This window comes from Haliotis rubra, unplaced genomic scaffold (assembly GCF_003918875.1).
Source record: "Haliotis rubra isolate DU_JTF1 unplaced genomic scaffold, ASM391887v1 Scf1454, whole genome shotgun sequence".
NCBI lineage: Eukaryota > Metazoa > Mollusca > Gastropoda > Lepetellida > Haliotidae > Haliotis > Haliotis rubra.
The window spans coordinates 53,460-181,517 of NW_025765397.1; the positions used below are offsets into that span (position 1 = coordinate 53,460).

Consider the following 128,058-nt stretch of genomic DNA (forward strand, 5'->3'; position numbering starts at 1 on the left):
GAAGACAAATGAAATATTAGTTCTTGCGCTGCTCATGAATTCTGGTTTTAATAAAGAGCAGTTTTAGTATGTATTTGGCATTTTTTTTAATACAATAACTCAGTAATAAAAATAATAACAGATATTTAAACATGTGTATTTATATATACAATCCAACCAAATTTGAAATCCTAATTAATAATCACAGTCATTCATTTTTTTACATCTTGTTATCAAAGTTGTACTGTAAGTGGAATTTGTCATAATGTGTGAATTGTTTAAATTACATATTGAAACTAGGATACTAATAGTAACTACAGCTTGTTCAGGTTGACCTGATCCAGTGAATACTAATGCATTGCGTGACCTTGTCACATCTGGTTGGGTCTATTATTGTGTAGGGGTGCAGCTTTGTCAGTTGATTGTCAACACGTTCGAACAGCCGAGGCAAGGTCGCCGTTTGACATCTCAGTGTCGAGAAATCGCCATGATCAGCAATGTCTTTTTTTAAAAAAGAAGCTACAGATTGTTTAATGTTTCCGATTCGGGCTTTTAGGCAGCGAGCAGCAGCAGCAACTGGGTGTAGAGAGTGAATCGGATTGTGAAAGTAACTGACGTCTGCACATTGTAAAGTTAGTAAACCAAACTAGACAGCATATGACAGCATAAACAATTCAGTTAAAACATGAAATGATTGTTTTTTCAGAAGTGTTGTTTTCCAGGACAATTTCTGTAACGAATCCATGTATGCATGAACGCAACATTAATAACATTCTCTGCTCCCCTATTTAATGACCTGTCGTTTGTGCCATTTGACCTCCCGGGTCATGCATATGTAGAGTAGCTCAGGTCAAGCTGAAAAGGCTGTAACGCTGCTGCTGAAGCATGATAGTGCCAAACAGGTTTGCTAACTAGCTGCATGACAATACAATCTGTGTCACAATGAAACTGGGAATGTATTTTCAGTTTCCTTTACCAGGCACGTCCATCTTTGGGAAGACATGGGCATATTCAGTGCTGAAGTATTTTTACGTTCGTAGAAAAAATACGATTAAGAAATCTTGAATTAAAATGTTCTTTGATCACATGAGGAATGATTGGTGTAACCCTTACTTTCACAGGTCGGCTCTAACGTCGTTGACCATTTTCCACTTTGCCAGCATTCTCTGCGCTTTGAACCCTTTATCGTGTAACCATAGTAACAGCCGTAGTTGCAGCTGGTACCGTAGACGAAGTCGGCGCTTGGATGGCAGACATAGTAACCGTTCCTGAAGGTCTTGCTTGGCCCAGGTGAACATCTGATGGCTGCAGAATATTGTTTATAAAAAGGCACACAAAAAATTGGTCATATCACACGAAGTATTGTATAAGGTTTACATGTGAACCAGAAGTCAGACCAATCAGGTCACAGTTCTAAGACGTGGGTGTCTCCTGACGCACAAGGATCAATCTTTGATATTCTCCAACCATCCATTACATACAGACTTACAGACGTACAAGTATACGTACTCACAGATATGTCTGGACAGAGTTAATTCTTTATTCCGAAAGTCGGAAATCGCATATTATAGCACAAGGTTGTCTACTAATCTAACTTTAATCTTTATCACTGAAGATGAATGTTTCTGGCCTGCTTGTGTAGGACGTACTTGTCACATTGACTGTCATCACACATGTGCCCATGTTCCCCGCACTGTCTGTGGCTGTGTAGCTGATGGGTGTACTTCCTTCACTAAACAAGTACCCGGACCGCTTCCTGCTCGCCCGTCTTACCCTGTAGTAGAGATAAACGTATGATTTTGGTTCAATAGGGTTAACTTCAGAGCTCAAGTGGAAACAAGACGGTTGGTAGCCTAGAGCTCGAGATGTCGATTTCCGATATGAGTACTCCGCCTTGGTATTGCTGGAATATTGCTAAAAGCGGCTCAAAACTAAACTCACTGACTCATGTGGGCAAGGCAAATTTTGTTAGATGAGATGGAAAGTTCAGCACCCTTCTATGTGGCCTGAGACGGAGGACCCTGGTTGCGGGGATAGGGGTGAGGGTGGTGGCCTGACTGGACTGGACATGTGGATATCCACATTCGATCAGAATGGAAAATAGCATGTAACCCAGTTGACAAATAACAGCCTAAGGGTTCTTTATCTCGATACATTTCTAGACACATACGTCACACTATATCTATCTTAAAACAGCGAGTCTTGAATTTACTAAATAAAGCAAGTCATGAAATTAGTGTGAGAGTACCAACAACGCTGAGCAGAGTTATCTTACGCAACATGTCCATCTTTGTTGTCGTAGGCTGACGCATCGTCGTCGTTCCAGTACACCTTCGTACTTGTTTGGATTGGGTCTGAGAACTTACGGATATCCATTGGACAGGTGACCACTGGAGGAGATCGGTCTGTAAACAAGTGGAGAACATTACATCAGGCGAAAACAGTTGACTCCAGTTTCTCATGTATGATTCAGTCCACATATAATAATACAAACTGATTTATTTCTTACAGGAAAACACTTATTATGGGGTATAATTCTCCACGACCTGGTTTGCCGAACAACGTGAACCAATCGCCTGATGATTTGCTATTATCTCCATCGTTTTATAGACATTTACCGCAGTTTACGGCATTTTAAGGGTAATCTACGACAACCTGCGTCGATCAGGGGCAATCTCCGTCGATTTATAAAAAAATACTAAAGTTTCCGGCAATCTGTTAGTAATCCACGGGAATGTGCGACGATATTCGGATATCTACGGCAACTGGCTTTATCACGGATAATGTGGGCACTGTTCTGCGCCAGTAGCGATCGCCACAGATTAACTACAGTGATATACGTCATTTTCGGCCACTTATCCATCATAGGAAGTGAGTTAAAGTTTTCGGACTGCTAATTGTAGCAGGTGCCTCTATTACAGGTTCCAACAAACCGAGAGCTTGTGTTTTTTAATTCAGTGAACTGTCTGAGTTAGACAAATTTTATTAATTCAGTGTACACTGTATCCGAACATGAGGAAGAGCTACTCTATTACGTCACCTTCGTTTCATAAACGTCTCCTCTTGTATCCTGAAAATATCATTGCGAACGCCTAGCGATATTGGTATCATAATATGGAGTAACTCACAAGCATTTCAAAATGGCGAGATGTATTTGGAAAATGGCGCAATGTTGGTGGCATAATGGCGCGATAAGGACTGGTTGATTGTTTCGTAGTTTAACGCCGCACTCAGCAGTAGTCCAGCTATTTGGTGGCGGTCCGTAAATATTGAGCCTGGACTAGGCAATCCAGTGATCAACAGCATGAGCATCGATATACGCAGTTGGGACACGCCAAGACCACACGATCCCGTTCGACGCCTCTTACGACAAGATCGATTCCACACTCCGGCGCAGTGATGACTTAGCATAATATCACTGCCACAGGCTAATTTGCATATCACGTGACCGGACTTTTTCTCTTGTTTGTGAACAAACGCGCATATTCATTTAAGAAGAGACTGGCCTTACGCAAGTTTTTCCGCGCGCTCTTCACAGTGATCTACATTGTTACATATATATTCTTCCACAACTGCGACAGTAAGGTCTATGACAGAACATATTTAGATATTAAACTGGCTGCATAGTTAGCTCTCCATCAGCTTCGATGACAGCACGTGGAGCCGTACAACCTATGTAAACAAAGGATCGCTACGCAAATCGAAATAGTGTTACACGTTTTAGGATATTTTCTCAGTGAAACCAAACCATTCTATCAAAGATGTTTCATTAGATGTGTAGACTGGTCAAAAATACAAGAGTTAAGAAATATGTAGATTATATTGAATGGACGGTGCAAGATGTGACGACTCGTCACATCTTTCTGGCCTGTGGCAGAGGTACAATGCTGGCTTGCCGCATGGAACTCTAGGAAGGAGAGTGGAACAATTCTAGCCCTCTTAGGATAAGCCTGTGTTACTGAAGACCATTTTAACCCGTGTCGCGCTATAAGGAAGCAAGAGTGCCTCGGTAGTAGCCCTAAATGCGGAGATCTTCTTATAAATGACGCCTTAATCTATAGTTAACATCCAAGATGTCACAATACTGACATCTAATGTTGGCAAACCTTCTCAGTATCACGGAGAGATACTTTAGTATTTGATATTCAATGTACACAAATGTAACGCTTATTGTACAATGACGTTGTATGATTTCACTATTAACACGATACGGACAGATACCATATGAATTGTAGTTTGTACAAAATCACGGCGCAATTAAAGAGGCATTGTTCTAATGGCTAAAATGAAAAAGGACAAAAATACGATTTCACGTTGAGCAATGTAAACTCACGCGCGAAACAAACGTCACCTCGCTTTTTTACCATGTCACAAAACAACAAACTCAGATTTTGGAAAATTAACAATCCTATTTGGAAAATTAATGGATTCACAACATTCTGAATGATGAAAGTGTGAACTACAGATGTGAATAATCACTTAGAGTACGATAAAAGATAAAAAGAATTATAATTTTGGTGACGTTTCTTTCGCCCGTGAGTTTATCTTAAAGGTCAATGCTACCGTCAGGCGGTGTTATGTAACAAGACATTCACGTGACGGTTAGTCCATTGTGTCGTTGCGGTAACCTTAACAATTTTCGGTCAGTCAGCCCTCTCAGAATCGTGGCATGCAGGTACTAGTGGTATTTCGGTGAAGGCAGTTGGTGAGCTGGCTTAAAGCATCTTTGAACAATATATCGGATGTATCTGGGGTTGTCAGCTTGGCGTAGCCGGTCGCTGATATAACGTTTTGATAGCTCACACTTTGGTGAAGCCAATGGACACAAACATTTTGCTGACAAGCCAAGAGGTATGGCTTCTTCTTCCGGGAGAAATCACATCTAAGAGCTATCTGGTTGGTCTGGCCTCTGGTACAACGACTGGAACACTCTGTGACGGCTCCACCTCTGAGTTCCCGAAGGCCGAACAAACTGTGTGAAAGTTTCATTAATGTGATAACCACAACTGTCACAGAAGGATGTTACTGATGGGGCCGCATGCATATCTCGGGCGTAAGTCCTAGTCCTGGCGTAAGGGTGAACTGCACCCAAGCACAAATCTACGCCCTAATGCATATCCATGACGTAAGAAAAGCTGCGCCTTATTTTACGTCCCGAAGATACGCCACCTACCCAGATGGCGTTAGGCAGGCGTAGCGGAGCAATGTGTATCAACACCGCAGACGGCACTTGAACAGAAACCAGATATTAAGAGACAGAACAAACCCGTTGGAATTGTTTGAGTATCTAGAGCTCCATAGTCGATTCAGTAGTATATACAATGGGGGTTCTGGACCAGTTTCAACCAAAGCCTCTGCAAAGCCTTATTTCACAAGTAAGGCTTTGGTCGGATATAGCTCTTGCTACCATTACCCCTACTATGAAAAGTTTGGGACGATAGCGGGACCTCCTCCTAGCGCACCGGGGGCATGGCTGGAGTGTGTTGGTATCCTGGGGCACCGCTATGCCGTGTTGACTGGAGGTAACACTGTGCCGTACGGTACGATCAATAATTCCGCTCTTACAAACCCCTACCTGGCCCATCCCTCAAGTAGTACAAGTTAGGCTCGTCTGCTTTGATGTCCACTTTATCTATGTTGTAAGTTTTGACTGACCATATAGGATCGGTGGCTCGCTTACGGCTATCACCCTCGTGTTCCCCGGCTGGTATAGATACCTCACTAGGGCCCTATCTGGTATCTGTTTCTCTTTTTCCACGCAATGGAGCAGCCGACTCTGCAACTATTGATTTTAGTTTGATAGCGTCTGCCGGTTTCTTATCAGTGAGCGGGTGACTTCATGGTTGATTGCCGACACCACCTTAGGTAACCTGATACCCATTCAGTCGATCGTTTTCCGGGGTTGCCATCTCCCTCGCATACTGATGCCCGAATAAGCTCAGCCAAAGTCCTATTGAATCTCTCAACTATGGCTTGGCTGCGATGGGCTCCAGCCGTGCCACGCCTGACCTTTTTGTATCGTGTTTGGCTAGCAGTTGTGACACGACACCCATGAACTCCGCCGGGGTCAACTTGCAGCTCTGTTGGCCACGTCAGCGGACTGCGTTTGTATATGCGTTCGAATCCTCTGGCTACCTGGGCAGAATCTTTTCGTGGTCAAGGGTTCGGCTTCCTTGTAGCGACTGGCTACGTCCACTACGGTTAAGGCATACTTGTACCTCTTGTCGTGGGGTAGGAACAGTAGGTCTGCCTGGTGAACGCTATTAGGTATGTTAATACCGAACCTCCTTCTAGGCACGTAGCGTGGTGCCGGTAAATAGATCTGCCACAGGGCTTGTTTTTCAAGCCACGCTTTGGCCTCCTCCGGGGGTACTCGCGCCATTTTAGCCAGCTTATCTACAGCGCTAGCTCCTTTCCAGTACCCACGCGGGCTGTAGTAAATAGCCTCAAACTTTTCTGGTTCCGTTCTTGGTTCAATTTTCTCATCTCATGCGATACGTACGCGTACGTGTTGATCCCATCAATAGCTATCCAACGTTTAGTGTCCATAGGCGACAGGGACGTCTTGTTTATTGTCAGTCCGTATATCCTATGGCCATCACTTCTAAGTGTGTTCATTTTATGCCTAAATGTACGGGTCTTGAACAGGGCTTCCTTGAATCTGGCGTGTTTGATGTGTTGTTTAACCACGTACTTCTTAACACCCTTAGCCTTCCGGATCTCACCATTGTCGGCCTTCAGTATGGAATACATCTTAGGCCTCAAACCTATGTACTCGGCTATGGGCGTGCCGGCACACTCGTCCTTCATCTTACCCAGGACCTTTTTATTTACCGTACTGTGTATGGCATGGTCCTTGGGGTAGTCGCTGGTGTCATACAAATCGAGGTGTTTTTTCATGTCCTCGTACACGTCCTCGGTTCGAATCTCCATCAGCAGGGAATCCGTGTCAGTGTACAGCACTTCACACCTGTCGTCGTACTGTTTCTTAAGCTCGTTGTAGTAAAAGTCGTACATCAGGTGTTTGGATAAATCGAGGATGCTCATCCCCACGTAAACAGGCCGGTTGAATTTTATGTGGCTTTTTTCTTCATGTGTAGGGCAACTAGGTCATCGGTGAATATCTTGCTACGGTTGAATGCCGGACTGGCTATCAGTCTCCTGAGCTTGTCTTCCTCATTCGACCGAACCAGCTTCACGGTCACGCGTTTCCTCAAGGTTCTCCATAGTCTTACCGAACACCGAGTTGTTCATGAGCTTGTAGAGGTTTTTCTCAAAGTCACTGGTGGCAAGCTTTCGGAGGTCTGTGTTCATTCTGATGTAGGGCTCCATCCATGGGCTCTGGTTGAACACGAGCACCCTGTGTATTTTGGTCAGCCTCATACCCAACGACAGGTACAGCTGTAGGTTGCGATAGTGAACGATGTACTTGGTCTTATTCATTAAGTTAGGCACGAGTTTTTCAACGTCTGCCACCCGCCCACCTAACAAGTTATGTTGGTACTCAGACATCCAGTCTGGGTTAACCCTCATACGTTCGGGGGCCAGGGGGTAGCTGTTGTGTGATGTGTGTAATGCCTTGGGGTATTCAAGTCAACCTCGAGGATATAACCTTTGTTCGAATCTGGTGCGATGCTCATAACATCAATGGGTGACGCCCATTCGAATCCCCCTGTGGGTAGATACTGGCTCATGGCCCAGCCGTACAGGTTGTTGGCGTCGAGGTAGAGAATGTGATTGGTTGGCTTGCTCGGGTCGTAGCCCTTCACGTATTGATTATTTGCTTTCGCGTATCGTTTGGTTGCCATGGAGATCCCACCTCGCAAGCCTTTCTCAATGAATAGGTGCATGTCGTAATCTGTGAGCAATTCCAACTTAACTCCGGTCTTTTTAAGCAAGGCATCCCACGACAGACCTGGGCTGGTGTAATACCATGCGGGGTCGAGTTTATACTGCTTGAAACATGTCCGCCTAAACGTCTCAAACACGTCGGCTAACAGCAGTACATCTGTCCTCAAGTACAGGTCGTGATAGTCACCCAGATTCTCACAACCCAGTTTATTCCATACGTTAATCGCGTGCGAGTAATCGTCTTGGGATATTTCCGAGTCTGTCAGATTGCTGTAAAATTCTCTGATGGGGGGTAGTCTGGTCTCGGCGAACTTGGCCCAACTATCCATGTACTCATAGGGGTACACACCCTTCCTCATAAGCAGGGGTCTAGTCTCGGCGTCTGTGTATCGATCGGTAATAGGGAAGGTATCATTGGCCTTGACCAGACTGTCGAGTGACGACAGTAGGAATTGAACTGAATCGATGAACCTAAGGCCGTTTAAGCTGAAGGAGATGTATCTCTCCATGTTGTTGGGGATGCACGTTATATTACCATCGATTTTCGCGATGGCCTGCATGATCAAGTGTGAGTCATACCCTCTCAAGTTGTGAAAGACAACGGGAATGTTTATTGTCTTAGGGTTGATTCTAAGCTTAAGGTTACACGCGCTGTGAGCGGCGCCTCTATACTTACCGGTTACGTGACAGTGATCTCTCACCGAATCCCCATTCAGTGGTGAGTCACACACATGGCAGTTAGTGCTACAGGCGTGAGCTAGCCTGTCGGCTTTGGTCATACGCATGGGAGCGACTCTATACAGTGCGTTCCTAATAATTTTTTCTTCCTCCTGCAAACACTTAAGAAACCTTTCAGCCGCGTCGGGACCCCTATACACTACCGGAGCTTTCGTTTCCCCATCACATCGGACGACCACGTATCCAAACCCACAGGCTTCATGCTCCTGTGTTTTGAGTGTGGTTGGGGTACCCCAACAAGCCTCAACAGGTTTAACCAAGGCTTCAAAGTCGGCGTATATGATATAAGGCACAGACATTTGGTTCTTGTGGTTACCGAATTTTAGGATATTGTCACCTTCCTTAGGCATGTCGACTCGTATAGCCGTCTGCCCCACACCTTGGCAATCCTCTCCCGGTGGGATTCTAATAAATCAGCTCGTGTGAAGCCATGTAGGCACCGTTCGCAGAAGTGGGTCTTTTCTCTGTGTGCCGATTGGTCATACAACAGCCTGCTAAAGTGTTTTATCCATGTGTAGTGGTACTTGTCACCTCGCTGGATCATGAATATATTGATAACACGGTGGGGGTTCCCCTGTTGGGGTTTCCCCAACGGGCTGACTCTGTGCACTATTGTTGTGTTACCTTCGTGCCCAAAGACATTTATAGCTAGATTATTCTGTTTTTCTATTTTAGTGATCTGGGATATGGGGGTGGGTTCATCTATACCATCCCAGTTGAGCCCATCATCCTGGGGATAGCTAGAAAGCCTGTCTGAATGAGTGTCAGCTGGAAACAAGGCTGACCTGATAGCTACCCTCAGGCAATCGTCTCCTCTATTCTTGACGTTGACCATGGCATGTTTTTTCCTATAGTAGGGAGGCAAGTCTAGGTATGACCCGCCTCTGAACGGCACGTAGTTAGCTATGTCTAGATAGACATTATCGATTTTATCTACAGTCCACCCAGACCCCAAGTGTGTGTAGCGTTCTAGGTATTCTCGTATCTGCTGAAAACTGGTATCGATTGATGCGTCAATGGTCTCTATATGGGTCACGACCTCTTGTTTACCTCGGAAGTAAGGCTGAACGTACTCAGTGACCCCATTCCCCTGCCTGCTTATCGAGCGACATTTTCACTGTGATTTGAAATTTGATACTTCCTAGACTGTTTAGTTCCTGGTTTATTTTATCAACTATCAGAGGCTTCATATCTATAATATCTATGTTCCTATCAACATGCATGCGCCAGCCTCTTAAATAATTACCTACAGCGCGCTCAGTGCGCACGAACTGTAGGTCAATAGCTCTATTCTGCCGTAATAGTTCTACAAGCTGTGGTTTCCTCATACGGGAATATCCCCCTAACCCCAAATCACGTGCCTGAACTTTCAGTTGTTTTACAGTGGGAGGTTTTGCTACGGGGGCATGTGATAACAATGCGATTAACCCGGCTCTCCCCAGGTTTGAATAACCCGTGAATCCAAGCTGTTTTGCTTGAGCTTTTAATTGTTTTACCGTAGGAGGGGCTTCTAAACCTAGTAATTTCAACAATGCTGGTTTGGGCATTCGAGAATACCCAATTACACCCCTCTGCCTGGCGACCCGCTTAAGTTCACCAACAGTAGTCATAGTTGCGTACACACCTATGAAGATCAATGTCTAATTGGGCCGCCGTAAAGGTAAAAATCTAGATACACTTTATCGATTATTCCCTCGGCCCACCCGGAACATGCGCAGTATAGTAGGGTGTTTTGTATTACTTGCAACGAGTCGTCAACAAGTATATCTATATCCCCATGCACATCTACTCGCCCCCCATCAAAGTAATTCCAAGTGTGCCCAGCCCATGGCACATCAAACCCTACTTTTACCATGATTGTAAACGAGCACCCTTATATAGTTCACTAACAATCATGGGTTTGAGGACACTGATATCTATACTTTTCCCCACATCCATCTGCCAGCTTCTCAGGCAACCTTCCCTGGGCTCAATTTCCACAAACATAGCTATACGTAGGTGTGTATAATCTCTAACTGGGCCACTGTCAAAGGGACCAGCCTTACACTGCTATCTTGAGAAGTCGCCTACGTTCTTTTATGTAGGCCTTTTATTCTCGTAGATGAGGTGATGTCTGACTACGTTCGCCCGTGAGCTTTACATAAGCAGTAGTGCCCTTTAAACCCTATACCACCACACACAGAACACGCGTAGTTAGGGCTTCCCATGTGGAACCAACAGTACCCCTAGTCCTGCATTTCCTACCACAGGTCTTCTTTCTTCCCCATAAGTATGTATTCGCATCGGTATGGAGCAGGTCTCATGTTTAGCATACTTATATGAGTACTTAGTCTAATTGTTTCGCAACCAACGCAGTCGCTGCTATACCCAGCGCTATGAATACCAGTTCACGGTCCATTTGCCCCTTGGATGGTGTGTAGTACTGAGCGAGTGTGGGTTTATTGAGCGGTTGCAGCCGTTTACCTGTTAATAAGAAGTATTCTCTCGCTGCCTCGTCGACATCGTGGAATGTTTGAACGGCATGGTTTTCACGCCTGAGTTGTTCGTTAATGTAATCGATCCTCTGGAGGCGTTTTTTAGCGTACTCGGATTGTGCGGCCTGTAATTTCTCAATAGCGAGATTATGCCGCTTTCTTTCTTCCTGTATTTCAGCCGCGTGTGACTCTCGTAGTTTCGAGAAGAGGAAATTACTCCCGGAAAATGCTAGGGCATTTACTAACGCCCCACCAACCATCATGGCAATCGTAGCCATCCTATATTTACTTCATAATATTTTCAGGTAGTATCCCTTGTTTTACTAGGATGTCTTTTGTAGCCATCGCCATACCAAGGTTCATTATAAGCATACCCATATCCTGCAGGTTGAAATCTAGCTTGATAGTTGGTTGTTTAAGCACCATTTTGGTCAACCGAGCGTATCCTACGGCTAGACTGGCGACCACTGTGGCGTGGTATGCGTCGTTGACGAACGTTTTTCCCCTCAGACATTATGTATATGATATAAAATATTAAATTATAACATGATATGCGGGTTGACCTCTAATTGTGGGGGCTCCCCGGAATCCTTGGGATTCCTGTGTGGGGTTCCCTCCCCGGGATCCCTGTGTCGTGTATATAACCACGAGATAACCACGGCAGCAGTTACGCCTACAGCCAACAAGAGTCGGGTCGGGTGAGTCACCCTGATAATTTTATGTTGGTTACACCACCGTTTTTTACCGGCAGCTACTCTCTTAGGATTCTTCTGCCTGGTTACTGTGGGTTGGGGTTCCCCCAACTTTGGGGTCTCCCCCAGTTGTGGGATCCCCTCTGAAGGGGTCTGGGGTGGGGTCTCCTCCTTGGGGGTTTCCCCCATCTCCTCCTGTGCAGCATCCATCTATACTATTATTATTATTTTTCCTCTCAAATTGACAATGCTTTGCCGTGATAATCGCCGCCGTCACCGGGGCTAACAACATACCGTATTTGTGGTACAGCTCGCAGCTAATAGAGCTCAAGGCGTGTTCGATAAAAGGGTCTTTCTCAAGGTCTTCCCACAGGTAAAGTCGGCGTTCCTGGGGATGGGAAGGAAGTATGACGCAATACCAGTGTATATCTGGGTCATAGCCGATCCTATTGTCTTTGTCATCTCTGCTCCGAGCCGGGACTCGTATCTAGCGTACAGTTTATCGATTTCTTCGGCTGACATTTTGTGAATTTTATCTGGAGTGTACTCCCCAAAGTAATGTTTGGCTTTGCCGCCAACAGCCAACGCCACCAGTTTCTCTCGCTTATCAGCGTCCACCTGTGGTGATTGGGGTACCAACAATTGTTCGAGCAGTTCATCACACTCCATCTTATAATGTAACAAGTAAGATTTAGTTTTAACTATATAATACCCGATGCAGGCAAAACACAGAGAAATGAAGGTTAAGTTGCACACGACAAACACTTCAAATACCATAGCTATAACTAAATGCTAAGTATTTATACTAAGCATTGCTAAGCTTTGCTTAGCTTTGCTAAGCTTTGCTAAGCTTTGCTAAGCATTGCTAAGCATTGCTAAGCATTGCTAAGCATTGCTAAGCTAAAACACCCTATAGGCTACTGGTTGGTCGGTCTTGAGCACGAGCTTAGCGTGTTTAGTTTCAGCGAGCTGTTTCTTCACCCGTTCCCGTTCTAATTTGCTCATCACATCGTTCTCTCTCAAACACTCTTCGAACGAATCCCTGTCCTTGCAGTGAAATAAGGCCACCCATCGCGTCTGCTCCCTGAGGTCTTTCAACACCGAGTTGAACTTCTGCGTTAGCACCCAGACGCTGTGATTTGCATGCCGGCCAGAGAAGGCCAGGTACGATAGCATATCTCTCTTTTTTGTTATCTCGCGATTAGCGCTGCAGTCATCCAGTATGAACAGCGTCGACTCCCCTTTAAATTTCATATGGTAAGCTTTCAACCAGTCCTGCAGACGTGGTCCCGGGTCGACTCTGTGTACGTCCGGGTCCGTCATCACCCAAGGTCTTTCCGTGTACGTTTTATTCATGCTCAGAGTAGGGCACATGATAACGATGTTATCAAACACATCCCTGTAGTACCCCTCCAACATATCCAACACGAAAACGGTCTTCCCACAGCCAGTCTGCCCGCACACTATGGCGCAGTGTGGGTCGCGGGGTAAATCAGTAGGCAGTGGCTTGCCGGCAGGGTGGCTTACCGCCATCAGTAGATGGCTTGCACGAATCTCCCATTGTCTATATTAAGTTGCGCGTCCATAATAACGTACAGATATAATTTCAACTTGCCAGCGGGTTGAGCCTTCTTGGTAATCTGGATTGTTATCCCCTCGCTGCCGTTATCTATGCGGCGACCGCTACCATGCAGTTTATCGTCATCCGTGGATCGCATGTCCAACCACAGGGCGTACTTGGTGGTCAGGTATTCACCGATCTTCACGGAGGATAGGTCCAGGTCTTTGGTTATGTGGTGTTGTTTGGCTGGTAGCTTATTTATCTCATCCCACTGCTGGTATGCCCTCATACCATGACTGAACAGCTGGTTGGGCACGCCCTCTATGGTCACTTCCACCTTTTCAATCTCGGGGTTGAAAAACTTCTCGCTGTCCCTCCGGAACGGCTCGTAATCCTCCACTGGGACGACCAGGATGCCTTTCATCGATCGCGCCGGCACGTTCAGGTTGATATTCCACACAGTGTCGCTCTTATCTCGCACGACTGATCTATGCCTCAGTATGCGATCGTACAGGATGGCCATCTTCCCAGAGTACTGGCTTCGAACCTGCCTGGCCAGCTCGGGCTAGTGACCATGTCAAACTCCAGAGAGATGTTGTCTATGGCGTAACTGGCCTCATCGCCGTTCGGCGTACGCACTACTTTGCTGTAGTCGTTAAACGTTAGCTCGTATTCAAGCCTATCACCCAGCGGCCTGGTAAAGCGGGCGTTGCCCGTGAGCAACTCGAAGTCGAAGCGGCGCGCAGAACCGGTTCCCGTATGCGGCTTGAGCGATGGCCTTTTCACCGTCCGATAGCTTGTCTAGCTGGTCTTGCGTGAAGCCATACCCAATGCGCAACCGGGTCGATTTGCTGATACCCTGGTACACGTCATTGACACGTTCTCCCTCGCTTTTCCAGAGATCCCCGTAGCAGTGAAACACGTCGCTGTCGTCGATGCTCAGCACCTCGTTACCGCTGATCTTGATGGTGGTTTTCTTGATGATGGCTCGACCTACGTTCCGCACTAGCTCACGTTTGTCGTTGGTGGAGGTCAACGTGAGGTTGAACGCCAGTCGAACCGTGCCTGGTACAATGAGGTCATTCTCGCCAAGGTTTGGAAATCTAACCAGCAGCGTTTGATTCTGGTCTATCTTGCTGGGATTGTTGGTGATGGTCACCGACTGGCGCACGGCTCTGACGCCTAGAGGCTCTCTCGACCTTCTGAAAGGATCTAGTTTTCTACCGTACATTGTTATATAAATGAAATATATAAGTTTTAATACTAAATAATGGCAGAGTACATACCTATGGATGATATGTGGGATGATAGTGCCCAGGCATTCGAGGATGACACCACATTCACTACCCCCTTAAGTACTGAACTTGTACAGCCTGCTGTCGACGATTATTACAACGCAGTTGAAAATAGAGACAACATCAAGCCGTTGGGAAGGGACTATGCCAAGTTTACCGTCGATAAGAAGGGCACGCTGCGATTGAAGGCTCACCCGGGGGTCGATATCATAAAAAAAGACGGGAAGCCGTATGCTTTGTCAACACTCACCAGTCGCCCTGGTGGGGGTCAGCTGATCCGTGATGAACTAGGCTTCATAGATTACGGTGGCGCGCGACCAAAGCTTCCCCCGAAGGTCGTCCAAGATCTGCAAGCAGCCAGACCCAAAGGCGATGAAGGTGATATACCCCAACGTGCTAAAGAAACGTCGGACAGTATCGAGAAAATATTGACCACGTACCATGACAAACCCTTGCCGGGTCTCGAATTTCCCCTGAGGGAACTGCGAGGCCTAGACGAAGCCTTGAAACATGTACGCGGAGAACTCGTGAACAACATGGGGAAACTTAATGAAATCGATGAGCACATCGCTCGCGAGAAAATAAAACTCACCGAAGCGGATGGTGATATGAAACGTCGTATCGAGGAGAGAATAAAAAACTTGGAAGACGAGAGACGGACTCGGTTGGAATCCGCTTCCTCTAACCGGGAAGCCCTCCGATCACAGATCAGTAGAGTACGGGAAACCATCGATCGAGTCCTAAATGAAGACACCACGCTAGCTGACAGGATTCGGATCCTGTTCCGAGAGCAAGGCATCACCATCGCCAGCATTCTGACTGCATTGGGCTTCATCATATCAACCCTGGTGGTGTCATTGACAGGGGGTACCCCCACGCCTGCACCAACACCAACACCCACAGGTGGTGTCAAAGAGTGGATAAAAAAACACCTGAAATCCCTAGGGGAAGCCCTGGCTAAACTGGCTGGTAAGGCCGCCGAAGCCCTACCCGGCATCCTGGGTAGCATCGTCTCGTGGCTGCTGGGCGCTCTGGCTAAAACTGCCACGTGGCTCAGTCAAAACCTATGGGCAGCCATTGTCGCCATGGTGGGTTTGGTGTACGTAGCGGCTAAGAAATTTTTAACCAAATAAGTCCCAAAGCTACCCCACCAACCACCAGGGCTGTTTTACGATCGATGTGCTGCTGATTGTGCCTGTGTGGGGCTGTGGGGGTGTTGGTTGCACCCTAGGCTCCGGGGGTGGCGCCACTATACCCGTTTCACCGGTTGTGGGTGGTGGGACGTGGGGGACGTTGACATCAGGGTTGACGCCCAACTTTTGGTCCGCCGTGGCTACAACTATTTTGTTGTTGTAGCCCACTACTTTTTTTACCCTCAGTTGCATATCGCTCGGAGCCATGTACAGCCCCACATCGAAGACGTAGTCGACTTTCGACCTGGCATATTCCAACACGTCTTGGTAGCGTTTGATGGCACTCGGGAGATCAACTGGAGCATTGATAGCATCCTCAACGTTGGCAACGAACTGTTTCTGAGCGTCGTAAGCAGTCCCCTTACCGATAATACTGGAACGCGTTTGCGTCTGCGCACCCAACACCGCCCACACGTACGTTCGAATCGAGTCGTTTAAGCGTTCAGTGCCGGCACGAGTAAACCCTTTCGACGTGTCCAACATAAACTTTTTCCAGTCATCCGCTGCCCCTCCCTGATCAAACCTCCAGACTCTGTACTCCTTGTTGGCATTGAAAGCCATGTAACGGTCATCCCACTCGTTGGTTGTGAAGAGATGATACGACTTGTATCCCCAATCTTTCACCAGCAGTTTGCTGGCTTCCACAAGGGGCATTTGGTGAACGATGGGGATACCCAACCCGTGGTTCGGCCCCGGCAAACGCCAATCCGTCTTCGGGTTTAGTTCGAATTCGTTGCAAATACGTTCGTAGGCCCGTCTATCGTACTTGTTGTTTAATGGGTTCCATGCGTCGTCCAGTGGGAGCGGGACGCTGATTTCTTTAAGGATACGCCTGACCTGGTAGTACACGTGGAACTTGAACACAGACTGACTCAGCGGTCCACGCCGAGTGTCGGTCAATGTCACACCACACCCCGTTGTAGCGCACCACACGGCGAAGTTGAGTTGATTCTGCCAGAACTGCATCGGGTTGTTGAACCAAGCATGAACTACCTTAGCGTTAGTCACCGAAAATTTATACAGGCTGAACACATCTAAAAGCTGGGCGTTGAAATACATCCCATCAGCGACCGCGATCTTCATGGGTGAGAAATCTACGTCCAGTTTAGGGTAAAACACTCCAGGGGAATACATTTTAAAACTATTATATAATGAGCATATATACTCTAACATGTACATAACACTTCCAGGAATAACGAGCGGCGAGGCCGTTCAGCTGACGCACGCGATCGATAATACGTCGGGTCAACTCGAAGTCGCACTCTGCGATATCACCTACCTACCGCAATGGACTAACATCAACGCCAGCAACAATAAGCTGTTCGTCAGTGGAGCTCGCAGCCAGATAACTGACGGCTACTACAGCGTGTGCTCGCTAAGCGACGAGGTCTTCAAACCCCTGGGAGCCGAACTCAAGATGAACGACTCAAACGGTACAGTGGTGTTAATCAACAACGGAAGAAACTCCTTGAGACTCGGCCGGCCATTGGCGAGGACACTCGGTATACCGCCTGACGAGATAAAACCAACAACAACCGTCACAGGTACGAAGTTACCCGACCTAGTACCGTACCGAGAGCTGTACATTCATCTCGGCCAGGTGAGCACAACGTACAACATTCAAGGGGGGTCACCCTTCCACTATACTGAGAGCAGTGCCGGTGAAAACAGAGAAATACAACGACGGTAGAACTGAGTCGTTTTCACCGCGGCAGTATAAGAGGTTGACTCAGGGCAACATACCTGAGCTGATAATATCGGTGTTAGATATAAATCATAATCCCGTCAATATAGGATACCTCAGCTTAACGCTTCACATAAAATGACCAGCGCACAAGGGCCCGGGGTGAAAAAATGCGTCAATGTGGGGATCTCCGACCTCGGGGACACACGCGGATTCGACGCTCCCGGAGTAGATGGTAAATTGTACGCCTTGCAACTGAAAAACAACATTTACAAACGCGTTGAAGTCCCCTCCGGTGGAGCCCTAGGTGATATAGTAGATACCACAAGAGCGACAGTCAACACTCGGTACACCCTAGTCACCACCGGGGATGATAAATGGATAATATACCCATCGTTCGGGGGCAAACTGTTCGACTTAGACGATGTTGAGAGCACTACCGTCGCCCGAAACAAGCCATATACGCTCGTCTTCACCGAAGATGACAAGTGGGTGTTGTTACCAGATAAAGACGACTGGTTTCTCAATATTAGGCTCGGCTCCCCCTACGTGTTCACGGATAACAAAGACAACCACCTAAACAAAGTCGTTAACAACGGAACCCTGCTCGTGGCTTACGTCCCGACTCAGAGACGTAGCGTAGCCATCAGCCCAGTCGCCAGTATGGCAGCCCACATGCTATCGAGTAAAGCGGGCATGCAAAACGTGACATTGCAGTTGGTGTCTGAATTTGAAGGCGTGGTCAGGATACTGGAGAGTCTACCGGCGAACTCAACACTGATCATCAAAGTCTACCTAGGGGAACCATCGGGGAATGATGTCGAGATCGTGAAGGGGGTCAAACTCGGGTGGGTGAAACGACACCAGTATCACGTTTGCACAGTTTACGTGCGGATGGGTGTCGGCTCCAACACCAGTCTGCAGGGTGTCACCGTGATCGTGGAAAACACGATATCACTAACCAAGATCTTCCTACCTGACAACATACACTTCATGGGGGGTGAAGTTCACCCCTGAACTATTATCAGAAAACCAGTTGGAAACTATATCGTAGTAGTATTATAGCAATGACCAGTCATCGTCCCAACACTACGCTTAATGACCTAGGGGACACGGAGGGATTCGATCAGCCTGGTGAGGAAGACACCTTGTACATCCTACACTTCAAAGACAATGTGTATAGGCGGGTGTCGTTATCAGATTTTAAAGAGCCTGAATGGTTACTCAACTTAACCCTCACCGCACCTTATATCACCTTGAGACAAGATGGTACTGTCTCCGAGCTTAAGAACAATGGCATAATTATAGGAGCGTTCGTTCCGGACCCCAGCGGCTTAGTTCTGCCAGGAGGAGCGTTCGTTCCGGACTCTAATAATGTATATATCGCACCAATACCAAACCACTCGGGCAACATGTTAACTTCCAGGGAGAAGGTGAAGACAGAGATCAAATTACTTGATCACCAAGAGGTCTTTAGAAATGTCGCGGAAAACTTCACATTCATCATAGACGTCTATCTCGGAGAGACCCCGTTTCCTGGGCATCTTAACATTATAGATGATATGTTGATACGGTGGGAAGACAGGTGTAATAACCAACGTTGTCGTATTATTAAGGTATCGGGAAACGACCCTGTACCAAGTCTTGAGGGGGTTCGTCTCTTTAATGGGAGTAGAGCTAAGACCCCGCTTTTTTACACGTACGCTAATCTAAGTATTATCGGCTTTAAGTACATTAATCGAAGGTTAAATAAAACCCAATTAAAATATATTATAGGGTGAGCTATATCCCTGAACTAGTACCAGAACACTAGTTGGAAACTAGATCATAATAGCATACCCGGATACCCAATTAAAAAATATTTTATCAGATATATTATAGGCACACAGAATGGGGCTATACCCAGTCGTAGAGGAAGTAGCGAAGACCCTGGAAACCGTAGACGGGTTCCGTTTGAGGCAGTTATGTGATGTGAAACGCCAACTAGAACAAGACCGCGACACGCGTAAAGCACTGTGTAAGAAGTACCATAGAGCTTTCAATATCGTGGACGGGGCTGACACTGCCCTTATGGCAACCAGCATGGGGCTGGGAGCGGCAGGTGTTGGGTTGTTAGCTACCATCGTGGCTGCCCCCGTAGTGCTAGGCATTGAAATAACAGCTGGGGTGGTAGGGGTGTTAGGGTTGGCGCTTAAGTTGACATCACGCAGACTGCATCGTAAGGCATTGAAACACGATGAGATCAGAGTTCTGGCTGAAGCAAAGCTGAACACAGTAAGTGAGCGTATTTCCACTGCACTCACTGACAGTAAGATCTCAGAGGAGGAGTTTAGTTCAATCCTCTCTGAACTCACAAAATATAACAAAATGAAACAAGAGATTCGATCCAAGTCTCGTAAGTCTACTATCAGCGAGGACGAGAAAAAAAAGTACATAGAACAAGGGGTGAAAAAAGCCCGGCAAGCCTTTATTACAAACACCAAAGAGATCATAGGCGATTCACATTAAACTGTTTCATCGAGGTAAACATGGCATAGTGTCATAGCGGCACGTTAGACGCAGCCCAGTATTGGATGATGCAATCCCAGGATACCAACACACTCCAGCCATACTTGTGAAATAAAGGCCCCGGTGCGGCTAGGAGGTCCCGCTATCGTCCCAAAATGTGACGTTTTTCATAGTAGGGGTAATGGTAGCAAGAGCTAAGGGTCCGACCAAAGCCTTACTTGTGAAATAAGGCTTTGCAGAGGCTTTGGTTGGAACTGGTCCAGAACCCCATTGTATATACTACTATTCGCCTAGAACACATTACTCGGTATGTTAGAGAGCATGGGGGACCTATTCGCCTGGAACACATTAATCGGTATGCTAGAGGGCATGTGGGACCTATTCGCCTGGAACACATTGATCGGTATGCTGGAGAGCAAGGGGAACCTATTCGCCTGGAACACACAACACGGTATGCTAGAGAGCATGGAGGGCCTATTGCCTGGAACACATTGATCGGTATGCTAGAGAGCATGGGGGACCTATTCGCCTGGAACACATTAATCGGTATGCTAGAGGGCATGTGGGACCTATTTGCCTGGAACACATTGATCGGTATGCTGGAGATCAAGGGGAACCTATTCGCCTGGAACACATTGCTCGGTATGCTGGAGGGTGTCGGGACCTATTCGCCTGGAACACATTGCTCGGTATGCTCAAGGGCATGGGGACCTATTCGCGTTGAACACATTGCTCGGTATGCTGGAGGGTTTGGTGGACGTATTCGCCTTGAACATATTGATCGGTATGCTTGAGGGCATGGGGGACCCAATAGCCAGGAACACATTGCTCGGTATGCTAGAGGGCATGGGGGATCCAATAGCCAGGAACACATTGATCGGTATGCTAGAGGGCATGGGGGACCCAATAGCCAGGAACACATTGATCGGTATGCTAGAGGGCATGGGGGACCCAATAGCCAGGAACACATTGATCGGTATGCTAGAGGGCATGGGGGACCCAATAGCCAGGAACACATTGATCGGTATGCTAGAGAGCAAGGGGAACCTATTCGCCTGGAACACACAACACGGTATGCTAGAGAGCATGGAGGGCCTATTACCTGGAACACATTGATCGGTATGTTAGAGAGCATGGGGGACCTATTCGCCTGGAACACATTAATCGGTATGCTAGAGGGCATGTGGGACCTATTTGCCTGGAACACATTGATCGGTATGCTGGAGATCAAGGGGAACCTATTCGCCTGGAACACATTGCTCGGTATGCTGGAGGGTGTCGGGACCTATTCGCCTGGAACACATTGCTCGGTATGCTCAAGGGCATGGGGACCTATTCGCGTTGAACACATTGCTCGGTATGCTGGAGGGTTTGGTGGACGTATTCGCCTTGAACATATTGATCGGTATGCTTGAGGGCATGGGGGACCCAATAGCCAGGAACACATTGCTCGGTATGCTAGAGGGCATGGGGGATCCAATAGCCAGGAACACATTGATCGGTATGCTAGAGGGCATGGGGGACCCAATAGCCAGGAACACATTGATCGGTATGCTAGAGGGCATGGGGGACCCAATAGCCAGGAACACATTGATCGGTATGCTAGAGGGCATGGGGGACCCAATAGCCAGGAAAACATTGATCGGTATGCTGGAGGGCATGGGGGACCCAATAGCCTGGAACACATTGATCGGTATGCTGGAGGGCATTGGGGACCCAATAGCTTGGAACACATTGATCGGTCTGCTCAAGGGCATGGGGGACCCAATAGCCAGGAACACATTGCTCGGTATGCTGGAGGGCATGGGGGACCTATTCGCCTGGAACACATTGCTCGGTATGCTGGAGGGCATGGAGGGCCTATTCGCCTGGAACACATTGATCGGTATGCTGGAGAGCAAGGGGGACCTATTGGCCTGGAACACATTGATAAGTATGCTCAAGGGCACAGGGGAGCAACCATCACTTTGCGGAGCCGTGTCCCAAATTCATGCCCGAAACCTGTGAATGCAGGTTCGAATCCCTCTTGGTCCTGTTTCTGTTATAGGTCTGGAAGCACCGTATCCTTGCATGATGGTTTCATTAAACTGGTACAGTTTAGGACTTTCACCTGTGCGAGATCCGTACTTCCCACATCACACTGACACGACGTGAAGTAACTGATGTAAGTCTCACTCACTCACACACTCACTTACTTACTCACTCACTCACTCATAATGTGCTGTCTAACTGGTGGTTTAGATACTTGCAAAATTATGCTCACCATTGCACAGATTGGGTGTCATATGCCATGTCCCGTCGTCACAGATCAGGAACCGTAACTCTGAATCCTCAAGGCAGGTAACTCTGCATGTACTGCGGCTGGGGAGTCTGGATTGAAGATTTGCAGCTATCCGGTTGCCGTCTTCATCCGTACAGTATCCGACAGAAATTGGTAGACGGCCAGCAGTCAGACTGCAGGTACGCTGGAACAGAATGGGTATAATTTGATACCGCTGCGAACAATGTTACAGTTTTAACAGAAGACGCCGGACTTGTGTGAAAGGAAAGCCCAAACAGATCCCATGCAGACGGTTGCAATTTGAGTGACCACGGGTGGTGACGTAACAACCAAATGTTCATAAGAAGCATATAACTGCACATTGGGACTACTCCCTTTAACATGTTTCGCAAGAACTGACCACGAACAGCCTACACGAGGCTACTCAACTGACTGGGTGACACTGCTGATGGCATGTCATCATACACCATGGCGAGGGAATGACATGATGACATGTTATGATTTCATTGTTTGTAGCTGCAGTCATAATTAAATTGCCAGCCTATGTTGGTGTATGTCGGAAAACTACCTTATCTCTACTAAACATTTAGGTGGGGTAGTCTAGTGGTTAAAGCGTCAGCTCGTCACGCCGAAGACCCGGGTTCGGTTCCCACATGAGTAAAATGTGTGAAACCCATTCTGGTGTCTCCCCGCCGTGATATTGATGGAATATTGTTAAATGCGGCGTAAAACCATACTCATTCATTCCATTAACCATTCAAACACGCTGTCACCTGAGTATTGTGTAACAATGCGTGGAACAGGCGCAAAACATTACATTACACATAGAGTGAAACCTCGTTAAACCAACATTCCCATTAGTGCAGATATAGGTGAGGTGAGGTGAAATTGGGTTTAACGTCGTGCTTGAGAATTGCAGATATAGGGAATGTCCTGATTAAGACGGTTTCGTTGTGGAAAGTAACTTACCTGACAGCTGTATTCGGATACGACAGACAAGCAGATGGCAATACCAAGCCAATACTTGGCCGCCATGTTGCCACTGTCGAGCAACAGCGTCGTCTTTGAGTTGACTAGCGGGTTTTGTCTCGGGGGTATTCCGAGTGTAAAATGGGCGTGGCTGGTGACGCCTGACTGACAGGGTACTCTGTGTTGAGTGACAGCCGCTTCGCAACCTGTCCTCCTCAAGACATTGAGTTACGAGGAAGTTTGACGACGAAATGAACACACGGTTTGGAACTTTGCCCAGTGATTCACGCAGATAAATTAACTTATCGAACAAGCGAAGGAGTGTCAAGGAAACACCCGTGACACGACAGTGCATGTTGTGAAATCACGTGTTTGTCTACATCCAGAATTCATGTTACAGCGTGTTATGTAAGTGTTATAGGCACGAGACAGTAAAACTAATACGCAATGTGAATGAGTGATCGACTGATTGTTTGTGCGACCGAGTTAATCTTTTACACATACAGTACGTATCGCATTTATCCCCAAAATCAGGGGACCGCCTCCGTGGTGTAGTGGTTAGAGCGTCCGCCCGGACAGCGGAAGGTCGTGGGTTCGATCCCCGACTGCGTCATACCAAAAGACGTTAAAATATGGTACTTGTTGGTCCCTGCCTGGCGGTCGGCATTAATGGGTACAACAAGGACTGGTCGGCTCGGAGTCAGTATACTGTGTCTGAGTGGGGTATTCATACTTCACTGCGGCATGGTATCACAGTGGGCTAGCACTATAAAACCAGCTTACGTCTGGGCTAGTACAAGCAGCCGCACTTACACATTCACACGCATGCACGTTGTCATATGAGCGAAATATTCTCAAGCACGACGTTAAACCCAATTCCACCACCACCACCCAAATCAGGGAATTGAACCCGGGCATTCTAAATGACGAGCACACGCTATTACAACTAGGCTTACATACATTCACTAGATATAAATGGTATAAATATTATACCCTAGTGGGAATCGAACCCGGGTCTGTGACAGGAGGATCAAAGGTATAGATGATGAGACAAGAGACTAAATAATCCAACTCAGTCCTTGGTAGGTTTTCATCTGTTTGTATCTGAATGGACTGAGAAAAAAACAAATAATTTATATTTAGTGTAATATCCTTTTAACATACGTTCCTCCGAGTGATCCGCGAGGTATCTTTTCTGAACTCATTACTTGTGTCTATATTTAACTTAAGATTTTCTTAACCTTAGCCAGGCAGGTGTTATGACTTATGGTGCCAACGTTAACATAATCGCCGTTATAATCAAGGGGTAGAGTTTCAGAATATGACCTCCCGTGAGTTCTGGGAAATATCAATAATTCCCCTATTGCAGGACTTCTTGGTTGGACTGTCTGTTGTCTTGACGACAGGTTTGTGTATACCAAATATTACTTTCATTAATCATTCACGGCCATTGTCGTCTTTCAAAGTTCACTTTGAATTTTACCTGTGCCTTGCGAGTCTGTCTTTATGTGCTCTATAAAAACCCAAAGCACTCCATATTGTCTACTGTTCAAGATCGCCCAGTCGTAATACTGTTCGCTTAGATTGAAAGATGTTGTTTTGAACGTGCTATGTTTGAAGGCATTGTTTGGTCTTTACAGGCCACCATTAGATTGAACACTGGCTACGGTCTCAAACATCTAGTTACGGAAAGGTGACATATAGATCATGTTGATTACGATCCACGATATGGAAACGAGACCATGGTTCTCGTACAAGTAATAAATATATAGTGTTGACATAGAAAAATATGACTGATTAAGATATGTATATCACTGGGAAAATATATTGACCTCTAACCAAACGATGTTCAAGTTCAGCTTGTGTATGATGATACGCATCATAAGAATGCTCATTTCAGAAATTATTGCAAGTGTAATAATAATAATAATAGCGTCAAATCTCCATTACTTCACTGTTTCAATTCTCTTGTGGACACAGTTGATGTTCCTCCATGGTTCTGAAAAGGTCGCACAATACACATTCCCAAGAAAGGAGATTTGACTGATCCCAAAAATTTCCGCCCATTCACATGTTTGAATACTCAGTATACAATTTTCACAGGGTGTTTGACAAACCTCGTGTCATCCTACTGCTCTTCCAATGATATAATTTATAGATAACAAAAAGGGGGTGCAAGGATCAACTTCTTGTACAGAAAATGATTTTGGAAAAAGGCTAAAACATATCATCGCAACCTCTTCATGTGCTGGATTAATTACAAAAAAGCATATGACTCTGTCTCTCATGAATGGATTCTGAAGTCTCTTTTTTGTATTGACAATCCTGAGCGACTACTTGATTTACTCAAGTCTTTAATGAGTCGCTGGTCGACTCAACTTGAGATGTACTCGTAAGGGCAGGTGGAGATTTTGGAATCTATTCCAATCAGAAGGGGGATAGTCCAGGGGGATTCCTTTAGTCCTTTACTCTTTTGCTTGTCTTTAAATCCTTTGAGCTGTCTGCTTTTTGGTGCTCGAAACAAGGTCAAAGCCACCAATACTTTTGCTGTGCCAATCCTTTCCTATTCCTTTGGAGTAGTTGATTGGGCTTAACAAGATATCCAGAGTCTTGACCGCCTGACCAGAAGGATCATGTCTGTTAACAGAGCCCACCATCCTCGTTCCTCTCTTAATCGTTTATATATGCCAATCAATTCGGGAGGCCGGGGTTTGATTAATGTGGAGGCTGTTCATGACAGAATTTTATTGTGTACTTTCACACGTCATATTTATTTATCAGATGATCCCCAAGTGATGCATGTCAAGACCCATGATGAAAGGTTAATATTTTTATGGTGATTTACTGCTGGACAGTACAGCGATGGGAGTAAACCAGGTGATGTCCTTCACCAAGTCTGCCCAGGGTCGGTCATTTGTCAACTTTCTGAGAAACCATTGCATCGCGTGTACATGCAGTGTGTGGAACAGAACAGTAATCCAACCGACTCCTTCGCCTAAATGAAGTCGAATGGTCTTAAATGTGAAACTGAGAGCTTCCTTTTATGCCTCTCAGGACCAGTCACTTCCCGCTCGAAATCGCCAAAATGTGATTCTTAAACAAAATATCAATATAAAATGTCGACTGTGCAGTAAATTTACAGAGACTGTCCAACACCTTGTCAGTGGATGCCCTTCCTTGGCACAAACAGCATATCTTAAAAGACATGATGCTTCTACTGCCGTTTTCGCCATGCCTGTGGCTTTGGCTCTGAGGTCCATCCATGGTACGACCTTGAACATGTCCAGCGCGTCATGGAAAATGATGCTTTTAAACCTCTTTGGAACAGGCCCATATGCAGTCTCAGAAGAATTCATGACAACAAACCTGATCATGTCCTTTTTGATAAAGCCAATGAATTTATTTATGTTATTGAATTTTCTGTTCCTTTTGACAGCAACGTGATTGGAAATATTCACCAAAAGCATGCTAAATATGCGGATCTCGCCTTTGAAATGTCTCGCTTGCATCCCAAGTACACCGCTGTTAGGCTGTCCATTGTTCTCGGTGCCCTTGGTTTGGTACCTCCTGATCTCTTGGCGCAGATCACGAGATTACCCAGGTTCTCCATTGGAAGCACAGCTCTTATGGCACTCTGTGTAATGCAGAAGACTGCAATGTTGGGGAGTCTACATATTCTCCGGAAAGTTCTTGGCGGTTTCGACAAGGCAGCGTTTCCTGGGAGAAGTCCCATTCGCTGCGGTAGAGGGAGCCTGTGGGGTGCTAGAAGGTTAGTGGTTACATGAGGCACCCATTTTCTGCTTGGTGAACAGGGGCAATTTTGAACAAACTTATTTGCCTAAAGTGAGGCCACATCACATGTATCACGTGTGCTTCGTTGTGGGGCAGGACTAGAAACTCTCACGAGTCAAGCTGCCAAACACGGTTACTAAGTGTACTTGGTAGAACACCCGGTTGAGCAAACCCACGAATTTTTACAAGTGCAGTTTGTGCACGTGCCGTGTCGTGTCGGTATTTAATATGCATGGGTTACAATGTTCAATCATCAGTCTGCCACTGGAGACTATCAAATGACCAGCGATGACTAATTATTGATATGCATATTGGTATGTCATTTAAAGCAACTGGTCGGGAAGTCCACTACACAATTGCTAGTCGTTAGGTCAGAAAATGCAGAGAAACCAATGAGGTGATGGATCGCCAACGTTCTCGCCAAGGTGCGGCGTCCGAAATTAACGTCGGTCCTTGGGCCCGATTCCGACTGAAAACCACTCGGACCCACAGCTTTTGTTTTCTGCACGCCCTTAATGGCCCTCGGCTTTTTCAGCCCCAATAACTAAGAATATTATTTTTCAGAAGATATCATTCAATAATTTGTAGATCTTATCTCGATCGGCAGCTGATAAGATAATGGTAGACAACATAGGGTGGCGTTGATTGGTTTGACATCGTGGTTCCTGTTAGTCTACTGTCAGAATGTGCTGGTTTTTAGATTGCTAGCCCCGAAAAAGAAATCTTAGCAGACTAAAGAAGATGCCCTGACGCCCCGACTCCAGTGTTGCCCCATGCTGTGGAAACGGCCGAGGAGTCTGATATCTGCAGCAGTGGGTGCCGGTGTCAGTGGTGCACAAACTGCATTGACTCTGACTGCTCTGACATATCCCTGTCTGAACATTCTCATTCAGACTTTTCATAAGACTTGGATCTTGACATGGATGTTTATTTTGTTATAAATGAAGACTAGTTAATCACCAGACCCAAATTAAACTCAGTTTGTTAGCTGTCACATTTTGTCTGCTGGGAATTACTTATATTGTAGCTAACATATTGGGCCTACTCATTCTGATCAGGACCCATAACCCTTTATGGTTCTGGGTCCTTTGGGTCGCAGCTTTTCATGGTTAAGGGCAAACACTGCCAGGATGGCGTCGGAACGTGAAGACAGTGAACTATTGAGGCTCACTCAAAGACAACCATTCTGAAGAACCACGACAACAGTCCAGAATCGCCTAATGGGAACCGTGTACATCTCTGGCAATGTCATCAAATGACCTCTACTGAGCGATCATCACCATCAAGCATGTTTGGCTTGGTGTTTGAATGAATTAAAAAACTAAAACCAAAAAAAACAAAAAAAACCCACAAAAAACAACACACAGCACATGCAACACAATTTCATGAAGTACATTCGTTATACAGACAGTATGATCGTCATTAATTTTACACAAGCCTTTATCTTTGTACTTTGTGTGCACTTTGTACGATTTCATCGTTGTTGCCAATCCGTTATGCATGCGTGAGTGAGTGAGTATTTAGCACTATTCCAGCAATATCACGGCGGGAGACACTAGAAATAGGCTTCACACATTGTGCCGATATGGGGAATCGAACCCGGGTCTTCGGTGTGACGTGCGAACGCTTTAACCACTCGGCTACCCCACCGCACCACTGGTAGGACAGGATAGTCAATACGTTATATATTTCCGTTCATTAAATATTTAGTATTAGAGGCAGATACCTCAGATATAATAGAACAGATACAAGGGGCGTTCAATACATTTTGCAACTTGGGCATTTGTGCTTACACAAATTATGTCAAGTTGTGGCAGGTGTGACACTAGTCATTACATCAGACTGACACGCGTCATAACAAGTTCAAACCGAAACATGATTCTCATGAATCAATTCAGACAATGAACTACTTTTCAGCCTGGGCAATCTTATGCCAATTTAATGAAATGAAATGATTTGCGAAACTCTATTCGCCAGAAACGCCGTGGGATGTTAATAATGGTGTTCTACTTTCGCTTGACAATGCTTCGGTTCACAAGTCGAGGATTGCACAGGCCGTCATACGTGCATGTGGATTCGAACAGTTAAATCAAACACCCTACAGCCACGATCTAGCCCCCAGTGACTATTTCCTGTTCCGGCAAATGAAATCTGCCCTAAGTGGCAGATGCATCCACGGAGAACACAAAGAACACAGGGAAAACAAAGGCTGCCTCAGAGGCGTGGTTAGAGGACCAATTGGCAGATTTCTATAAAGTGGTATTAATAGGGGGAAGGCCAATAGGAATAAGTATACTGAGGTGAATCGAGATTATGTTGAAAAATAAAAGTGCAAAAGAAATTCTGGGACTTGGTCTTATATTGAAGTTGCAAAATATATTGATTACCCCTCGTATAATAAATGACCTGACTTGGATCATCTGTGATATAACATATGCCACACCAGAGTGGAGTTTAGGTGAGATCTAAACCTACCGATAGATTTTGTTTACACCAGGGTTGTGTTTAGGCTATTTGAGATCTAAACCTACCGATAGATTGTGTTTACACCTTATCATTCTGCTCACGGAATAAATGTGTATACATTGTATTGCTGAGATATAACAAACTTTGTTTTCGTCCATAAAGTTATTCAAGCGTTTGAATGTTGCGTGTTCTATTATTCCAACTTAAATTGATGCGTACTTAATAGTTTTCCTTTTTGAGAGCCGTATGTGAGGCATAAAGTGATATTTCAATTACAAACAAAGAACACGAAATATAAATCAAATTTATGGTGTTTATATGCCATCTACACCTGCAAAGAGACGTTTTTACACGCGAACAACAATAGACCGAAGATAAACACGACGAGTGATAGAATTTGAGACACCCCGGATTATCCCGGGTATGTGGATGAGTACATACAAGTCTGTCATTGACTGTCATTGACTGCTAACTGGCCCGTCGCCAGTATCCATAAAATGTTGTCTTTGACTTTAACAATGTCTTTTTTTAAGCACTTATTAGATATTGTGTGTTGGGATTCCCAAGCGTAGCGCTGTGTTGTGATTGGCTAACACATACTTCCTGGTTCGATTGTTTACATCACTACGCAGGTGTTGCTATGTAGGCTTTGAAATGATTACTCACGCAGACTTAACTGGTCATCGAGGTTGTTGTAAATACCTTATGTATTAACTCCTTCATGCTCGTTTTCATTCACGTGTTCATACACGTGTCCTAGATACCTCGTCCATGGTAATTGTTTTCACGTAAATACTTGAAATATATACATAGGATTAATATATTGCACAACGTATACACTTACTGTTTAAATATTACAACGTATTACAAACATTTATGATATTAAATCTACTCATGACAATAATGGTTGGCACCCTCTCCCACCCCAACCCCCACACACAACCCACACCCCCGCCCCACACCTCTCTCCAATTAAAAAATTGAAGGGGGTGACAACCATTATTGGCATGAGTATATACGAGGAGCAATCGAAACTCAACCTCTCGTATGATTTATATGTTTGTTTTTCAATTGAAAATAGCCCATGTAAATAATTGTATATCGGCACGAACCTGTATTTCATGTTGACATTCATACTTTCTTTACTCACACTAATTTCAACATATATAAACCTAACTGGCAGATAGGTTTTAAGTGAACATCTGTGAATAATTTCATCATGAAAATGTCCAGTCAACAACAACATCAGTGACGCAACAACGACATCACACAAAGGAGGGGTCACTTGCAGTCAAGATCGGGTGTGTCCACCGTGCGCTGCAAGACATGCTCGCAGTCTTTGGGGCATTGAAAGACACACAGCTGTTGGATGGTCTGCAGCCTCTGATGGTCTGTGGTCTGATCATGACACCACCCCCTTCAAAACGATCATGTTTAAGGACACAGTTTGGCGCAAGTCTTTCTCCTTTACGTCGATAAATCTGTTGACGTCCATCTGCAAAGGATAAGTTAAACCTGGATTCATTTCAAAAAATGACATCTGGCCATGTCCTGTTGCCAAGATTGGCCCCATTTGCTGCCCATCGCTGTCTGGCAAGTCTGTGGCGATGCAATAAGGTTGGACCACGGTACGGGTGACGACACCGGATGTTGAAGGCAGCAAGGCGTCCTTGCACGTTTTAGGTGGTGAAATGACGTTGACTTGTCCCAATTGTCCTCCTTGCCTAATCATCAGCTGTTTGGAACCGATTTCGCAAGTGTGAAACTCGGATATTGCGGTTTTGTCGAGCTGTTATCACAGGTGGTGCACCATGTCGCGGACGATCAGCAACACTTCCGGTAGCCGAAAACGTTGTCTGAGTCGACTTACAGTGGATGGATGCACATTAAAGTGCCTGGCAATCATCACATCTGAAGCACATTGGCTGACCATGCCGATAACCTGATTCCTTTCGTCTTGTGTCAAGTGTGGCATTTTCTCAAAGTGATTGAGTTCCACAATTCCTTGTGCTTGTACAGGGCCTGGGTGCAGGTAATGCATGTGCACAACGTGTTTCATGAATGTGGTTGTGTTTACGAGAAATGTCAAAGGTTCAGTTTTAAGTATCAAAGTTCATGTGAGAGGAATGCTCCGGGACTCGAACTCGAAATGGGCCAGAATAACAGCCTTTTATCCCTACATCCTCTGTATCGCAGGAAAAAATCTTCAATAGAACTTTTGTAAGTTTCAGGACAACAAATTACCAATTGCGTTTTTAATGGTTTACAGTATAGTATAAATGTTTGCTCAAATACAAAATAGCTGACGGACATCTTTATACACATCTAGTCTTTGATAATCAATAAATCTGCTTGTGGGGGGATATATTAGAAACATGTCAAACATGTCATGGAATTGCAGTCTCATTTTATATCTCAATCTTCACACAAAACAAGGTTTACGTAGAATTTCCCGTCATCGGTTACGTTTCATTGACAGCTGCAGGGATGGATGATCCACAAATAGTTAATGCTAAAACCTGGTGACAGTTCTTTCAATTTTATATTACACTGAAACACAACTAGTTATACTTTACTTAGCTCTCAGTCTTTATGTATCAAACCAAAAGTGTAAAACTGAAACTATTTGCTTACATGACACAACAAGAGAGTGACCAGAGACAGATGGACATGTGGTGTACAACGTTACTTCAAAAATCAAATGTTACTTCTGAACTCAGTCCATTTCTGAGACTGTACAAATTCAAGCAATTCTTTTGACTTTTTGAGAATCCACATGTTATTTAATACACTTGTCTCAAACACTTTCTGTGAACATTGCGAACATTCCACGATGGTATTGAGGATTATGTATAATCTTTGAGACAGGCAGAAAATAGTAAACGCCGATATCTGAATGCATTTTGTATTGTTTATTACATTCAATCTTGTCAATGATCACAAGAAAACGGCCCTATGGCATCATAATCATAATCACAATCTCATATTCACAAAGAGTACCATAGATATGAATAATTATATAAACGGCAAAACAATTTCCATATAAACATATAGAGTCCGTTGCACTATTCCGGCTACTTCAGAAGCATGTGTGTAAATTGAGACAATCGATTTCGTTGATAAGATACGACCATGACCTGTGCTTGTTATCAGCGTATTTTCATTACCGGACAGTTTTAGCAAATGCCTATGTTTAACTCGAAGGCTGAATGTGACCATCCGTCACCGTAAGGGACCGTTCATAATTTATGGCTAGTGTGTGCGTGTGTGTGTGTGTGTGCGTGCGTGCGTGCGTGCGTGTCCGTGCGTGCGTGCGTGATGGTTTTAAGGGGGTCGCCCATTTATTCTGGGAAGGTACTAGGGGGGGTAGGTCATCAATTTTATGCCCATATACTAGGGGGGTCAGCAATTTTGTACATACACGCCCTACCTATAAATTGCGAACGGGCCCTAGTATGAAGAGCAAGTCCATTATCTCCTCAATATTCTTCACGCGCCATTGAGGTCTTTAAATTATATGCCAAAGGATATCATGACTAACTTAGCTATATATCTGACAGTGCAACTGAACTTTACTGGACCTACCACGTTTGGGCAAGAAGCCAGAGCTATCCTGATAATAATAACAATGTTAGAAAGTCCGTTTTCTATCAACATCGAATGTTGACATTACCAGGTACACACAGATCGGTGTGTTTCAGACATGCAGTGTTAAAATCCGAATTCTTCAGTGATGAGATATACTGTTCTTTTACGGCACTGACGTCATCACAAGAATCCGGACTGCCGAGGATGCCACCAGACGCACCGATGAGGTCAGCCTTATCTGCGTACAAATTCATACATTGATGTTTTTACAATATATCCATTCCATTTACAAAAATAGTTCATGTTCACAGATACCGATATACATCATAATATTTATAGCCACATACCAACATCACGATAGAGATACAACCCCGTTGGAATGTAGCTCATACCCGTGAAGGTCCGGGTTAGAATATTGATCTTCAGTAACCCATGCTTATCGTAAGAGGCGACTAACGGGATCGGGTGGTCAGGCTCGCTGACTTGGTTGACACACGTCATCGGTTCCCAATTGCGCAGATCGATGCTCATGATGTTGATCACTGGTTTGTTTGGTCCAGACTCGATTATTTACAGACCGCCGCGATATAGTGCGGCGTAAAACTAAACTCACTCACTCACTCACTGGAATATAGCTCTGTATACCCTATTGTGAAACGTAACTAAATCAAACCAGGTAGTTCGGCTCGGTAACATTGCGATTCAACCTGTGCTTCATGACATCAACCACGGCAAAACACTTTGTGGTCGACGTACTTATTTGCGAAAACCCGGTGTCATTACTGATTTTCACTTATCCAGTCATATAATTTTCACCACTAACTTGCCTTTTACGACCAGTTGAGAATACTTATTCATATTTGCATAGAAATAGAAGGTGATATACTAGCACGTAAAGAAAACATACATACACGTATATCTGGATTAGTGGATCGAATAGGCTGATTGAGGGGGGCATGACTTTCTAACTTTATGGCTCTTTTAGCAATATCATACAGTATTAGAATATCACAACGCGAACAAACAAGCTGTTTCTCAAAGTGTAGTGTAGTAGAGAATAGAACTGGGTGACTAGCGAACTCTCAGTAAACAAAGCTACCACACATCTTGGTGTAACATTTCGTACAATGAACGTGCTTCACCACTGTTCAAATACAAATGAAATAAATATCCAAACTCATTAATAATTATATTTTTTCAAAATATAAATGTGTTACCTTCACACTGGATCATTCCTGGGTTTGAAGACCAGGTTCCGCCTGCTCCACACGCATACCATTGGCTGCCATCAATGTCACGTGGTAGGGTTCGGTTCGCCAGGCAGCCAATCAAACAATATTGTCCAAAGTCTGGTCGCCAACCGTTACAGGCCACGTAACCAAACTCGGGGACAGACAAGTTATCGCATGGAAAAGCTGTAAAAGAAAATAGGGAAATTTGAAATAAAGCACACGTCCTCTTAATAAAGATACGTTAAATATAGTATGACTAGAAATTATTGAGAATTTTAGGAATATGTTTAATTGGATTTCTAGTATAAACAACCTTGACCAGCTATCAAGTGCTTGGTTTCATTCAAGAGAGACAACTCCGTTAATCCTTTTTCATTAGTTGTGAAGAGTTATCCCCCTTTGTTTACTTGCTAACAGACGACATTTTCAGTGATCCTCAGTATGGATGATTTAGAGAAGAGGAAGTTGATTTTAGAGTATGAGAAAAAGGACATCAGATCAGCTAAAGTGATTTCAAGTAGAACAGGCATCCCTTTGTCCACTGTTTATTGTGTTTTGAAAACTATTGCAAATGGATATGGCATTGAGCACCAAGGAGGCACAGGTAGGCCTAGAAAATTGACTGTCGGTGACAGGAGGCGGCTTGGTATTCTTGTTTCTAAATACAAACGATGGAGTTTAGAAAACCTAAGGCTGGATATGATTGATAGAGGGACTGTGGCTGTCCGTAAGGAGACAATTAGAACTGAGCTGCATGCAATGGGTTGGCAGAAAAGTCGAGGAATTCCATCACCGATCATGAAACCTGAACAAAAGGAGCGAAGGTTGAACTGGTGCTTACAGCATAGATTTTCTCAGATGAAAGTTCTGTGTGGCTGTTTCCAAGTACACTGAAATTCTGGACCAAACAAACTGAAAAACCTCTGTATCAGCGCCCAAAGTACAGTCCGAAATTTTACGTGTGGGGTGGCATATCTGTGTTAGGGGCAACGCCCTTCTGTGTATTTGAAGGGAATATGAACAGTGAGCGGTACACAGATATTCTCGAGGGACATTTACTTCCATCTTCTCATGTGTTGTATGGAAATGTTTCGATTTTCCAGCAGGACAACGACCCAAAACATCGTTCATAGCATTCACAGGCATGGTTTCGGACCCAAAATATCACATTATTAGATTGGCCAAGCTATAGCCCTGACCTAACTCCAATAGAAAATGTTTGGGGACTTATGAAGGAAAGTGTCAATAAGAAAAATCTGACAAATATTGCTCAAATGAAAGAAGAGGTGGTCCGATATTGGGACAGCATGGACCACGACTTTCTAACTTCTTTGATCAGTAGTATGCCCCGCCGCATTGAAGCCTGCATTGCTGCCCATGGTGACTTGACAAAATACTAACTGTTCACCTGTCTTTGAATCTGGATTTATGTTCTGCTAATATTCACATTTAATACGTGAGTGATGAGTGAAAAAAATATAAAAAATATCAATCTTTAAATTCTCAATAATTTCTGGTTGTACTGTAGTATAATATGGTTTATGTGTTTAGAACGATATAACAACTGGGTGCATATTGTTGGGTGTATAAAACCGGACATCAGTTTGGGTTTTTTAACGCCTCATTGATCGATATATCGATTTATTGATAATGTAAATAATGGCGTCTGTACTAGAAAACATTGTGTTTAAAATTTTAAACATCTCGATCCACACATTTTGGATTCGATCACGTACAAACGACCAAAGCATGACCACTTTGACCACCGATCCATTTAGTGACCGTCATTATGTAAGGCTAATTCTGCTAGGGACCTGAATGCTGACAGCAACTCTAACGGGTAAACTTGACATGTACCATTTACTAAAAGATTTACCAGAGATTTGCTGAGAATTTGTTTGAACATTCAGTGCCTCAGTAAAGCTTTCAGAAATCGTGGTAGACGTGTGTAAGACATTTCCAGACACATCAGTGAGCAATAGATCCTGTATAGTTCACGTTTTGACTAATTATTATTCAATATGCTTTGTGCTTTCTCTAGCAGTTGTCTAGGTTTTGCGTGTGTTTATGATAAGTGTCACAGGTAAGGCAGGAAACGCTCACCTTTGTACAAACATCCGTTTTACCATTGTGGTTGTGGAATGGGATTTTACTTTTACCTACTGCTGGACCAGGTTAGAAAAGGTCTTCAGCAGCCCATGCTTGCCGTAAGAGGCGGGGCTGGGTGCAGACTGAGACTCGCTGACTATTTCATCGCTTCAAAAAATGATGCTTATGATGCTGGTCACTGGATTGTCTTGTCCAGAGTCGATTATGTAAAGTCCGCCGTAATTGCTGAGTGTGGCGTTATACAACAAACAAACCTACTACTTCTGAATTATAAACCCTATTATCTTCTCAGTACCCAGTTTGTATCACGATGACATTATCAGTTCCAAAACTTCTAACTGTCCATACACAGCTTCTAACATCACATAACCACCCATGCATATATCCCCAAATGGCCTAAATACAGTTTTTATATATACATATTATAACTGCATCGAGTAACATAAGGTTTGTTGGCGTTTGTCCTACATATTTGTGAGTTTTAATAAATACTTGCAAGAAGTAGCGATGTTAAACGGATCCCAAACAACATAACCTGATTGTAAGAAGAGGATAAATGGATCGGTGGCCAGACTTTGTGGCATGCTGATAGCGTGCCTCTGTTCAGACTGTTCAGACAATATATCACTGTTCAGACAACAGAAATTACAGTCCGACGTCATATGCCTGGATTACTCCTCAGTGAATACATTTTTCAGGCTTAACCCAGAGGTCAGGTTATTACCAAACCAATGAGAATCTTACCGGCCATTCAAACAAGAACAATGAGCCATGAGGACAGGTAGAACAAGCTATTGAAATGTGTTCGATGGCGTAAATTAAGATCTGGGAGATATGCCACAAGTTATTAATGCATTTGTCATATCTGTTGTGTTGTGTTTGGTCTACTGCCTATGTACATTCTTTCACAAAGGAGAACAGGTAGCTGTGTCGCGAGGAAGAAGTAGAACGACCCCCACAGACCATTGTTCATAATGTAATATGTCATGGTTTACCATTGAATGTGTCTGCCAATTCATTGCGCAATATCGACCGTTAACAATGCAGTCACTTAATGAATGTAAATACACACATGGTTCTGGTTTAACGTATCTATACCTTAATATCATATTACGACATGTCAGCCTTACGTGTCGGGACTTCCCATAATGTACAGACTTAAGATGCGCATCAGTGGTAAAACCCATGAGTACAGATATAGTGCTGACAGTCAAATCTATCATACGGCGACCCTGGGATGTGAACCTTAATTGACCACTCCCGACTCTGTGAGTGTGTATGCGTGTGCGAGCGTGCGTGCGTACTTGCGTGTGGTCGTGAATGTATGTTCATGCATTCATTTTTTGTGTGCGTGCGCGCGTGCGTGGGCGTATGTTAATGCTTACGTCTAATGCTGAGTTGAAACTTGCACTCTTTCTGTAAACCATTGTTTGCCTTGGTGGCCACGTACTGGACGAAGAAGTCGCCCCAGGGGAAGCGGGAGGAGTTGCTGATGTAGTTGGATGTCGTTGTGACTTCGTTACCAAGTGGGTCTGTGAAGGTTGGCACTGTCCACTCATGGGTCAGTTCGTGGTCAGCTGTATTGAGATCTGTCCTGTTTTCACAGCCACTCATTACAGGGGGCTGGACGTCTGAAGGAAGGATGTGTATATGGTTCATATTTGTAAGGTTGAAAAATCAGATATAAAGTACATATACTGGACAAAAATAGTTAGGATATATGTAAATTTTGAAATTATGAATTATGATCTATTTATTCATTGACTAACTGATAAAATATCAATCATAAAAATACCAATATCCCTAACTCATTTTGTCCAGTATATAATGAATAAACAGTCATAAATACTCAAAAATATGCCACTCCGTCGCTTTTGTGTCTGAGAAGAATACTTGGGACAAAAACGTATTATCAGATTTGAGGTGCTATTAGCATTCAATGGCGCCCAAATGTCTTGACTTGACCAGACATGTTTGAAGTCCTACCTTCTTCACAGTTGACCCCTGACCACCCAGGTGGACACATACACGTGAACAGGTCCAGGCCGTTCACACACGTGCCTGCGTTCTGGCAGGGGTTGCTGTTGCAGGATTCAGCGACTGGAGACACAAACAAATGTGACCGTTATACGAACAAACAAACGCCTTGAAATATTCTGACGTGGTGTGTAGCAATAAATGCCATAGACTTGACAAGACATACCATGATCACTTAATGCGTGTTGCTGTATTGTAGCTGCTTCGTTATATCAGGGGATATTCGAGAATAACAAGTCATTGCAGCGAGTTGGCGGGCACTGGTAACGGATGGCCGAGCGAAAGTTAGGACCAGTTGAAACATTGCAACAGATATGTTCACGGTGTATTCGTAGGTTGCAAACAGAAAGACGACAGGTGGCTAAACACTGTCTCTCCAACACCCAACCACACGCCTCATCGTAGGCCAAGCATCTGCTTATGAGGCATGGTCCGAACTGATATAAATTTGAGAGGGTCTCATAAACTCTTGTTTCTCAACACCTGACCCAATAATGACCCAGTTTCAACGACCAAGGCCCACGCGTGCTCTGGGTCAGGAATTTTGGCTGGTCATTGTATGTTTTCCAGGTAGTAAGTTACAATGTGTGTACGGTGGATACGAGCCTCACCATCTTCATACACAATAGACGCGACAAACCCCTTTCCACATTCATGGACCAGGATTGTAAACCGCACGACCAGTACGAGTTTTCGGTTGAGTTGTTCAGCTACCCTTCCATGGATACTGTACAACAGCATTCTGGCGGTCATCCTAATGGTCATACTGACCACGCCACACCAGACCTAATCCCAGTTGGCGTTGGAAGAATGTGCTGATGTATCAAGGTTTGTACTCAGTGGATGTCTCTCGTTGAGTTCTACTTCGCAGTTTGAAGAATGGAAAAGCCCTTAGTCGTTCAGCACAGTGTAGGTGACATATTGTGGTAACAAATACTGCATTATAGTAAAGTGTCGATAGCTGATATATATATGTGCTACTGTGTCTAATGAATAGCATCAATGGCCGAGATCGGTTTCAGATAATTCCCTAGAGGGTGACACCCATAAACAGAGGTACTGAATGACTGACGGGAAATGTTTTGTTTATGTTAGAGTGTTCGATGTTGGTCCCAGTGTTGTTTTACCTCATTCGATTTTCATATCCGACTTATCTACATCGTTCAGGCGCACGTTCCTTTGAAGAGGATGATCCATGCGCTATGAACATAGAGATTATTACACGAATGTTTCATACGACTTATACGAAACGAGTGTGAAATTCTTTTCGCTCGATCAATACAAAATTTTGCACGAATTTCGTATAAGTCGTGTGGCACACTTGCGAGTGTAATAATTTCTTTTTAATCCATTTTATTCATGTACATATGTGCAGTAAAACACGGTAAGCAAGCGTGACTGCCCTGTTCACTGATGTCACGTTCAACTGTTTAATGACGTCACAGATAATGAAATACAGAAACAATGGTTGCTTGGCAAAAGTCATATCTGCGCATGTGCACATATGATATATATGACACTGGTTATGTTTCACCATATGGATATAAATACCATTATTAAAGGTCTAAAGATTCAACATTAAAGGTCTAACGGTTCTGTTTCAATATTCTATTATTCGTCCGGTTGTGGTACTTGCATCTTTTTATTGACTCGGTCAGGTTGCTATCCCTTGGTAAGTCCGACATACGACTCTCTTCTAAATGTTGCCATTGCCCCTCTTTGAGGACCAGTGGGATGTGGTCAATGCTTCAGTGCGGCAATGCTGCAATAACTTTTTGCTGTAGAACCATGATAATTTGGATTAATGAGTCATGACTTACATAGGCACCTTGGCGTAGACCCTGTCCAGTAGCCATATGTGGAGTAGCTGCCGTATGTTGAACACGTCATTGTGGCCGATCCAGTCATATTGTATCCGTCGCTGCATGTGTATGTGGCCACACTGCCGTAGTCGTAGCTGTCGCTGACGGTGTAGGCACCGTTAGACGTTGTTTGTGGCGTACCGCAGGTAACAACTTACAGAAAGACAATAGCGTTATGTGAATAAAAAGAGACATATAAAGTGGTTTGTTATATGAGGTAAAAATAGAAAATACTTTGAGAGAGCCATTTTGTAAAATTAATTACTGAGAGAGGAACATGACAAAATACTTTCATATTGGTCGATATCAGCCGGCTTTACATCAAAGGGTCATTCACCCACTACACATGCAGCCACATTTACCCGAAGAAAGACCAATTATCACTAACTGATCCTTGAAGGACGGATTAGAATAGATGGCAGCGGACTGAAAATAATCGAGTCTGGACCAGACAATCCGGTGATCAACAGCATAAACATCGATCTAAGCAACTGGGATACGATAACACGTGTCAACCTGACCACCCGATCCCGGTAGTCGCGACAAGCATGGGTTGCTGAAGACTGATAAATATCTTAGGTAAGTACTGTGTCATTATACAAGCATTCCCTACCTGCGTGGGGGATATAACCTGGTGAAATCAGTTTTATGTTTCGATGAATAACATACAAACGGTTACTAATCAGGACACGGAGATGGTTTCAGCAAACAGAGGATTAAATACAGACATGTGATTAGTTCAATAACTTTACCATTATCACAGCATGTTCCGTATCTTCCTGCCGGGCACCTGCATCCGCCGTAGGAGGAGTCGTACGAACCGAAGGTACAGTGGGTGTTGCAGTCTCGGTAGTCATAGGCGCCGGCTCCACCATCACAGTGTCTAAAAGTCCCACAACTGTCAAGAACTCGCACTTGCCTCTCTCTCACCTGCCTCCCGTAGCAGAGCTTCGAGCATTTCGCCCATTCTTGCCAGGCTACCCAGCTGCATCCACAAGCATCCCATGTTGAAGCTCTCTGACTCCACGCAGCAGGCAGCATCAGCAGAACAAATATATACCATATACATGAAAACATTGTGGCCTTGTAAACCCTTTTCTGGTTGTAGAAGATACTATCCGGATGAAAACTTCATCAAAAAACCCTGTTGACTGTTTCATCTATTTCTAGAGACAAGATTCGGAAAACAGTCCTTGCATTACCTCCTCAATGGCTAGACAAAGACGTCGGTTGAGATAAGGCTATTGGGTAGATTTGGGACCGCCTATCCATACTGGCTATACTTAATGCAGGCGTCACACGACAAGGTGTAATCAAATACGCCGCCTTCACATGATCTACACCCGAGACAGGCTTTTCTGTTAAAGGCATAGAAACAGACTTCAGGCAACCAGCAGGGGTAAGTGGAATATTGCGCTACAGATAAGTCTTGAGTACATTTAGCAAGATAGGTGTTATGAGTGTAAGCTAAAGTATCAATCTTGCAGATATTTACATTTTCCTTTTGATTTCCTATAAGTGGTTGGTTAGTTCTCAATTACTGGATAAAGCCCTGTCAGCCTAAACTGAACCCGCAGATCGCTAGTTGCAAAGTTGAAGGAGTTGAGTTGAGTTGAATTTTACGCCGCACTCAGCAATATTCCAGCTATATGGCGGCAAAGTTGAAGGAAGAATTCAAGAATTAGTCATACAAAAAAAATATATACACGACAACGATAGTACAATGTTATTAACATATTTTCCGAGCTGTCGGATCAAATGAAAAATGAAAAACTTACGCCAACATATTACATATTTTTTCCAGGTTTATTCTGAATCGTTATTGTTTTACACACCGTACGTAGATACGTTTCCTAATGTTTTTCACCTATGCATATTAATAGGAAAATAGAACAATTCAATTTTTACTCGTTTGGTTTATGATGATTATATGAATCCGTTGATAATTACACTTATCGCCTGTAGTATGGAACTGTGGAAGATTCGATGCCAACAAATGCTGTATACGCTATACTGTTGCTTCAAGGGTATTGAGGTCACGACTCGTAGTCCAGATTTAACAGTGTTATGTTTTCAAGACCAGTCACCGATCGATTTAATATTCTACCGGTGTCCAGGATAATCTGAAAATAATAATATATCTCCGATATTTACTAACATAAACGTAAATGTTTGCAGTATTAGCTTCATTCCCTGGAATATAATATTTCTCCTTTCATTATCAAATATATTTGTCATTATTTCGAGGTATTTAGTCGGGTTGTCCCATGGCCTGCAGATAACAATAAGTTCCTGGCTTCCTGGTATTATCTTAAGGATTCCGGGTATTATCTTAAGGATTCCTGGTATTATCCTAAGGATTCCGGGTATTATCTTAAGGATTCCGGGTATTATCTTGTGGATTACGAGTATCTTTTCGTGGCCTCGGATTATTATCTCGGAGGTTTAAGGTATTATTTAGGGACTTCTTGTTTTTCTCTTTACTTCTGTGTGTGTGAGGTGTGATGCCGTGACTTCTACCAATATTCTTGAGGTCTGTGTGTTTTAGATTAATTACGGCCCGCAGGCCTAGGTGTGTCAGGTAATTAATTAACGACCAGTTTTATCTGGTATTATCTTATGGCCTCTAATTATCATCCTGCGACATTGAGGCATTATCGTCTTGTGACCTTTGCGTTTTATTTCATAGTCTCATGGTATTATCATGTAGTCCTTCAAACAGTGTTTGCTTGTCTCAGGGTAAGATCTCAAAATCTAGAGGTATGTCCTCGCGACCTCCATTATGTTATATTCTTCCGTAATCCAAATTCCGGATTATTATATTTTTAGTATCACATATTCTGCAGGTGATTTTAATATGTGGGCACATGTACTTTACTGGTATGTGTATAACAAATGCCGTAACAATTACTAAGGAAGACTCCACTCAACCTCATTCGAGTAATTACATTAAGTATACGAATGAAGCCGAACTCACAGCAACATGTAGAACAATTAGCTACTCAGTCTGTAAAATTTAGCCAGATGGTATCTTCTTATAAGCCGGCAAAACAAGTGGTTAATGTTATGAGATACATACCACGTCATCAGAAAATGATTACACCAAATCACCTAGCAACTCAATCATTTGCAGCTCCTCTTGCATGCCATATACATATACACCGACAACACATACTCCTGACCCTTCTGGCCTATACCTATACTGGTGGCTGTTACCGTCGCTGAAGATATACATTTCCTTTCTTTAATGCTAGGAACCCGAACTATCGTTCACTGACGATATTCGTACTGAAGTCCCACATGAACATTTCGATGTCTATCTACATTTTGGTGATATTTCGTACTGAAGTCTCACATGAACATTTCGATGTCTATCTACATTTTGGTGTCTATCTATTCTAACGAAAGGGATTCCGTTGTGTAGTGGATAGAGCGTCTAGTCCGATACCGGCCCAGTCATGCATCAACAAGGTAAAACATGTTACTCCATATATAACCCTGCTTGGCACTCGCCAGTAACTGGATAACCAAGGACTGATAGGCTGTAAGACATGTAGAACGGTTATTCATGTTGATCCTAGACATGGCACTGTACAACCGGTCGCATGACCGCATGTCGCACATCTTCACCTACGATTATTTTATTTTTATTTTTATTTTCGTGTCCGTGTTCGTTAATTGTGAAGCCAAGGAACATTCTGGATGATGAAAAGCAAGCATGCTCAGTCTCACGTTTTTGAGGGTGTTCTGGGATTGTGGAAACGTATACATGTGTTTACGTTATAGGTGTACCTTTGCAATATATTCACAAATCCTCCCAAAGCACATTGTCATATATTTATAGTCTATTTACAGACAAGCAAACATAAAAAAATCGATTGTACATTCCTACCTGGAATTTAAAGGGTGAAATGGTTGCCTATCAGCTGAAAAGGATATCATGTTTCGTTATATGCATGCATCAGAAGGATCTCTCAAGAAGAGGGAGACTACTGTAGTAGTATATACAACAGGGGTACGAGATCAATTCCAACAAAAAGACTCTGTAAAGCTTCATTTATGAAATAAAGCTTTTGTCAGCCCTTATCTCTCTCCGCTATTGTATATACCATGGTTTGAATCCCCAGTTAACTTCCTGGTCACTATGGCGAGCCAACACTTTCCTGATCACGTGATACTATGTCGTGTTGACCTCAAGGAAACAGTTTAATGTGACCTGGTTACAGGATACTATTGGCGACAAGGTAAGTGTTAAATATTTTGCTTGGGGGGGTAACATTGTGCCGTCTGGTATGATCAATAATTCCTCTCTGACGAAACCTCTCTCTGGCCCATCTTTCAAGTTTGGCTCGTCGGCTTTGATGTCCATTTTATCTATGTTGTAAGTCTTGACTGACCATGTCGGGTTGGTGGGTCGTTTCCGAGTGTCCCCTTCATGTTCTCCCGGCTGGTAGAGGTACCTCACTTGGACCCGGTCGGGTATCTGTTTCTCCTTCCCATGCGATGGTGCAGTCGGTTCGGCTATCACTGATTTCAGTTTGATAGCGTCGGCCGGTTTCTCGCCGGTGAGCCGAGTGATTTCGTTATTGATAGCCGACACCACTTGAGGTAGCCCCGTCAATCGTTTTCCCGGGTTGGCCATCTCTCTCGCATACTGATGCCCGAATAAGTGCTCGGCTAAAGTCCTATTGAATCTCTCGACTATGGCTTGGCTGCGATGAGCCCCGTCTGCGCCCCCTCTGGCCTGGACGCCGTGCTTAGTTAGCAGTTGTGACACGGCACCCATGAACTCCCGTCCGGGGTCGACTTGCAACATGGTGGGCCATGTCAGCGGGCTGCGCTTGTATATGCGTTCGAATCCGCGGGCTACCTGGGCCGAGTCTTTCGCGGTTAAGGGTTCGGCTTCTTTGTAGCGGCTGGCCACGTCCATGATGGTTAGGGCATACTTGTACCTCTTGTCGTGGGGTAGGAACAGGAGGTCGGCCTGGTGGACGCTATTGGGTACAGCAATGCCGAACTTTCTTATAGGCACGTAGCTTGGTGCCGGTAAATAGATCTGCCACAGGGTGCGGGCCTTGAACAGGGCCTCCTTGAACCTGGCGTGTTTGATGTGTTGTTTCACCACGTACTTCTTGACACCCTTCGCCTTCCGGATCTCGCTATTGTCGGCTTTCAGGATGGAGTACATCTTGGGCCTCAAGCCTATGTACTCCGCTATGGGCGTGCCAGCACACTGGTCCTTCATCTTACCGAGGACCTTTTTATTAACCGTGCTGTGCATGGCATGGTCCTTGGGGTAGTCACTGGTGTTGTATAAATGGATGTGTTTTGTCATCTCCTCGTACACGTCTTCGGTTCGATTCTCCATCAGCAGGGAGTCCGTGTTCATGTACAACACTTCGCACCTTTCGTCATACTGCTTCTTGAGCTCGTTGTAGTAGAAGTCGTACATCAGGTGCTTGGAGAGGTTGAGGATGCTCATCCCAACGTAGACGGGCCGGTTGAACTTGATGTGGCTCTTCCTCATATGTAGGGCTGCCAGATCGTCGGTGAATATCTTGCTCAGGTTGAATGCTAGGCTTGCTATCAGTCTCCTGAGCTTGTCTTCCTCTTTCGCCCGGACCAGCTTCACGGTCACGCGTTTTTGCAAATTCTCCATCGTCTTACCGAACACTGAGTTGTTCATGAGCTTGTACAGGTTTTTCTCGAAATCACTGTTCGCAAGTCTGTGTTCATTCTAATGTAGGGCTCCATCCACGGACTCTGGTCGAACTTGAGCACCCTATGAAGTTTCGTGAGTTTCATTCCCAGCGACAGGTACAGTTGCAGTTTGTGATAGTGAACGATATATTTCTTCTTGTTCATCAAGTTGGGTACGAGTTTCGACGTTAGCCGGTTTATTTTTCCCCAGCAAGTTTTGTTGGTAGTCGGACATCCAATCTGGGTTAACCATCAATCGTTCGGGAGCGAGTGGATAGCTGTTGTGTGATTTGTGTAATTCCACGGAATATTCCAAGTCCACTTCGAGTATGTAGCCTTTTTTCGAATCTGATACGATGCTCATGACATCAATCGCGGATGTCCACTCGAATCCCCCGGTGGGTATAGGTTGCTGGCGTCGAGAAAGAGGATGTTGGTGGTGGGTCGCTTCGGATTATACTTCACGTACTTGTTGTTGGCTTTCGCGTAGCGTTTGGAAGCCATGGAAATCCCACCTCGCAAGCCTTTTTCGATGAACAGGTGTATGTCGTAATCTGTCAATAGTTTGAGTTTCACACCAGTCTTTTTCAACAAGGCATCCCAAGAGAGACCCGGGGAGGAGAAATACCACGCGGGGTCTAGGTCGTACTGTTTTGAGCACGTTTTCCTGAATATCTCGAACACGTCGGCCAACAGGAGTACGTCTGTTTTCAAGTACAGGTCGTGGTAATCACCCAGATTCTTGCAGCCCAGTTTATTCCATACGTTAATCGCGTGCGAGTAATCGTCCTGGGTGATGGTCGATTCGGTCAAGTTGCTGTAAAATCGGTTGATGGGAGGCAGTCGTGTCTTGTTGAACTTGGTCCAGCTGTCCATGTATTCATAGGGTAAACGCCCTTCCTCATTAACAGAGGTCGAGTCTCGGCGTCGGTGTATCGATTGGTGATGTGGAAGTCGTTCGGGTCGTTGGCCTTGACCAAACTATCGAGAGACGACAGCAGGAATTGAACGCTGTCGATGAATCTCAGACCATTTAATGAGAAGGAGATGTATTTTTCCATCTTGTTTCGGATGCACGTCAGGTTGCCGTCAACCTTCGCAATGGCCTGCATGATCAAGTGAGAGTCGTACCCTCTCAAGTTCTGGAAGACCACGGGGAAGCTGATTGTCTTGGGGTTGATTTTGAGTTTGAGGTTACACACGCTGTGGGGTGCGCCTCTGTACTCGCCGGTGATGTGACAGTGATCTCTCACCGAATCGCTGTTCAGCGGTTCATCGCACACGTGGCATATGTGACTGCTATCGTGAGCTCGCCGGTCAGCTTGAGTCATGCGCATGGGAACGACGGTGTACAATCTTTTCCTGATGATTTTTTCTTCACATTGCAAGCACTTTAGAAACTTTTCAGCCGGGTCGGGACCCCTGTACACTACGGGAGCTTTCGTTTCCCCATCACATCGGACGACCACGTATCCGAACCCACAGGCCTCGTGCTTCTGCGTTTTGTGCGTGTTGGGGGTCGGCCCGATGTTAACGCTTTTGATCAAGGCTTCGAAGTCGCCGTAGATGATATATGGCACTGGCATCTGGTTCTTATGGTTGGTGAATTTTAAGATGTTGTCGTTTTCGTTGGGCATGTCGATTCATATGGCCGTCTGCCCCACGCCTAGGCAATCCTCCCGGTGGGATTCTAATAAATCAGCTCGCATGAAGCCATGTAGGCATCGTTTTTTCCCTCTGTATTTCGATTGGTCGTACAACAGCCTGCTGAAGTGTTTTATCCACGCGAAGTGGTACTTACCACCTCGCTGGATCATGAATATATTGATCACACGGCAACCCTTTTTTGGGCTGATCCTGTGCACGATCGTTTTGTTGCCTTCGGGCCCAAAGACGTTGATGGCTATGGCATTCTGCTTCTCGATTTTAGTGACCTGAGATATGGGGGTGGGTTCGTCTATGCCGTCCCAGTTCAGCCCTTCATCTTGGGGATAGCTCCTAGGTCTGTTCGAATTAACGTCGGTCGGAAACAAGGCTTACCTGATCGCTAACCTCATGCAATCGTCCCCTCTGTTTTTGATGTTGACCATGGCTTGTTTTCCCTTGTAGTAGGCTGGCAAGTCTAGGTACGATCCGCCTCTGAACGGTAGGTAGTTAGCTATGCCTAGATAGATTTTATCCACGGCCCACCCGGAACCCCTGTGCATGAAGCGTTCCAAATATTCCCGTATTTGCTAAAGACTGGTATCGATGGACTCGTCTATAGTCTTAGCATGAGTCAAGACTTCTTGCTTACCCCGGAGGTAAGGCTGAACGTTTTCAATGGCACCGTCCGTCTGCTGTTTATCAAGTAACATCTTTACCGTTATTTGAAACTTTAGACTTCCCAAATCGTTCAGTTCCTCATTAACTTTGTCAGCGATCAGCAGCTTGACATCGCCGATGTCTATGTTCTTATCTACATGCATGTGCCAGCCTCTCAGGTAGTTACCTACAGCTTCAGTGCGCACGAACTCTAGATCAACGACTCTGTGCTGATGCAACAGCTCAACGAGCTCGGGGTTCCTCATACGGGAATAACCCGCCAACCCTAGCTCTCGGGCTTCTTGTTTGAGCTGTTTTACCGTGGGTCTTTGTACGGGGGCGTGCAACAGTGCGACTAGCCCGGCTTTCCTCATATGGGAATAACCAGTCAACCCCAGCTCTCTGGCTTAGAGTTTGAGTTGTTTCACCGTTGGAGGGGGTTGTATGTCTAGTAAGCTAAACAGCTGGGGTTTCCTCAATCTAGAGTACCCCACTACGCCTCGTTCTCTCGCAATATGCTTGAGCTCTTGGACAGTAGTCATTGTTATACCAAGGTGTATACAATCTCTAATTGGGTGTTTGGTACTGGGTGAAAAATGAAGCACACATATCATTCACCACGAATTTATTCAGAATAACCGTATCGATTCTGGGCTCAGGATAGCTTTCCCGATTTATTATTTCCAGATCTTTGGGGATACACGTATATATATTGGCTTATTCAGTCAATACTTGTTCTCTGAAGACACCCATCTTTGTAGTTACAATCATTTGAAAGTTGATGTGTCCCAATTCGTTTATTTCCTCTTCGAGTTTGCTGATGATCAGAGGTCTGATGTCATCAATACTGTGTTTACCTGGAAACATCAACCAGCTTCTCAGGCCAAAAGCAGGGGGTGGAATTCGAATGAATTGAATAGCAGGCATTATTATACCTAGGTGTACACAGTCTCTAATTGGGTCACTGAGGGAAGGGAGGTAACTCCTCCAACCATCAAAAAATAATGAGAGCTACACCTCCATCCTGAGGAGGCAGCTACGTTCGTTTATGTAGTCCTTTTTCCTCTCGTAGATAAGGTGATGTCGGATGACGTTTGCCCCGTGGGCTTTACATAAACAGAATGGCATTTAACCCCGATACCGCACACGGAGCATGTATAGTTCGCGAAACACCTCCTGTGGAAACAACAGTACCCCTCCATCCCCTACATTTCCTACCGCAGGTCTCAGTTTTCTCCACAAGTATGTACTGGCATCGATAGGGGGCAGGTCTCATTGTATACTCATATGTGTACCTAGTTTAATTGCTTTGGGATCAATGCAGTGCTTGTGGCCTATTATAAAGCATGAAACCACGGCAACCGCAGCAGTTGCGCCTACAATCCATATATAGTTATTCTTATGTTGCTTGGCTAGACCGCCTTTTCTACCGGCGGCGACCCTTTTAGTGTTCTTCTGCATGGTGACTTGTACTGGGGCCTCCTGAGTCGGGGTTTCCTCTATCGGAGCAGCATCCAACTTGTATACTATTATGATTATTATTCCCCTCTTTAAATTGACAATGCTTTGCCGTGATGATCGCCGCCGTCACCGGGGCTAAGAACATACCGTATTTATGGTACAGCAGGTAGCTGACGGCGTGTTGGATAAAGGGGTCCTTCTCGAAGTCCTCCCACAGGTAAAGCCGGCGTTCCAGGGGAATGGGGAGGACATACGACGCTATGCCTTTGTAGATCTGCATCATGGTCGAGCCTATAGTCTTCGTCATCTCGGCCCCGAGCCGGCACTCATATCTCGTGTACAGCTTATCGACCTCATCGGCGGGTAGTTTCTGGATTTTATATGGAGCATATTCCCCAAAGTATTTTTTGGCCTTGCCGCCGACCGCCAGCGCCACCAGTTTCTCTCGCTTGTCATCATCAGGCCGCTTGTTTGTGCAGTTCGTTGCACTCCATCCTATAATGTAACAAGCGATTCTTAACTCTAATGATATAATAACCATTACAGGCAAAACACAGCGAGATGAAGGTTAAATTGCACACGATGAGCACTTCACAATCCATAGGGAATAGTAACTTTTAATTGCTAAGCCATTGCAAAGCCATTGCCAAGCCTTTGCTCAGCAATGCTTAGCATTGCTTAGCACTTCATAAGCCACGGGTTGGTTGGTCTTGAGCAGGAGCTTAGCATGCTTAGTTTCAGCTACCTGCCTTTTCACTTGTTCCCGTTCAGGTTTGCTCATCACGTCGTTTTCTCTCAAACATTCCGAATCCCTGTCCTTGCAGTGAAATAAGGCAGCCCATCGCGTCTGTCCCCTGAGGTCTTTCAGTACCGAGTTGAACTTCTGCGTCAACACCCAAACGCTGTGCTTTGCGATAGCATGTCTCTCTTTTTTGTTATCTCTTTATTAGCGCTGCAGTCGTCCAGGATAAACAGCGTCGACTCCCCCTTGAATTTGTTGTGATAAGCTTTCAACCAATCCTGTACAAGTGTTCTCGTGTCGACTTTGTGCACGTCCGGGTCCGTCATCACCCAAGATCTTTCCGTTTATGTTCTATTGATGTGCAGAGTAGGGCACATGATAACAACATTGTCGAAGGTATCCCTATAGTAATTCTCCAGCATATCCAGCACGAAAAACGGTCTTCCCACAACCCGTCTGCCCACACACTATGGCGCAGTGTGCATCATGAGGTAGATCAATAGATGGCTTGCACAAATCTCCCGTTATCTATATTAAGCTGCTCTTCCATAATCACGTACAGGTATAATTTCAACTTGCCCGTGGGTTGAGCCTTCTTGGTAATCTGGACGGTTATCCCCTCGCTGCTGTTGTCGATGCTGCGTCCGCTGCCATGTAATTGATTGTCGTCCGTGGATCGCATGTTCAACCATAGCGCATACTTCGTGGTCAGGTATTCACCGATCTGCATGGAGCTTAGATCCAGGTCCTTGATGACGTGTTGGTGTCGGGTCGGGTTATCTCGTCCCATTGCTGGTGTGCCCTCATACCGGCGCTGAACAGCTGGCTGGGCACGCCCTCGATGGTCACTTCCACCTTCGTGATCTCAGGGTTGAAAAACTTCTCGCTGTCCCTGCGGAAGGGCTCGTAATCCTCCACGGGGATGATCAGGATGCCTTTCATCGATCGCGCCGGCACGTTCAGGTCGATATACCACAATGTGTCGCTCTTATCCTGTATGATCGCTCTATACCGCAGTATGCGGTCGTACAGGACTGTCACCTTCCCCGAGTACTGGTTTCGAACCTGCCTGGCCAGCTCCGGGCTAGTGACCATGTCGAACTCCAGAGAGATGTTGTCGATGGTGTAGCTGGTCTCATCACCGTTCGGCGTACACACGACTTTGCTGTTGTCCTTAAATGTGAGTTCGTATTCAAGCCTATCACCCAGCACCGCCTGGTAAAACGGCGCATGCCCAGTGAGCAGCTCGAAGTTCCCGTAGGTGGCGGCGATGGCCTTTTCACTGGCCGAGACCTTGTCGAGCTGATCTTGCGTGAAGCCCTAGCCCACACGCATCCGGGTCGACTTGTTGATGCCTTGGTAGACATCGTTGACGCGTTCTCCCTCGCTTTTCTAGAGGTCAGCGTAGCAGTAAAACACATTGCTGTCGTCGATGCTCAACACCTTGTTGCCACTGATCTTCATGGTGGTTTTCTTGACGATGGCCCGACCTACGTTCCGCACGAGCTCGCGTTTGTCGTTGTAGGAGGTCAATGTAATGTTGAATGCCAGACGAACCATGCCGGGCATGATGAGGTCGTTCTCGCCCAGGTTGGGGAATCAAACCAGCAGCGTTTGGTTCTGTCCTATCTTGCAAGGATTGTTGGTGATGGTCACCGACTGGCGCACGGCTCTAACGCCTAGAGGCTCCCTTGATCTCCGGAAAGGGTCTAGCTTCCTACCATATGATATTGTTATATACATTAAATATATAAGTTTAACATAATTAATATAATGGATGACATTCCGATGGATCATTTGGCTGCTGGTGCGTCCGCTGATGTGGATTACGATGAAGACACCTCATTCATGGGCGACACTGTTAGCAACGAACTTTTAAAATCGACCGTCAACGACTACTACGATGCGTTGAAGTCAGATAGAAACTACGTCAATCCGTTGGGATGAGACTATTCCAAGTTTACCATCGACAAGAAGGGCACGCAGAGATTGAAAGCTCATCCGCGGATCGATCTCATGAGCAAACACTTGAGAAAACCGCTTGCCTTGTCTACGCTAGACAGTCGTCATGGTGGGCAACTGATCCGTGATGAATTAAACATGCGAGATTATGCCGACGCACGGCCTAAGCTTTCCCCAAAGGTCGTCCAAGATTTTTAAGACGTCAGGGCCGAACTCAACGATGATGGAGATGCTAAAGAAACGTTGGACAGTATAAAAAAACTTTTGGACACGTATCATAACAAGCCCTTGCCGGGTTTCGAATTTCCTGTTCGAGAACTGCGAGGGCTAGACAGGGCATTGCGAACCGTTCGTGGAAAACTCGTGAACAATATGGGGAAACTAAACGAAATTGATGAGCACATCGCTTGCGAGAAAATAAAAACTCTGAAAACCACCATCGAAAAATGGTTGCGGGACTTACAAAATGAGAGACGGACTCGATTGGAATCCATTTCCTCGAATTGAGAACAGCTTCGATCTCAGATCAGCCGCGTGCGGGAAACCATCGATCGAGTCCTCCACAAAGACACCACGTTGGCCGACAGGATCGGAATTTTGTTCCGAGAGCAAGGGATCACCATCGCCAGCGTTCTGACGGCATTGGGCTTCATCTGTCAACCCTGGTCATATCGCTGAGTGGAGGTACACCCACACCCCCAACCCCACCAAGTGGTGGCGACGTCACCTGAAAAAACACCTGAAATCTCTCGGGGAAGCCCTGGCTAAACTCGCCAGTAAAGCCGTCGAAGTGCTTTCGGTAATCTTCGGTAGCATCGACTCGTGGCTGATGAGCACGCTGGCTAAAACTGTCACATGGCTCAGGCAAAACCTGTGGGCAGCCATCGTTGCCGTGGCCGGGCTGCTGTACGTCTCGGCTGAGGCATTTTTTAACCAAATGAGAATCAAACTGACCGTGATGCCCCCGGCCACCAGCGTTGTTTTATGGCTGATATGCTGTTGATTTTCAGCCACCCGGTGTGGTGGCAGGGGCTGTGGCTGTGCGGGCCGAACCCTGGGCTCCGGGGGTGGTACGACTATGCCCGTTTCATGGGTCGTGGGAGGTGGGACGTGACTCGCTTTGATACCAACATTGACACCCAACTTCTGGTCGGCCGTGGCTATGACTATTTCGTTGCTGTAGCCCACTGCCTTGTTGACTCTCAGTTGCATGTCGCTCGGGGCAGTCCCACGTCAAACACATAGTCGACTTTAGGCGGGGGCGTATTCCAATACGTTTTGGTAGCATTGGATGGCACTTGGCAGGTCGACCGGGGCGGCGATGGCATCCTCGACGTTTGCAATGAACTGTTTCTGAGCTTCGTAAGCAGTCCCCTTACTGAGGATGTTGGAACGCGTTTGCGTCTTCGCACCTAACAGCGCCCACACGTACGTTCGAATCGAGTCGTGCAATCTGGTGACACTGGCACGAGTAAACCCTTTCGACATGTCTAGCATGAACATGTTCCAATCGACCGCGGTGGGCTGCTCCACTTTCTGGACGGTGAAAGCAACACCACCAACAAGTTCATACCGTCATCTCGCCATTCATTACTCGACAAAGCAAAGTCCTGGCGTAGTACATCTCGTTTCAGTAAATCATCACTGACTTCTTTCACGGGTCGCCCCCCATCATATGGAATACCCAGCCCGTGGTTCAGCACCGGCAAACGCCAATCCATCTTCGGGTATAGTTCGAATTCATTGCAAACACGTTCGTAGGCCCGTCTATCGTACGGGTTGTTTACTGCATCCCATACTTTGTCTTGTGGGATCTCGGCGCTGATCTCTTTGAGGATACGTCTGACCTGGTAGTACACGTGGAACGTGAACACAGACTGACTCACCGGTCCCCGCCAAGTATCGGTCAACGTCAAGCCACACCCAGTTGTTGCACACCAGATGGCGAAGTTGAGTTGATTCTGCCAGAACTGCATCGGGTTGTTCAAGCAGGCGTGGACTGCCTTGACGTTCGTCACCAAAAGCTTATAAGTGCCAAACCGGGCTCCGAAGTGCAACCCGGCCACGTCGACCACAATCTTCATGTGAGTGAAGTCTATGTCCATCTTAGGGTAAAACACTCCCGGGGAGTCCATTTGAAAATTATTATATAATGGTACATATACTCTAATATGTACGTGACACTTACAGGGATAACGAGCGGTGAGGCCGTTCAGCTGCTACACACGATCGATAACACATCGGGTCACCTCGAAGTCACACTCTGCGATATCACCTACCTGCCGCGGTGGACCAACATCAACGATGACAACAACATCGGAGTAAAGGCCTTGAGGCTCGGCCGACCATTGGCGAGGACGGTCGGGCTGCCGCCGGACGAGATAAAACCCACAATGATGGTCACGGGTACGAAGTTACCCGACCTAGTCTCCTACCGCGAGCTGTGCATTCATTTCAACTAGCTGAACACGACGGACAACATTCAAGGGGGCCACCCTTCCACGCTGTTGAGAGCGGTTCCGGTGAAGACGGAGAAGTACAAGGACAGCAGAACCGAGTCATTTTCACCGCGGTAGTACAAGAGGTTAACTCGGGGCACTGTCCCGGAGTTGGTAATATCAGTGTTAGATATAAGGCATAATCCTGTTAATGTAGGATACCTCAGCATAACGCTGCACATAAAATGACTAGCGCACAAGGACCCGGAAGGGTGAAGAGATGCGTCAATGTAGGGATCTCCGACCTCGGGGACACACGTGGGTTCGACGACGCCGGAGTAGAGGGTAGACTGTACGCCTTACAGCTTAAAAACAGCATTTACAAACGCATTGAAGTCCCCTGCAGTAGAACCCTAGGTGATATAGTCGATACATCAGGAGTGGCCCTCAACACTCAGCTCGACCTAGTCCGCATCGGTGATGATAGATGGTCGGTATATCCATCGTTCGGCAGCAAACTGTTCGACTTAGAAGACGTCGAGAGCACGACTGTCGCCTGAAACAAGCCATATACGCTCGTCTTCACCGACGACGCCAAGTGGGTGCTGTTACCCTATCGAGTGGATTGGTTTCTCAACATTAGGCTCGGCTCCCCCTACGTGTTCATGGAGAACAAAGACAACTACCTAAATAAAGTCGTGAACAATGGAACCCTGCTTGTGGCTTACGTCCCGGCGCAGAGGCGTGGCGTAGTCATCAGCCCACTCTCCAATATGGCAGCCCACATGCTGTCGAGCAAGCCAGGGACGCAAAACGTGGCATTGCAGGTGGTGTCTGAATTCGAAGGCGTGGTCAACATCCTGGAGAGTCTACCGGTGAACTCCACGCTGGTCATCCAAGTCTACCTAGGCGAACCACAGAGTGAAGTCGAAGTTGTGAAGGGGATCAAACTCCGGTGGGGGAAACAACACCAGTATCAGGTTTGCACTGTTTACAGAGGGTGGGTGTCGACTCCCACACCAGTCTGCAGGGGGTCACTGTGACCGTGGAAGACACGATATCACTCACTAAGATCTTCCTACCCGACAACATACACTTCATGGGGGTGAAGTGCACGCCTGAGAAGTTATCAGAAAAACAGTTGGAAACTATCTCGTGATAGTAATATAGCAATAACCAGTCATCGCCCCAACGTCACGTTTAACGACCTAGGAGACACGGAGGGGTTCGATCTGCCCAGCGAGGAAGGCACCTTGTACGTCCTACACTTGAAAGACAACGTGTATAGGCGGGTGTCCCTGACAGACTTAAAAGAACCCGAATGGTTGATCAACATGACCCTCACCACACCTTACGTCTCTTTGACCAAGGATGGCCATATCACCAAAGTTAAGAACAACGGTATCTTGCTCGAGTTTCACCGCTGGTCAGGATATAACAGTTGAACAAACACAACGTCCCACGGGCTACATGTTATATACAATAGCCAGGGACGCACTTTTATCATTCAACTTATACCCTGGTCTACCATATTCTACGATTATGCCTCCAGGCTCCACACTCATCATAGAAACCTTTTTCTCAGCCCCCCCTGTACGGGTCGAAGATGGAGGGGCCAACCTGGCGCCTTTTACCTGGGGTGGAAATAAATTGGCCAGTTACACATCTATTTTGGAACTACCATTGTCGTATCATCATACGACAGAGCTCAGACCCCTCACTGGGGTTGCTGCCCCCCTTAACAAGCTCCGTTGAAGTTAGTATAGAACAAAAGTTACCTATTGACCTTTCCCTTATTCACCTACACAAGGAACTAGGCCTTACAAGCCTCAAGTACATTGATCGACTATTAAATGAAGACCAATTAAAAAATATCTTGTAGTATATATTATACACACAGGATGGGCCTGTACCCAGTCGTAGAGGAAGTAGCGAAGACACCGCTTGAGGCAGTTATGCGACATAAAATGCCAACTAGAACAAGACCGCGACAGACGGACAGCATTATGCAAGAAGTACCATAGAGCTTCCAATGTCATGGACGGGGCGGATACCGCCCTTATGACAACCAAAATATCACAGAATGAAACAAGAGATTCGGTCCAAGTCTCGTAAGACTGCCGTCAGCGAAGCCAAGAAAACAAAGTACATAGAACAAGGCATACAACAAGCCCAGCAAGCCTTCATCACGAAGACCAAAGAGCTCATAGGCGATTCACATTAACTGTTTCCTCGAGGTCAACACGACAAAGGTCGACAATAGCATCACGTGATCAGGAAAGTGTTGGGTCATAGTGACCAGGAAGTTAACTGGGGATTCAAACCAGGTATATACAATAGCGGAGAGAGATAAGGGCCTGACAAAAGCTTTATTTCATAAATGAAGCTTTACAGAGTCTTTTGTGGGAATTGATCTCGTACCCCTGTTGTATATACTTCTACTCTTAACAAGTCAACGTAAATACAAACTTCCCTAGTTTGTTAGACAATATGCGAAAAAAGTTAGAGTAGCAATGTTTTGAACAAGATGCTTACTAGAGGTCACTCTGTACCTCCTTCTTGTTGGCGCCTTGGTGGCTGAGTGGTTTAGATCGCGGCGAATGGATGATGCTTCGCTCACAGAATGTTGGTTCTAATCCCGCACTGGACTCATCCAAATACTAGAATTTAAACTTTACTAAGGAAGTGTTATACAACAAAACATTTGTGTGACTAGTCTACATCACGATGATGAAAATGTTTTACAGTGACACAATTATAATACATTTCATTGTAATGTGTATTCCACGTAACATAATTAATTACAGCACATTTAGCTTGAATTTGTAGATTTTAAACATGCCAGTCAACACTTAAAATAATGTTCATACTTTAACTGAACCGTTTGAGAACAGCTTGACTTCGCGAATAGCTGTAAAACTGCTGATCTTGCGTTAAGCAAATATCACTCACTCACTCCATAAAAAGCGAGGAAAAACACCTGAACAGTGGTGTCTCAGTAGCACATTATACAATACTTTGCTATTCGCCCCAAGGAAATAGCCTTCACACATAGAGGCTCACATCACTGATATCTGCCTTCTCATAGTGTTCCTATTACTCTTTAACGTGTGATTATGGTGGTGACGCTGCTGAATTGCTTCAGGTCTTTCGAGTTGAATATCATTAACATGATTATTATTTACATGACAATCACTTAAACATTTCAGTTCAGGTCCATGGCTCGCTCAGTGTGGTTGTGTTTGGTTCTCATTGTCGGCGTCGCTGAAAGTGGAATTCTTACAAAGGATTTGTACAGGGTAAGTAGCGTTTAGTCTGGTGTTTGCTTAACGCCGTACTCAGCAATGTTCCAGCTATATGGCGGCTATCTGTAAATAATCAAGCTTGGACTAGACAGTCCAGTAATCAGCATTATGAACATCGATCTACACGTTTTGGATGCGATGACATGTGTGAATCAAGTCAACGAGCCTGACCACCCGATCCCGTCAGCCGCCTCTTACAACAAGCATCGGTTACTCAAGATCAATTCTAACCATGATGCATAAGACATAAGTGTAAGATGTGTCTTCTTTTACATAAAATTGACTGAAGACTGACACAATTGTGAAACTCGCGTTGCAGAGTTACGTCCCTTAATTAGTTGTATCAGAAACATATGATAGCATTTTCACTTTCATTTTCTCAAATATAGGTTTCCAAATATATGTTTGTCAGTTCAATAAACAGTCTGACCTGACCTACTGCTGGATTCCATATAAATCTAAGCTGACACACCATTGAATAACTGAAATAATGTTTCACTCGCTCCTTGTTCTGTTTTCCAGATACAGGATCTGGAGTCTCGCGATGCGTGTGAGCTTCTGGACAGATTTGACGGGGATGTGCAGTGCAAAGGAAGTACCTACGATGCATTTTCTGTTGCCGGGCACGTAATCACAATGGCTGACACAGGGACTGTATGCCGGGCTAGACATTCGCTGGACTTTTTTGCTTGTAAAGGAGGGCTTTGGGTCCAAGGTAGTAATCTTGTATCTTGTTTGCTTGCTTGTTCGTTTGTCACAAACACTCTTATATGTTATTTGTCTATCCAATATAACTAATAATGTCCTAGACATATTGCAAATGACAGAATGCATACGTTTCATATTCTTGCCTTTTTTTATATGAAACTTGTACTGGTGAGACTTATTTGATCGTTTATCACTGATGTTCATGGCTTCTTGTTGCTCCTTCATCAGATGAACACTGAACGTACACATCATCCCCATGTCATCGTTTGTATTACGTATATATTGCCATGAGGCCAACTGTACAACATGTGTAAAACAGTAAGGTAAAGACATGCATACCTCATCCCCCTGCCCCGACAATGTGACGTGGGAGGGCGGCGGATTGTTGATGATATGGGCTGTCATCACCATGACTGAGACAATGTGACGGCGGTGGATCGTTGATGATGTGGGCTGTCATCACTATGACTGAGACAATGTGACGGCGGTGGATCGTTGATGATGTGGGCTGGCATCACCGTGACTGAGACAATGTGACGTGTGACGGCGGTGGATCGTTGATGTTGTGGGCTGTCATCACTATGACTGAGACAATGTGACGGCGGTGGATCGTCGATGATGTGGGCTGGCATCACCATGACTGAGACAATGTGACGTGTGACGGCGGTGGATCGTTGATGATGTGGGCTGTCATCACCATGACTGAGACAATGTGACGGTGGTGGATCGTCGATGATGTGGGCTGTCATCACCATGACTGAGACAATGAGACGGCAGTGGATCGTTGAAGATCATCCTACTCATCCTACTCTCCCATCTCGCCCACACACATATCCCAACCACTCGCCCAAACCCACGCACCCAAAACCCACCTCTTCACTAGGCAATCTCAACCATTCGCCCATCGTACATCTCTCCACCATTCGCTCATCTCGCCCATGTCGCCCACTTATCCATCTCGCACAGTCTACTATTTGAACCACTCGCCTGTCTCACCGAACTCACTCATCTTGCCTATTCACCCAACTCGACCATACATCACTTAACCAATCGCCAATCTCACCCACTCGCCCACGCCTGTATTCACACACCCTCATACTCACCCACAAACCCAGCCGCCCATTCACACACCCGGCAACTCATTAACTAATGCACCTGCCCAATTCTACTTTCAGTACCAATCTCCTATGCTCAGTCGTTAAAACGTCCGGAGGATCGGCATCACAGAGAAAAGCGATTTTTGGGGTTTGTTTCAGATGTAGTTGGGGGCGTTGTATCTGGAATTTCAGACTTCGTCTGCATGTTTCTGTGTAGAAGCGGTATGTATATTTTCAATGTCAAGGACAGTTTGGCATAAGATACATAGACTGACACCCCAGATCTTGAAACCAGAAATATTTAAAGGCCAGTGAGATTGTTGGCATATGATCATTCAGTTTTATGATTTTGTTTGGTTGATAAACTCAATGTACATTGATGCATAGCATCACCCCTATGACTTGCTTGAGCTTCCCAATGCAAGGGTGGCAGCAAACGTTAGGCAAGTTAATTTTGGAGTAAAAAAACCTATAACAATAAGACATGGGTGCGTGTATAATTTCATGTTGGATTAATGCCTCTTGGGTTGAATCAGTGCATGGTTGGTGCATACGCGATTGAGTCAGTAAGGGCTGTAGCGATTCATCCACGAACATGTGCGTTTTTTTACCTTTTATGGGGAAGTGGTGTCGCGATAAAAAGAACAAGCAAACCGTTGCTATACGTAATAAAAAGATGTAGATTGATTCGTCTTCTTAACTTTCCATGTACATTTATGAAGACACATCACCATAATGGTTAAATTTAAAACATCAACGAATACCTGTCGAAATAACACCCGTGGAGTGTAATAGCCATATAACTGTATATGAATGACTCAAAACAAAAGTGGATATCGAACGTTAGGCACACGAAATGTATAAAAACTGTAAATCATTAGACAAACATATCTGCTACCAATTTACACACACATCTCCAAGGAAAATTGTTATACAGTACAACCAGAAATTATTGAGAATTTAAAGATTGTAATTTTTTATATTTTTTTTGCAATCATTACTCACGTATTAATGTGAATATTAGCAGAACATAACTCCAGATTCAAAGACAGGTGAACAGTTAGTATTTTGTCAAGTCACAATGGGCAGCAATGCAGGCTTCAATGCAGGCTTCAATGCGGTGGGGCATACTACTGATCAAAGAAGTTAGAAAGTCGTGGTCCATGCTGTCAAAAAAAATCTCGGAGCACCTCTTCTTTCATTTCAGCAATATTTGTCAGATTTTTCTTATTGACACTTTCCTTCATAAGTCCCGAAACATTTTCTATTGGATTTATGTCAGGGCTATAGCTTGGCCAATCTAAAAATGTCATATTGTGGGTCCGAAACCAGGCCTGTAAATGCTTTCAACGATGTTTTGGGTCGTTGTCCTGCTGGAAAATCCAAACATTTCCATAGAAAACGTGAGCAGATGGAAGTAAATGTCCCTCGAGAATATCTGTGTACCGCTCACTGTTTATATTCCCTTTCAAAACACGATAAACAGTGGACAAAGGGATACCCATTCTACTTGAAATCACTCTAGCTGATCTGATGTCCTTGTTATAATACTCTAAAATCAACTTCCTCTTCTCTAAATCATCCATACTGAGGATCACTGAAAATGTCGTCTGCTAGCAAGTAAACAAAGGGGATAACTCTTCACAAACTAATGAAAAAGGATTAACGGAGTTGTCTCTCTTAAATGAAACCAAGCCCTGATAGCCGGTCAAGGTTGTTTATACTAAAAATCCAATTAAACATGTTCCTCAAATTCTCAAAAATTTCTGGTCATACTATATGACAGGTGTGACTTGTGACGTTTATTGTGTGTTACTGGTAATTAACCATCAGGGGGTGGAGGAGGAGGAGGAGGCCCACCGCCAAACACGTTCCCTCAGATTGACTGTCCGTATGTGGGGCCGCAGTTTGCCAAGACGGGAGACAAGATGGTGGTGAACTGGATGGAACCGAAGGGAACGGACAAGGAGGATGTCAGTCTAAGGTTCTCTTTCATGTAACATTCTTAGTGTCAGTAACATTTTTAGTGTCAGTAACACTCTCAGTAACATTCCTGTTATCATTAACCCTGTTAGTGTCAGTAACATCCTCAGTGTCAGACACATTAAAGGAAAGCTTGTTTAAATGAGAAGTGAAGGGGAATTATGGAGTTCATTTGGGAGAGCATTCCAAACTGAGGGCGCACTGTATTTGAAAAAGCGCTGTCCTGCTGTTGTACTTTGGGATTTTTAACAGTTTCTCACTGGAAGAGCGGAGAGTTCGTGGAGCCTTGTAAGTGTCAGTAACTCTTTCAGTGTCAGTAACACTTTTAGTGTCGGCAATATTTTAGTGTTACGAGAGTTGATATTTTTACACCTGTTGTTGCAATTTACGAATCCATAGCTCAGCAAAATAACGGCATTCGAAAGATCGTTGATGTGTGGAACGTGCGGTTTTTAATGTTTCAGTACTGAGGTAATGTGTTTATGTTGCTATTTCCACGATTAATGTGGGCTTTTCTGCGTTTTTCTGCACAGTGGGAAAGTTTTTTTAGGTAGGCCTGTTTAGATGGGCCCGGGGCTTCGACGCTGGCAGCGACATGAGTGGCAGAGGGTGTTATTCTCAGATGAAAAACGTTTCTCATTGTTCAGAGCTGACGGAAGTGTGTGTGTTTACCCCTCGACATCTTGGAGATCTATTTTTTATGGTTATTTCACAATAGGGTTTTTTAATCTGTAGTAGCGTTTCTTTAGCCCGTCAGTTTATGTGTCATATAAACATCAGGGTAAAAGAAAGTTATCACCGACTTCACCTGACAAGTCGTATGTTTGATTTATGTTAATTAGTTTGCAAACAGAAATCATTTGCCAACAATTTGACTGAGAATTCATTGCAATGGTGGTCTTGCATTTGCCGCAATTCATTAAATAAGAGTCAAGGGGTAAAAATTAAGAAAATATTAAAATAAAACAGAGTTCATACAAAAAGTTCATAGAAAGAATCACTCAATTAGATAGAAGTCAGGGGAAACGTTATCAATAGTCAGAAGTATTGACCCATCCACACATGCTAACACACGTCTCCTTATTGACGTCGTCAGTCGGCGGATGACGTCAGCAGGAATCCTGCTCCATAAATCCAAGAGAGTCTGTTCAAGTTCCTGTCGGTTCGCCGGAGGTGGTACATGCTGTCTCAGCACATGATCAAGATTATCCCAGAGATGTTCAATGTCTGATATTCTCGAACAATTCTTGGGGTGTGAGGCCGTTGGCGTGCTGCAAAATGACTCCTCTCGGCTGTTGTCTCACCACTTCATCTTGTTCTCTGGCCACAAATGCCACCCCATACCAAGACGCCGCATCTTTAACGTTGTTTGGCGCCAGTTGTTCGAACAACCCCGAACTCTGCCATCGTATCTGAACCGACTGAACCGACTTTCATCTGTAAAGAGCGACCCGTGAACATCTGGGTTAGAATTGGTCTTCAGTAACCCATGCTTGTCGTAAGAGGCGACTAGCGGGATCGGGTGATCAGGCTCGCTGACTTGGTTGACACTTGTCATCGGTTCCAATTGCGCAGGTCGATGCGCATGCTGTTGATCACGAGATTGTCTGGTCCAGACTCGATTATTTACAGATCGCCGCCATATAGCTGGAATATTGCTGAGTGCGGCGTAAAACTAAACTCACTCACTCACACACCTGTAAAGAGCACTCTCTCTCAGTCACCGACCTACAGTTCGTGGCCACTGCAATCTGCGCTCACGGTGTAGACGGACGGGTCAGTGCCATTCCACGGAAGGGGGAGGGGTAGGTTTAGGCTCGCATGCCAGCTATGACAAATCCTCAAAGGACTGTTCATCTGCTGATGGCGTGTCCTAGTGCTGTCGCAGTCAAGAATATGTTCCGGCTATGTAGCGGTCTTCGTGACTTTTGGTCTTCCCGATCTTGGGCGGTCTTGGGTCTGGCCTGTTTACTGGTAGCGGTTTATCAATTTGCTGATGGTGGCCTGGTTGCAGTTGAAGGTTCTGACCCCAATATTGACCATACCGACCACCCTGTCTCGTTGCACTTGCGTAAGTCTTGGCATATGCGTGGTGGTCCTTTGCCAATTGGTTACTAAACCAGCTTAAGTCTGGGCTAGTACAAGCAGCCGCACCTACACATACACAAGCATGCACGTCGTCATATGAGCGAAATATTCACGACGTTAAACCCAGTTTCACCTCACCTCACCTTTGGTTACTGCATATTTGCTTTGTCTAACATCCGTATTTATGTCACAATTATACACATGCGTTTTGTCTAATGTCCAACAATTACGATTGAGACCTTTTCTCTATTCATACGAAGTTTTCGGACAGCTGCGTTGTTTTCGGGACCATGTTTTGGTGAACGTTTTCTGCTTTGGTTCAAACCTGTACAAGCGTTTTTGTTTCTTATACAATTACTTTGAAAGTGATAACGTTCTTTTGCTCAGTAGTTTACATAAACTAAAGCTTTCTGAACGTTTTAAAACTCCTTTTGTCAGATCACACTGGAATGTTGCACACTAGTGCTCCTGACTATAATTGTCAACAGAAACTTGACTGTCAACAGAAAGATACGCAATGAATAACATGTACATTGCTCCATAACTTGTTGCAGCCCTAGGAGATCAGGGTTACCTCCTGGAAGTGAGTTCATTGCGGCCACACACTTTATCAAGTACCGAGTTGTGGACAGTGGTGGCCTGTCCGCAGACTGTGATATTGTCTTCACAGTGAACAGTAAGTTACGACCTTCACACGTGTGTACGTGTGTGTTTGCTTGTGCATCTGTTTGTTTGTCTATGATCTTGTTCTAGCCAAAATATATCTGAGGTGTTATTCCACTGAGATGCACAAAATGTTAAGTTCACCGTAACTCCAATACGTTGTAATAGGTTTAGTAAAGCTGTAGCGCTGAGAACACTTAGTGCAACATGGTCCCTCGTTCTTTCAATCGCTTAATGCCGACCGCCAAAAGTAGTATCTTTTAATCTTTGGCATGATGACAATACTGGACAATCCACCCTCACTTCTCCGCCATCATGGCCAACATTTTATCCACTACTCCAGGCGTTTATATGTTCTAGGGGCAGCGTGGTAGCTTAGTGGTTAAAGCGTTTGCTTGTCACGCCGAGGACCCGGGTTCGATTGCCCACATGGGTACAATGTGTGTAGCCGTGATATTGCTGAAATATTGCTAAGAGCGGCGTAAAGTCTGCTGACGCGACTGTTAGAACGTCAAGTGGACACTGAGATTTACGTAACGTCACTTACATGTTACATGTCATATATATATATATATATATATATATATATATATATATATCACAGATTCGTGACCGGAAATTCGGTGTGTGTTTTACTTGTGAACTTGTAGCCAATACAAACTGTTGTAGGTGCCACTAACTGGGTGTGCGCGATTGTATCATATACGAGCTGATCGTGTCTTATACATCCATCGCCCTTCGATCCGTTTGTGTACCACCAAACCCGTAACACCCGTACGCCCTGACACATTCCTCAAATTAATATTAGAGTTTTTACTTCATGTTTCAGCGATCCACTGTACCCCCTTTACGTATGCTCACCATGGTCGTCTCCGATGCACCAAGAGGGACATATCAGGATCGGAGTGCACCGTGTACTGTGACGACGGCTACACTGTTGACGGTTCTAACCCCATCAAGTGTGAAGAAGGGGACTGGTCTGATCCAGAACCAAGGTGTAAAGGTATGGGTATTTCTGGGAATATTCTTATCATTACTCGTCATTGGATCAAGCTATCTGAGTCTCGAGTCACCATCCTGTAAATACAGGTAGAAGCAGGTAGACCTGTAGGTTAGTTTACCAAACACTTACCTAGAAACAGTCAAACACCAGTGTGTGGAACTCTGGTGTGTCGAGCCTTGCATAACTCAAAGTATCTTTGTAGACCCTTTATCAGCGATAAAAAGGTGTTTGGCTGTATTAGACATTGAAATTTTACAATTTGCCTGGATCTTCCATGTGCGGTTCGTCTGTTAGCCCATAATGTTCACTGGAGCTCTGGCCAATAAGTCTGCTTTGTTTATATGCCACGCATTGCAGAGCTTCTGCTTGGTCGTGGCAGCAACAAGCCGACTGTAAGTGTGTAAGTGGCGGACGCTACTAAGAGGGCAGCTTGTGTACCCTTTTCGCAAGCACCTGGTGATTTGGCTGATCAAGTAATAGGCATAGGATAGTTACAGCTGTCATGGTTAGTACACCTAGTACATCGGTATTATGTTGTTGCTGTTGACCTGGCTTATAACTTTACACTACAAGTGTCGCCTGTCTTCCCGCTTTTCACAGCTGTTTCCTGTGGTACACCGCCAAGTGTGGCAAACGGGCAGCTGACGTGTCTGGGGGACGTCGTGTACGGCACGTACTGCTTGATGACCTGCGACAGGGACTATCAAACACGAGGGATGTTGATGAGCACATGTCTGGCAACAGGGCAATGGACCCCGCCCGGAACCTGCGCAGGTATGTATAATTTGCTGCCACGCTGCCAAATGGCTTTTCCGGGATCCGCGAAGTCCAGGTTCGAATCTTAGATTCGTCCGGATTATCATGGTGTCAGTGTAATTCTTCACTTTGTAGCTTACCCTTTTCCACGACCTGCTTTTCTGCGACTGAAGTAAAACTACATTTAGATGCTCTAAACCAGTAATTGTCTTACTCTCCTTCCAAACGGATTTTGAGAAATGTAATACAACGGCGACGTCTTGTATCTGTTATGAAAAAGTGTTGGCAGTATCCACGAACACGACCACTCTGTAGATCTATAAGTAGGTTGAAAGTGACGATGCACCATGCGACCTGTAAAGATCTGGGTTAGAATTGGTCTTCAGCAACCCATGCTTGTCATGACTCTGAAGGAATCAGGTGGTCAGGGTCGCTCATTTGGTTGATACATACCAATTTCGTACATCAATGTTCATGATGGCAACAACACGCAAACAAACAAACAAACAAACGAAACGCCACACCGTGGATGGGGTGTGTGCAGTGGGTTGGGAAATTAGCTCACCTAGTAATCAATTATTTCTTTAAACCTGAAGATTTATTCACAGGTGAATTCAATGGCCGCGATAATACAATACAAAAATATATATTGAATAAATAGAATTTAAGGGAGAGCACCCCGGTTGGAACTTTGTACCTTCATCTCTGTTGCAGATATCAGTCCACCATCATTCACTAATGGCTGCCCCGATGACGTTGAAGATTATTCTGAAAAGAAGGGCGGGGGAAAGGTAGTCACGTGGGACGACCCAGTTGTCAAGGACAGTTCAGAGGTCACAATCACAGGAAGTCACCAATCAGGAGCGGTCTTTGAATTGGGCGAGACGAAGGTGACACTTACCGCCACAGATTCTGAAGGGAATACAGCTCAGTGTTCATTTAAAGTCACCATCAATGGTAAGTACGCCAAGTTGGACAACTGTAAGGGCATAGAAGTGTCTCTCTGCAAGGAATTAGAATTAACGTTCATGAAGTTTCAAATGCTAAGATTTACGAGCCCTTGCACTTGAAGAAGTAACTTTCCATTCACACATTTGAAAAACTAGGGAAAGATTACTAGCATATCACAAGCACTGACACATTTGGAAAGTTGTGAAAATGTCTCTACAGTTATGGGGAGTTTTTAAGATGTGATCTTTGTTAAGATCTGTGCAACCCTTAACCCTAAAAATACGGGAGGCATAGGTTGACAGATCATTCTGTCCATGTTCTTTCCAAAGCATTTAAATGATTTCCTTCCAATATGGTGGGATACCAAACGGGCGGCGGGGTAGTCAAGTGGTTAAGGCGTTCCATTCCTCACATTGGTATAATGTCTCAAGTCCATCTCTGGTGTCCCGAGCCATAATACTGCTGTAACATTGCTAAAAGCAGCGAAGACCTAAAGTCACCCACCCTGGATGCCATGGCCTATAGAAAAATCATGTTAACTGGGGTGTTTATATAGATATCCTTGTGTTCAGGTCTGTACTGTCAGGAACCAGATCTCCAGGATCCCATCGACAAGTTGAAGTACGATTGTCCCGACGGCTACGGCCACGGCTTCATCTGCTCTCTCTCCTGCAACTCAGGCTACCCCTTGCAGGGACCCGACTCCATCCTCTGTCAGAAAGACGCCAACGTCTTCCCCCCAACAGCATCGTGGACGTGGGCCTCGGATGCATTTAAACCGTTTTGCAGAAGTAAGGATTTCAGTAATAATTGGCGGATAGTTTCTACTTTGCATACGAATTGGTATGTGTGTCCAGTAACAAAATGTCATCTCTTTCCCTGTAAGATGTTTCCGAGCGTTGCTAGGGGTGTCATATGGGAACTGTGTCCGCCACTGGCAAACCATCCACGCTTAGTGGCGGATGCTAAAGAAAGATGATGATGCAGGTGAAGATTGCATTCACCTTTATCATTCATCTTCCGAATCAGCGTGCATGTAGCTGTGCAGGTCTTGACTTCGTCACTGTGCACACTACCTTACGCTTTTATCTGTAATCATTGAACCTCTCTTGTAGTTAAGGGCTGTCAATCTGAAGCATATCTTTAATAACGGTTGGGTCTTTCCTCTAAATTACGGTTGAGTCTTCCCTCTCTTTCCAGGGTTAAATACACTGGGCAATTCTACAATTCCCGCTTTTGTTTAGTAACTCAACCAAGATGGCAGTAGGGTGTAGTTTCTGTTAGATGAATCATTCACACTGACACGTCCCGGACATTCCGTGATATATACTACACATCAAAGGTTTAGACTCGCTTAAATCAATCACTATATGTTATGTATGTACATATGGTTACAACAAAGATGAATTTCTCCACTAACTTGGGGGAAACATCTGCAAACCTTATGCAGATTAATTGCACGAGGATCATGCATCAAATTGCTGAAAAGCATGTGTAAATATCGTGCATGTGAACAGCTGCGTTTTGGTGTAAAGTTTTGATAAAAAGAATTCCATTTTTCACCGAGTTTCATCATTTATTGAACACATGACAATAAACTTTTCAAAGTCATGAATTTGTTTTACAATGCATCAGCTCATATATAAACAGTACTTTTAAACTGTATGGATTACTTTACAAACTCTAGTTCAGGACAGTTGATTGAAGTAAGTGGCTACACTTACACTAGTGAGTCTAAACCTTTGATGGGGAGTATATGTAAAAACACTGATTAAAGTATTGCGGCAGATCTGTATTGACAGATATGTATGAAAAGCATGTGGTGAAGTATGGTTGGTGTCATATTGTTGTCAGATACCACATGTGCCGACCTGCCGGTCCCTAAAAATGGAGCTCTCGTCTGTGACGCCTGGGGTTCTGGTGGCAGGATTTGCACCATGCTGTGTAACGAGGCATACGATGTGACGAAGGATGTCCCAGACGTGTACGCCTGTGGACAACAGACTGGGAAATGGTTTCCACGCGACGACGTCCAGGACTGTACAGGTTAGCTTGCTGGTATTGTATATTGTTGTGATTCATGTGTGCCCAGTTTTCCCAAATAATACTTTGACAAGCATCAAGAACATGACACCTCTTATGGGAATCAACGCATTTGTCTGTAATTGTTTCAAGGCTACGACTGGTCCATTAGATTTGTCCATTAAAGTAATGTAATACAAATCATCATGCATGATAATTTAGATATTTCAATCAATATGTACTCGATGGAGGAGAAAGATGCCGCCCTGAAACTAAGTACAAAGTTGCAAAGTTTAATATCTACATAGTACCTTCGTTTATCATCTACGTCCAACGTGTTAGTGTCTCCTGGCAGTGTGATTCAGCCTAGCCTAGATTTTTATGAATATTCAAAGTCGGGGTATTTATGTAATGACTATTGGATATTTGGTGAATATGTTGTTACAATCAGGGCAGTTTAGAACGCAACAACTACTTCTGTGTTTTGGAATCACTATCCAATAGTAATACTACTTGATGTTCATGAAAAGGTGAACGTATCCTGATTCACCATGAGCATCCGTCACAAACACATGCAAAGGCTACTCAACTGCCAAAGATACTTAGGAACGAATTATACAAGTCCAATTCAGGAAGTTATGATCATAAACCATTTATGATTATGACGTGTTAGTGTCCTCTTAAATTGTCTCTATTATTGTCTAACAGCAGAAAATGTCCACACCATCTATGCCCATCTTAAGATAGAAGTAAGTACAACTTATCCTACTTCTGATCCATGTAATGTGACCACTGATCGCTGATTGTTTTTTTTAAATAAATGTCATACCGAATTATCTTCAGAAAAACGAAATCCACGCAACATGAAGCTTGCCAGTGAATTTTACTACTACTCCGGATCCTGTCCTGACAACAACACCCAGCTTGCCATCGCACAACAGTTCGTCAACATCATCAACACGAGCAGCGCTTTCAGCCAAACATGTTTAGCGGCATTTCCAGTATGTCATGCGGAATATGTCGATATACAATGTGGTGAAGTAGTTAGAAGAAGGAAGCGCTCTGTAGAAGGATCTGCCACAGAGATTGTCCATCCCAAAGTCAAACGATCAACAGTTCCTACGGTCATAACGTTTGTAATTACAGTACCCTTTGATATAGGTTCCAATGAAAATGCTGAGGCTGCAAGAACAAGGTCGGAGAAAGGTTTCGACAATGTCATAGGTTCCATTGACCAAATGCTTGAAAATGGAGACCTCAATATGTCCCAGTATGGACTGAACACTCAAGAAGACTCCTTCCATGCAGGATACGCGGCGCTTGACTGTCCTTTTGGAACCAAAGCAAACAACGAACAAATTTCATGCTGTGAGGTTGCATTCTGTATCTCTATCGTTAGGGACACAATCTCCTATACTTAAACCTTGTTTTTACTGTTCTGCTTTGACACAATCCCATTAAAGAAAAGCGGCAATATCCTTTCCTCATCCCTAAGTAATCTCAAGGGTTCGAAACAGGTCAGGTGATATTCGTATGCCCTACATTTGTTTAATCAAGTAAATGTTTGCTTCTAATGGCACGAGTATACATGGCATGAGCATCAACCCATTTGTAGCAGCATTCAGGCCGTAAAGAAACCATGCTTGTCGTTAGGGGCGACTAACGGGATCGGGTGGTCAGGCTCGCTCACCAGGTTCACACATGTCATCGTATCCCAATTGTGTAGCTCGATGCTCATGCTGTTGATCACTTGATTGTCCGGTCCAGACCGCTACAATATAGCTGTAATATTGCTGAGTGCGGCGTTAAACAACAAACAAACCTAACAGTAGCAATCATATATCTTTTCAGCCGGATGTCCCACAGGGACGTATGTAGACCCGGTCTCTGGAGACTGCGTGTCCTGTCCCGTTGGCAGCTATGCTGATGAAGGCTTTTCGGATTCCTGTAAACAGTGTGGCGAGGGGAAGTCGACCAGATCTACAGCATCAAGATCTGTGAACGATTGTATTGGTGAGGTGTACAGCTACTAACATATCGTAGTCTCGCTGATGTTTGTTCTTGATACATGTCTGGGGATAGTCAAGGCTATTAATGAAGACGTTACGTAAACATAATGTCATATTTAGTTTTAATGATGTAATGCCACTGTACAAAGCGTAAACATTTAAGCAAAGGATTATTATGACATTAAACGTAAAGCTATTACAATTCGAATGGGAACCATCACCAATAACTAATGTGTAAACTCGGCCATTAATGCAACATGACATGGTGTTTATAGATACCTGTACAAAAGGCTCCTTCTCATTGGACGGCATGGCACCCTGCACGCCATGTACCCGTGGGACGTATCAAAATGGTGAAGGGATGACGTCGTGCACGTCGTGTCCGACCGGCACTACATCACCGCAAGGATCTCAAGACGCCAGTGCCTGTGTTGGTACGTTTGTTGTTTTGGACGCAGATCCGGAACTCCGAAATGTGAAAACTGAAATGAACACTGTATAAATTATGTCGCGTATTCACCTGATGTGGAGAGGAGCCCAAAGTGATGCAGGTCTTAGACCTTTAACACTTCTATACAATCCACGAATTAACCAAGTCTTGAAAGAAATGATTATTTATCCATCATTCTTTCTTTACCGTTCTTCGTTCTTATTGTTACAATAATATGTGTGGTAGTATTAGATTGATTGAATAATGAACACAGCTTGTATGAAACAATGCAAAATGAGTACAGTTCACACATTTTAGCCTTTACAACTTCGACTACCACAAATGTTGAGAAACAAATATTCTTGACCAGGCCCATTCTTTGTTTCAACATAACAGTACATTATTAAATGTCACACACATATCAGCAGATTAAAGTTACAAAGAATGACAGTCATTTCTGTTGTCAGAAAGTCAGAAATGTTATACTTCGGACTGGTGCTGGTAAACAAATAATATTATTCAGAATGAAACATTCCATCATCATATACTGACAAAGGATAGGGACTCATGTGTCCAGGGTGGTAGTGACGTGCTACAGAGAGGCATGTGAGGTCACACGAAAACATATTCTCTTACAGTATACGTCAGAAGGGCGTCATATGACTTTGTTTTCTATTCAGCTTTTGACTTAAAGGTTCGTGCTAACAAGGAGACTGTGTTCGGTAATATCAGCTCGGACCTGAGCGCCCTGACCATGTATTTCTGGAGCCGCTCGGACACAAGCCTTGGACACACTCTGACACGCATTACCGACACTGACGGCAACACCGTCGTCGAGCTCTCAGTCACCAACAGCGTCATTCTGAATATACAAGGGTAGGTATCTTTACATCATTGTCATTGTAAACATTTCATGTTTTCTTTTTTAAATGAGTGGATTGCTGAAAGATACACTCACTTTGTATTTTGGTTTAAATATGTGGCAGTCATATATCTGCTTTGAACAACAACAACAACACGTATTTAAGAAACGGTCTTTATTCAAAATAGAAACCTCCTAGATACAGATGTAAACCCTGCAACAAGCTACTGGCAACATCTGACCTTGACCTTAGATGGCAGCAACAAGGACCTGGCTCTCTACCTGAATGGAAACCCGATTTACTCCGATAACATTGCGTCGCTAACAACCCCTATTGTTCCACGTGACAGCGAGGTTGCCATTGTATCAGGAAATGGAGGTATTAACATAGAAAACCTTGTGTAATTTGCCGAAAACATTTTATCTGAAGTTAGCTATGTGTGTACAACATGCACACGATAAGAGAATGTGGTTCTGGTAATATTTGAAATACTGGATTCATGTTTTATCGATATCGTCAGTGTTACAGAACGTATACTCAAACACCATTTTGTGGAACTTTGATGTATCGAAAGTACGGTTGTCTCGAAGTAAAAGCTTGGTCCTTCTTCCTTATTTAGTCAATCTTTATTCTTCAATCGAATCGCTAAATATTTGCGTAGGTCCCTTCAATACAACGATGTTTGGTGGTATTTTTACTCTAGATATTACCTTGAGCGCCATCAACATTATTGAGCGAGTTGCGTCCCTTGGTGAAATACAGGCTCAGACAACTTCCTGTGTGTCCATACTACAAGATTCAGCGTTGACATTCAAAAAGAATGGCAGCAGCCTCATTGTACCAAGTCAATGTGATGGTGGGTTTTAAAATCATTTCTTCGTATTCCTCTTATTCTGATATTCGATGACGTATAGTCATTTACTTATCGTGCTATGATACAACCATGGGCTTCAGATAAGATTGAAGCAGCAGTCAGAAAGAGTTATGTGCCCTTACATGTCAAATGTCAATTATTATTGTGGTCGTATGAACGCTCATACAAAACCCAAACTACGTTTTTCGTGATACATTACAGTACATTTCAATTAATTTATTCGAGAAACTATTTGCCACAAGGGTAATGTTGCCATCGCCATATTATTGCAAAGTGAACTCTTCTTCCACTTGACTATTTTGGTGCACTCATATTACTAGTTTTACTTTGGAGAGTTACAACTTGCATTGATATGTACGTTATTTCCATCATTTCCTTTTGGTGCGCTAATGAGCCACCAGACACCATTCGTTGGGATTCGAACACGGGTCTTCGGCGTGACAAGCGAACGCCTTAACCATTAGCCTACTCCACCGCCCATACGTTTTGGCGAGATATGTACAACAGCACGACTATCTGTTGCAGCTGTTGATGGCTGTCTTACCAACCCTTGTGGCTCCAACCCCTGCAAGGACGAGCTGGAAGGATTCACATGTGACTGTCAAGATGGCTGGACGGGGGACACGTGTAGCATCCCACCAGACTACTGCGCACATCACGAGTGTCAGAACAGTGCCATCTGTGAAAACGGAAACGGGAATTACACGTGCAAGTGCCTGAAGGGTTTCAAGGGGCAACTGTGTCAAGAGCTTATAGGTGTGTTTCAACTTGGAAATGTGCAGTACATTCCAGTTACCAATTCCCAAATCCCATAGCACGCACAGGGATGTGTGCTACTGTACGACTGGGTATACAGAATAAACATGTGCCATGGAATGTATTTTGTTACTATCAGGTCATATAACCATCAATGTCATGTAACTATCAACTGGAAATGCCTTTTTTAGGAGAAATCAACTGTAATGAGATATTCGTGTCTTCAAATGCTCTGTACAAGAGTGAGTGAGTTATTTTTTATCGTCACAACGGCAATATTTCATCCATATCGTGACGAGAACAACAAATTATTGTATTACAGAACAATGAAACTAGAAAGTAAAAGTTTCTTGACGAAGAACAGTAAACCTACCAGTGTATCACTGATACCAAAAAAAAAGTAAAACTAGCATGTTATTTTTAAAGAGAGCAAATACAATATACAATCAGGCTATAGATTGCCAACAACTGAAGGTAAATCACTACACACGAGACCATTGCGACTTAGCTCTGTACAAGAATGAGGATCATAAATGTTCAAGTATGCCTCAGTAACATCTCTGAAATTTCTTCTTGAAGTCAATGGCAACTGGGGAGAATGGTCAAAGAAGACAGAGTGTTCAGTGTCTTGTGGAGGCGGAACCAGATCACGAAGTCGTCGTTGTGACAGCCCGCCACCTGACGAGGGTGGTGACGCTTGTGATGGCGTTTCTGAGGAGACAGAACAATGTAATATAGACGCCTGCCCAGGTAACTACCCGATGTGCACTCAAGATCTAATTTACTGGCAGATCCTAACAGGGTACAATTTAGCCGTTGTAATCGTTGACCAAAAGTCACATTTCAGGGTGGTTCCTAAATGTCAACATTTCTATGTGTTTGTGTTAGAAGCTGTATATCATAGCATATCACAACAGTTTCGTGAAAAGTAACAAGATACAAGTCAGTTTGCATGATGCCTCAGTTTATTGTTATATTTTAACTTAGAGTGCCCAACACTGCGTCTGTCCACTGGAAATGTGAAGAACTGTACAGAGTCTGATGGCTACACCAGATGCACTATCGCATGCCGAGGGGATATGGTGTTCTCCCAGAAACCGTTACCTGTGTATGAGTGTGGTTCTGGCAGTAACTATGTGTGGAACCACCAGGAACACAAGAGTAACGCCAGACCTCCTGCTTGTCGACGTGAGTTGATTCCATATTTACTTGTGTATGTATCTACCACTGGTGTCACTAACTGTGACGTCAAAGACATTGGGCTGTAATCTATTCAAGAGTCGTCACTCATGGTCAGTCTGAATGCCGACGGTCCTTAGTTTGCTGGTGTTTACTGGCCAATCGGTTGATAGTCGATGGATGGAAACAAACACTCCTTGCAATAGCCTTCAGTGACATGACAGCATTTTGCATCTTTGAGCTGTTGTCAGTTCAGGAGACCCCATATTTGCTTATAAACAACGAAATCAGTTGACTTTCCAAGTTATCGAACTGTAAGAACAGTGTACTGAGACTTGATATGTTCTTAATGGCGGGTACATGAAAAGCACGTGAAGCTCTCCATTGATCGTAGAACATGCATATCTAAAATTAATGTATGGTGAATGAACACGTCCAGTTGGTTCAAAAGCTTCTTTTTTTGTGTGTGAACAGATCAGTCTGCAGACACATATTATAAGTCATCAATTTCAGTGATCCTCTCATATAACATTCAAGGCCATTTTGTCTTTCTTGGGCAGCAGAATATGTTAAGAATCCAGACTGCTTATTTAGGTCGCAATTGTCCATCTATATAACGGCGGGGGATCCAAAACTGAGTTTCCTCCATTATACCCAAGAATGGAATGGCTCCTGGGCGTTCAACGGAATAATCAAATTCCATATCCGTTCGGCTGCCGTTCTTAATTGTACGTTCAAGCATTTTGCCGCGAAATCTTGGCAACTTATCTTCTAACCTTGTTACATATTTATCGTTTGATGATTAAATCCATTTCATGACGTTAATGATTTTTTATCTCATATTTAGCTGCTGAGGGAGCCACCCGTTACGACGTGACCCACACCGTCACATACCCAAACTTCCCATGTACCTCTGGTAATGGTCGATCCGATGAAATCAAGTCCCAAGTTTCTGACAGTGTGAAAGACTTGACCTGCCTCCAGGAGAACATATGTACAGCGTCGGTTGAAATCAACAGCTGCAATGGGGATGGAGTGAGCAAGAGGTCAACAACACCCACCGTTGTATCCGTTCTCATTTCCACCATCATGGGCAGCACGGAATCTCTTGATCTCACCGAGTTTGTTGAAAATAACATTGGTAAATGTTACGTTGAATCTGTCCACATTGGTAGAACATATTTAGATGTTAAGCAATCTATAAAATATCCCCAATCAATCTGTTTGAGTAATCGCTTGAAAACGGTGGCAATACGTTTCTCTATTATAAGGTAATTTTGTTATAATGCCATTTAGCTAAATGTCGTTAAAGCAACATATTTTCTGGACAACACCTGAAACACGTTTTGATGTATATTCTTACACCGTTATCACATGTTTGATAATGTTCAAGGAATCTACATAGAAACACGACTTGGAGGGAAATAACAGGACGTTGTTATCAATACATTTCCACATCTATTGGCCGGCTTCCAGAATCCTACTCAAACAATTACCTATGTTTTATTATGTTTCACAGTAACTACAGGCCTTACAAACTACCTGAACAAACTGATGAAGACCGAACTTTCTATCCAGTCACTTGTCAACAGCAGTAAAACACTATTGACACTGACCATAGATGGCGCCACCTATCTGGTAGATACAGATTCAATGTCCACCACGACGGTGACCACCTGTCCTTCTGGAACAACGCCCACAGAGGGTGTCTGTGGTCAGTTCACGACGGTCAACTTCATTCCATCCCACAATATATTTGCCTGTAGCACATTTCCTTCCTTTCATTGGAAAAAAACTAGAGCTGTGAATTTGTAAATTCATATCTTTGTATGTTACTCAAGTTACTTTAAAAGAATAAACTGATTTTATAGTTTCATACCATTCTTAAAAGAATAAAGTCCAATACTTTGGCAACGTGTTCGAATTATCATATCTTTCAACAAGCAAAATGTCGTGCAAAAACGTCATGCTTTGAAATCTTAGAATTGTCAGTCTTGCAATATTCTCTCATTTGTCCAGGACTATGCCCCGCGGGTTCAAAGGAGGTAAACGGCAAGTGTGAGTTGTGCGAGAAAGGCACTTATCAACACGAAACAGCTAGCACTTCCTGCCTGATGTGCCCGTCAGGAACGACAACTCCTGGAGTGGGCGCGGATGATGTCAGCCAGTGCATAGGTAGTGTTTTCATAGTTCTCGAATTCAACGATGTAATATCGCTGTTTGTCTATAAGATCTTAACAAAGTTAGGAAAGAGGTCTTACGATTTTGACAGTTTTGAAACAAATGTATTTGTTATAATACTATATAATTATCCATAGTACCAAGTTACTAACATAACTTTAACTTCCAGGTCGCTACCTCCTGCAGTATCACCATACGTTCACTATAAATGCACTTAAAACGATTACTGATCAAAAGTTCAATATCATGGTATCATATATTTATCATTTGACACTTGGGATAAGAATGAAATTTTCCAGCTCCACAGTGTCAGTATTTAAATAGGTAAATGACATTTTATATAAATGTTGTTCATAAGGATGTGTGTGTGTTGTTTGCTTGTATGCGTGTCTGTGCGTGCATGCGTGTGTATGTGTGAGTGTGTGCCTCTGTGTGTGTGCCTCTCTCTCTCTCTCTCTCTCTCTCTCTCTCTCTCTCTCTCTCTCTCTCTCTCTCTCTCTCTCTCTCTCTCTCTCTCTCTCTCTCTCTCTCTCTCTCTCTCTCTCTCTCTCTCTCTCTCTCTCTCTCTCTCTCTCTCTCTCTCTCTCTCTCTCTCTCTCTCTCTCTCTCTGTCTGTGTTCCCACGTTCATCATCGCTATACAACAGCTTTTCTCAGCATCTCAACTTTAATCTACAAATGTGCCGCTAACGCCATTGCTTGTATCACTCAAGTGTGAGGAAATATCTGATGGAACTGATGTATGTGGCACAAGTCAGAACATTTATTACACAACAGTCTCGGTTCCGTCCTATTGCGCAACTTAGTACAATAACCAGTCCAGAATTTTGAGACCAATTCATTTAACTGGATACATACATATTAATCAGTATTATTTGATACATCTAAGCACATGTATGTTGCAACACTACGCTCCTGATAATCTTTGCAAACATGTCGTACAGCGTGCTCTGTCGTACAGCGAGCTCTGACAAACGGAAACGTGGAAATCTCAAAACGAGGCTCTGCCGCTAGAATAGTTTGGCGGTCTGGTATGGAACTGATAGTATATCAATCACATTGTGCGTTACAGAACTACTCTGAATATGCGTAAAAACACATAACAGGTATAACCAGTGAGCCAGATGCATTGTGAATCATTTTACGTCCTCATAAAACAGGGGCAGTCTGTGACGTCTTAGTTATGGTCATGCTGCCAACCTCTCGCCATAAAATATAGAAATACGATGTTATTAAAGTTTAGAATTAAAATTCATTTGTAAATACCATTTTCTGAAGAAACAAGAAATTGGAATTCAGTGTAACCATAGTTGTTTGTAATGTCTATTTTCTCTTTCACACGAGAAAATTCGGATCGGCTAAAAAGTAGGTCATTGTCTGAATAGGTTAATGAGACTCATGTTTCGGTTTGTGATGCATGTAAACGTTTCATTTCAACACATAACTAATCATTTACTTTACATATGCATGTACTGTCCATCTAACGTCATTTACACGTTAGTATAAAACGCTTTAAGCTTTAACATTGATCCTTTTATGATCTTCATGGATCACATACACTTAAATTTTGTGTACACTTTTACGGGCTATATTCACTCACTCACACAATCAATCACTTACTCGCTTACTCATTATATCATCAGATGTGGCTGTCAAATACGCAGAGTGACTGAAACTATTAAAGAATGCTTTTAGTCAAACCTTTACATAAATCAGTATATGTAAATGCAATCATTGGTCCAAATGCACACTTAGATGAGTATATATATTTGATTTGTTCAATTGATAATGTTAAAACAATTTTCATATATTAATGCAGTGACTATTATTATTGATATTACAAACTGGGTGGCATTTAAACCATTAGCTGTAATATTTCTTCAATTTCGAAACAGATTCAGATGAGAAGAATGAGAAGGACCCGAAAGAAGAGCATGGTAAGTGTGCAAGAAAGGGGGTTTATGAAACATTCTAAACATAGTGCATTTGAATATATTTGGCGTCTGGAGGATAACTCCTAGAAACATATTGTATAGACACAACAAACCAGCTCCCTCTTGTTGTATATTTAGTTCATAGTTAACATAAATATAATATACATATATATATGCAGAATGTGTTTCGGCAGATAATAGAGATAACAGGTTATGTTCTGCTGTTGACATTGTATATTTATGTATATTATAACATGAATGGTAATTCTGTTATATCAACACACAACGAAATCTCTACTATTGAATTCCTACTGAAGTGGTGAATAATTGTATAAAATCGGGAATTGTGTAGTCAGTCTCGCTGACGTGATTGACGCATGTCATCGTATCTGAATTGCGTAGATCGATGATCCTGATTTGAATCACAGGATTGTCTGGTCCGGATTCAATCATTTTCAGACCGCGATGAAATAGTTGTATAACTGCTGAATGCGGCGTTAAGCACCAAACATGCAAACAGTGTAAAACAGAGACAAACACGCGACTTTGTTTGGGGAACCAGAAAGTGTTTTAAAGAGTATACAAAATACCCAAAATACAAATTACCAATATGAAGACTGCAACGTACTCATAACTTGCAATTTTAACCGCTCTAAAATCATCAATGTTTAACCTTCGTGGAAATAACCTTCTTCCAGGATTTAAGTACTTCTCATGTTTCGCTTCCAGATCATTTTGAGGCTTTCTTTGCATTTCGTAACATTGGAAGCTGATTACAATGGCAGTCATGTTTGTATGCTTACATGGAAATCCAAATAAACATATTTACCAAAGATACCTATATTTATTTTGGTGTCATTAGATTCATATTGGGAATTGTGTATGGAAACTCATTCGATCTTTGTGCCACTAAAAGGAGATCTTTGTGTTTTCAGCATTTTATATAAGTCAATTTTCCCCTCACCAATGGTAGTTTATTCATGTCCGTGTGAATAGCAAGTTATTCCTTTCTGGACCAACGTACCTTTTGACATCATTGGGGTAACTGGTCATGGTCATAGTTGGGAGACTCTAAACTTAATACGATTTCAAGACGTCACAAAATGATCAATAGCTTAGGCTTCCACTGGTCGAATTCACCCACCGTATTGGCGCCAAATTCTGCGAGCGGAGCTGAATGTGTGTTCTCTGGTGTCCTGTCATTCATTTCATCCATCATGGCAGCCCCAGTGGATATTAAGGGAGGATCCATCACATTTTTCTGGGCATAGGGATGACCTTCAGTGGACTCACTGATGGTTATGTTCACAAGGTGTGTATCGATTCTCTGGGGTCCTGCCATGTATTTCATCCAACGGTTTCAAGAATTTCAAATAATGACCCATCCAATCCTTCTTGGTATTAGTACTGCTCTCAACGGGAATACTCGGGCTCTTAAATGGTTTAGTTCATTGTCGGACGCTCCTGGTCTGTCTCTGGAATCTTTGTCTCAACTGGTTTTTAATCATTCGTCTTTTGGTGGTCATCACAAACATCAAATAACGTTCCTTCACCACTTCCTTCTGGTCTTGGGGATTACTTACAATGGTTATACAGCTATCCTGGTCCGTTGACACATTTAACAAAGCTTCCTTTGTGGTGCCGTTTACCGGAATCACATTACGGGGCACTATTCTGAAATCTGGATGAGTTGTTTCACTTTGAATGGCTCTTAAGTTTTATTTGACCTGTGAATATGATGGTTAATAATTACTGATTGTAATAAGTTATAACCAAACCGTCATTAATTAAAACGCTTTAACTTCCTATGTTGTAGTCTCCAAGCGTCTTCGGGACTAATGTCTACTAAATGCTCTATCTAAACTGTCTAAACTAAGCATTTGTACATTCTTGCTTACATGTATATTGTAATATATTAGAAACGTGTGGATTGGGACGTTTTGACCAAACGCTCAGTAGAAGAAGACTTCTCTTAGCCTCTCCTCACACAATCAACGTGTTTGATAAAATAGTTCCTGTAACTTGTATACCAAGGTATGTTATTCATAAATCCAGGACATATTAATCACAATCCCAAGATATTTGAGTCAAGTGCACAGTTTTAGTTACCTGCATCTGCACTGTGTGGCCTAATAAACACTGTAGCTGTTTAATAATGTTTACAGAACCTCAGTCGAAGACAACAGCCATAGTCTTGGGCTGTCTCGGTGCTGCCTGCTTCATCGTTGTTGGTGTTATCATTGTGGCGATGAAGAAGGGCAACTGCAAAATCACGAACAGGTAAGAACAATGTTAATTATTTCAAATACGCGTTCTATTACAATTTTCCGTACCAACATAAGGGCCTGGAAGTCTTTGAGAATGAATTAAGGGCACATAATGAAGTTAACCCTGTATTTTAGTTTTAATTTTACGCCACAATTATATTTGTGGCGTCATTCTTTTGTTTTAGTGCTCTATTATTTATAGGGAATGGAGAGTAGAAGAAGAAGTGTTCATTCACTTGAAGCCCATGATACACTGTTTGTGCTCAATATCTTGGGCTGAAACAATAAATACAGGAATGATGCCATCCAACCCAGAAGATGTGCCAAACTTCTACCGTTCAAGACTTCCTTCTCTGTTATGGATGAATCCAAGATGTTATCAAACAGTATCATCATTTTGGGTGTTAAACGTATTAAATGAATCGTTCACAGTGCCATTACAAATTATCAAAATGATTAAGCCAATGATCTGAAGATATAAATGGTGGCTTTTTAACGTCAAATTTGACATTCTTCAAAGTCCTCTAGAATAACTTCGCATTGTTTATATTGGGTGATAGGTTATAGCTCATGTGTCCCATATGTGATGTCTCTTTTTGTCACGAATGATAGTATTATACTTATTCCCAGCGTTAACAAAGTTCTGACGTGACACATTTTCCCTTAATCGCCGAAATGGCTTCAGCAATCTATCTCTTTCCATGCCATAATAAACAGTCAGAGTCAACACATGGTTGAGAATTAACAGCACGTCTGACTTCTGTTCATGTTCTTGGCTGATTTAAGTATAGCAGAAGTAGCAGAAGTAAATAGGATGACAGCAGTGTAGTTATTGCCGTGCATGTATTACACGCTGTGTACATGTTATGCAGTTATGGACAACAGCGTGAGTCACTTAATGAGGGGCCGCTACTCACCGATTATTATTTTTGAATATGTTTTCGCAATAACTTTGAAACTTCTACAATGGTATGTAGGAAATGTATCATGACATGTTTCACATAGTCACTCAAAATCTAATTTAAGTAGGGAAATATCCGCGTAATTCCTCGAATGTACTGTAGTTGCTTGGGTCCATTATTTTGGACGAATTGTGATTAAATCAGACATTACTCTCTATTGAAAGGCCAACTGGGAAGTATAACGGTCACCAACTTAATACATCAATTGTACGAGGTTTGACCGGTACTTTCAGTGTTTCAGGAATTCGGCAGGGACTTCTGTTGTTCTCACAAGGAGATTTCATCACAACCGTTTCCGAAATAAACTGGTCTTGAATGAATTTATGGGAATTTGAATTTCTTTACTTTTGAAATATATTATTCACGCTGTTTATCTTCTTTCAGACCATCAAGACCATCCACTGCTGGATCGTTCTACAAGATGTCCCATCATCGTGTGTCGGTAGCTTCCCTCCCGCCGCCCTGCTCTAAGAGACCCTCCACTCAACTGAATGAACTGAAATTTATTACCACTCCGGCCGCGCTCTTTGACATTAACGGTACAAGTTCCACTCCGCCACCCACAGCTCCGCCACCCTACAGTACAAATATGACCCCTACATCGAAGCTCAGTTTAATCGAAGTAAAGGAAGTCCCAGCAGAGAAAGCGCCAATAGATCCTTCCGTCAACAATTGAAATGCAACCTATGATGAATCGAACCTACGGTCAATAGATTCTTCCGTCGACAATTGAAACGCCATTCCAATAAACATTCTAACACAGCTATGAACCTATTATGTATGTTGCTAGGTTCTAAAATGTTATAAGCTGCATTTAGTAATCAGGCACATGTGCGCCTTTGTCGTTCGATAATGACAAAATACCTCTTTAGACCACGAGGAAAATGTTATTGAAACATGAAAGTTTACATATTTATAAAGATTATCAGGTTTATGTATCAGGAGTGTGTGCTCCTCTTTTGGTTCAGTCATTGATAGTCTAATACAATTCATATATATATATATATTGTTACGTTCTGAGAGTATGTAGGAATAAGCTGATAAGCCTCACATTCTGTATTTTGAGTATATCTTCTCTTGTGTTCAACTGTATTTGTAAAACATGTTCTTTAGAGGTCAGGATGTTTCGTTTTTCGTTCTGTTCTGATAACCTATGTTAAATTGACCGTTCCGTCAATGTCCTCCAATTGCATGATTTCACTCATTTGACACGTACATGTCAGTGAAAAAAGGACATGTTTAAATATACACATGCAAATAATGGTTGTCACCCCCTTCAATTTTTTTAATTGGAGAGGGGTTTGGGGTGGGGAGGGGGGTGACAACCATTATTGGCATGAGTATATATGTGTACAGACACCACAGTTGTGATGGTCTTCCAAGACAAAACGACCTTATCCAGGATAAAAGTCTCAAGGAACTGTGCTGCATGTAAAGAAGACGTGTGCGATATAAGCATCATATCTGAAAGCGCACATAAAATCTCCAAATCATAATCAGACGGTCATCCGACACAAATAGTACAAATCCAGAATAAAAGTCACAAGGGGCTGTGCTGCATGTGAAGACATTTTATACACGTTAGATACTGCTAACATTTGACTATTCCTCACGCACAATTTTCAAAAGTTGTCTGTATGTCATGTTCTGTGAGTGGTTTCTGTCAGTCTGTCCTATGTTAAGCCTTTCCGAAATATTGCAGTGACTTTCAGAAATAAAGTATGGAAGCCTGTCTTGACGTATACATTCAAGCAGTTGGTTGACTGCTTTTGGGAATAGAATATCAAAATGTACCCTAACCTGTCAAAATGGCAATGGCAACTAGAAAATGAATGAAACTGAAAGACCTAAATATAAAATCAAAGGTAAGATGCCATGTCATGGATGTTCATTATTTCCTGAAACCTTTATCTTTGCATACAAGATGTGTAATCATGGGAATGGGAATTTTACACAAGACGTAGTCATACTAAGGCCACCAATTGTCTTCCTCACCAATTGTCTCCTGTGCAACTATTGCTTGGAATTGGCAAAACAATCAAAACAATGGACATTAGCCATTCACAATATGATATCTTTCAAAACGGTCAAACAGACGGTTTCTTCCACTGGGCTACCGAATTGAACTAGATATTAATCTTTTCATATTGGATCAAAGCATATGAGATTCAGAATGGCAAGACGCACTTCCCACCGGGCTGTGTGGCAAAATAAAACAGACCTGTGCTGTGTACTTCCTAAGGAAACTTAACAATCAGAGAACTGTCAGCTTTGATAGGACAGTTGAGTGCTAGTTCATCGAGGGTTAAGTTCGGACCAGTGTATTACAAACATTTAGAAATCACATAAAAAAATACCTGAAGTTACAATAGAGAAACTAAGGTGCTGTAGCAAAGTTAGACACTGATTGTGTGGATGATTTACAATGGATATTGTTTGCCTATGGCCTCAAGTCTTAGAACAACCTCAACCTCAGCTTGTAAAATCAGACGCTTTTAAACTCAGCTTTGGGAGGAGTAGTGAATGGGGTCAGTACTTCAACACATTGGTTCTTTGAGGAAAAAGCAGCGCAGATCAACTACCTCTGTGTAACAAAATTACCAGACAGATCTGGGAATGGTGCATTGACAAGCAGATATGGCCCTTTGCCTGTTGTACGTAATGTTTGACGACGCAATCAGCAGTATAACAGCTGTAAGACACAGTCTGCAAACAATCGAGTCAGAAGTCAAAATAGGGATATGCATAGGATATCATGACCGTCACAGGCCTTCCATAGGCTTTGAGTATTGTAAGCTTGATCGAACAACTTCTGAGTCATAAGAGTATGCTATATTGTACCTTAAAAAAATGTGAAAGGCTGGAGCTGTTTGAATAGTGCTCAAAGATGACTATTGGAAAGTCATCCCTTTTGCCATACAGCTTTCTGAGAGTGTTTACTCTGAATCTTTATGCCTAGATCTAAATATGAAACAGTTGAGGCTGTCTCACTTGTCTCCTTAATTTCAAGCTAAGGTTAGTAAATCAGTGGAAGTTAAACTTCTTGGCCAAATTACCTTGTTTTGATTTTGCCAACCCGTGCAGAAAACAGATCCACAAGGAGTGTAGCACAATGTCTACCACTGAATTGTACAAAGATTTTACTAATGGGGAAGGCCAGCATTTCAAATGGCATTTCCTGTAGCTTGTTACAAATTGTCCTCAACCTTTTAAAATAGATGTGTAGGTAATCTTTGTTCGCAACGCTTTTTACAAATGCACCATGCATCAGGGATGAAGTGTTTCCTTAAGTTTGTCAAGTGGGATAGTGGTGTACAACGTTGAAAAATCACTTGTTTTGATATAACTGAACTCGGTCTGTTTCTGAGATTGTAAAACTTCAAGCAAATCCTTTGCGTTGTTGAGAATCCACGTGCTGGCACGCATACCAAAGCTCTTTCATCAAACAATTTATCTTATGATATCTACATATAAGGGCTATGTTACTTGAGGCATTGTAAGTGGAAACAACTACAGACCTTCCATGGAGGGCAGGCAGACTTTGGATGGGTTTATTCCAATTTTGTTTCTCTTTTTTGACCAATGACTACGCATCTTTGACTTATAACACCCGGAGATACGTTGACATATTTGAGATGAAATGAAATGGGGTTAAACGTTGTACTTAAGAATATTTCGCTCATATGACGACGTGCATGCGTGTGTGTGGCTGCTTGTACTAGCCCAGACCTAAGCTGGTTTTATAGTGCTAGTGCATGAATATCCCACTCAGACACATTATACTGACTCCGAGCCGAATTCAATGTCTCTATAACCGTTCTACGCCAATGTAAATCTCAGAATATTGAAGATCAGAATATTTACATTAATATATGATAATAATGAAATACAGAGTTATCCTCAAAGCGTATGCTCACAACCGCTCATTATTTTGGTTACTCATATCCAAACTGGTGATGATGAGGGCCGGGTAGGCGAAAAAAGGAAACTTTAAAGGAAAAAAGTGCAGTTTGCCATCTTCTTTTCAAGTTGGTGACAGAAAATAATAATAACAATTGGGATATTTTTAAAGCGCCAGTGTCCACCCACGAATGCATGCTTATGGCACTGAGAATCTATGTACAAGGAAAATGAAGAGTCACTGGAAGGCTTTAGTGAAGAAAGGGGCCTTCAGATTTTTCGTGAAAGAATCAGTTGTTTCACAAAGTTATATTTGGAGAGTTCCATAGGAGTGGAACAACGTTGTGAAAACTTTTCTTTCCGTAGGAAAAGAGGCGAGCCGGGGGAACTACCAGTATATGTTGATCTTGAGAACGAAGAATCCTGGATGGAACATGCTGGGTTAACAGGGATGATAGATATGAAGGAGCAGGATTGTTGAGGCACTTATATACGATGTACACAACTTTAAAGTCTATCCGGTATTGAACAGGAAGCCCATGTAGGGAGTGTAAGATAGGAGATATATGGACATATTTAGAAATAATTCTGGCTGTGGTATTCTGAACTTTCTGGAGCCTTTTTATAGGTTCTTTACAGAGTCTGGTGAGAAGGCTATTGCAATAGTCTGGACGGGAAACTACTAGACATCTAACTAGGATGTGCACTCTGCTTGGTGATGTACTTCCTGATTGTGCCAATGGTACGAAGATGTTGAAAGCAGATCTTACACAGATGTTCAACTTGTGAGGATATGGATAGGTCAGAATGCAGCTGCACTCCTAGATCCTAGATCCTTGACTCGTCTTGAGGGAGAGATACAGGCAGAGGCAATCTTCACTTCATCCATATTCACCTTGTCGGTGTGTTGCTGTCTTCCCACTAACAATACCTCAGTTTTCTCGCCATTTAGTTTTTGTTTCTTTTCAGTCATCCACGATTATATTTACAGACGTGTATGTTTTCAATCTGCTGAGAGGTACTTAGTAAAGAGCCTATATTGAATTTATTCATCAATTCCACATCACCAGCATATGAGAAGAGAGGAGTGTCAAACTTGTCGGTGACGTCTTTGAGATGATTGACATAGATAAGAAACAAAACTGGACCCAGTACTGAAACTTACGGCACACCACAAGAGAGCACTGTTATCTCAGAATAACTTTCCAGAGACACACACACATTGTCTTCTGTTGTAGAGTCAAGATGTGAACCAGGCGAGCACGGTTCCGGCAATACCTAAGAGAGTCAACAGTGCCATATCTCCAGAATCTACAACACACTATAGGGCATTCACAACGCTCAAGAGCAACGTCTCTGTTGAGTCATGAGGATGATAAGCAAACTGATAGTCATCCAGGATGTCATGCACATTCAAGTATTCCATCAGTCTTTTTGTAACAGATCAGACGTTGCTATGTCACTTCTACATTTCACCTTGTCAATTCCTCTGATATTCCGACTTTCCATTGTGACAACTGAATTCTTTGGTCTCTGCATGTTAAGCGATATCAGTATTAGGAAGTGATCAGAACCAGTTATGTTGTTGACAAGAGAAGTATTGTTTTGAGCAGTCACAATCCAGTCTAGGATATGACCAGATTTATGAGTAGACTGACGTGACATGTTGTTTCAGCGAGTGATAATTTAACAATGACACTATTTTCTTCACATCAGACTTTGCTATGTCGTCAAAGTGAAAATTAAAGTGTCCAAAAAACATGCACTGTTTTCTTGGATATGATGCGAACTATTTTGACAAATCATCTAAAAAGTCAGTGTGTGAGAGGATTATTCCTGGATGATGGCGGCAGACCGTATAGACACTCAATTCTGATGAACCAACTACTGTACCCTGACCATAAAAGGAGGGTTTCCTTATTGTGAGAATGCTTATTTCTCAGATTTAGACAGTTTATATATCAATAATATAAGGAAACTATATGAAATCCTGACAGAATGCATGTATTGAATCTTAATTAAGTAAGATATGCTACAAACTTTTAATAGAGACTCTTTAAATGTCACATTGTATCACAGTACAACAACAAAGTCATTTCTTCAAAACTGCCACTTTGTTCTTTTTTTTTGGAGAGATTTATCGCTTTTTGACGGTTTCTTTGCAACGGGTCATAGGCTGTCGTCAAGTGGTAGCACACACTGGTTGCAGGTCCACAGGACTGTTGTGAACCTGTCCTGAAGGTCATTTGTAGGGACCATCAACTATAAAAGAGTTTAAATTCAAGTCAGGTGAGGTATTATTTCAATCTCATACTTTCAAATACTGTAAAAAGTATACTTTACAAACAATTGTTTTCTTTATACCTTTGTTTTTTCATTTTACTGTTGTTTTTTACTATTACTGTTCTGCATGTACATTTATGTGTGGGTGTGTGTGTGTGTGTGTGTGTGTGTTATATTTCACAGTACATTTGCCTGTGAAAAGTTCTTTTATATCTTAATTATTTAAGTACCAATGTGTGCTCTGTGATGATGTAAAACAAATTCCCATTGAGGGTAATGAAGCTTTTCTTTCTCTGTCATGAATACCCTAAACTATCAGAAACGTGTTAACATAACTTATAAACTAATTTGTTAGTGTACATTTATTGTTCAAAGTAGCAATGACCTTAAACTGTCCAAAAACCTCTAGGTACTTGTGTTTCAGAATATGCAAGTTCAACAAATTACTCCCTTCATCTTCTTAATTTAATTTAATTAGGGAGAACAGGTCTTGAAATGTTTGTATGCAAACAAATAATGAAGATTGAATCATGAATCTTATTTGTTGACACATCAGAAAATCCTTTTAAAAACACTCAGTCGAAATTCATTATTCAAAAGATTTTGAGGGATTGCCTTAATTAATGAGAAACAATTGAAGCATTATTTTTATTATAAAGAAACATTCAGGAAAATAATAAAGTCACCATATTTGTTAAGTCTATGAAAATATTCATTGTCCTGACAGATCCTGGTTATATATGTTTAAAAGCTCTCTGAATAGTGCTTATGAGATTAACATACATTGACACTGGCTGTTAAATACTGATACATATTTAAAAGAAACTTCATAACTTTGTCATTAAAATTAAATCGAAACTTCGATCAACTTTTAACTGCATGTTCAAGTCCACTTCAGCTTTTGTCCACCACTATTTGTCGGAATGGATGACCCTTGGTTTCTTACAAGAACTGTATTCAACTATCCGTCGGCTCTTTTCATTTGTTAGAAGTTGTTTTTTTCTGTTCCTTGTCATTATCAACCTTCGTATGAGGCCTGTCAGTCTCCTTGCCAATCGGATCACGGAAAAACCTTGCTATTATCTATTTTTCATCCCTTATCATTTTGCCTCTTAACACATCTATCTCAAACATAAACGTAACCGTTTCTTGAGTGACAGCCATATTCCCGCATTTTCAAATCCACATGGTTTGGAATTCAGTGCATTGAGCACCAGACAGACAGACAGACAGACAGATTTATTTATGTAGTTCTAGGCCAGAGGCCCATAATACAAAATGCAGACAAATAGGTACATCGCATCATACATGCTTGAGTGTATTAGATACAATCTATATAATGGATAAAACATTGTGATATCAGATTTCCTTTTTACTTACTTTATGTGACAAGGGAGACGTCCAAGACGAATTATTATGATTATGTCGTTGCATTACGTTGAATTTCACATTTTAATATCAGATTTACTGGTTACTTTCTTTATACGTACAAGGCAATTTAATGTATTTATGTTGGTACAAAAACTTAGCATAGTAAAATTCTCAAGACAATAGTTAATATGGATTAGCCTGACAAAATTATTAAGACTGCAGTAACAGGTGTACAGGAAAGAAAGCATTCTTGTCAAAAAATGTACATGTCTCTCATATGTCAACATATTGATACAACATGACGTAATGGATGTTCAGAAATGTTAGTTTCTTCACAAGCGACAACAGCAACCAAGTACGCCAGAAATCTTGGCCTGACACCAGATTGTGATCGTCCCATGTATTGTAATATGTATCAGTAGCTTGAACATGATTCCCTATCCCATTGGTACCCAATGTATTTCTTTGAAGACCGGTGCAATTCTTCCCCACACTGAAGACGGGGAAATAGAGGTTTACGTTTGACGATTGGGTAGCGCTATTTTGGTATGTTTGAAACGTGTGTGTAGAGTGGGGGTGACTTTATCTGCATGTTTCCACCAATTGCCAGTCACATCTTTCGACTTATGTGACTTCTTTAATGAACCTATGTTTCGTAATGTAATTGTATGACATACCCACTTTCGCTAAATTTATTGTGTCCCTGATGTGTATAAAAAAATAAAGTATTGGGCTTTGATCTCTATTAGCTGGCATATAAGCCTTATCGTGAATTGACCTTTGCAATGGTGTGTGTCGTATCTCATTCAAGCTGTGAATAGCTTCAACTCCCGTCCTGTCAACCTTAGATCCCTAGCACGTCTCTTTCTCGTCATTTTCAGTCAATTTAAATTAAATACGTGCCTGCACAAACTAGCGATTGCTATACACTCGCCGTAACACTCACGATCTGTTTAACAATATATATATATTGAAACTCTCAGCATCGCAGGTATTATTCAATGACAATGCGTGTAGAGATGATAGATCAGTGAGAGGAGCTTATGCACCATCAATTACCCAGGCACGCCAGCTAGAACAGACTGAAGGTCTCCATCGAAACCTTGCTGTATGTGTAACAAACCAGAATGATAAAATCGAACCTCTATATGCCGTAGTACTTTCGGATGTGTTTAAAGACACAATGTCACACATTTTCGACAATATTTTGGCCCATATTACATATATTGGGGCATATACACTCATGTTAGCCCCCTATTGATGCAATATCCCTTACAACTTGCCTGAAATCGATAATTGAAACTTCGAGACGAACAGCTTCCAAACAGAAAACACTTGGAATGTAAACAATTGCTCCGAACATGAAAACTGTTGCACGCCGTGTTGTCGGCGTTTGCAAAAATGGCTTCGATCACAAGTTACACAAGTATGTTTTGTCAAGGACTCAGTTCTGCCTCCAAAGGAGTTATAGGATATTCGTAAAGAGCGCTCCAAGGGACTTAACTCTATGAGGTTCGCTTGAAATAATGTTCAGACGGTAGATGGCGCGAGGGTCGATTTAATGCAACGTTGCATAATTCATTCGAACTGTTTAATTGTATATTGTCATCTAAATACGTGATTTTCTAAAATAAATCATATGGCAGCTTCTGTGAGGGCTGATAGTATTACAGAGAGAAATGCATTATGTATATTTTAGAGAATTGTGGTGTGAAATAGTGCCTTTAACTTGTCAAACAAAATGTTGCATGTAATAACATTATGTTCCATGGGGCTTCGTGATTTTGTTTTATTGCTCCTGTTATTTCAGCCATTGATATTTTGTAATTCACTATTATGAACATATTCCTCAGAAACATCTCTTACTTTCTTATAGGAAAGAAATTTCCAGTTCTTAAAGTATTATTTCTATCACCAATGCTTACTCAATCACCTTTGAGCATGTATTTAGAAAATGACAATTTCACCAACTGCAAACATTCTGATAGCACTGTCACAGTAACAACCACTTGCTTCCAACATGTAGTTTGTATTTTCATATTACCTTCCATTTATTTCTGTAAACTACCATTATAATGAACAATATATACTGGACAAAAATAGTTAGGGATATATGTACATTTTGACTGACTGACTGAGTTTGGTTTTACGCCGCTTTTAGCAATATTCCAGCAACATCACGGCGGGGGACACCAGAAATGGGCTTCAAACATTGTACCCATATGGGGATTCGAACCCGGGTCTTCGGCGTTACGAGCCAATGCTTTAACCCCACCGCCCCCTGTACATTTTGAAGCTATGAATGATGATCTATTTATTCATTGACACACTAACAAAATATCAATCATTAAAATACCAATACTTTGTCCAGTATCAGCTTTCGTGATTTCTTGTTCAGTAGTTACACTGTATATAATGAATGACTCATGCCATTCTTTAATGTCGTTTATATTTCTTAATAACAACCACTTAAGACTTTAAACAACTCATAGTTACATAGTGTGCTTTCACGTATTCTGTATATGAGAGTTCTGTGTTATTGGGTGCACAGCTTCAATGTATGTTGGTAAAATCTATATCGCGTGTTGATATGTGCTGCAGTATTGCACAGCTGCTCTGTTGTACAGATTTTCCTGATTGCCATGCTGTACAAGTTTCCATGGTCTTACCTTAAATGCCAGAGCTCAAAATTTACAAATCCCATGAGTTTCCAATTACTCCTCAGCAGTGTAGATGTTATCTGCTCATAAGTGACAGGAATGGAACTGCTGTGGGTGCCTGGCGAGTGAGTGAGTGAGTGAGTTAATATTTATCGTCACATCGGCAATATTTCAGCCATATCGTGACGAGAACAGTTTATAATTATATTATAGATCAATAAAGTAGGACATTAAAAAACCTGTTGACGAAGAACAATAAAACTACTAGTGTATCACAGATATCCATTTAAAACTAGCAATTAAATCTAAAATATTGGAACTATAAATGACAATACAATATAAAAACAGGCTATAGATTGCCAACAACTGAAGGTAGATCACCACACTAGGGACCATGGGGACTTACAGTACATTTGCTTCCTGCATGGGCCCTAGCTGGATTTACATCATCCCCTCAGCTGTTAGCAATTGAGATATATCTAGCCATACATTAAAATTACACATATTCTACGATTAAAAACGGAAAGTTGAAATTTACTTTGAATGTTTTGGGACTTACGTACCCTACCCTTTTACAGTACTTTAACCCCCCTCGAGGATACAACCACTAACAATCTGTCTTACTAATTCAAACTTCCAATCATAAAATATGTAGCTATTTACAAATCTGTTAACAAATTTAATTCTTTTAAAAAAGCAATAATTAAATGAGGACTTATATTAGTAAAAAGACCCTTCATAGTTCGGGATTTGAAATAGATATCCCTTGTGATGGAGTACTCAACACAGTCAAGCAAGACATACTTGACCGTGATTTGTTCATCACAAGGGACACAAAACGGAGGATCCTCACCTTTTAATAGGTACTCATGCGTATATCTTGTGTGGCCAATACGACATCGTCGTATGATGACCTTTTCAAATCTGGACTGACAACCCAAGTAAGTGTAACCGATATAGGGTTTTATTTCATGTAATTTATTGATACCTACTTGGGTGTCCCACTTCGTCTGCATCAGATCACGGATGTAAGTTCTAATGCTAGCTTTGCAATCAGAGTATGGGGTCAGAAGTGGTGTCACAGATTTGTTGAGTGCTGCCTTAGCAGCAAGATCAGCCATTGTGTTCCCAGAAATGCCAACGTGGCTGGGTAACCAACAAAAGACGATGTCGCATTGGCCAGTAGCAAGCTCATTATACAATTCAATAATTTCTAATAAAACTGGATGTTTACAAGAAAGATTTTTAATAGCCTGAGGGCACGAAAGAATCTGAAAAGATTATGTATTGTTTATGTTTAGTGTGTCTTTGAATATATTTAAGAGCCGTTAATATGGCGTTTGCTTCTGCTGTAAAAATAGAGCTGTTATCCGGTTTTCTAGAAGATATTGTTCTGGATCCAATGACAGTGGCGCATGCCACCGCGCCACCATCCTTGGACCCATCTGTAAATAAGGATTTGTATGTATTATGGTGCTTGACGAGAGCCTGGCTTTGTCAAATGTTAGCTTGGAATTTACTATTAGACTAAACATATATAGTAAATGCCCCTTTTCTCTACATATTTTGAAGACAACAGACAGACTCATTTAATAAGCAGTATATGAAATTCTACTTATCAATAAATATTAATATTCTCTGAAACCTGTTTCTAATACATTCACTCAAACAAACTTCAGTCAGATACTTCAATGCATTTAAGAGTTTGGGGGTTAGAGGTACAAAGTGGTATAACATTACTACAATCCTTTAATTTCAATACAATACAAAGTTTCAATACAAAGAACTGTTACCGTAAAAATGTTCAGCATGTTGATGTCAGTACCCAATTAGTGGAAAACCCTGACCAGTTGTTAAGAAGAGTGGGTCATTTTCACTGTATGCCTGCCTTTGCTAGCAGACTTGTTGCAATGGAAATGCACCTTCTCTGGCCACCTGACTGATACAGGGGGAAATTCAAATCTGGAATATATTTTCATTGTGTATGTTTTGAGTCTGCATCAATACTCTTTACAGTGAGTCTTCATAACGTCCTTCTTTTTACTATAGCTTAATATCATCATGAACCGGTAACGCAATGCTGTGATATTTCATGGAATGTACTTGAATACTGCTTTGCTTTGTATCGAAAGACAACTTTGACACGGCAACGTGGCCACATCCCGTTTGTGAAAAGGTTTGAACCCCGACCTTTAAGGATTCTGCTTTTTGACAGAGTCTCCGTCCACTAATGTGTCTGATATTCACTATCTATATCTTTTAGACCTTATTCACATGGTCTCTCAAACGCAGTGTTGAATAATTGATCTTTGCGAAAAATAGTGCCTCGTTCGCTCTTTTCTTTATTGGAAGTGATTGGGTACACGTGACTATTGTCAAACTGTGTATGACATGAACACGTGATCTGTCATGCGCAAGTATAACTTTGCAGTCCCGTTGTTCCAAAGTCAGTCCTAGCATTCCCGCACAGGTGCACGGAACATGTGAGTTGGTTTCATTTACCTGCTTTTACTTTTTACTGAGTTACTTTTTCAGAGTAATACTGGTTGATAGAATTTGTTAGAATTATTTCCACAAAGTATTAAACAAAACTGAACAAATATATAATATTCTGAGTTAGTTGAAGGTATGAATTTGCCTCTGGTGTATAAGTGTCCTGGTGCCAAGAAGAAAGTGAGCATAATTTGACCCTTCTTCAAATGAAAGAAATATACTGTATATTATATAGGATATCGGTATGTGTTAAATGTGCTCAAATACCCCAGTTACATATTTCTTTCCAGTATCTGTGAATGCAAAATGAACTTCCTCGTGGCAATAGTCCACATTCCAATTTTGGGAATCGCAGCAAGTGCCCCATCTAAATCGGATGTAATTCAGGTATCAAGCTCTGAGGATATGGACGATGACGAAAATTCAGTTAGCACTACTCCCAGTCCCAGAGATGACGTGAGTAATGACTATGGGAGAGACTAAAATGATTTGTGTTGTACATTTGCAGTATTGGACGATTCACAGGTGACGAACTTGGAGCATATACATGTTTTATGGAAAAAGGCGCAAGCCTTGTTGACTTTGTGCTGTGTTACATTAACGTTTTCCATCGTATTACAAACTTTAAAGTCGATACCCGATCTGAATCAGACCATTTTCCTATCATAACTACAATTAATGTTAGTCGTGGAAAGGTATCATTATGATATTCCTAGGTTTGTCTGAAGAAAGGAAATAAGTGACGATTATATGGGTAATGTTGCTCAGTCTCTTACACCCTTGATGTTGATAAGTTAACTTGTATAGTATCCCCAGAAATTAGAAAGTTGTTTCGGCATCTATCTAATGGATGTATATAAACTATAGAAGTTTTACTTAAATGATTATGTTGAGATATGATTCTCTTGCAGTCTAAATGTCGTTTCAGTACATTGTGAGACTTACTTGCCCCGCAATACACGGCTGAATGCGCCTAGTACACTACCGATCAAAGTTTGTAGGAAATAATGTGACAGCGTATCCCAATATTGGACCGCTTCTTTCTTCATATCCTCAATATTTCTAAGTCCATTTTGGTTTATTCTGTCCTTCATTAGTCCCCACACATTTTCAATAGGGTTAAGATCTGGGGTGTAGCTGGGCCAGTGTAACACTTGAACATTTTGTCCGACAACCGCTGTTTTGTGTAGCCCCCAGTGTGTTTTGTGTGGTTATCATGCTGGAAAGTTGAATTATCTTCATACATTGTTCGGGCTGTTGGAAACAAATCAATACTATTATGTTTTACAGATTAGGTGAAAAATGCATCAGAGAGGGTTCGCGTGATACTGGCGCAGTCAGGCTGGTAAGGCTCATCATCAGCTCTGGGCCCTTGCCCCCTCTACTTGCAGCCCAGACAGCGAATGGGACTTCTCCCAGGAAACACTGACTTGTCGAACCCACCAAGAACTTTCTGGAGAATATGTAGACTCCACAACACTTCAGCCTTTTGCGTTACCCAGAGTGTCAGAAGGGCTGTGCTCCCGGTGAAAAACCCGGGCACTCTCCTGAACTGCGCCAAGAGATCAGTAGTCACCAAACCAAGAGCACCGAGAACAATGGGGAGCCTGACGACAGTGTACTTGGGGTGCAAGCGAGACATTTCAAAGGCGAGGTCCGCATAATTAGCATGCTTTTTCTGTTAAAAGGGACAGAAAATTCAATGATATAAATTAATTCATTGGCTTTATCAAAAAGGACAAGATCAAGTATGTTGGCAGGAGTTCTTCTAAGGCTGTATATGGGCCTATTCCACAAAAGTTTGAAAGCAGCATTTTCCATGATGCCCTGGACATGTTCAGGGTTGTACCATGGATGGAACTCAGAGTCAAAGCCACAGGCTTGGCGGAGACGGTAGTAGAAGCAGCGACCCATGCCATCATGTCGTTCCAGATATGCTGTTTGTGCCAAAGAAGGGCATCCACTGACAACATTATAATTATTATTATTATGATTAATTAAGATGTCAACATATTGTTCCTTCGTCAAATTTCGATTGAAAATACACAACGGCCTTAATCCACGTGATGATATCCCACCCTACATGTGAAATTTCGGGCTATGTTTCGGGTTTTGGTAGATAGGTTTCACGGTATCTTTTGTCCAAATGTTCACACAGTTCGGAAAAAAACAGACAGAACTTTCATCATAAAAGAAAACATTATCCAATCTTGATTTTCGTGAGCCCTACACCAGTTTAATCGTTTTTCTATTGTGCATATTCATCAATGGTGAGGGAAATCCGCACTTTTTTACCCAGGTGAGTCTTTGTAATTCTTGTCTAAGGGTTTTATTACATACCCGAGGACTTCCTCTGTAATCATCTCAACCTGACGAAGTCGCCAGCGATACGTAGTACTGAACTTCATTGGCCTCCCTGTGTTGTGCTCAATCCCAACTCCTGACTGAATATTCTTCAAAGTTCTGTATACTGTAGACAGAGGAATTTCATGTCTACCAGCTATCTCTTTTTCATTGATTAGTCACACCCCTTTCAAAATCATCTAGAACCAGTAGAACTGTATATTGTAGAAAATTGTTGACTCTGCTGTGGAAGTGCTCACTGGAATGGAGGGTGGTTCTGTCTCGTGTGGTCTATTGTCTCTTGATAATAGGTCTAGTGGTGGATCAGTGGATAAGAAGTTTGAACAGGAGTGTACAGAGTGAAGGTTAATAAGTTTGGTGTACTGGATAAGCTCAGATTGACTGGGAACTAGGCTGTTCTACCGGAGTATTGTAAACTGAGAAATAGTTATAGATCGTTATGTCAGAGGAAGCGAGAAGCGTATGATGAGTCTTGTTTTCACAAGCTGGTTGATAGTACTAGGGATAGTAAGCAATTTTGGAGAAACATTCGTAATATAACTAATAAGATGAATGTTGAGTGTTCGGTTGCAAATTAGTAATAGAAATTGGTTCGATTATTTACAGAAGGTCTTCGATTTCACCGATTTATGTAAACAGTGATACAATTGAGCTTGTAGAAGGTTGGTTTTCTTCAAAAATCATAACGAGTATCTTTGTGATAGTTGTACTGATGACGATGTCAATATCTTAATAAATTCTGATATTACACAAGGAGAGATTGAAGCAGCCTAAAAAAATCTTAAGTTGGGTAAAAGCAAAATTATTTGTCTAAAATTGGGGAATGATTTTTCTGGTTTATGAGCATTTAAAAAGGGCTTTCGATTCGGTTAATACAAATTTGATATGGTTTCCAGTTATGAAAAAGGCGTTCATGGAAAATCGGTGTTGGTTTTACAAAATATGTATTCTGAAATAAACGCTTCTGTTAGAATATCTGGCACTTTGATAACAGCGTATTTGATTGCTTTAGTGGAGTAAGACAATGATGTGTCCTTAGTCCATTTATATTTTCAATGTTTATCTCAGAATTTCAATCTATGATGGATGATTCTGATTTAAAGGTATATTTATCAGTGAAGAATATTTTGAGTTGTTATTATTATTGTATGCTGATGATTTATGTATTTTTATGATAGTGTGGTTGGGCTGCAACGAACAATCGACATGTTGTGTAAGTTTTGTAAGTCTTGAGGGATACAAGTTAATATGGATAGGACATAGATTTTAGCATTTCGAAATGGGGGTTACCTTCGTAATCATGGAAAATTTTGTTTTCGATGGCATACAACTAAACAGAAACATATTATAATTATCTTGGTATCATGTTTTCTACTTGGTGGTCTTGGAGTGTTTGTACTAAGACGCGTGTGGCAAATGTCAGAAAAGCTTTATTAGTTATAAAACAATTACATCATAATCTTACAAATATTCCTGTTCATGTGTTATTTAAACTTTTTATTGTAAAATAAGACCACTATCGCTGCAGGGGTCAAAGGTGTGAGGAGTTCACGAAAGTAGTGTTGTTGATAAATTTCATTATAATTTTTGTAAATTTGTTTTAGGGGTTGGAAAACACATATCAAGTAATGCAGCTTTAGCTGAATGTGGAAGATTTAGTATGAACGCAGATTATCATCTTAAACTACACTTACATTTTGTGTAAACTATTAAGAATGTCTAATGATCGTTATCCTTAACAAAGTTATAATTATAGACTTCTGTTGGTAGGATTGCTTGGGTTTCAAAAATACGTATGACTAAGCTGTTAAATGAGTATGGATTTAGTTATGTTTGGCTTTCCCAAGACATTTGAAACGTGGCATCATTTGTATCATTATTTAAGCAGAGGTTAATAATTGTTCAAAACAAATTATAAGTAGCAATATCATGAATTCATCCAGTCTTGTACATTTTAAAAGTATTATATCATCATTGCCCCTTGATAATCACATTTTAATACTTAATGTTAGAGACTTAAGATTATATAATGTTTGTTAATATTCATTAATGCATTACCATTACAATAATATATTAGATGGAAGGAAACTATGAACTTTGATGTAATTTGTAAGATGTGTAAGATTTATCAGATCAGCTCTTAAATGTCGATCTTCTGTAGACTGACAACTGAAATGTCTGCCTATTGCCATTATCCACTGTATTATCATTTGTGTTGCCTTTTGCACTTGGGCCGATGGCTTACAAACTGAAAATAAACTTTCTTTCAGGTATCTAAATAAATATATTTATATGTAGATAGTCAGTGAGTATGGTTTTATGCCGTTTTCAGCAATATTCCAGCAATATCACTGCACGGGAAACCAGAATTATGCTTCACACGTTGTACCCATGTGGGAACAGAACCCAGGTCTTCGGCGTGACGAGCCAACGCTTTAACCACTAGGCTAGCCAGCTATATATAAACATTATATATAATATCAGTCATGTATTCAAAGTTTTTATATAGTGAGTTCAGATTTGTCCCTATTTATGTTATTGCTTCGATATTATCTATGTGGTATTTCGTCTGTTGTATCGTATATAACTGGTATCGTATATAACTGGTATCGTATATAACTGGCAATTGCAATTGTTCCCATTAAAAACATGAGAACAGATGGTACAAATAGATATTGGGAACTGCATAGGACGCGACTTTCTGTAACTGATGTATCAAATTTTGTCACAAAATGTCCTCCGCTCGTCTACCATATAATGGACAGAAGTCAGTTTGTACAGTCTCTTCTTTGTCCATATTTCAGTGTACCAAAGGCTGTCAGATACTGGTGGTTGACACGTCCGAAGCGGATAAGCGGTGCCAGGGGAATGTCAGACTTGTCCCTTTACTTGAAGGTGATCCGGTTTACTTAGCACTCGAGGGAACAGAGTGCAGGCCAGGGAACTCGCCGGAACTCCACGTTTGTCGTAGGGGGTTTTGGATCAAGAGTAGGTTTGACATGTGTGCTGTATGAATGTGGAAAGAGTTTTGTCGATTTTATTTGCATCGACTCAAGACAACGTTTCATGTTCACTAACATTTATACCACAGAGAAAATGTTCGTAGACCGTAGTATATTCTTAATTACTATCTAGTAGATAATAAAACCATCAATACATTCGTTTTATATATAGCTGTGCACCTTCGTGTGAGCCATTTAATATCCGTATCGAGAGAGAGAGAGAGAGATCAACAAAATTACGAAAATGTGTTTCAAGTCAAAACATTGATTACACAGCAGTCTCATTTCCTGCTGACTCAGTTCCGCCCTACTCTGCAGTCTAATGCAATAATCAGTCCAGAACTGGATATATAAGTATTAATCAGTATTATTTGGTACATCTAATCACGTGTATATTGTAACACTACGCTCCTTCTAATCCTTGCAAACACGTGGTGGAGCGTGCTCTGTCGGTACAGCGCGCTCTCTGGAAATCGTGGGAATCTCAATTCCAGGCATGGTATGGCAGCTAGAAAAGTTTGGCGATCTGGTACGGACTTGATATGACATCAATCACATTGTACATTACACAAATACACTTATAATAAGCGCAAAAAACACAATACAGGTATAACCAATGAGCCAGATGAATTGTGAATCATTGTACGACCTTCTCAAACAGGGGCAGTCTGTGACGTCTTTGTTAACAACATGCTCTCTAAACCTCGACATAAAATATAGAAATACGGTTTTTTTAAACTTTAAAATCAACATTAATTTGTAAATACTTATGTAATACTTTTCTTATGTAACGAGAAATTGGAATTTAGTGTAACCATAGTTGCTTGTAGTGTCTCTTTTCACTTCACACGAGAAAATTCCGATCGGCTGAAAAGTAGGTTATTGATTGAATTGGTTTAAGTTTCGGTTTGTAAGAAACGAGACAGATATCGAAATTTCAAACTGACATTTGAATATAAACAAAGATTTAAGCTACTACTGTCACATTATAAGGTAGCCCGATTTAACAAACCACTATGAAATATAATGACCTTGTCAAAGATGCTTCCAAAATAAGGGTAGGGTATTTCAGTATGTTGCCCCAAAATATGATTCATGTCTATATTGTAGAACCAGCTGCACCAAAATTCACAATCGAATGCCCCGATGACATAGCATACGTTCTCAAGAATGGGCAAGAGGCGAAGGAAGTCTCTTGGGAAAGTCCGTCCATTAGCGGCGAGTCCAACGTCAGCGTCTTGGGAAGCCCCCCATCAGGGAGTGTATTTCACAGAGGAGTTACTGTGGTGACCTTGGAGGCAACAGATGAGGAAATGAACACCGCCAAATGTACATTCACCGTAAATATCCTTGTGAGTTCGCACAGTACACTGTCGTTTACCAATGTAAACGTCCACGAATTTTGTTTCACGTTTGAAAGAGGGTATGACAGATATGTTCATAGAGATGTTTTCCCGTTCAAAAAGTCCTGTACGATCAAACACCGTTATGTCGAACATAGACTTGTCTCGACATATGAGGTTGGTTCACGTTTATTCAATATTTAGTCATAGTTATGCGTATATATCAAAGGATGTACTTAGGTCCCATGAACGTCGACGGTTACATGTCATTAGCATGGCAACTCCAAGAGAAAAGGCCAACAGTATTTGCAGGTTTAGGTTCTGTTTAAGATGCCTCAAGAATATATATGTATTCAGCTGTTGCTTTTAGTTGTGAAGCATTCGCAAGCTTTAATGACATATTTCTATATTTTAGAACACTTAGAACTCCCCCCGCGCCATAGCTCAACAGAGGCATCCCATCGCAAGACAGATCGTGCACCATATGGCAACCCTCGAATTATCTCGGTACTGTCACCATAAAATGCTCACCAACGGATCCTTAAACGGGAAAGAAATCAAGTGGGCGATACTCATCTCAGTTTCTGATATTGATAAACTAAAATACTGAATGCCTCTCCTTTTGCTATGTGCATGAATTGTTTGGATGCAAAGAAATAAATTTCATTGCATCAACGACTCTATTTTTCCTTGTTTTCATATCACTGAAAGCGTGACTTGGTTCAAAGCCTGATTCCATAAGTATTATTCAACATTGCTGGTTACGCTTGTTGTATATTGGAGCACACGAGTACGTCTTTGGAGATGCCATTTGATGACCTCAAATGAATTAATATTGTAAGCAAAGGCCTAAAACACCTTTCAAAAGTCAAAAGGAATCTCGACTTATAACAGTCTATAAAAAGATTATCTGAGCGTTTATGAACCACTCTCAGCTTCATACCAGGTATTTGTGAGTGTGTCCCCTTCGAACATGTATACATCTATGTACTATACCAGGTATCCATAAGTATTTCCTCTTCGAACACGTGCACACCTATGTACTATACCAGGTATCCGTAAGGGTTTCCTCTTCGAACACGTGCACACCTATGTATTATACCAAGTATCCGTGAGTGTTTCCTCTTCGAGCACGTGTACACTAATGTACTATACCAGGTATCCGTAAGGGCTTCCTCTTCGAACGTGTGTACACCAATGTACTATACCAGGTATCCGTAAGTGTTTCCTCTTCGAACGTGTGTACACCTATGTACTATACCAGGTATCTGTGAGTGTTTCCTCTTCGAACGCGTGTACACCTATGTATTATACCAGGTATCCGTAAGTGTTTCCTCTTCCAACACGTGTACACCTATTTGTTACCCACGTGGTCAACGTATGGGTAGTTGCATACTAATCTCGTACGTCACACGAGTGTCGTGTCGCGTTGACCTGTGTCGTAACGACTTGACCTGAGATTCTAACGATTTGATTGGATAACCGATGACCTCTCAATTAGGTCACGTTGTGACGGAATTACTTTTTCATTCATAACAAACACGTGAATTCATTCATTCTAAAACTTGTATGCATTGTGACGCTGTTTAATTGTGACTCGAACTGAGGCATTATATGCGTCGAAAAACATAAACGCAAAGTTTCCACTAGTGATGTTAGCCGAGTGAAGCAACTGCAAACTAAGAGACGGAGTGCTACGGAGTAGTTTAATGTAGGAGGCTGCACGAAGCGATGACAACTGACATTCATCGTGACGTCGGTTACCAAGAGGGCAGACGAGCAAGGCGTAGTGACGTCATTACAGTGGGACGTCATGCAAAAGTGTACTACAGAACTACATTCTTCCGCAACCTCTTTATGAAACCGGTTTCGGTTTGAAACCATAAAAATGACAAAAATACGCTATGTATACATCTATGTACTATACCAGGTAAACGTAAGTGTTTCCTCTTCGAACACGTGCACACCTATGTACTATACCAGGTATCCGTAAGGGTTTCCTCTTCCAACACGTGTACACCTATGTACTATATCAGGTATCTGTGAGTGTTTCCTCTTAGAACACACTTACACCTATGTATTATGCCAGGTATCCCTAAGTGTTTCCTCTTAGAACATGTGTACACCTATGTATTATATACACCAGGTATCCGTAAGTGTGCCCTCTTCCAACACATTTGACCTGTGAAGATCCGGGGTAGAATAGGTCTTCAGCAATCCATGTGCTTGCCATAAAAAGCGACTATCTTGTCGTAAGAGGCGACTAACGGGATCGGGTGGTCAGTTTCGCTGACTTGGTTGACACCTGTCATCGGTTCCCAATTGCGCAGATCGATGCTCATGCTGTTGATCACTGGATTGTCTGGTCCAGACTCGATTATTTACAGACCGCCGCCATATAGCTGGAATATTGCTGAGTGCGGCGTAAAACTAAACTCACTCACTCACTCCAACACATTTACACCTATGTATTTTACCAGGTATCTGTGAGTGTTTCCTCTTCGAACACGTGTACACCTATGTACTATGCCAGGTATCCGTAAGTGTTTCCTCTTCCAACACGTGCACACCTATGTATTATACCAGGTATCCGTGAGTGTTTCCTCTTCCAACACGAGCACACCTATGTATTATACCAGTTATCTGTGAGTGTTTCCTCTTCCAACACGTGTACACCAATGTATTATACCAGTTATCCGTGAGTGTTTCCACTTCCAACACATGTACACCAATGTATTATACCAGTTATCCGTGAGTGTTTCCACTTCCAACACGTGTACACCTATGTATTATACCAGCTATCTGTGAGTGTTCCCTCTTCCAACACGTGTACACCAATGTACTATACCACTTATCCGTGAGTGTTTCCTCTTCCATCACATGTACACCTATGTATTATACCAGTTATCCGTGAGTGTTTCCTCTTCAAACACGTGTACACCTATGTACTATACCAGTTATTCGTGAGTGTTTCCTCTTCCAACACATGTACACCTATGTATTATACCTGCTATCTGTGAGTGTTTCCTCTTCCAACACATGTACACCTATGTACTATACCAGTTATGTGTGAGTGTTTCCTCTGCCAACACGTGCGCAGCTATGTATTATACCAGTTCTCCGTGAGTGTTTCATCTTCCAACACATGTACACCTATGTATTATACCAGTTATTCGTGAGTGTATCCTCTTCCAACACGTGCACAGCTATGTATTATACCAGTTATCTGTGAGTGTTTCCTCTTCCAACACATGTACACCTAAGTATTATACCAGTTACCCGTGAGTTTTTTCTCTCCCAATACATGTACACCTATGTATTATACCACTTATCCGTGAGTGTTTCCTCATGCGACCGACCTCTCGTCCTCGTGAAAGCTGCATGTCACCTGAACTTCACATTACAAAACTTTACAGCTTCATACCATTGCTGACCGGACCAGTTACAGAGATGCATGTGCGAATGTTCCAAATGCAATGACAATACTTCGCCACTTAGCAATATTCCAGCAATATCACGCCTGGGGACATCAGAAATGGGCTTCACTCATTGTACCCATGTGGGGAATCGAACCCGGGTCTTCGATGTTGCGAGCCAACCCTTCAGCCACTAGTCTCCCTCACCGCCATTGAAAGCGATGTTTGGACTGATGGCAGTTTCATAATGCAAGCCATGCCGAAAAAGTACCATAGTCAAACCACTGAATGCTCTGAGCATTACAGGCATACTGCAGGTGAGGAAGCCCATGTTCTAGGTCACGGTTGCTGGAGCTGCTGTTCTTGGCGCGCTTGGTCAGGGTTGACATGTTTGACATGACACCAGACTTAGTTGATTTTTTTTGTGTGTGTGTTGTGTGTGTGTGTGTGTGTGTGTGTGTGTGTGTGTGTGTGTGTGTGTGTGTGTGTGTGTGTGTGTGTGTGTGTGTGTGTGTGTGCTATAGTGTGCGTGTTGAAGTTGAAGTTGAAATGCGTGTACACTGATTTGGATCATTTTACTGGGATAGCTTGATAGAAGGGCGAAAGGAAGATCGTTGTGGCCAATCACGTATTAATCTTTGGTATTATCGTTCAAACCAAATACGTTAAGCCATTAAATGCACAACTGTATTGATTATCTGGATATCATATCATTTTGTTTTGACAGTCTTAAGTTTTTAAAATATACTAGCCACATAAAGAAACTATGCATTGTCAAAAGATTATCCCAGTTGATAATTACGATAACAATGTCAAAGGTACATATAAACTTTAATGGAGGGATTATGAGACCTTGCAAGTCGGGAGAATTTCAGTTGAAAAGTCAATCACAATGACGTCACGAGTCCACAAGCGGGACAGGGGTCAAACGACCATGCTCAAGCTCAAGAACGGGTATGTCCACCATCGGCATTGAGAACAGCAGTGCATCGACGACGCATAGAGCCTATCAAACGTGCAAGGAAGGCTTGTGGGATGTCACGCCAGATTCTCTCAAGTTCTGTTGCAAGGTCAAGGACGTTATCTGGCGTAGACGTCGATCCATCTCGTCCCAGACATGCTCTATCGGGGAGAGATCCGGTGAATTTGCAGGCCAAGGCAGTAAGTCAACGTTGTGGTGTTGCAGGAAATCCATTCTCCTGTTGAAATGTTAACCCAGGGCCATGACGTTGCAGAAAAGGAATTGCCACAGGTCGAATAATCTGATCCCTGTAACCCACACCAGTTAAGTTGCCCTGAACAATCACCAAAGGAGTTTTTTGGCGTGCTGTGATTCCACCCCAAATCATCACGGAATCACCACCAAACCGATTCCTCTCCAAGACACAGGCCTGTGCATAACGTTCTCCCACGCGTCTATAGGCACGTTGACGTCCATCACTATGGGGAATGTTAAACCTGGTCTCATCTGTAAAACAACATTTCTCCACCAAAACAAGGGTCTGCGGACATGATTTCGGCACCACATTCGGCGAGCTTGTCGATGACGTTGTGTCAGGATAGGCCGTATGGCGGGACGTCGTGGTCTGATCCAGTGATGACGTAAACGTTGTCGAACTGTGTTGGGGTGGATACGGCGAAGTCCTGGGATGGTTCGGGCAGTCATCACTGCAGTCTGAAACCTGTGGCGAAGATGGGTCACCCTTATCCATCTGTCCTGTCTTGGCGTTGTTACACGTGGACGTCCAGAACGTGGCCGATCGATGACGTCATTTGTGTTCTGGTAGCGTCTCACCAGTGCAGAAATGGTGTTCCGGTGGCTGTGGAAATGTGTAGCCACTTGTCGTTGAGACATTCACCCACGGACCATCCCAATGGCCTCATGACGTTGTGTTGACGTGAGCCTTGGCCTGCTATGCGTGTCAATAGCCGTTTAATTTTATGAACGATCGCAAGGGCAGGGGTTGAGCTTTCCAAAGTGACAGTATTGTGTGGATTTCATTTGCTCTGTTTCTCTTTCCCGGAGGCACGTGCAACAACGTATTGCACGTCTCAAGGACGAGCCCACTGACGTCACGGAACGTGGCACGTGCATGCATGTTGGATACATGTCACTTATCTCTTGAGTTTAAATCCTTATGTGTCTACACAGGTTTGATAAATTTAGATTTAAAATTTTTGTATGCACAGTTTCTTTATGCGCCTAGTATATTAATGTAATATACAAAGTGTACGATTCAAACATTTTAGGAATCATAACGCGTTCACGCTTTACGACGAGGATTGAACGCAGTTTATAAAGTAGTTACAAATTATATTAGATTACTTATAATTAGCTCTGATCTGGTCATCAAATAATTTTATCTCACAATTTTGAAATACTAAGCGATACACTTCCTGTCGCCCTGGCCTCGATGACTGTAGTAAGTAAACATTCATTTTTTTCACCTTTACCTCTTGAAGTGCATGACCTAGAAGACTAGTGTATATTGTTTCAGTATCACAACATCTTCAGAGGACATTTCACAGACATTGAAAAGATTCATCGTTGCTACAACTTCAGCTATGCATGCTATAAAGATAAGAGAAAAACATTTTGCGTAAAGCAAGTAGCGGAAACAATGCCTACCTGCATGCGGAAATGAATTTAGAAACGAAAAGGGAAAACATTTTTTAACATGTCTGTAGGAAGAAACAATAACAATGCCCGTCAATATATGACATGAACTTGGAAAACCTGAGAAGCATAAATACAGGAATATGTTTGTGTCAGCAAGAGTCATAGTCAGAGTTGGTGAATCTGCATCCCAGTTAATGTGATCTAGCTGGAGAAATGGATTAATTAAACACTTGTAACATTCAACGTGGTGAGATGCAGTTTACAAATTAACTTTGGGAAATTTCATTCATCGAAGAATATATAGAATATATCACTCGGGTATCATTATGCATATGTGGTTTTCAGGATTTTCAGGGTATTACAAAGTAATACTAACACACACAATTTGTACACCTAGAACTTATATTGATAACGCTGAATTTACTTAGGAATTGACTATTAAATATTCTGGGGCAGCGCTCGGAGTGGAGATATGTTTATCTTGATTTGCACATACTTATGTGAATCATCAACTTAAAACAAGTAAATGTTTCATAACGCAACTGTATTGTCATTAGATTTCATATGAAATGATCAATACATCCTGCACAGACATGAATGACACACACACACACACACACACACACACATGCACAACAACGTCTAGTTGGCAGTACCGACACGTTTAACAGTTCTTTTGTCCTTACATTCTCCCACTGTACTCTTTACTTCTTTCAGCCATTGTTGCCTTCAAACCCGATAGCAATTCAAGGCAATGCTTTGTTGTTATGTTTGTTTGTTAATAAAGCTGAATTCAGCAATATTTCAGCTATATATCAGCGGTCTCTAACTAATCGAGTTTGGACCAGGCAATTCTGCGAACAACATCACGGATACGACGACATCATGGTGAACACGATTAGGATACGATGACATGTGTCAACCAAGTCAATGAGCCTGACCACCCGATCCCGTTAGTCGCCTCTTACGACAATCATGGATTGCTGAAGACAAATTTTAACCGGATCTTCAGGGAAACAATGCAATGGAGTCAATTCACTGATAATAAGAGTACAAATGATCTTTCAGTGGAGTGTGGTAAAATTGATCTCAACACCATATGTTACTCTTTACCTCAATGCATTAACTAACAAGCTAATGTTTGCAATATAATGAACTTATATTACATAATCACTGAATGCCCACACGAAAATCGAGATTGTTTATTCTATAGCATAAGGTTCTATTTCCACATTGGGCGTTTCCAACATTGGTTTTGGCCGACAACATCTGTTGTTACGCACCACCAAATATTTCTGTTTTGGTCCTTTAAAAGCTCTATTTGTTTAACAGGTATGTTTGATATTGACCGAGCAACACATTTCAGTAAAAGATAAGCTCGTGCAGTTTAACAAATATTATATTTTTATTATAGTTACAAAATAGCAAGTAACCTGATTTTTGTGACGTAGTAATCATCATACATATAGATTATAATATCACGATTCACAATAACCCTAATGGACCTCCATTTCATGATGAAGATGAAGACGATGATGAGGGAAGGATGTTTGGAGCTTTCGTCGCTGAATCATTGCACATAAACAAATATAAACCAAAACACGTAGTGATTAAATGTTAAGTTGTTTGCTCTTTTATGCTGTGTTTCTGTGGTATAACGTGATTTACACATGAGTGTGCGAAAAAAACCTTGTTATTTTATATGATGTACGATTTGGGCTAAACAGCTCACCTTACTTATGGTCTGTCAGGTACATTCTGGGATTTGGCACATGCAGACTTTGCTGTTACCGTAAAGCCGCTACATGACCGCCCTCTATAAATACTGCATGTCCCATATGTCACTTGTTATAATTGACAAGATTTCAAGGAATCGAAATAAACACATCAGCCAATGCGCAATATTTGTTCGTCGCGTGACAAGCAAGCTGTAGTATTTTAACCGATTTAATAAGAAACAAAAAAAATCACAATAAGAAACATTTTATTCCAAGAGAACAATTAAAAATATATAACGTGTTCATCAATTACAATTCTGATAAGCATTCAGTTCTCAAAACAAGTAACTGAATAAATCACGGTCAGTCATAGACCTGTGCCTACTGAAGACACACGATCTCTCAGGCCACACATTGTGGACATGTGCGATCCTCATTTAATCCCCTCTGTGGGTATCTATGTTGATGATGAGGCCCCACGTACCCGCACGAGACTATCGTCAAAACATTCGCGACAATGATGACATCATGAAGAGAATCACAGTTAATATACTATCCAAAAAAAGAAACGCATATGCGTTTTGTATTTTAAAAAATCTATTAATTACCTATTGTGTCCAGACAATCGTCAAAATATGTAACAAAGGTGTTGATAATATGATTTTACACATTTGCACAAGTGAAAAATCGACTTTTCCTTTACGTTGATTTTCATGAAATTTCTTACAAGAATTAAAAGGCATCGCTACACTGCAATAAAATCACTTTTCAGTTGAAATTGTGCAGCAAAGAGCATGCACTGTCTGGCTATAAAAATCTAGATTACTTTCGGAAATCGGCATTCGTTTTAAAGGAGTTTCAAGGGTGCCTGGGCTTCGGGGGAAATCAGGTTAAACTGTACTGAACAGGTTGAGAAAGATTGGACTGAGAGCCAGGAGCCCCGACGTCGGGACTGTGCTACGTCGTCACCATCGCGCTCAACGTGTCCGTTCCTTCTTCTAAACTGATGTAAACATTCATGTATATTTATGTATTCAAAGTCTATTTGTGGACGAGTTACTAATGTTTGAAAATAGAACATTTTCGCAACATTTTTTGGGGTTATCCGTTTCATTTGTTGAATAGTATATGTTTCTCTACCTCGATTTCTCATCCAAGTTCACTCACATCTACACACCACGCACGCAAGCACATCACATTCTGATGCATCTTTGTAACTTTTGTAGAAGAAATTGTGACATCTTCGATAAAAGAACCTGAACGAACACTTGAATTATTTCGACAGGTAAAGCAGACATTTTGTACTACAATGTCATGTGGAGACGATTTATGGATAGCTCACGGTTTACATCTTAATAAACATTTCATATCAAGAACACGGACCTCAATATGAATTATCCATTCATATTTTAACATGTAACGAAAGTAATCATTTCATTTCAGAGCTAACATCCTCTTGATCCATACAGTAAAACGTATTTTTATAGTTCCAGTGTTAAGTAAAGAAAGTATTAACACCAAAGGCGAGAGGGGTGTGTTTTCACTTATTCTGATTAAAATCCCATGGAGGGAAAGACCACGGGTGGGTTGTTTGTTGGTTGTTTAACCCCGCTCTCAGCAATATTCTAGCTATATGTAAGCAGTCGAGCTTGGACTAGACGACCCAGTGGTCAGCATCATGAGCATCGATCTGCTCAATTACAATACGATGACGTGTGTCAACTAAGTCAGCAAGTCCGACAACCCGATCCTGTTAGTCACCTCTTACGACAAGCATGGGTTACTGAAAACCAAGTACAATACAGACCAGTAACACTTCATAAACAAGTACGTTATGTTCACTTGACTCCTTGGAGTTTTTTGGTCCTCGATGCACACGTAAAATGCAAAGATGCCTTTGGCGAGCTTGTTCAGAATAGCTCTCAGTTCAATCAGCAGGGCTACCAAATGGAACGAGAGAACAATGTGACCAGCGCCTTATAGCGGTTGTGGTGGAAATACTCACATGTGTACAAACCCGGTACTCTCCCAAATGTCTGGACCGCCTCCGTGCTGTAGTGGTTAGAGCGTCCGCCCGGAGAGCGGAAGGTCGCGGGTTCGATTCCGACCGCGTCATACCAAAAGACGTTAAAATATGGTACTTGTTGGTACCTGCCTGGCGCTCGGCATTAATGGGTACAACAAGGACTGGTCGGCTCGGAGGCAGTATAATGTGTCTGAGTGGGGTATTCATGCTTCACTGCGGCATGGTATCTCAGTGGGCTACCACTATAAAACCAGCTTAGGTCTGGGCTAGTACAAGCAGCCGCACATACACATACACACGCATGCGCGTCGTCATATGAGCAAAGTATGCTCAAGCACGACGTAAAACCCAATTTCACCTCACCTCACCTCACCTAAATGTCGGCCCATATTGTAAGCAGGGTCAGCATATTTGGCATGTTTCTTTTGAAAATTCGACGCTCAGAATCAACTACAGGAACAACAATGTTGTGAGGTAGAGTTATACGTTGTGCACAGATGTTTCAACACTGTACCCGTAGAATGAGTAAGGGGCACCCTCCTCCTGTATCACATTTCCTTTGTCATTGTACTGACATACTTTTCCATACTGTCATATTGATTCTTTGTATTTTAGAAAACAGTTGTTAATTACATCACATTTCTTTGTTGTTTGCCTTTTTCTTCGTTCTTTTACGGATTGATTCCCGGTTGACTATTTAGTTTCAAGTAGATAATCAACACGTACGAATATTGGAACATAATTATAATGTTGTTGGAACATGCTGTACAGGTTTCTCAGAATGAAGAGAGGCGTACAGTGATGTATGGCATATGTGTGGTACAAACAAAAGGTACTTCCTTTAATCCTGGTAGACTGTTTTCACAGAAGATCCTCGAATCGATCCTTTGAAAATGATTAAGCAGAGTAGTTCGATCAAATATATTCAGGCACTTTATTGTGGAGATTTTTTATTTACACATGTTTCTGAATAACAGACGCAATAATGATCTTTCAGAAAACCATTTGGAACATTTCATGTGTATTATTGTAACGCCTGGGTATGTTCATTAAAAGGATGCATATATGAGTAGATTGAGTGTTAATGGTCAACATTATAGCATGTATCACATCTTTACACCAAAGTATATGTTTACACTGCACGATATGTATGCACATCGCTTTTCTTGTCCGTCGATCAGTTGACTCTCTAGTTTCTCTACAAGCCCGCCCCCTGGGTGCTACCGGTAGGGCAGGGCATGTTCACGCCTTTCGGACACCTGGTGTCAGTATGCAGAAGTCTCTTTATATTTTTGCAGTAATGTTAAGCCACTAGCTTCTGATTCGGTGGATAATAAAGACTGGTTAATTTCCAATTCAATGTCACTAATGGGCAAAAGATACGATCCCAAGTCTAAATTATTAGTAGACGACGAACCACCATTGTGAAAAAGGAAAGTGAATTTTAATAACAGGTGTATGGCAACATGCATGCCCATACACCTGTTTTTAAACTTCACTTTCCTGTTTCCCAATGGTGGTTTGTCCTTTAGTAACATCAGTGATTATATAAAGTGGTGAGATTACAGAGTGTACAATAGTACATATATAACAACTGAAGACATTTCCGGAATAATTACACGATACGTTTGACAGTGAGAGAGAGAGAGAGAGAGAGAGAGAGAGAGAGAGAGAGAGAGAGAGAGAGAGAGAGAGAGAGAGAGAGAGAGAGAGAGAGAGAGAGAGAGAGAGAGAGAGAGAGAGAGAGAGAGAGAGAGAGAGAGAGAGAGAGAGAGAGACGTTGGAATGGTCCAATTGGGAGCAACGCAAACCGACGTCGCCAGAAGGTTAGGATGAGATGGTTAGGCCGAGAAGCAGGAGACCACGAGTGACCACGACTATTGAAGAAAGTCGCATCCCGGTACTTCATCACGACGACGTTAACGGCAAGGACGGTAATTGGACACGTGATAAGTCGACAAACCGTGTACAGGAGATTGCAGGCACATGGCATCCGAAAACTTCGCCCCTACTGCAGAGAATTCCTTACCCACAGCGAGCCAACAGACTTGTGTGGGCCAGGCAACTTCAACTTTGGCAACGGCGAGACTAGGCCTGGATAATGTTTTCCGACAAGAGCAGATTTTGCATCTTCAGGTACGATGGTCGGAAGCGTGTGTACCGAAAAACTGGTGACGGTTTGGCACAGAATTGCATTCATCAAATCCGGAGGCGGAGGTTTACTGATTTGGGGTGGTATCTGCGGTGACGCCAAAACGAGGCTCGTTGCTATTCGAGGAAACCTGAATGCACAGCGTTATCGAGATGAAATTTTACAACCAGGTAATCCGAAAACAGTCTCGTGGAATCATTTTCCAGCACATACGGCAAGGTTGACTCAGAACTTCCTCCCAACGCCAAAATTCAGGTTTCACCATGGGCGGCATATTCACCGGGTATGAATCTTATCGAACACTTATGGGACCATCTCGTGTGACATTTTTAACCCTTGCCTCGTCATGTGTGTTTGAATGAAGCATTCATTTTGGACCCCTTACGTCTTTAAAGGCCTGTCCTAATGATTGTAAAGGATTCAGTGAAATGAGTTTTTGTACAAGTGTTATTGACAAAAAAATTCTGAAATGAAATATACCAATCTACAATTTCTGTATCGTTTGTTTTTCTTTAATGCCCTTTCAAACACGTGGTATCGTTTTTGGACATTTGTTTTTGGCACATGAAGTACCTAGTTCTTGTCACCTTGTTATATATCTTTAAGTTTTTTTCTGAAGGCAATAACCTAACATGTTTCAAGACAATCAAATGAACAGCAGCTTCTATGCATCGGAAAGTGTATTGGATGTGTTTTGAAGGCACATTAGTAGGACCTAAAGCGCTATACTCGCGCGTACCAATGTCTACCCTTATCAGTGTAGAGAATTTATTGAACGGACAATGTATAGTACATGCACATGTAATGTACATGCAGATGTATGTAGAGTTTATAATGACAACTGTATTAGACACATCAACGTTACAGTTGAACGACATCTGAAACAATGTACATCTTGACAACGTCCCGTTGTAGGTAAAACCAACGCACGCTGGCGTGACGGTACACACTCGTGCGCATGATAGGCTTCCAACATCTTCATGTGATGTCACTGGACAGTGCCCAAAGGTGAGAGCATTCTCGGATGCGCCTTTTCCAATGTTGTATTCATCTGTGAGAAGAAAAAGTCATTTTTATAACCTGTGTCAAAATATACAACTTATGTTCGTCCACAGTTACTATTCTACAGTCAGATGTTTCGAATTACAATGTAAGGATCTAGTGATATCACCTCCACCAGTTATTCATTCATTGCTATTTGAACAAAATAGAGATTGCTACATGTCCTATATCATTCAATAGTATATAGGGACTGTGACATGTCCTATATCATTCAATAGTATATAGGGACTGCGACATGTCCTATATCATTCAATAGTATATAGGGACTGCGACATGTCCTATATCATTCAATAGTATGTAGAGACTGCGACATGTCCTATATCATTCAGTAGTATATAGGGACTGCGACATGTCCTATATCATTCAATAGGATATAGGGACTGCGACATGTCCTATATCATTCAATAGTATATAGGGACTGCGACATGTCCTATATCATTCAATAGTATATAGGGACTGCGACATTACTTATACCATTCAAACATTCAAAGGAAAGTTAAATTTACCAGATGTTTCAAATGTAGTATTTTGGTCATTTTAATTTTGGCTAAATTTGACTACAATCGCCAGCTGCTGAAAAGTTTATATGAATCCAGCTAGGGTCCATGCAGGTTGCAAATATAGTTATCAACCTTCAGTTGCTGATGATCTATAGCCAGTCTTTATATTGTACTGTTGTATCGAGTGATTTATGATAGCGTACTAGTTTTAAATTAAGAGCTGTGATAATCTATTATTTTTACTGTCCTTCGATGACAGGTTTTTGCGTTATAAATTTCTTGATTTTGATATTGACATAAATTGAATTGTTCTTGTCACGATATGGCTGCAATATTGCCGATGTGACGCTAAATATTAACTCACTCACTATACAATTCAGTGGTATAGAGGGATTGCGACATGGCCTATACCATTCAATGGTAAACATGTTCAATTCCATGCATGTGTGACATTAACAACGATGCAAAAAGTTGCCCACTTTCATGTCTATGAAAAATAAGTTGTACAGTTCTGACTTTATATATGAATCAATGACAAGCAGTGATGATACCAGGTGTTTGCAAAAGACAGTGAGCGTAAACATCACAAACACGTGCAAAGGCAAGTCAGTTGTTCATCCGAACATATATGAGAATGTACATGACAACAGCCCCACGTATCAAGCACAAAATATAATCACCCCATTGTAAAGCCTAGTTTAGGTTGGTTGGTTGTAATTTAACGCCGCACTCAACAATATTCCAGCTATATGGCGGAGGTCTGTAAATAATCAAGTCTGGACCAGATAATCCAGTGATCAACAGCGTGAGCATCAATCTTGTACGACAAGCATGGGTTGCTGAAGACCCACGACCTTCACGACCTAGGTTAGGTGTACATTTGGTGATATTGCTGCAGTATTTCCAATAGGGACGTAAATTCATTTTCACTCATTTAAACGCACTTCTTACCGAAAGTATACTGTTTTTGGCAGATGTTCTTGAATTTCTCAGTACAGTAATAATCAGCCAAGTAATGCTTCCCGTAATCCCTGCCTCCATAAACTTGAATGATCCTTGTGCAAGACCCGTGTAATTAGGTTCTCCTGGCATCCATTGCTCTCGTGATGGTTCCTTGGTATTGTTCCATAGAAAATCTGTAGCCACAAACTCAATTTGTATGTTTTATTATGTGGACTAAATTGTGAATTACTTAAGAATTGTTATCATAAAAAATATTCTTTGTTATTTCTCATCAATGTGTCACAATGGTTGGATTTAATGGTTTCTGAACATTAGCTGCAGTTTTGTTTTCCCAAAACTGTCGATCAAATTAGAAATCTTTTCGCTTGGCAACGCTCGCAAAACCATTTTCATACTTCGTGTTCAGTAAGGTGAGGTCGTTTCGTTTGCATGTGTCTTATAAAGACACCCCTTTGGGAACGGTCATGTAACATAATTGAATTCATAAATATTAAAAGAAACGCCTTATTCCTTTTGTGGTAACAATTTCCCTTCAATACACCAAGGAAGAAGAAAAATATTTTCCAAAGAATGTTCAGGGACAATCTAGTTTTCCCCACAGTATCCCAGGGGCCCCATCGACCCTCTCAATTAGACAAATCCATTCTTATTTTCCCCAGTATAAATAAAGAGGAACTCAATCAATATTATGATTTTTTAAATGGCAAATAACCCTGTGTGCTTTAATGGCCATATTGTGTAGGAACCAAGTCAATGTAAGGATGGGTGGCAGATCCTCGTCTCGCAGACATATTGATTGCATGTAAATATATAAACCGTGCGTCTCACCTTGGTCATTGCGAGTCAGTCCAACCCAAAAGTCCCCTTTATCCACCATCTTTCGTCTCACTAATTCAAATAAGTCATCGGAGTCCATCTGCACTAACATTCCTCCTATGCCAGAGCATGACTGCCGTGCATCCTCAAACGACTTTGCCTCCGTCGATATCCAATAGCATATTGCTGCATTCTCGAATGATTCACAGTAGCCTGGAAAAAGATGATGTTGGATGAAACGAGGCTTCACTTGCTGGCCTGTACTAACCCTTCAAGAATAACCAGCCGGAGGCTATACTAACTCTGAACCGTGAGGCTTGCTTTGTCACATTTCTGCCGATCACCAGCAAGGCAACATCAAGTACTATTATTTACCATTATACGGCAAGAGCATAACACGACCACCCTATGCTCACCGAGGTCGACTTAAGACGACTAGAAACGTCATTTTAAGTGAGTGAGTGTGTTTGGTTTTACGCCGCTTTTAGCAGTATTCCAACAATATACCGATGGGGGACACCAGAAATGGGCTTCACACATTGTACCCATGTGGGGAATCGAACCCGGGTCTTCGGTATGACGAGCGAACGCTTTAACCACGAGGCCCCTCGTGTTGAGTGATAAAGATGTCAAATATTACAAATATTTATTCAGTAGTCGTTTAGAAAGTCGTTCCAGTTCTCAGTTTGAAGTCTTCATGAGATTGAATCGAGAAAACTGGAGAAGAGTTTCATGTTGGACACCATATTTGTCACATTGATGAATGCAATACTAATCTCACAACCTCATAATCGTATTATCAGAACTACGCGGGATTGTATACACTGCGTTCTTTTTACAGAGTCGTCTTCAACCAAAGAGACCAACGGAGTGAGTGAGTTTAGTTTTATGCCAGCTATATGGCGGCTGTCTGTAAATAATCGAGTCTGTACCAGGCAATCCGGTGATCAACAACATGCGCATCCATCTACACAGTTGGGAAACGATGACATGTGTCTACAAACCGTTAGTCGCATCTTACGAGACCAACATAGGCCTGGTTCGTATTATATATTATATATAATAATAAGAAAACCAACAAGCTCTGTGACTAATTATTGATCAGTATACATCGCAAATGCATTCTGCTCCACTCAAAGCCTCACAGCCTGGCAACAAGAGAGGTCTCGCAAAGGTTTGCCAGGGGGCAAATGTCACTAGCAAACTGCAACCTTCCTCATATCTTGAAAGCTTCGGTGATGCAAATCTTAAAGATACGAGGGCTAAATGAATGTCAAACTTATACTTACAGGTTACCTCGCCACAGTTTTCGAAATGTGTGTGTCTAAAGACGTACATCATTTCTTTAGTGATGATTAACAACCTGATGCAATATCTGGAGATTTTGCTGCTTATGAACTCGCATATCTCTGGGAGACTGTTTTAAATAAATATGCATTAAATAACTGCGAGGGACAGTCTTCTTCGACGTCAGCAAGACAATTGATAAAGTATTGCATAATGTATACAAATGAAAATAATACCCAAATCGGCATATCTGGCTGTCTACTTGTCTTCGTAGGTATCTCGGGAAAAGTTCAGAAAAAAGTTATAGACCGTCACACTGCAACCCGACACGATGGGAGTTCATATATATATCATATTATCGGTGGTATAGACAGTAACATCCGTTCTGTTGGACGATACATTAGTGTGTTTTACAGATTATTGCCTTTACAATTCAACACTGGCAGAAAAAATCTGACATTGGGCAGAAAAACTGCAATTAAGTATTTTTTCCAGAAAAGGCGAAGTAACCCTATGTGGTTTTTTTATATATCAATGGGAAAATCCACAACACAATCTTTCCATATGTTAAAAATAGAATGAATTAAGAGGTCGATTGTTTTACTATGTGGAAGAGGTTTTATATAATATTTTCTGTTTAAAGTCGTACCTCAACTAGCTGTTCATTCAATTATCCTGAGTTCTGTCAATCTATTTCTGAATCAAAATCAATATATTTGCACCATTTTGACTTGACTTATGCAAAGGCTATTCAGAAAATGTGTGCCCTAATTGACTGAAAATCAGTTTGCTTGTCCTTTAATGGTACGTATACGTGTTTACCAATCGATATTCTTCTTGGAATTATGTGTGAATCACTAGATTAATATTCTCTGGTAACATGGTGTTTTCTTTTCGAAAATTCACTTTGTTTTCTTGCCAACGCTACGATCATCGGATCAAGAACACTATGAACAAGATTACCAGATAGGTCTTTCATTCCTCCGCCGATTGAAAACCCATTATAACAGCTCTGAGATATAGCACACAGCCTAAATGTAAGGAACAAAATATTTAAGATATAGAGCAGCAGTGCTAAAGAACACCAAGTCAGGACTATCCTCAGAAACAAATTCCGTTTGGTTTTAATAGACAAATAGCTGTGAAAATGATCAGTGAAGACACCAGGTGCTCGCATCAGTGTAAAATAACCTGGCTTGTAGCTAATACAGCATATCTTGTGTGAGTGAGTGAGTTGGGGTTTACGCCGCTTGTAGTAATATTCCAGCAATATAATGGCAGGGTATATTTGTTGTGTTGTTGGAAGACTTGGTAACACTACGGCTGAAGCTGCTCCACGTGCATCACCCAACATATATTCCAAATCATTTGTTTGTTGCAGGGCATTAGTGACAGACATCTATCCCGACTACAAATGGTCCACAACACAGCGGCTAGGATCATTACCCAAACCAGGAAGTATGCGTATATATCACCCATCCTTAGAGAGCTTCACTGGCTGCCCATCAGAGCCAGAATACAGTTCAAGGTGCTCTGCATTACATTCAGATGCCTCAACAACACCAGCCCTGACTACCTTAGTGACTTACTTACTCCATATGTACCAGCTCGACAACTTCGCTCCAGTGACAGCAACTTATGTTCACTGTTCCTTCCTACAGACTAAAATCCTTTGGCTACAGAACATTCTCTCACATCGCCCCAGTGCTGTAGAATATTCTTCCATCTGACGCTAAACTTTGTCCACGTTCGACTCAAATCACACCTGTTCACTACTAGGCTACCGCATCACCTAGACTAACAACTAGTCTCTGAAGTGAACATATTTTACTGGAAAAAAATTCATAGTAAAACAAATAAAATATAATGAAAATGAGCCCTGAGACTTTCTTCATTTTCAGAAGCTGAGGATATCTAGACATGCCACATTTTCTAGACTTGCGTGGGATGATTGGATATATTTGCTTCAGGGTCTGTATGACAGACTACCCATCACCCATTTGACGCTAGCATTGCAAAATGTGAGAATACTGTTACATTTTCCACAGGAGGAAATAACCAATACGCAATATTTGTACTGTCTTTGATGTCCTGAAATTTCACTTTTGTAGGACCATATACCTGTATACATTGCTTACTATAGATTTACTAAACGTATGTACGTCAAGGGGAGCACGTCTGGTAAGGAGAACACCTAAATTGATCTTGTTCTCTTAAATATTAACCCAGTGAAGCTAAATATCACCTGTATTATTTTTGTTACTTCAGAAAATTGCATATCTAAACAACGTCCATACGTCCTGTAAGATGACTGAGTGTGTACCCTTTAGCAACATTTCACGCTAAAATTCCTTTAACAATAAAACATATGTACCATTAATATAAATAATATACAGAAGTAAATGAAACTACAATATTCACAGGCAAACAATCCGATGCTCTGTGTGACCCCTTTACCATACCACCAACACTGAAAGAATTGTATATCAAAAAGCTCGGTGTACACCCTGTTCCATACCGGCAACACTTAAAGAACTGTATATCAAAGGGAGTGATGTAAACCAGTAACCTTGGTTTTAAGTCAGTACATTACATCTACGTGAGAGTACTGGGCCGTGTGGCTGGTTCCCAGTGTTTCAAGTGACAGTGAAGGTTGTAGACGAGATGTATGATTGATTAAAACGGTGTATTTGAGACGGGCCGATCTGTAATGAGCTGAATGCGTGAGGATGACATTATCCGCACATGGTGTTACGTGGGAATTTCACTCAGCTGGGCGAACATGCTGACATGTCCTCCTCGCCCGATCAGCCTGACTCGGAAAAGAGCTCGGATTACGCGACATGACGGGGAGGATATTTACGTATACAGTTTAACACCGTTGTGTCGAATTTACGATGTCGACCCTACGGCTATCTCGAAGTAGGACCTTGGCATTTTTCTTATTTAGTCATCATTAACGGTAGTGTCGAGCCTCGGATTATTCGAAGTATTCGCATGGGTCCATCCAACTTCGACACAACTGGTGTCTGACTATAAATACCTCGATGCATGTTTTCTGTCTGGGAATAATGATGTCTAAACATTAAGACAATTCTTGTAGCTCGTGATGCAGTACAGCATAGTGACAACGTGTTTTGAATGTCTTGTATCAAAATGATGGGAATGACAGACCATCCAAGTGAAATTGAGTGAGTATAGTTTAGTCTGGACCAGACAATCCAGTGATTAACAGCACGAGCATCGAACTACGCAATTGGGATACGACGGTGTGTGTCAACCAAGTCAGCGACCCTAAACACCCGATCTGACTGACCCGACTAAGATCAATTCTAACCCGGATATTCACGGGTGCATTGCACCATAAGTTAAATCTATATGAATATTTTAGTTTAAATTTGTACAAAAATATCTGTAGAGGGAGAAACCATTTGTTGTTCGAACTGGATAAACACAGTCTTTACTGAGGACGAGATCTCCACATCGAAGTACATGTGATGATGTCTAAGCAAATATGTTATAGTTCAAAGTCTTCGACTATAAATCTGCTGTGTTAATATGACACACCAGTGTAGAGACATTGGAATTAATTAGACGTTCAACGTTCATTTTTCTCAATATTGTGAGAAATGTGTTTGTGTTTATATTGTTTCTGGAGAAATAGTTATTAAGAACTTATAAAACTCTCTTTAGCACTTATGGGCGTATGTTTATTTATTTTGTGTGAGAATGTTTTACTTTTGACAGCATTATACGTCTGTAAACCATATCAATTTAGATCTGAAGGTTGTAGCTCGCAGGTCATGTGACACTAGCGTAATGTATCTTCCAAACGAGTCTGTCTCAATGTCCCACATTAATTTCCCTACTGCCAAGCCCTCTCTGCAGTGCTAAAGCCCTAAATAAAGCAAGTCTAGATTTCCTCAGTTTCAGGTTCTGAAACTCTGGTCTCTCTAGGGCTCCTTTTCAATATAAATGGACTTGTTTGTTACTATCAAAATTATATATATTCAGAGACTAAGCCTTAGTCTACTTCAAACACTACGTGGCCTGAAGTAGAAAATCACCCTGCACAAATGACCTTGACCGACGTTCATCGGAGTTCACAAATCAGAATAGGAACAAATTTTCTCTTTCACCTTGCTTGCCTTGAGCCTGAACTGAAAGCTACCTTTGTAGATGTCCTAATGCCTTTGACACTGGTCAGCCAATGTATTGACCAGTGACTGAGATGTCTGGTCATGATGTACAGGGCTGTGAGATAGCCCTGTTGTTAACGACCATGTTTGATTCCCCACTTACTGACCGCCTCCGTGGTGTAGTGGTTAGAGCGATCCGCCGAGAGAGTGGAAGGTCGCGGGTTCGATCTCCGACCGTGTCATGCCAAAAGACGTTAAACTATGGTACTTTGGTCCTGCCTGGCGCTCGGCATTAATGGGCAAAACAAGGAAGGACTGGTCGGCTCGGAGTCAGTATAATGTGTCTGAGTGGGGGTATTCATGCTTCACTGCGGCATGGTATCTCAGTGGGCTAGCACTATAAAACCAGCTTTAGTCTGGGCTAGCACAAACAGCCGCACGTACACACATACACCGCATGCCCGTCGTCATATGAGCAGAAATATTCTCAAGCACGACGTTAAACCCAATTTCACCTCACCTCCAAGCACTTACTCTCTCACTCATTCACTATCGCTTCAACTCACTCACTCACTCATCAAATCACTTATTAACTCACTCAACCCGCTGCAATTCCTCCGGCTAACGGGATCGGTTGGTCAGGCTCGCTGACTTGGTTGACTCATGTCATCATTACCCCAGTTATTGTAGATCGATGCTAATGCTGTTGATCACAAGATTGTCTGCTCCAGCCTCGACTATTTACAGACCGCCGCCGTACAGCTGGAATAGTGCGGCGTCAAAAACAAACACCCTCACTCACTGACTCACTCATAAAGTCAATAGGAATTGAATTTAACGTTGACATGCAAAGAGGCTGATGGGTACACTTGTGATTAAAGTCTTCGCCTCATCACGTGATACCCAGCTCTGACACTCACCATCACATTCATGACGGGTTCTCTGTGGTCGCACGAAGGGAGGTAACATACGGTATTTTATCCACGCTTCGCAGATGGAACGTGCATCAGGTACAAAAATATTATATATGCCAACGCCAAAGAAACGTTACCCTCCTTCCTTAATGACGGATGTACTTATCTTCAGCTCGCGTAGTGATGCGTGGACGTCCACTTCTTGGTCTGGGTGATCCCAGTCTGAAGCCCTGAATAAGTCTTATAACCGTGATACGGTGGCATCAAAGGGCGTTGGCAGCAGCATTGTACGTCGACCCCATCTGCACCATCCCAATGGCTCTTTCTCTCCCTTCAGCTGTTAATCGTGGCATATTTCTCGTACTTGTGTATCAGATCATGTCTTCTAGGCTCTCTTTATACTCTACAGAATCATTCTACATGTGAAATGGATGTAAATACTGCTTGAATATTGCTGCGTTTTGGCGACTGATATTGCTATGTGTAAACAGAAAATGGAAAAATGTTACTTTGCAAGCAAAAGTGTTAACAAAGATAATTTTAGATGTTCCTAAACATTTTTCACAATTTCAAAGACACGTTTTACTTGTTTTCACTCATGCAAATCAGCAGAAAATGTTTTAAAAGACTGTAATCACAGCAACGATTAGTTTACAATTCTACACACTCTACAACAGTTGTTTCTTGTTTTAATAGGTGAAAAATGGTGACTTTAAATGGTTTATCATTGTCCCAAAGCAGAATTTTATTTCAAACTTTCTTTTGTACCTGAAAATCACTATTATTGGTTTATTTCGGCATTGCAGAATATAGGACAATTTAACTCATTTAGATGCATTTCACCCAAAATATGAATGCATTTGAGATTCTTTTCGTGATTTGCATAAATTCATAAAAGGTAGGAGGGTAACGTTTCTTTAGGCCTCTAGTGTATGTGCACATTCATTTCCTTACATGGCACGGTGTGATCGAAACTTAAATACGTTTTAGACAGCGGTCCCGACTAGTGGGTTATAGCAAGAAAATACACAGAAAAGGTTGATAGAGAAAGATAATGTCAATGTGTCCGGTACTATTAAAACTCCTGTTTGGACAGAAAGTTAAAGAGTAAAAAGAATAGAAGCAAACAATTTCCATTACATAGGAAATCTGAACTTAAAAAGCTGAGTCATGCACGTGTTATGATTGATAATGTCCGGTTTTAACATATTCTTAGATATTATTAATGGGGTTGAGATTCAATGTATGACCTCGTGTGAGTTCAACGTCCACCATAAATCATTTTTGAGGACATGGATGTTGAACTTTAGTGCAAGACGGACTGACTGAGTTTGGTTTTTACGCCGCTTTTAGCAATATTCCAGCAACATCACGGCGGGGGACACCAGAAATGGGCTTCACACATTGTGCCCATGTGGGGATTCGAACCTGGGGCATCGGCGTGACGAGCCAACGCTTTAACCATTAGGCTACCCCACCGCCCTTTAGAGCAAGAGACGTATGGTTAACGTTCTCTGAAATCTCCGAGAACGTTCCTGCTCGACTGCTCGATCGATCAAGGGAGGAGCTGCTGGAATCTCGCTCCTCCACATCCGTCTAGTTTTTTTGTCTTTAAGCATAGCTCGAAATACGAAAGACAGAAGTCGTTTCTCTGGCCTCTTGCATTTCTATGGTGACAGAGAAGGTAAAGAGAGAACGGCTGCGACAAAGCGATGGCCCTTCTCGGCCTCCATACATTTCTCGTTCAGGAGGGTATATCAGCTGAAGCGGCGTTTTGACAGTACATGTAATTGTATTGAATAACATTGATCAGTGAGGAACACCAGGGTAGATTGGAATATTTTACTGCCACTTCACATCAAGCGTTGTCGTACCCTCTCGTGTGCAGGTAGATATTCTTGACAGATTTGATTATTTCAGTGTATTGAGATTTACCAAAACCGTATCATTTTTTCTTTGTTACTGTTCTAATCCGCACTCCAGCATGATTCCAGCTATATCCGATCTGTAGATAATCGACAGACAATATCCAGTGACTGGCATCATGAGCTTTGATCTCGGGGTGGAAAGGTCTTTCAGTATCTTCTACTGCAATATTGGTAACCGTTAGGACCCTTTCAAAACTTTGATATGAGATAAAAAATCTAAATTCCATAGGTTTTAGCGGGATGGGGTGTTGACGGTGCGGGACACAGATCCTGGGCCCCGTTTCTCCAAAGCTCTCGTAAAGCCTAAGATCTCGAAACTTTTCTCGTAGCATTCGTACCTCCTATGTTACAGTATAGAGATTCGAATGCTACGAAAAAGTTACCAGATCTTTAGGCTTACGAGAGCTTTGATGAAACGACGAACCTGCTAGTTTTCCATCATACAAAATAAGTTATCACACTTCTCAACGTTCTATATAGTAACTGAAACAAAGCAACCTCCCATTCTGTTTCACCGATCATTATATTTAAGTACAATTATTGCAAACTGTGAACTTTCCCATGAGTATTTGTCATTCCCTGTTTAAACGCATTCCAGAATATTGTTCATATTTTATTAACACATATGGACTAGTATCAGAATTGTTTGTCGTTCACTTTACGCCAGTATGTTTTTAGTATTGCAAAGAATTCAATATTAAATGGTATGAAATTTTAACCTACAGTGAACACAAATGTTTTGAACAAGAAATAGGTCAAAATGGTCAGAAAAGTCACTCTCTTCTGAAGGTTATGTTTCAGCTATTCTGATAAGAATGCGATTTAGAAAGTTAAGTTATGACGCAGGGATTAGTGTAAACCAAGAAGGAGTTATGGCTTCTTGAAATAATGGTACCTAAATCGGTTCATCTGAAACTTCAGTTAGCCGAACTTGCGGACTATCATAGACTTTCAAAGGGCTTTATTTGTACCAACATTTGTTTCAATTTCTGTACTATGACTGACTGAGTGAGTTTGGTTTTACGCCGCTTTTTAGCAATATTCCAGCAACATCACGGCGGGGAACGCAGAAATGGGCTTCACACATTGTATAGCGAGATTCGAACGGGTCTTCAGGCCAGACGAACCAACACTTTAACCATCAGGCTACCCACCGCCCTGGTTCTGTGAAATACTTACTTGATATTTAGACGTATAATATACAAATGACTTGCCTTTTTGAGGGAAAAGGAGGAGGGCGCCTTGCACATTAAAGAAAAACAATATCAGAGAATTTGAACACGTCACACCATATGAAGCTCCTTTCAGTATGGCGCCATGATGAGTCTACTTCTGTGAAGGTGAGAGGGAGGATTACTTACTCCGCTGAAACCGAGATACAAACCCGACTGGGGTCGCCTGGGCACCTGATCTCCTCCAGTAATGAAAGTGCCAGAGTGCATAGATGTGTCAATCACTCGTAAACAAAAACAGAATATATTTCATCTTGTTTGCATGCACAAATGTATAATGCGTATATTTACATTGTCAACAGGCACATTACACGTAAATAGATACATATTCAGTATCAAGCGGATCAAAAGAATACAAAATGTTGACATTACATGTGATACCAAAGGCTGAAACAGGGATATGTTTCTCGGGAATCGATGCGTCTCTAAATCATATGGCATCAGTTGTAACGCATCAAGCATTCACTCTTGCTTCACAAAGGTATAAGAATCTATAACGGAAGCGTCGTATCATGGTATATAAAGTTGTCATCCATAAAGGTATCATGCCTTTCTTATTATTCACCAAGTAATGAAACTGCCAATCAAACCAGAGCATCAACCATTGTTGACAATTTACATCACGGGACATATGAATCACAATCAATTATCATTAAAATGAATTCACCTGACATGAACATGAACGTTTTGGATGGCTGGTTGGTTATTGGTTGGTTATTGTTGATTAAGGCCGCACCCAGTTCTATTATGGCGGTCTGATATACTGGACTCTCGACCAGACCATCGGAGTTTCTGGACCACCATCATATCCGCATCTCGATGCGAGAACCACCGACGGCCCTACCTACTTGGTCCCGGGTTAATCGGCTGTCGATATGATTCCTTCGTCCACATGTTTGAGTTAATGGTACGGAACAACTA

At 42.5% G+C, this 128,058-nt stretch overlaps 3 protein-coding genes across 3 annotated transcripts; 2 read left to right on the forward strand and 1 right to left on the reverse strand.

Annotated features, from left to right (window-relative positions):
* Window positions 1-32,376: 32,376 nt before the first annotated feature.
* LOC124269547 (neurogenic locus notch homolog protein 1-like) lies at window positions 32,377-41,542 on the reverse strand. Its single transcript, XM_046704578.1, has 6 exons — window positions 41,064-41,542; window positions 40,270-40,464; window positions 38,399-38,512; window positions 37,798-38,043; window positions 34,289-34,486; window positions 32,377-33,309 (listed from the first exon to the last, which is right to left on the reverse strand). Exons 1-6 carry the CDS (start codon window positions 41,386-41,388, stop codon window positions 33,134-33,136), a joined length of 1,254 nt encoding a protein of 417 aa, XP_046560534.1. The 5' UTR covers window positions 41,389-41,542; the 3' UTR covers window positions 32,377-33,133.
* Window positions 41,543-41,606: 64 nt separating this feature from the next.
* LOC124269544 lies at window positions 41,607-84,680 on the forward strand. The gene is made up of 27 exons (XM_046704575.1): window positions 41,607-41,710; window positions 58,128-58,217; window positions 58,746-58,938; window positions 60,107-60,250; window positions 61,862-62,012; window positions 64,654-64,775; window positions 65,592-65,765; window positions 66,366-66,539; window positions 67,236-67,478; window positions 68,045-68,263; window positions 69,327-69,518; window positions 70,338-70,862; window positions 71,346-71,507; window positions 71,779-71,937; window positions 72,614-72,809; window positions 72,984-73,174; window positions 73,500-73,652; window positions 74,196-74,426; window positions 75,006-75,176; window positions 75,414-75,614; window positions 76,453-76,746; window positions 77,125-77,319; window positions 77,625-77,780; window positions 79,681-79,722; window positions 81,885-81,999; window positions 83,333-83,428; window positions 83,459-84,680. Exons 2-27 carry the CDS (start codon window positions 58,137-58,139, stop codon window positions 83,622-83,624), a joined length of 4,746 nt encoding a protein of 1,581 aa, XP_046560531.1. The 5' UTR covers window positions 41,607-41,710; window positions 58,128-58,136; the 3' UTR covers window positions 83,625-84,680.
* An 11,281-nt stretch (window positions 84,681-95,961) lies between these two features.
* Window positions 95,962-102,541, forward strand: LOC124269545 (the record flags this gene model as incomplete). Its single annotated transcript, XM_046704576.1, has 3 exons — window positions 95,962-96,111; window positions 100,824-101,007; window positions 102,132-102,541. Coding segments are annotated over exons 1-3 (744 nt in total), but the record flags the coding sequence as incomplete, so codon positions are not given.
* Window positions 102,542-128,058: the final 25,517 nt, after the last annotated feature.

Coding starts and splice junctions, on each gene's coding strand:
- LOC124269547 (XM_046704578.1), bottom strand. CDS start 41,388: ATGTTTTCATGTATATGGTATATATTTGTTCTGCTGATGCTGCCTGCT. Junction 40,465..41,063: donor CGGAACATGCTGTGATAATG/GTAAAGTTATTG, acceptor TCTTTCTGTAAG/TTGTTACCTGCGGTACGCCA. Junction 33,310..34,288: donor AGGAATGATCCAGTGTGAAG/GTAACACATTTA, acceptor ATTTGTACGCAG/ATAAGGCTGACCTCATCGGT.
- LOC124269544 (XM_046704575.1), top strand. CDS start 58,137: ATGGCTCGCTCAGTGTGGTTGTGTTTGGTTCTCATTGTCGGCGTCGCT. Junction 58,939..60,106: donor AGGAGGGCTTTGGGTCCAAG/GTAGTAATCTTG, acceptor TTCTACTTTCAG/TACCAATCTCCTATGCTCAG. Junction 64,776..65,591: donor TATTGTCTTCACAGTGAACA/GTAAGTTACGAC, acceptor TTCATGTTTCAG/CGATCCACTGTACCCCCTTT.